General features: G+C 42.3%; 2 protein-coding genes across 7 annotated transcripts; one reads left to right on the top strand and one right to left on the bottom strand.

The window, feature by feature from the left end:
- Nucleotides 1–14,296: 14,296 nt before the first annotated feature.
- On the bottom strand, nt 14,297–86,623 carry ELF1 (E74 like ETS transcription factor 1). 5 transcript variants are annotated; one of them, XM_072135286.1, is made up of 10 exons: nt 86,474–86,623; nt 67,429–67,474; nt 33,437–33,704; nt 23,151–23,325; nt 20,121–20,228; nt 19,164–19,322; nt 19,003–19,086; nt 17,548–17,740; nt 16,470–16,889; nt 14,297–15,818 (listed from the first exon to the last, which is right to left on the bottom strand). In XM_072135286.1, exons 3-10 carry the CDS (start codon nt 33,506–33,508, stop codon nt 15,203–15,205), a joined length of 1,827 nt encoding a protein of 608 aa, XP_071991387.1. In that variant the 5' UTR covers nt 33,509–33,704; nt 67,429–67,474; nt 86,474–86,623; the 3' UTR covers nt 14,297–15,202. The 5 variants fall into 5 exon arrangements, with proteins under 5 accessions (XP_071991387.1, XP_071991391.1, XP_071991388.1 ...); XM_072135290.1 differs by lacking the exon at nt 67,429–67,474 and having other exon boundaries at nt 86,474–86,621; XM_072135287.1 differs by lacking the exon at nt 86,474–86,623 and having other exon boundaries at nt 67,429–67,575.
- On the top strand, nt 86,305–97,549 carry WBP4 (WW domain binding protein 4). Of its 2 annotated transcripts, none has more exons than XM_072135293.1 (11): nt 86,305–86,739; nt 87,902–87,928; nt 88,352–88,424; nt 88,576–88,638; nt 89,833–89,959; nt 92,033–92,194; nt 93,600–93,646; nt 93,782–93,854; nt 93,932–94,146; nt 94,520–94,686; nt 96,356–97,549. In XM_072135293.1, coding segments are annotated over exons 2-11 (1,137 nt in total). In that variant the 5' UTR covers nt 86,305–86,739; nt 87,902–87,926; the 3' UTR covers nt 96,564–97,549. The 2 variants fall into 2 exon arrangements, with proteins under 2 accessions (XP_071991394.1, XP_071991393.1); XM_072135292.1 differs by having other exon boundaries at nt 86,306–86,739; nt 93,779–93,854.
- The last annotated feature ends 13,543 nt before the right edge of the window (nt 97,550–111,092 follow it).

The following is a 111,092-nucleotide window of genomic DNA, read 5'->3' as shown; positions in this document are numbered from 1 at the left end:
GTGAGGCTGCCGGCAGCCTCAAATAGATGGCGGCACATGGGCGCCCCCATCTTGCTTAGGATCGTCGCTCCCCGTAACGTCATCGGGAAGCGGCGATCCGTCTCCATGGTAGCCTCGGGTCTTCCGAAGACTCAAGGCTATTTAGTTTTAACCCCTTCATTACAATGTGCTGATAGCACATTGTAATGAATGAGGAAGAAAATCCCTGTAGTATGGCAGTATATGATAGGATCGATCAGACAACCTGGGGTTAAAGTACCCTAGGGAGTCTGAAAAATAGTAAAAATAAAAAAAAAGTTTTAAAAAAAAATTATAATAAAAAAAAAACTAAAAATTCAAATCACCCCCCTTTCCCTAGAACTGAAATACAAATAAATAAACAATAAAAATCATAAACACATTAGGTATCAACGCGTCCGAAAATGCCCGAACTATCAAAATATATTAACGGTTTTTCAATGCGTTTAACCCCGTAACGGAATACAGCGCCCAAAGCCAAAAATGCCACTTTTTTGCCATTTTGAAAAATATAAAAAAAATCTATAAAAAGTGATCAAAAGGTCGTACAGTCCTAAAAATTATATCATTGAAAATATTATCAAATGTCACAAAAAATGACACCACCCACAGCTCCATACAACAAAGTATAAAAAAGTTATTAGCACCAGAAGATGGCAAAATGAAAAAAAAAAATTTGTACAGGAGGTTTTAATTTTTGTAAATATGTAGCCCATCTGCCTCAAAGTTCGACGTACTGTGCGTTCAGAGACGCTCTTCTGCCTACCTTGGTTGTAACGGGTGGCGATTTGAGTCACTGTTGCCTTTCTATCAGCTCGAACCAGTCTGCCCATTCTCCTCTGACCTCTGGCATCAACAAGGCATTTCCGCCCACAGAACTGACGCTCACTGGATGCTTTTTCTTTTTCGGACCATTCTCTGTAAACCCTAGAGATGGTTGTGCGTGAAAATCCCAGTAGATCAGCAGTTTCTGAAATACTCAGACCAGCCCTTCTGGCACCAACAACCATGCCACGTTCAAAGGCACTCAAATCACCTTTCTTCCCCATACTGATGCTCGGTTTGAACTGCAGGATATTGTCTTGACCATGTCTACATGCCTAAATGCACTGAGTTGCCGCCATGTGATTGGCTGATTAGAAATTAAGTGTTAACGAGCAGTTAGACAGGTGTACCTAATAAATTGGTGAGTGTATATAGCTGGTGAATAGTTTCCAGCCTCCTGATGTATCTGAGGGGTGCATCAGACACTGGAGCACAAAGCGCCGGCATATAATAAATCTCCCCCACACTCCACAATTATGCTTTATTATTCCTATTCCCAGGGCCGGTTCTAGAGAAAGTGGGGCCCTGGGCAAAACTAAAAGTGGGGCCCCAAAATAAAACTATTTTATGACCAGTCACAGTCAGCAAGAGGCTCCTTTAGTATGGTAAAACAAACTGTAATATGGGAGAATTTTATAGGAGATAGATAAATGATAGGGAGATTTATGGGCAGCATGGTGGCTCCGTGATTAGCACTACAGCCTTGCAGCACTGGTCAACATCTGCAAAGATTTTGTATGTTCTCTCTGTGTCTGCGTGGGTTTCCTCCGGGTCCTCCGGTTTCTTCCCACACTCCAAAAAATTACTGGTAGGTTGATTAGACTGTGAGGCCCATTGGGGAAAGGGACCGATATTTTCTGAAAGCAGACACTTGCCCCATTTTCAAAATTGCATCAAAGATTTTATAGACATAGGCGCCTTCATGCAATTTTGATTCAAATTGAAACGTTTTATAAAAAATACTTAAAATTTGACTTTGATGGCAAAAAATTTGATCCAAACATGGACATTTGTAGAGTTCACAAATGTGCCCTATTGATATGTTCACATGAATAAATCCACATAATATCACTAAAACTGTAATAACTAGAGATCTGCTTTTCAGCTAGACATTTTTAGACAGTCACAACCTGCAAAATATATCAATAAAACAGAATAAAAAGTAAATGCACCATAAAACCTATAGAATTTTGAAAGCAGACAACCAGGCGATGCATTTGGCAATTAACATTCAAAATTTCCTCTAAAATATGTACAAATCCAGATACTCATATAAAGAAAATCTACTTTCCTAAAACAGTAAGATGTGAGGAAACCATACATACCCCACACCAATATACTGTATTCACCAAAACATGCAGCAAAGGGAACTGCAGAAAATTCACACAGATATATCATTGTCTGTTCCTTAGACAATGGTAACCCAAATAAATAACTATATATCCATAAACCAAGCTAATGAGATAATAAAAGTCACTTTTAGATGTCGCCATTGTATTAGCTGCACAATAACAGAACCCTCCGCGCTTCATAAGAATGAGAGTGAGATTGTCATAACACAGGTGTAAATAATGGAGCATGATGGGAAATAAAAACTTTATTCCAGGACATGTGTGTGTTTTTGGTGTTACATATAACTTTATGGACATGTTCTGGTCGCGGTGTAGTCACATTAGGCGAAGAGGATTGAATGTTCATTGTATCAGTCAATTTTCCCAACAAAAAATAACTATCACAAAATAAAAGGGAATAAGAGAGAATGGGCCACATTTATCACTTTTGTGCGCCTAAGTGTAGTAGTTGCGCCTAAATTCGGACGCACTGTTTTCCAGAATTATCACAAGCTACAACCATCTGTAATAAGGGAATTTCCTGCCTCTTATTAATCACTTTACTTTAACACAGTTTAGGCGCAATTTTGGCGCAGTTAAGGCGTAATGTTAGATTCGGGCACTTACATGTCATCCTGCTACAAGCTCCTCTCTGCTTCTCCCACATCCCAGCATGAAGATAACACCCACAGCAGCACCCAGGTGTGTGACACCCTGCACCCAGTGACCTCCTCAGCAGTGGCTTCTCCTGGAGGGGATCCCCCAGGAGATCTCCTGCTGAACCCCTGTAATTCTGCACAGTATCCCCCTCAGAAACACTGGTGATACTCTGCAGAATTACATGGGGGACACTTGTCAGTACTATGTGCAACATTCTGTAACGTTCTCTTCTCTCTTGCTTTGAGCTCAGGATTCTGCAGAATGTTTTGTAAATAGAAGGTGATGAACTGTAAATAGAGTCTGCAGCTCATGTCTGCAGTGTATCTAATGTCTGTATTATATGTTCTAGTGTCTGCAGTGTATCTAATGTCTGTATTATATGTTCTAGTGCAGTGGTGGCGAACCTATGGCACGGGTGCCGGAGGTGGCACTCAGAGCCCTTTCTGTGGGCACTCAGGTCATCACCCCAGGACAGAGTTCACCAAACAGGACCAAACCCATCAAAACTTCCTGCTGTCTCAGGCAACTTGGAGAGAACCTATAATGAAAGTCTGAATTTGCCCTTCTTCTTTCAACTGTATTGGTGGCCTCAGGCGGCCTATACAATTGAAAGAAGTGGAAGAACAGGTAGCAATAAGTTACTGCTTAAAGTGCCACGTTGGCACTTAACGGTAAATAAATGGATTTTGGTTGTAGTTCGGGCACTCTGTCTCTAAAAGGTTCGCCATCACTGTTCTAGTGTCTGCAGTGTATCTAATGTCTGTATTATATGTTCTAGTGTCTGCAGAGTATCTCATGTCTGTATGATCTGTTCTAGTGTCTGCAGTGTCTGGTTGAGCTTTGCTGCTAGAAATGAGCTGTTCTGCAAAGGGGCTCACTGCTTTCTTCTCAGTTAACGCCAGCTTCGAGCTGGAGTGTTTTTGTGCCCGTTTTTGCGCCTAAATGAAAAGTCGCAAGTGATGAATATCATTAGGCACATCAAAACATCTGGATTGCTAGGATAAATGAGGGAAAGCTGCTTATTTTTGCTGCGCAGCTAGTTTGGCATTTAGTCGCAAAAATGGCACAAAAAACGGTGCGCCTGAATGAAAAGGCGCAAAAACAACAGAAAAAAACGATTGATACATGTGGCCCAAAGTGTGTTCTTAGATTTGCATAGAGAAGGGTTAAAAACATGAATATTAGTTGATATTATCCCTTCTCAAAATGTAGTAACATATAAAGAGATTACTTCCATTATCTGTGAGGTGCAGCAGCTCCTGTGTGCAGCAAATGCTCCCGCAGCCTGATGGCTAAGAATCTGGAGATGGGGGAGACACTTCAGGGGGCTGTATCTCTGGTTCTGTGACTCATAGAACCTCACTTCTTTTTTCCTATGAAAGAAGAGAGTCTCCTCTTTTATATGAATCTAAATTTGTGTTTCTAAAATGTAGGAAAACGGAGATATTTATATATAAAAATGGCACCTGATATTCTCACTTTAAACCTGAATATCTCTGGATCCATAGCACCTAGAAACAAAATTCAAGATTCATTTGAAAGAAGAGATTCTCCCCTTTCTCCCTGGGGGCCCTGGGCAATTGCCACCTTTGCCTACCCATAGCGCCGGCCCTGCCTATTCCTCACTCCTATTGTTTCCATATGTGTTTTTACTCTGCATTGTCTTATTTTATTTGTACATGTCCCCGTGATTTATAAAGTGCTGTGAAATATGATTGAGATATATAATTAAATATTGTTACTATATCCCTGGTCTGCGTTGCAGATAATGTGGGTGTGATGAGCGTCATTACTTCCTGCATAGACTATTAATGTCACTGACACCTACATTGCATCCTGTAGCAGGAATCCCCCCACTGCACAAGCATCAGGTAGTAGTATAGGAGTGCGAGCGTGGGTAGAAAGAAGACATGAAATGAATGATTTATTGTGGTGGAATAAAAAAAAAAACGGGACAGGGGCTGAACTGGAGGGAGTCATAAAAAATAAAAGTAAGGTCAGTTGCACATGGACGAGATGAAAACTATACAATTTTGTATGCAGGATTTGCTGTGTTTCTCTCAGATGGCTCTGTATAAAAAAAAAAGATTATTATTATATCTTTGTCTTCTGCAAAGAGGGTTCACTGTATGTACACTGTGCTGTGTGTAGGAACTTATGATTAGAGCCTGAGCTCTGTCCTTATTAGTGCGTTCACACTTTTACACAATTCTGCTGCATTCCCTGCTACATACTATATTAAATGGAGAAAAGTCTCTGGCGGGCACAGCCCCAACGATACCGCCGACAGCCCAACGCGTGGCCCGACTCTCCAGGGTCAGGGGTGATCATGGCAGGACTTTCCAGTGGTGCTCAATCAATGTATATAAGAAGATATCCATACATAAACATAGAAAGAGATGACGGCACTCACCGGTTCCAAAAGCATGGCTTGAGAAAGCGCCACCGTGCGTGAAACGGCCCCGTTGCCGGAACCTGTCTGTTTACCCCCCCTGCATGCTTCCCCACCAATAAAGGACGCTTTTCATGCTTTTGGAACCGGTGAGTGCCGTCATCTCTTTCTATGTTTACCCTGCTACATACTATTCCTGGGGCAGTATGTAGAGACTTCCTGCTTGTAATTGTATGACCAATCAGCCACTCAGCTCCAGAATCCCATGGCAGCCAAAACAAACAAAGGCAGGGCAAGCGGCCAGGAGAACAAGGTAAAACCCCTGCTAGCAGGTAAATGGCTGCAGATAGCTAATGAGAGTAAATGAATTGCTTATTTTGGCTTAAAGCAAATATTTTTATACTTTACAGTTGTTCTTTAAAGGGAACCTACCACCCCGATTCTACCTATAAAGGTAGAACGGGTGGTAGGTGGATGTATGGGACATGAGGATAACCCTTTTTAGAGCGAATCCTCACGTCCCCGCTATCTTTTTAAAATCTTTAATACCTTAACATTTAAATTTTCTAAAGCGGCATCTGGGGCGTGGAGTACCCGGACATGAGGCTACACGTTGCAGCTACTCCACATCCCAGTAGAATCTTTTCTCCTCCCACCCTGACACCTTCGGCACGCAGCTCCTTGTAGCTACACGCCCTCGTCCGAGAAGCCGGCATTCTCCGCATGCGCATAACGGCCGGCCCGTGGCTGCTCGGCCACTGCTCCAAAGCCGGAGCTACTGCGCATGTGCAGAACTCCGGCTTCTCGGACAAGCAGCTACGAGGAGCTGCACGTCGAAGATGTCAGGGAAGGAGGAGAAAAGAGGCTACTGGAGTGTGGAGTAGCCGCGACGTGTAGCGGCATGTCCGGCTACTCCACGCCCCAGTAGCCGCTTTAGAAAATGGACATGCGCAGCCATCTGCTCCATTCATCTTGGGGAGTGCCTATGGGTCATCACCGAAACCCCCACCGATCAGCAAGTATCCACTGACTTGTTACCGGTAATTCCATTTCCTTTAGTCCAACATGACGGCCCCACCTGGAGGATGATCCCTTGACCTCTGTGGGTACAGGAAGCAGAGAAGATAAAGGGTCCCACCCCGGCATCCGCACTCCAGTGTCTACCAAATAACTACACCGACTTGGATGCAACCCGATTTATTGCCTGTTATTATTCACAAACAATTAAATCAAAGCAAGATTTTAAATCAATCAGAAATCACATAACCTAGGGGGGGGAAAATATATGGGCCGTCATGGAAAAAAGGAAATGGAATTACCGGTATGACTAATTCACTTTTTCCCTTACGTCCCCATGACGACCCCACCTGTAGATATACAGTACCAGATGAATTATTTTTTAGGGAGGGACTACGGCCTGCAGTATCTTTCTCCCAAAGGAAAGGTCCATGTTATTCAGAATGTCCAGTCTGTAATGTCTAGCAAAGGTAAGTGAAGAAGACCAGGTAGCTGCTTTACATATTTGTTGCCATCGCTCTCGTGGAATGAGCTTTTACGGTTTCCGGCGCAGCCTTATTTAGAGACTCATAAGCTTCTCTGATGACTGTCTTAATCCATCTGGATAAGGACGCTTTTGAGGCTTTTTTCCCTTTGTTCTTCCCTTGGTATTGGAGAAGAATGGTATTGAAGAGTCTTTACACCAGACCTAAGAGACTTCTATGTACCCAAGTACTGTTCTCCTTACATCCAGGGAATGCTAGGCAATCTCCTTAGCGGATCTTCGGTTCTGGCAGAATGAAGGTAGGACCACTTCCTGATTGCGGTGGAAAGCTGTGCAAACCTTAGGAACAAAGTTTGGGTCAAGCGTTAGAATGATCCTATCTTCCGAAATTAAACAATAAGGCTCATTTATAGACAGTGCTTGAATCTCCCCAATCCTTCTCACGGTAGTAATTGCAATTAGGAAGGTTGTTTTCAAAGTTAGATTCCTATGGCTTACTGATTCAATCGGTTCAAACTGAGGCCCAGTAAGAAAATTTAGCACTAAGGATAAGTCCCAGGGAGCCACTGAAGGTTTCACTGAGGGCCTAATTCGGACAGTAGCTCTTACAAACCTTTTTATCCATCTATGGTCAGCCAGGGATGAGTCAAAGAACACACTTAGTGCTGCAATCTGGACTTTGAGGGTACTTGTTTTAAGGCCCATGTCGAACCCGGCTTGCAGGAAATGTAAAATCTGTAAGATATTAGGAGAAGACTGGTTGGGGACTGCTGGACCACAGAAAGAAACTTCTTCCAAAGTATATAGCTGAGGTAACTGGTTTTCAGGAGTGGAAACCAGCTCTTTTTGGGCCACAATGATACGATCAAGATGACCTTGGACCTGTCTCTTTGAATCTTCCGTAAGACTCTTACTATTATAGGCAGAGGAGGAAAAGCATATGCCAGAGGAGCATCCCACTTGTGGCTGAATGCATCCGACCTCGAAACCTGGTGGTAAACAGATCCACTACAGGCATGCCCCACATCTGGGTTAGATGACGGAATACTTGTTGGTTCAGACACCATTAGTTGTGGTCTAGTTTTTTCTTGCTCAGAAAGTCTGCAACCTTGTTGTCCCTTCCTCTCAGATGAATAGGGACTTGATGTTTACTTCCGCCCAAGAGAATATTTCTCTCGAGAGGTCTATAAGGTCTGGAGATCTGGTACCCCCCTGATGTTGCAGGTAGGCTATCGTCGTGGAATCGTCCTATAAAACCTTCGCATGTTGACCTACCAACAGATGACTGGCTGTCTTCAAGGTTTCTAGGACTGCTCTCAGTTCTCGATAGTTGGAAGACATCCTTTGGATAGGAGGAGGCCACTTTCCCTGGAAGAAGGACCCTGCTATGTTCGCACCCAGCCCTTTTGACTCGCATCTGTTTGTACTATAGACAGGGGCCAGGGATGCCATGGTACTCCTATCTGTAAATGTGCAAGAATGGTCCACCATTCTAGGCATTGCTTGACCGCAGGAGTAATGTTGATGTAATTGTCCAGATGTAGGGGATCTTTGTCCCATGATTGCAGTATCCAGCAATGCAGGACTCGCGTATGGTTCTGTGCCCACTGGACACACTGGATGCAAAATGTTAACTGTCCCAGAAGCTTCATAGCGTCTCTTATGGAGCATCTCTGGCGATGAAGAAAATCACTGACCTGACAGACTTCTCCCTGGGAAGATAAGATTTCTGGTTCACAGAGTCCAGGAGGGTTCCCAGGAAAATGATCTGAGTACTTAGATGCATAGCAGACTTCTCCCAGTTTATGATCCAACCTAGATATTGTAGAGTTTGGATTGTAAAGTTCCTGTGTAGAATAAGCTGTTCTCGATTTTCCGCTATTATGAGTAAGTCGTCCAGATATGGAATGACCAGGACTCGATGCGTTCTCAAGAAAGCTCCGACCTCTATGATTATTTTGGAAAACACTCTCGGAGCTGATACAATCCCGACAGGTAGAGACTTGTATTGGAAGCATAGATTTTCTCCTTGTGGGGAGACTATTGCGCACCTCAGAAACTTTTGAGAAGGAAGGTAAATAGGGACGTGGTAATACGCATCCTTTAAGTCTATTGTGCACATGTAGGCTCCTGGATGGATCAATGTTACTGCAGATTTTACTGACTCCATCTTGAACTTCCTGTACAAGAGATGCTGGTTCAAGCCTCTGAGGTTGCAAATCATCCTGTGGGATCCATTTGGCTTTTGAATGAGAAATAAGGGCGAGAAGTGTCCGTTTTTCCACCTTTCTTTTGGTACTGGTGTAATTACATCCATCTGAATAAGTTTCTGGTCTTCTTGAAAAATTAAAGCAGTCGACTTTTGAGACGCCAACTTGGTAAGGATAAACTTGTGGGGAGGAAGAGATGTTAATTCTAGCTTGTAACCTTGCTTTATTATGTCTAGAATCCAAGGGTTGGATGTGATCTGGGTCCATTGTGCAAGGAACCCCAGTAACCTTCCTCTCACTCTGGTGTCTTTGCTTCCCAAAGGAGGTCAAATTACTGGAGCTAAGGAGGAAGCCTCTACCACTACCCCCTTTCGGATAGCTCCAGCGCCCTTGTCTGCCTTTGCCTCTGTATGAATTTTTTCGATCTCTAAAGTCCTGAAAGGGCTGCTTTCTGGGTGGCTTTTTAACCTCAGGGAACCCTTTCTTTTTATCAGCTGCTTTCTCCAAAATTGAATAAAGCTCGGCACCAAACACGAATTCCCCTTCAAATGGAATGCTGCATAGCTTGGATTTCAACCTGAAATCACCACTCCATTGTCTTAGCCATAGAGCTCTTCTGGTCGCAATAGACAAAGCAATCTCTTTTGCCGAAAACCTGACGGATTCACCAGATGCATCGGCAATAAAGGCAGTAGCAGACTTTAATGTTGGAAGAGTCTCTAACAGGAGCTCTCTAGGGGTGCCCTTCCCTAATATGATTTCCCAGCTATGATAACCAGAAATACATAGTATGGGCAACTGAGGTAGTGGCTACGTTAGCTTTTAGGTTAAGCATAGTAGACTCCCAGACCTTTTTAAGCAAACGGATCTAGCTTCCTCCACTTCCTCAATGTTTAGGGTATCACGAATAGCCTTAAGCAATTGGTCTAAATCCTCAGAGGAAAACAGGTATCTGGATTCCATCTTTGAAGCGGATGGCTCCATATCTAAAGAGTCCTTAAATGAAGAATTGTCCTCGGAGCCAGGGTCTGATTCTGAGGCGCATATTAGGGCCCTTTTGGGTGGGGGACCGGGAAGGCTATGGAAGTGGCTACAGAAGTCTGGACTTCCCCTTTAATGAAGGAACTCTCTTCTCTCTCTTCTCTTAGAAGGTTATCCAAACAGTCCTTGCATACTGTTTTTTTATAGTTAGAGTTAAGCCTTGTATTGCACATGTTACATTTACGATAGGCTGATCTCTTCCCTTCTTTAGAGGGATCTTTGCTCCTTACTTTCTCTTTCGGCTTCTACCAAGAGAGAAGCGATAGCTTAGTTTTATAGGGGATATAAAACATATTTGAAATAGAGCCCCTACCCCTTTAAATCTATAAGACACTCAAGGGCCGTAGATAGGGGTTCTGATACAGAAGACTCCATGGCAAGGATCTCGCAAGATAGATACTTCCATAGGCACCTATAATTTATAGTTAAGAGGGGCTTATTCACATACAGCAGAACAATATAGTGCAGTATTAAGTACATTGACACATGAGTATAGTGCACAGTACCTTATCGGCGTAGCGGTAGGCGATCTAGTCAGAGTGACTACCTGCGACCAACCTTTTGGTGCAGCCGAGCCTCGTTACGTCACTTCCGGTGCGACCAGAAGACATCCAATCCAGGCGCCGGAGCACGTGATCGAAGCCACCATGTGTTTTCCGACTTCTGGGTACCCTGGATCTACGCGGAGTCGGGAGTAGAGTCGGCACAACAGTCCCCACTGGAACCAGGGAGGACGCGTGACACGTCGAGGCGAGGCCTGGGACTGGCAGGGTAAGGGTCGGACCCGTGCCTGCATCATCAGTACTCCCCTCACTGCCCCAACTGGAGGAAGCACGTAAGGAGAGTTCCATCTCTGCTCCCTGCCCTGTGTAGGGACAGGAAGACACTGGAGTGCGGATGCCGGGGTGGGGCCTTTCAACTTCTCTGCTTCCTGTCCCCACAGAGGTCAAGGGGTTATCCTTCAGGTGGGGCCGTCATGGAGACTTAAGGGAAAACCCCTTTAATACTACTAAAAGGGGTTAAACACATGTAGTTGTTGAATTTGACACAAAGCAATGTTCAGGGGTATTTAGTTCCAGTGACCCACTGCTCTGTAACAATCTCAGTGTGTGAAGTTACGTTTTGGAGAGGGCAAAATATCAGCCCCTGATGATTGCACCATACTAGTGCATGAAACATGTAAGGATTCTTATTCATATGTATACCCTGTAATAGATGTAGGGTTTATTAGGCCGACAGGGTCAATCTGAGGACCGCCCTTGTTAAGGTGGGATTTCTGTGGTGCTTAGGCACAGGCGGAACTACTTGTACATGTATTTATAAAGTGTGCACTATACCCAACTCGCCAAAAAATTCTGCACTGAAAGGGTCTGTCCCTGTGCAGTCATACCGTGTGAGGTTGGCGAAAAAGCCCAGCATGGAGGTGGAGGAATCCAGGCGCTTAGATGAAACGTTGAATACGGTTCAAAATGGTTTATTGAGATGATTAAAAATCAATAAAAAAGTACAACTCAAAAATATATTCAAGGCGTTTCGGCTCAGTACGTGAGCCTTCATCACCCATGCCTTGCATATATTTTTATGAGTTGTACTTTTTTTTATAGATTTTTAATCATCTCAATAAACCATTTTGAACCATACTACTTAAATTGCTGCGCTGGCACTTTACAATAAATAAGTGACTTTTGGTTAAAGTTTGGGCACTCAGGCTCTAAAAGGTTCGCCATCACTGCTCTAGCAGGTTGCCGGCTGCCTGTGCTCATTATATTCATATCTATACATGTGCACCCACTCATGTCACAAGGTGAGCAGGTTTTTATTTGAAATTACAGTCTAGTACAGTGATGGCTAACCTATGGCACTGGTGCCAGAGGTGGCACTCAGAGCCCTTTCTGTGGGCACTCAGGCCATCACCAGAGATGACTCCAGGTATCTTCCTGCAGTCCCAGACAGCCCAGGACTTGCTGTGCACGGATCTATTTTAAAGTGACAGCTGTACCTGGGACTATTTTCTGCTTTATTGGTGTCCTCAGGGAGCTGGTATCAATGAAAACTGTGACAGAACAGGGAGTATAAATCACAAATTAAATTTCTGTGTTGGCACTTTGCGATAAAGCGGGTCATTGTTGTAGTTTGGGCACTCGGTCTCTAAAAGGTTCGCCATCACTGGTCTAGTACATACTATACGAGGTCAGCGCGTCTTGTCTCTGTGTTTTCTTCACATACTCCTACGGTTCCCAGAGAAACCCACTGATGGTGACCAGGAGGATCTACCAGCATTCTGCCAAAGTAGTGCAGGGAGCGCCAGATTAATGAAGAAGAACTCATGAATCTGGCTCACTCCACATAAAAACTCCACCTAGTACAGTTTGCACCGTTTTTGATAGATGTGGGCCATTATGGGTTTAACTGAGAATTTGTGTCAAAAATTGTAGTGAAAAACTTATAATTTGCTCATGGACGTGGCCTTAAGACGCCTACAACGTATGACCTGTGATTTTGCAAAACTGCATTTCCAAGTGGTAAAACCAGCAGTGACCTGGTCACATGATTTGTGGACATTGATCATGACCCCTATAGACCACTGAGCCTCCCAGTTACATTGCGGTGAGCACACCATGGGGCATATTTACTTACCCGTCCCATCGCGATCCCCGAGGTGCATTGTCCGACGAGGATTCGGAGTTGCCACGATTAACTAAGATCGTGCATTCAATTTCGTGCATGTGACGCTTCCCCACTCAGGTCCGCGGGAGTTCACCATCTTCTTCCCGATGCATGTAAGTGCATGGCTTGCCACATAATTTTGAATGTTAAATCCTGCACTCTGTCCGAATCAGTCGGGTTGTCCGATGATCCGCCCCCCCGATTCATATCGCATGAAAGTCGGCACAATTGCGCTAAAATCTGTTTGCGTGCGCCAAAAACCCCAGTTAAATGCGCCACAATACAGAAAAAGCCAGGAAACCCGACGAAAATGCGTCCCGTGGACCCTTAGTAAATAAGCCCCAATGTGTCACTGCATCGTGACAGATGAGCAGCCGCTTGTCTTGCTATAGAGGGAGGAGGGGTGAAGAGTGCTCACCCCCCACGCCTCCAGGCCCTGTGCGCACCCAGGATCTGGTCCAGACAAGAACACGCCGTCTGAATCCACCCTAATACACTAGCAGCGTAGTGTAGAGTATGCTATTTTGACTGTTTCTTGATGCCTGCAGAATTAGCGCTGGGGTCAATTCTGTAGCCAATACACTACTTGTGCAGATGACTTTATAATCTGACTCTCCTATAGTTAAAGGGGTTGTCCACTTTACGCAAATATTTGATATGATTTTTGTTAGTATATTGGAAAATTGTACAACTTTTCCTATCTGTATCAATTCCTCACATTTTTTTGGATCTCTGCTTGCTGTCTTGTTATAGGAAGCTTCTATGTTACTTCCAGTGGTTACAAATCTGTCCATAGTGATGTGATAGACACGCATGTGCACGGACGGTTATTATCACTGGGAGTAATAGGAGAAGTGTGATAATAAAGGCTCTTGCACCTGCGTGTCCATCACATCAGATTTCTATCCATTGCAAGTAAAAATAGAAGCTTTTATAACAGGAAAGCAAGCAGAGATCTAGAAAATTGTGAGGAATTGATACAGAAAGTATACCGTATATACTCGAGTATAAGCCGACCCGAGTATAAGCCGAAACCCCTAATTTCAACACAAAAAACTGAGAAAACCTATTGACTCGAGTATAAGCCGAGGGTGGGAAATGCATAGGTTACAGCCTCCCAGTATATAGTCTGCCAGCCCCTGTAGCATACAGCCTGCCCAGCCCCTGTAGTAGGAAAAAATAATAACACTGTACTCATCTTTCCGACGTCCCCCATAGGTCCTCTTCTGTCTCAGACAGAAGAGGACCTACAGGTGATGTCAGAAAGGTGATTTTTGACTTTATTTTTTAGTTGACTCGAGTATAAGCCGAATTGGGGTTTATGAGCACAAATTTTGTGTTGAAAAACTAGGCTTATACTCGAGTATATAAGGTATTGGAAAATTGTATAACTTTTCCTTACACAAATCATATCAAATATTTGCTGAAAGTGGGCAACCCCTTTAAGAGCACTGCCAAATGTGTCTTAGCCCCAGCAAGGAGATGGGAACACCTCACTCACACAACTAAACCTACCTTTATGAACAAAATGTCTGAACACAATTCAACATGTCACCATGAGGGGGCGCTGTTCCAATTTTTTTTTTTTTTTTAACTGATGGTAAATTAATAAATGCATTGTTTGTAAGTACCGGATACTTTTCTGTGAACATAGATTTATTTTTTTAATAAACCAATTAAAAATACAAAAACAGCTTGAAAAGTTTTTCAACAGTTTAACTTTTTTTCTTTAAATACAAATTTCATCTCTATCAATATAGTATAACATTTGAACTCTAAACATATATGGATCTCTTGAGTCTATAAAATTTATTTGCTGTGTCGGAATTTATCTGAACGCACAGAAATTATTTATTTTTTTTGTATTCATTTGATATTTAGCATTTGTTTCCAGAGTTTGAAGTCAATGTACATTATTTACACGTATAAAAAGCTCCGCTATACACTTACATTTCTTTCATGATACCTGCAATATTTTTGTGTAAGGTATAGCTGGATTAAACAAAGGCACAGTAGTTATTGCTAAAGACGCTATAAGAGTAAAACATAGGAAGGAAATGTCTACAACAGTGCAAAACCTCAGTGACGTTCCATCTGCTTCCTTGGACAGTTTCTATCTGGCTCTTGAGTAGTCATAGATCAGGCGGCTAGAAGATAAAGCGATATTGGCTTCTCTTATTTACAGACAAATGAGATAGATTTACAGATAGACGAAAGATTGTCAAAGACAGAGTTAAAAGAAAATCTTTGTATCACACACAGTTACACTGTGTCCTCACAGAACAAGGCACATTCCTTCCAGACAGGAGTCCTGGAATAAGCGATACGCCTAAGTGGAATTCATTATGAAGAATATCGACTTTCCTGATTAAGATTCCACTATGTGGAAAAATAACAAACGAAAAGCTTAAAATCAAAACCAACTGAACAATTTTTACTGCTAGGGAACAGGATTTATGAAAAATATAGATGTACTTTGAAAAAATATATATAGAATATTGATGAATAGCCCATCACATTTGGAAAAATCTTAAATATATAGAAGTTCTCGGTTCAATCAATTTGAGTCAAATTCCCAGGGGTCGTTCTCCTTTTTAATTTCCAAGTGAGCTGGAAATCCATTCGGACTTGCTACTACCAGAACACATGGAGGCTGATATTTCTGATCCATCTGCTCCCCAGTCTCTTCTGTGTCTTCCGGGGAATTTTGGTCATTGGCGAGGGATGCAAGTGTTTGTTTGGACTCGGGGGATTTGATAACGGATGTGATGACTGTGCCTGGAGTCTGGTTTAGCAGGGGTGAAGTGCTTGTGGAGAAGGTCATCACTGGAGTGCTTGCACTGAAGGCTGGAGATGAAGGCACACTGACTGTTCCATTACAAAGGCCCTGAACGCTGCCATTCAGAACCTGCTGGACCTGGCTAGAGCTCAGGACAATGGATGGTGGAGGTGAGCCTGCACTCTGGGGGTGTAGCACCATGTTATCCTTAAGTACGGTCATGGGCTGTGTGGAAGGAATGGCTTGAAGTATGAATTTCTGTGATCCCGCTGGAGCACTGGGGTCTGTGCTGGTTATGACGGTGGTGAGGGGCACAGTTTGGAGTGTTACAGTATGCAGCTGCTGACTTCCAGGTGACACCACCACTGGGACCTGGCCTGGAGACTGGATACTTCTACAAGACAAAGCAGGAAAAATATAAGTAGAAAGTAATGAAGAATTAATACCTTGATAATATGTAGAGGTAGGTTCACATGACTAGATCAGACAGTCAGGCATGTTTTTTACTTGTATATTCTAGGATACCTAGAAAGACAAATACAGTGGCATCATCTTCTCCCTTTCAAAACAGATTGTTTAGGATGGAGAATTCTATGGAGACTATTGCAATGGCAATTCAGTATAGCTCATCAGCAGGATGATCCAAATTTACAGACAACGGGGTGAGGATATCTGAGGAGCTAGGACATTGTGCGCCAGCTCTCAATGTTCACCCCTACACCGCACAGTTCTGGCTATAACTAAAGCACTTGGCGTGGAGGCTTGCCCCAGGAATTTTGACTTTTTCCAAGGCTTTTCCCAAATCTGTAAGCTTCTTTTTCAGTACACCTTTTAGAATATATTACCTGAACTTACACACTGCTCTGTTCCGTAATAACAGCAAATGGCCAAATTAGAAGAAAACATTCTAACTCAAAATCTGTACAAGATAAAACTAATCACAGTATTCCCAAGGTCACAAACAGTTTTCCATACACACAGTGGGATAAAATGGGGTGAAATGACATACTACATAACTCCATATTGCTTATAGTACAAGACTCACCTGATAGTCTGTACAGAAGACAACGTATCATTCTGAATGGTTAATCCTTGTTCAGGAACGGCCTGTCCAGACATTAAATGGACTGTCCGAAAGAGCTGAGTTGGATGAGGGGACACTGCCCTCAGCATATCTGATGGTAACAATGGCTGGAGAGGTTCCTCTAGTTCTTTCACTTTCGAAGACTTGGGGGACTTTACAACAGTGGTGGAGCTACCTCGCGGCCCAGCGTATGGAGCTACTTTAGATGCCCGGGTTTGATTTCGGTTAGACGTAGAAACTGGCGAATGCAAATTTCCTGAGTATTCTGCAGAGCCCGAGTCCTCCTCATCAATGTATATCAGATCCTTTGGCATTTCTTTAAACTGATAGACGAGGCGTTGGCCTTCCACTTTTGCTAAAATACCTCTTTGGTAATAGTACCTGCAAGAAGCAAACAGAAAAACACCATTAACCAATGACAAAATCCAAACTCTTTGTTTATCCCACGGAAATGCACTCAGGTCAGTGAATAAGTATCATAGCACAGCCCTGCCGTTCCAAAGAGAAGATGGGATTCCATGCTTCATATATCACGATGATGCTCCGAGTCCCATCTCTGTACGTAACTATGGGGGTGGCCTTTTTGCCGAAGATGCTGATAAAGGGAGTTCCAATATTTGTAAAGCATACCGCACATTCAGAAACCGGAGGGGCTCATGTTGGATTCTCACTCCAACAGTATCCATCGAAGAGCATGGCACACAGCAAAGTGTAATTTTACTTTTTCCTTTAGGTACATAGACACAAAATTTAAGGGCCTTCAACTATCAAGGTACCTGCATACATTATATCAGATCTTACGTGACAAAGGTCGGATGACCAAACATCACGCTTTTTTCATCTGTGCCTCATCTAATACACAATACTGGCATTGTGTAGGGCAATATTATTGGCAAGTCAAAAATCTACTACAAATTGATAGGAGCAGCAAACAAAATAGAGAACTAGTTAACAACATGAGCATTAAGGGAATTGAATCAGGAACCATCTTCTGAGAAGAAACAGAACCAACACAATTCTCCAGCATGTATCTGCCTACCTGAGTGCCCTGCCCATGGTTTCATAGTTCATGTCCGGTTTGTTTTTGTGCTTCCCCCAAAGCTTGGAAACAGCTTTGGAATCCACCAGCTTGAAGATGCCCTTCTCTCTCTGTGTCCACTTTATGTACTTTGGACATGTAGCTTTGTCTTGAAGCAAAGCCAACAAGAATTCCCAAAGGTAAATTGTATTACCTAGAAAGTAAATGAAGCAATGTAAATTGAACATTATATTTCAATGATTCAAAAAAATACATGCCTTTTACTCTATACAAAAAAAAAGTCCTAAATAGCAAATAAATAAATCTGCAGATTTGCGATTCAAGACTTTATTATCTAAACGTCCTTGTATTAATTTGCACCAAAAAGAAAACTAAAATTCCATAAACCACATCAGCACCTTTAGACAAATTTATGACTTGTTCAACATATCGGATTCTGCCCAATAGAAAGGGGTTCAGCTTTGCAAGACAGTGGGTGTTTGCCAATAATTTTGCAAATGCACCTACATTGTGGTGCAAACCAAGTCATCAAAGAGGAGGCGCAATGTCAGTGTGTGTCAGAGGCCCATACTATGACATCAGCAGCAGTGACCGCTACTGACATCATAGCAAGCGCCGCTGGTAGAGTGCATGGGAGCGTCTCTACCCGCTCTGTTCCACGTGAACAGGAGAAGGAAGAGGAGTCACGCAGATCATCGTGCAGAACTGGAAATAAAGTATGTAAGTTTATCTTTTTATACAATAAGGGGCTGCCGGGCATTTCATTATAGGTGGGCTTCATTACTGGGGGAAGCTGCAGCATGGGGCATTACATTACTGGGGGAAGCTGCAGCATGGGGCATTACATTACTGGGGGAAGCTGCAGCATGGGGCATTACATTACTGGGGGAAGCTGCAGCATGGGGCATTACATTCCTAGGGGAGGCTGCAGCACGGGGCATTACATTCCTAGGGGAGGCTGCAGCACGGGGCATTACATTCCTAGGGGAGGCCGCAGCACGGGGCATGACATTCCTAGGGGAGGCTGCAGCACAGGGCATTACATTCCTAGGGGAGGCCGCAGCACGGTGCATGACATTACTGGGGGAGGCCGCAGCACGGGGCATGACATTACTGGGGGAGGCCGCAGCACGGGGCATTACATTACTGGGGGAGGCCGCAGCACGGGGCATTACATTACTGGGGGAGGCCGCAGCATGGGTCATGACATTACTGGGGGAGGCCGCAGCATGGGGCATGACATTACCGGGGGAGGTTGCAGCACGGGGCATGACATTACCGGTTTATACTCGGGTCGCTTACACTCAAGTATATATGGTATTTTTTATTTTAACTGAATTTTGGAGCACTGACCATTTTTTGATTATCTTTTGCTTTCCTTATCTAACATGCACACTTCAAATCAAACATCTGTGAATGTGGGTGAATCAGGTAACAACTTTGTGAAACAGGTACCTTTCCCATCTTTGCTCTTCTTTTTCACAGATATATTTGGAGTAGTGGTGGGGGACTCCGAGCGGGTAGTTTTTGGCTTTCTCCCTAAAGAAAAATAAGCTGATATTAGTAACGGAGAGTATATAAGAGGGAGGTGACCTCACACAAGTACCCCTCCATACCTTTTTTTCTTTTGGGCTGCTCATCTGGAGGGGAATCTACAGGCTCTTGATACATGTTTTGATGGATCTCCATCACCTCCGGAATTCCATCTACAGTGACGGACACGTGTGTAATTGGAGTAACAATCAACTCATCTTCAGATGTTCCAAATATATTAGCTGAAAAGGTGAATAAAATCATCGTTTATAATTCAGTTAACAGGAGTGTCGTCATTTACCCTTTATTGTCTGGCTGCACATATCCTGTGCATAGGGGATAATCATCATCTGAAAATACCATTTGGGACCACATGCTTGAACACCACTCTTTGCATTTTTAAACTAGCCAGGAAGTACCATAGAAGTGAATGGAGCATTAGACAGGCATTCACACAATCACTCCATTCATGTTGGGAAATTGGGGACTATTGCGGTCCCCCATTCTAGTAAATAATATAGATCCCAGCATTCAGATGTGCCAATAGAAAAATCTCTACTGATTTATTTTTTAATGTTTAAGAAAGGAAATGAAGTACCCAAAGAATAATAAGCCATACAAATTAGAAATGGCACAGAAATCATAAGATTCTACTGTGTGCAACAAGGTTATAGTCACAAGAGAAATACAAAATAATACTGACTACTTAAAGGAGCCGTGTCCATGGACACAGGACATGAGAGAATAAGTGTCTTAACACTGGGGGTCCACCGTATAAATGGAGCAGGGGCTTCACATGTCGCTGCTATGCTATACAACTCCATGGGAACGCTGAGGGTATGGGATAGCTGAATACTCTTGCCGCTATCTTACAGTCCAAAAGAGTTATATTCAGCAAAAATGACATGCGTGACGGCATCTCCATTCATAAAGGGAAACAAGCAACTCCAGTTCTCATAAATGGGGGGGGGCTGCAGTGATGAAACGGAGTGTGACCGATTGGAAATCCTGCCTAATAAAACATTTTATATTATACTCACCTAATTTCTTCTCATCCAGTAATGCATCAGGAGAGTCCATATTTAGAAGTGCTTCAGCCGCTTCAATTGTTTCCATGGTTTCGTCACCATTTTGACAGGAAGCCTCAACTAAAAGAGAAGGTTTTAGGTCACTAGATGTTTTAAAGTCCTTTTATAAACCATCCACCAGAACTGGTAAACATCACATATCGCATTTCCTAAAGACTTCAAAATAAGTGTATGCATTACCAAAATGAAGCAGCAGATGGCGCCATTGCCACATCATTGCCTCGCAGGGCATTGTGGCAGATCATGTAGAATGTTGTGCAGTGTTTACCAGTGGGAACTGGATCTTTGTGTCATAAAATGTATTAACAAAAATAAAATGAGCAGAAAACACAACAAATTGATTGTTGTACTTCTGTTATACACTCTTAATATAAAAAATGTGTACAAACAAAAAAACTAGTAGAATTAAAAAACAAACAAAAAAACCACACTTGCTCAAATCAGATAAGACTCCAGTCTTCACTTTCCATAGGGTCTAGAGATCCAATTTGGCCGCTTGCTTTGGTTACATGTTCCATTTTTCTTAGCACTAGTGATGTGGCGTTTAGAGGTGTGAAATTATGAGCTATTAATGCTACAAGCTTTATGGGTGACATCGACTTGTTACCTTCCAGCTACAATCTGCAGTACATGTATGGATGTCCTAGTTACAAACAATGCTTTTTCTATAAAAATTCATTGCACTTCATCCACACCCAACCATCCTCTTCCTCATGGTACCTAGTTTAAAGTAATGCCAGTAGCCCTAACGCCATGGTGGGGTTATAAGTATCGAACTTTGGTGACGCTCCTGGTTAGAGTGATGTCACTGCACCCACAGAGACCACAAATTGTGGCTGCAGACAGATGACGGCGGTAATGCTGGACACAGGAGCCAACCAGAGGTTTCCTGAAATTTGCAGAAACCATCTTTAATAGAGTGAATAGCTATGGACATTTCCATTGACATTGTGTTGATCTTTGCTGGGACCTAAGCAATAAAGCACCACCAAGGGGGGCAGCAAAATATACTCTTACTACAGTTTCATTCTGGCCCACACATGAAGAACCAGAAAAGACTTGCTGGATAGCACTGTAAGTTTTCTCAGCCAATAGCCCTTTTTTATGATCCGACCTTTACATTAGGTCATCAATAAGAGATTGATGGGGGTCGGACATATAGACCCTGCAGCAATATCTATGCCAGGTTCCTCTTGCACCGGAAGCAAAGGCTTCTTCCACTGTCTAGTGGCGATGCTGGAGCACGGTGGTTCTGCTAGTATTCATGTGAATGAGCTGGGGTGCAGTAACCCTAAACGAAATCTTATCAATTCCATACCCCTAATAGCTTCCATCACTGAAGACTGCCTAGAGTAGCTGACCTGGGTGTTGGCCCCCTATCTATCTGATACTAACAGCCTATCTTGAGGTTAGGTCATCAAGAGCAAAAATGAGAAGATCCCTTTAATTGAAGAAAATCTTCCCCTTCTGAGTCCATTCAGAAGACAGTCATCTGTATTAGTGTCATGATGTAAGAGTGACATTATGTTACCCAGGCAGCAAAACTAATGGCTCCTACCCATGAGAATTTCTCGTTCAGCAGATGCTGCAAGATGACAGCCTGGAAGGCCAAAGTCTTGTCATAAGGTTATTTTACTAGAATCCATCTCAAGAGTGAAAACACATGATTTTATCAGTCTGGTTACCCTATATAGCATAAAGTTTTCTCCATTACATGACTTTTTAACCTGTAGATGCACTGCTAAAGTCCTAGAAGGATGTTTAATCTATAACCAGACCTCAAATGATTCTGATCCTCTGCATCAATCTTAAAGGAAACTTACCACTGCTCGCATGATGAAATCATGCGAGCAGACCACCCTGTAGGCTATTTAATGCTGATGCTGGCACATAGTGTAGTTAGGCTCGGCGAACTTTAGTTTTGCTAAAAAAAAAACGATTACCTTACATATGTAAATGAGCCCTCCGGTGCTACCCCTACATCACCTTTGTGCTGGCGATGGCTTCCGATGTTTAATTATTCCCGCCTCCTTCATATTAACCGTCCTCCTTCAGGTGCCGAGAGCCGTGACGTCACCAAGCTCTCGGCACTTATCGTGCATGCACAGCCGGCCGGCGATAGGTGCTGAGAGCATTAAGTAGCCTACAGGGTGGTCTGCTCGCATGATTAAATCATGCGAGCAGTGGTAGGTTTCCTTTAATAGCAAGAGTTAAGCTAATAACACACTAACACAGGAGAGAGTTACATAACCTGTGAGTCATAGATCAATAATTGGGCCACCATTACAGCCAGTGCCGCCCTATATCTACATCTTGTCCACTAACTAGTTGAAACATTGTGCAATGAATAATCATTTTTAAGAGAATCTCCTTAGGAGTACAGAAGAAAATGGATACAAAATGACTTGTGGAAGGAAATATACCATCAAAATCAAGCATGATCATACCAGGGGCACTTTATCATAGATCCAGACACCATGACTGTACATTTCTTATATTTTTTTATCCATGGCCTCTTCATTTTAAATTATACTAAGCGAGCCTGAAGGTGTCTGGGGTTGTTACCAGAGTCCCCCCGTGCTGTAGTTTCACAGGCTCACTCTCCCCTCCACTCCACTCCCTTGGCACTTTCCCCTCCCAATGCCTCACACATTTAAAAGGGGAATGCTCCTGCACAGTGTAACAGCCTGTAAAGATACAGCAGGGAGCATTGGCATTATTTTAAAAGTTTATTTTACAAGGAAGGAGGCCATGGATAACAAATAGAAGATGATTACCATAGTCACTGTGCCTGGTTCTATGAGTGGTGTACATGGTTTATCATACTTGATTTTCTTTCCTTTAAGAAAAGGAACCCTTTAGACTAGAAATACAGACATGTCAGTCCTACACGTAGTGGTACCGCTCACGGTTTCCAGGACAGAACATATTATAGCAGATGTGACTGGCTACCATTTCATTATTTGGAAAAACCCATCATACCTGTAAGAGTGAGGTCATCGTCCTCTATGATCTGCTCCTCCGCTACATCCAGCGAGTTCTCATTGATCATGTCATTGGGATCATCCACACATGTTAACCCCGAGTAACTGTGCAGTAAATCTGCATTAGGAATGTGTTCAACGATGACAGCCGGGAAGATTGAAGGGTCATCGAGCTGTATGTAGGGTAAAGGAGAACATTAGGTTCACAGTTTTCATGTTAAGAGCATAGGTAATAAGAGATAGTCCATCAATAAAATCAATCATTTTGACCAAATATCAAACTGTATGAAGTAACCAATCTGTCCATGACTACGAGTGCCGCCATCTTGCCTGAGCCTCTGTAAACAGCATTTACCAGACGGTACACTCGCAGATTTCCATAAACTGAGCAGAGTGCCCCGGAGGGGATTCCTTGCATCATAGTTAAAAATGATACAAGGAGTCCCTATTCCTACTGTGCAGCCACTGCAATGAGTACAGCAGGGTACATCATATTTGACTATAAATCATGTCCAGTCCTCAAGCACAGTGCCAGAAATCCAGCCAGCACATTTTAACAGCCTGAATTATCATCACGTGGCACCGGCCTAAGATCATGACTCAAAAACAAACAGGTTCATTCAATGACAAAAGTTCCATTATGGGGTGAGGGCTCACAGATGACTATACCAGAACAACTAATCACATATGGCAAGGGACACCGTCACCAGATTTGAATCTATTAAATTAACACTATTTCTACCTTTAAAAAAATGTCATCTGAAATCATGTGAAAATGAGCAGAGTCATTTTGCCATTCTGTGGGGGGAGTGCGAGACGCCTCTATGTTCAGTGAAATAGCACCTAGAAACATGCTACCATATTAAATCTGATCTCTCAGATCACATAAGTATTTATAAAACAGTGGGATATAAATCTGCAGCTCCTATTTACAAATCTGACTAACTGCTGAAATGACACTACCCCCGGCAGCCTCTAAACTTGACTCTGTTTATTCACATGACTTTGCAGAAGGTTTTTTTTTTTCTTTTTAGGTAAACAGGTGAGATTTGACATAAAAGGGGGCATTCTACAATTTCATACTCTACCTAAAGGGGTAGGTAGTTTAAATCGGGTAAAATCTGATGACTGGTTCCCTTTCATCTATATTTATCACACAGTAAGGCTGCATTCACACAACCTTAGGGGGACATCTGTATGGCTGCAAGCTTGCAGCCATACATACGCCCCCCATAGACAGCAATCCATACGTGCGGCACAGTATCGCTCCATACACGGGAAAAAGAGCTGTGCGCTATGGATCTTTATGGAGAGGGGAGGGGTAACCCCCCCTCCTCTCCATGGCGCCGGACGTATGCCCACCCAGCTGTAGCCATGCTTGCATACATCAGTGATTTCAGCCTAAAAGTAACCTAACCAAACCAATAAAATGGGAAAATGAGGTTAAACCAGAAAACTTGGTAGTCACTGTTACAACAGGCAAAAATCACTGCCACACATTCATACCTATGATCCTAACAAGACCTTCTGCTTCATTCTCCTTCTACCCACTATCATTTTCACAACCACGACTTCTCCCGTGCATCACCCATACTCTTGAACTCCACCAAAATGTGTTCTTCCAAGCCTACACATGTAACCTCCCTGCTCTGTTCCTTCACCTCGTGTCTCCATCTAGACCAGTGATGGGGAAACTTTTATATACAGAGGGCCCAAGCTACAACCAAAACCCACTTTTATGTTGCAAAGTGCCAACATGAAAATTTAAGCCGTAACCTATTGATCTCTGCTGTATCACAAGTTTCAATCGTATTGGTGTCCTGAGGACGCCAATACAATACAAAGCAGGAGACATTTGGATTGTAGCTTCCCTCCAATATCCCCTGAAAAGGAAGAATCAGGGGACCCAGAGCAGGAGCTCCAACGATGATCCATCTCTGTCCACACCTTTGCGCTCCTCCTGCCGTCCTGGCAGCCAAGGAGGTGCCAGTATAAAATAGCGCTGAGCGTGGCGCGTCCTGGGCTATACTGGACCACAGTAGGAAGCCTTGAGTAATGTCTGGTATATTCTGTGCTTGGTGCCCACTGAGAGGGCTCTGAGTGCCACCTGTGGCACCCGTGCCATAGGTTCACCACAACTGATCTAGACCCTCCCATATAGATGGTGAGCTCTCACGGGCAGGGTCCTCCTTCCACCTTCCAGTTCAATGTAGTTTTCTATCTTTTGTAAATCAATTTGTCCTCTTCTTGATGTAATGCAAGTGAACCCCTTATTGAATGTACAGCACCATGGAAGTAATGGTGCTATATAAAAAATAATATCCAATGGACATCAGTACTGTTTATAATATACTGTAACATATCCAGTTCTGACACTTCAGTGCTTTTTGTCCTCCCCTAAAATAAAATTGGGTCTCCTACAAACAGTTAATTATGATGCACATACAATATGATATTTCTGTAGTTATACTATCTGTTTATTATTGTTCTATACAATGGAAAATACTGTAGAGCCTCGTAAAATATAAATCGCTGGGTTAGAATAGTGAATAGGCAAATCTTCTATTCCTCTCACACCTCTTTTCTTCTAAACTTGTCACACCTTTCCAAGGATTGTGTCGGGTATTTGCAGTGTGTCACTTTTCAGGTGAATTGAGCCAAAATTGAATAACACACAATTTTTTTGAAGAAATATTTCATGCTTTCTGAAGCCTGAGAACCCTGTACAATGCTATGGTATCCCATTGAAGAAATCATAGTCATCCAATGATAAGATACTATAAAATCTGGACCCTAAACACATAAATTATAGTAACAAGCTAACAGGCAGAATATAGGGATGTTCTTAAAACATTATACAATGATGCAGCGCCATTATGTTATATGACCCAGCTGCGCTGTGTAAATGAGCATAAAGTATTTCACAACAACCCAAAAAAAAAAAAGAAAATAATCCAACTAAACGACAATGAGTTAAGGGATGGGGAGGTTTGGGGTCACTTATTATCTGTAGTAGGCATGTATAACTTATTATTATAATTAGACGGGGCCGGAGCAGGTACCGCACACGCAGGCTGGAGGGAGGGACTGGAGCACTGCCATATGTTTGTAACAATAGTAACACTGAGGACACAAAGTTGAAAACAGATGACTGGCTTGGCAAGAGGACAAGACTATGTTCTGGGGAAAAGAAAACCATGCTGACCTCATAATGCTGAGTATGAGGAATGTTAACAAGGGCCAAGTCAAGGGGCCAGAAACATCCAAGATGCAGGGGATCCCAACAAAAACACAAACACTGCAGCATCTACATACAGTACAAGTGTGACAGCCACAAACTCTCCTAGGAGATACACGTCTTTCATTAGGTCAGCAAGGAAAAAGATAGTGAGATTTGTTTATTAAAATTTAGAGAAACTGCTGCATTTTGTGCAGAGATTTCACATTAACCATAGGAATAAAAATGGCTTTTTCCTGATAATCTCATATGTACATTACCCTCACATTATGAGCTGTAAGTGTCAGGGCAGGATATTAGGTAATTTACAAGTACATATGCATTTAAAAGTCCTTCTCTGCTTTCTTGATATGTAAGCCTCCTGTCTTTTACCTCATCAGCCACTAATTCCAGACCATAAAATGGCTGCTCATGGAGGATTATGTAATCTCTATCTGTCCATGAGCAATCGACCTGCCAGGACCTTAATCTTATTGAATATCATACAGTCCTGGCAGGGTGATCATTCAAGGACAGTTAGAGGCAGGGGTGCAACTACAGTAGTTGCAGCCATCACAGCTGCTATGGGGCCAGCAGTGGCAGGGGGCCCCATCATCAGACGTGACACTAAAGAGGATGTAGGATGTGCACCATTATATATATATTATGTTGCACACTGTACAACATAATATGTATATAACATATGTGATGTATTTATGATGTATATGGAGTGTATATACTGTATGTGTGTATATATGCTGCACGTCTGTATATGGCACTGCATGCATGTGTGTATATGTGATGTGTACATGAATTGTATGTTGTATACATATTGTTAAGCAGGAAAGGCGGCCCCATTCAGAAGTCTTCTATAGGACCCTCTCCTAGTTACGCCCCAGGTTAGAGGTAACATGACTATTTTCAGACAAAGCCTTCTCCATAATTGTAATGAGGACCTATCATCTTCCTATAATTAAGATTAGAAAAAATTCTCTATAATTTCTATACGTGATTAGCTTCAAAAATATAAAGATTAAAGGAAACCTGTCAGCTGTTTGGGGATGTAGAGCCTTATAGGTTAAAGGAAACCTGTCATCAGCAATACGTATGCTACTTTATACAGCTTTTAAGCTTCCAATCCATCAGCCTCTTCAGGTACAGCCTTACTGCATCATCTTAAAAATCAACTTTTATCCCCTCTGATCAACTTTTTAACCCCTCTGCATACAGACAAGTAGCTGAACCTTGAAGTCAAGCTCTCCCCAACTCCACTCGCTCCCTCCGCTTCACAGGCAGAAGGGGGTGACTTAATATGAAGGAGGTGCTTGACAAAGAAGAAAGTGGAGTTGGTGAGAAAACCGGAGCTCCTCCTCCTTCATATTTTTGTAGCTGCTACAATAGCAGGAAGTAATACATAGAAAGTCTATATGTATATTGTCAGTTGTGTCGCACTTCATTGTATACTTTGTATTTAACACACATGTTCAGTATTAAGCTGCATCAATAGTGTAGACCAGTGTTCCCCAAACTTTTTGTATCCGGGGACCGGCTGCACCCAAAAACTTTTTTTTACCAGGGACCGGGCCGGTTAACTCTCTTATAATGGTTTAACAGGAAAATAAAATTGTGTGCCCCAAAAATAGTCCATATCTAACCCCAACCCTGCAGCCCAAGGACTAAAATGCCCCTTTTCTGCAGCTGCCCTTTTTTCTGTAGCCCTCTTTTAATGTCTTCATAATAAGAAGGCTACAGAAAAGGGGACATTATAATGACCCCTTTTCTATAGCCCCCACATACCTATGATGCCCAGTTGTCTTTGGGCCTTTCACTGTGAGGAAAAAGTGTAAACGGAGGTACCTTATTTTACCACACAAAAAAAATGGGAAATCTTAACAAGCCTAGGGTGGGAAATGCAGCTGCTACTCTTTAATAACATGTCCAGCAGCCTCCCCTCACTAATAGCATGTCCAACATCTGTCCAAGTGAATGGCACTCTCTCAGATGGCTGTCAGATAAGAAATGGTACCAGACAGGGCTGCCCACTGTCTCCTTTACCCTTTGCCCTCTCTCCCTGGAGCCTTTTCTCCGTCATGTACGATCTAATCAGGACATTTTAGGGATAGGGGTAAAGGGGGCTACATACAAAATAGTGGCCTACGCCGATGATCTTCTCTTTTTTCTGACAAATCTTCTGATTTCCCTTCCCAACTTAATGAAAGAAATACACACATTTGCCCGATTGTCATATTAACTGGTCTAAATGTGAAGCCCTGAATGTCTCCCTACCGCAGCATCTCAAGGAAACACTGAGGGGGTCATTCAATTTTAAGTAGGCGTCCTAGAGTATCACCTATTTAGGGACCCACATCTTTACACAATCAATTTCCTACCACTAATTAAAAGAGAACAGGAGGAATTCTCCAGGTGGGCAAAATACATTTTTTCATGGTTTTCATGGTTTCAAAATGAATACACTCCCACGTTTTCTCTATCTTTTCCAGGCAATCCCAAATTACCAAAAGCATAATTCCTCTCCCTGAACGCCATACAGCACAAATTCATTTGGGCTGGTAAACATGCCAGAATCAAGCGTACCGCCTTATACTGCTCAAAGTTTTCGGGGGGTATTGAATTGCCACGATCTCAAAGGCTATCACACGGCCGCCCACCTAGCCAGAGACCTGAATTGGTGCTGTAATTCCAGCCTAAAACCTTTGATATGCCTGGAGCAGTTCTTCACTACAACTCCACTACAAGTGCTACCATGGCTGATTGCCGAAAGGACTACAGCTCTAAAAACTCATCCCACGATTGGCCCAACTATTCTCCAAAGCCAATTGGAGACAGTCAGGGAAAAAATACTGCCCAAACACTCTCCACTTACACCAATATTGGGGCATCCTGACTTTTATCCAGGATGTGTGGGCATTGTATTTAAACAATGGAGATGAGCAGGTAAATTTAGAGCAGAACACTTTAGTAGGGACTAGGCATGGTTGACGACTCAACAATTCATGGAACTTACGGACCCATGCCCACTAGGAGTGTGGAAAGCTCAACAGCTACGTCATTATTTGACCTCCCTTCCTCCTTGCTCTCAATTTTCCAGATCTTATTTGAAAGTCTTTGCTCCAACACGGGGACTGTACGACATGCACTCTCCTTCTCATATTCGGGTCTCCTATCCATTCCTGATGACCCTGACCCACTCTACTTGACGCAATGGGACACTGATTTGAATGTTTCCCTCACACCTGAACAGAAGTCTCGAATTTTCAAACTATGTCACAGCACCTCGGTAAGCTCAAGATACAAATTCATGGGCTGGTGGAAAAGGGCTACAAATTCATGGCCAGGTGGAAAAGGTTTCCTTCCCAGTTGCATACCATCTTTCTGCAAGTACCCCCTAAGTGCTGGAGATGTGGAGAGGAGGAAGGATCCTTCTTTCATGTGTCTTGGTCATGCTGGGTTCTCACCCCATTTCGTCAGAACTTGCAGCGTCTTATATCCTTAGTCTGTGGAGATTCTGTAAGGCTGGAACCTCCTCTCCTCATCCTCCACCACTGTGAGGTCTCACCACGAACATACAAACAATCTCTGCTACGATTCCTAATAATGGCAGCCTGATCCTACATCCCAATACTTTGGTAGCAGGACCCCCCCCCCCCCAACGATAGCCATGTGGATCAATAAAGTCAACGACATCATGCACATTGAAGACCTCACTTCCTCTCTACATGACACATATGCCAAGTGTAATAAAACCTGGCTCCCGGCCGTGGATCCTCTTCCAACTACTGAATGAGGTCTCTCCTCCAGCCTCTCCTGGCTTGCTTTCTTCTCCCCCGTCCTGGACGCCCCCTCTTCTAGGTTTTCCCTCTCATTCTATCCTTTGCCCCTTCCTCCCACAGCCCCACTACTCCACCATACTTATTTTGTTCTTATGTCTTTATAGTTAGTATTGTCCTGGGGAGCCCTTTGTCCAAGGACTCCCCCATGGTTATGTTCATTAATACTACAAAAATGGCTGGAGTACAGTAGAGACTGGAATGTGAACACGTGAGTAACAGCTAAAGTGATTATATATAATGTATACCATCATTCATGATCCATGTATGACCTACTGTTGGACTTTTTTCTACCCTTTCATTGATATTATTAATGTGACAAAGACTGTGTTCCAGTTTTCTTCTCGTATTCTGGCTACCAATAAAAGCAAATTATATAAAATAAAAAAAAAACAAAAAAAAAACACATCTCGTCCAGCAGCAGCCTCCCTTCACTAGCTACAAGTCTGGCAGTGGCCTCCCTTCACTAACAACAAGTCTGGCAGCGGCCTTCCTTCACTAACAACAAGTCTGGCAGCGGCCTCCCTTCACTAGCTACAAGTCTGGCAGCGGCCTCCCTTCACTAACAACAAGTCTGGCAGCGGCCTCCCTTCCCTAATAACATGTCCAGCAGCCGCCACCCTTCACTAATAACATGTCCGAGGAGTGGCCTCCATCATTAATAAAATGTGCGCAGCAGAGCTCCCCAATACAATGCCACAGCAGTGCTCTCCCCACCCACCCCAATGAAATGTCCCAGTGAGCTGTCACCCATAAAATGTTCTCAGCAGTGCTCCTCCCATATGAAATGTCCACAGCAGAGGGCCCCATAAGAATAAAGAAAACACTTACCTTCTACGCTCCTCTTAAACTCGCAGCTCCAGCTTCCTGGCTGTGCGTGCAGGCACGTCTATGCTCTCTGACGTGCGCATCTGCTATTATGTCATCAGCCGGCGACAGGGACACATCAGAGCAGCGACACACAGCAGAGAGCATAGACGTGCCTGCATGCACTGCTGGGAATCTGAGCATCGAAGAAGCTTGAGCCGCGGGTGAAGAGAAGCGAAGAAGGTAAGGTTTTATATACCAGAGGTCTTCACCACCCGGCGGTTAGATACCCCTGGTGTAGACTACGATCTCTACCTACAATAAGCAGAAATTTCAGCACAACCTTAGCCTCCCGCTTAGCCAGGAATTGCAAGTGGTCTTCTGGTTATGGCCCAACCTTTCAAAGGAATGACAAGTGGTCCTTTGGTCTTCAACGTCCTTCTGACCCCCTCTCTTGCCTAGTAGAGACACAGGATTCCCTTTTGAAGGGAGAGAGAATAATAATTTGTAGTTTTATGAATATTGGCCCCATCCAGGTAGGACCATGCCTTATTCATTGGTTGCTTCATTTTCCTATTATTATGAGGGTCTCCACCAAAACTGATCCATGGAAACCTACGGACTTGGTTTTAATAATACACCTCAGAATTTTGTGTCTTATTTCCGTACAGAGACGTTACCGTGGTTATGCAGTGCATACTTTTTAGATAGACAATCCTTTATACAGACCAGTAAGACCAGTGAATCATTACAGGGATGGATGAGGTAAGCTATTCACCTGAGAGCGGTAGGACAACAAAGGCTCAGTAATAATGGTGGGGGGATGGAACAGGGGCTTGGGTGTGTCTATAGGTACAGATTACATATAGCCCTTGGTCATGGGGAGGATCAGTCACGACTATCTGCTTACCATAAAAACAAAGTATCTCCCTTGTTCATCTGTGTACAGATGGAGCTACACGGTCAATAGTCAATTTCTAGCTACAGATAACCGGCTAGCCAAGATAATGATATAACATTTTTTTTTAATTGAAATTAAATTATATAAAATATAGACTAATAATAGTCTGCAAAAGTATAATTCTTTTTTTCAAGGATGAAAGAAAATAGACATTATGGTTAATTAAGGACAACCCTGTTGAAGATGTCTATCAAAAGTAACAGGGTACAATGAGGACTCTGACTCACACATCACATGACACTTGTGTAACCTCAGATCCTCTAGTAATGCTGGGCAAACATAGTAAATCACGGGACCCAGTTTTTGAGCCAACAAACCCACTTCACAATAAATAGTCTAAGAAAAGAGGTGACAACAGTAGTGGGGATGCCATAGGACTGACAGCCGATGAGTGACACTACAGCACAGTACAGTATATACATATAAGGTAGCTTCATGTCAGTAATAAGGACCAAAATGGGCTCCATGTATCACCACAAACTTAGGCTAGCCACGCACATTGTTCTTAAATTTTTAGTTTCCTTAAAATTGGCAGTAGTCCTCTGTGTAATGTGGCATGATCCAACATGAACTCCCATGCTTAGGGAAAGTGACCTACACAAAAGGATATTAGGGATGAACAGAATATAATTCTTAACTATTCCCTTGTCTGGTCAGCCCATTATCAATAGTTGTCTGTAGTATGGCCGGCTTTTAACAAGCCCTTGGCATCACATTATGTGAAGAGGTACAGAGATGTGTTAAGGACATAGAAAACATCATCTGCTTTCTCATGTAAAGTATTTGAGCGAATCTCATATGACCTGAAACCATAACATATTAGATAATGGGTATGGGTGCAGCCCAACAGTCCAGAATATCTGCTGCGGGGAAAACAAGGATACCTGGTTCACCTGAGGGTTACATACAGCCACAAGTACTTGGCAGCTGCTTATCTCCCCATCCCAATGCCATAAATGTATGCTTGGCTGATCTGAGCTGTTTGCATATGGGGGGAGATTATGGTCAGTCTGCTCAATTATATATTTAGGACATTTTCTGCTGACATGACTGCACACTGTGGTACTTCCACAGGTTTCCTCAATAGCACTGACCCTACTCTACACAGTTCCCCCATCACCAAGGGCCCCCACCCACCTCTCCAGTCCTCTTTAACCCCATTATACCCTTTTAAGTTGTACCATAGCACTTTAAGCAATAGTAGCTGCAAATCATTAGAACAATCATAAACCAGATGCATATAGACAACTCAGTGTTAGTGAAATTTTTACATGTAAATTTTGTAATCATGTACAAATCCTGTTCCATAAATGTATCATAAAGCCTACAACACAACTTATTTGTACATCATGTTTTGTGAACTAGTGATATAGCAGTGACATATGACCTAGAACATAGGCCCTTTTGTACTTCAAGAATGGTATATGAAACTTTACACTGTAGCCACCTACCTGGTGATCATCCGCCATGACATTGCTTGCAAACTCGAACACCAGCTCATTTGGTTGCACGACGGTAGCCATCCTAGTGCACCCCCCTCCTCCAACTCTTCATGAGAAGTACAGAACCTGGTGTTGGTAGGCAAATCCAGGCCCTAAAGTGCTTCTTCAGGTTCAGTCATTCACACTAATTCATCCAAAAATCAGATTTCAGGTGATGGCTTCTTTTTTTAGACAAACAATGGACTTTAAGCAGATTTTCTCATTAGTATGTCAGCACCTGCAAAATAAAATAAAAATAATATAAGAAAACAATATTTCTTAGCCAGAAAGTGCCTTTCAATATTATATTACATAAAATTCATAATAATAACAATCATAGTTTGTGCTTGTGTATTTACCATGCACCTATTGGTCAAACAAAAGGGACCTGAGCAAATAACATCCTATTGTATCCTATTGTATTCTCCCCGCTGTGACCCTCTATAGCTTGAACAGATGGACTTATGTTACCTCCAGTGCAAGGAAATGATGGATACACAATCAGTACAATGTAATATTACACTGCACAGAAGCAGTACCAAAAATCAGATAAAAGAATAACAAAAAAGAACATCAACAACCAGCAGAAAATAGACACATTCCCGACATTTCTCCTGTGACATTGTGCAGTTCTGGTCTACATTACAGCTCTGCTTATCAGAAGAACAAGCTTGTGAACTACAGGAAGGAAACAGTGATGACCACGTCACGAGAACATGCAAAGATCTGCACACCACAACCACTCCACCCCAGACACTGCTCGAGAAGAGGGGTGTACTGGAGCCGAGGCTCACTGCCGGCACAGCGGGCCTATAGGGCAACCTGTTAACCCTTCATAACTCTCAGGTGCACCATAGAAATAAAAAGAAATATGAATATAAACAAATTGTTGCCAAACTTCAGAAACAAACAAATGTGGATTTGTCTCATCTGCACAACACATTCAGATAAGAAAAAAAAAAACTTTCCGTAGACGTTTTCACACAAGAATATGGTACTTCACAGCTTCACAGCCCTTCCATTTCTAGCAGCAGTTTCTGCTCCTTTAACATTTTAGAAATGCCCAAGTATGGGTACAGAATAAATATTATATATATATTACACACATATGTGTGTAACAGTCAAATCTGCTGTCCAGATAACACAGATATACTGGTCCCAGAGCAAACCCTACTACAAGTGGGGCTCACCCATAATCTAATACACAACACCATAATAAGGTGAACGAAATAGATCGCCCACTGTAAGAATATCAACATCTAGGCCAGTGATGGCGAACTTATGGCACTGGTGCCAGAGGTGGCACTCAGAGCCCTTTCTGTGGGCACTCGGGCCATCATCCCAGGACAGAGTTCAACAAACAGGACCAAATCCATAAAATCTTCCTGCAGTCCTAGGCAACTTATGACTATTTTACAGCGACACTTCATTGACTGTTTGGAACTGCAGGAAAAGTGAGAAGGTGTTGAAAGAAGTGCAATATCTTTGTAGGTCCTCCTGCTGGACCCACCATTCTTCCTAAAAACAGAGAGACCCTGGAGAGAAGCTACAATGATGGCTGAATTTGCCTTCCTTCTTTCAACTGTATTGGTGGCCTCAGGGGGCCGATACAATTAAAGAAGCAGAAGAACAGGTAGCAATAAGTTACTGCTTAAAATGGCACGTTGGCACATCAGGGTAAATAAGTGGGACCTGGTTGTAGTTTGGGCACTCGGTCTCTAAAAGTTTCGCCATCACTGATCTAGGCAATGGCTTCAATGATATCCACTGAAGGGAACCTGCCAGCAAAAATTGACCTAATGAACTGGTACCATAATGTGGTCTTCTCAACACCTTCCAGATCATGTTTCTTTCATGACCCAGTATAGTGGCATATCCAAAAAAAACAGCTTCGATTTGAGATGTAAACTGGCTGTATAAAGTCATGGAGACAGAGTTTAGTACTGAAGTCAAGCTCTCCTAAACCCTGAACACCTCCTTTGTTATATTTGATGCCTATTTGCCTAGGATCATCACCGACAGGCTCTCCTGAAGCCTTGTGTATGATATCATTCACAGCAGAGGGGGCTTTCTGAGTTGGGAGAGCTTGACTTCAGTACTAAACTCTCACCCTCTGTGACTTTACACACCCAATATACATCTCACTTCAAAGTAGTTTTTTCCTGCGCGATTCCACCACACTAGGCCATGAAAGAAACATGCTCTGTAATATCTTGAGCTGCTTAATAAACATACTGGTAGCTGTTTATTAGGTCAATTTCAGCTGACAGGTTGCCTTTAAATAAGTAGGTCTACCTTTTACAGGACTATAGATATCAGATTTTACATTAAGTATGAATAAATACCAGCAGGTCCTACAAAATCTGCGGTTCCATACTCTCAGTGTTCATTCGTAAAACAATCAGGAGACAACCTATAATGATCTTAACGTTAGACAAAACAGTCTTAAGCCATTTACCCATGAGCGAATGTGTTACGAAAAGCTTGATCCTTGCACGGGTTGGATTTACTGGACTGAACAGAACTCTGTGATTCTCGGTTTCGGTTGAGTGAATCCCACAGGCATATGGAGTGGGTTTGTTGGAACAAACTCGCTCTCTGCCATAGTTGAAGACTGAGCCAAGTAATAGCAGGTAGAATGTTTGGCTGCACAGTTTTACACAGTAATTGTGCACAAATTTGGTGCATTTTTGGCTCACTGCATCACAACTTGAGCCCTGCATTTCCACAACCCCTTTTCCCAGTAATATCTATGACACACCAATGTGTCTGGTCCAGCCAAGAAACGAGCATGGATGTGGAGATAAAGTCTTTTTTTGGCAGCAGATAATCTCTCATCACACTAAAATGGATAGGAATGTCAAAATTTGACATTCCCATTGATTTACCCCCTCAAACATCTGACACACCCATACATGTTTATATAGCACTGTCCAACAGTGAAACTGGCCATCTACCCCCCAAAAAATGAGTGAAAATATTATACAACAACAATAACAATGAGAAGAAGGAAAAAAAACACCTCTTCAATCCCCAGATGATTTGCCATTAGTAGACGGTTGTTTACAATCAGTGTCCGCAAGCAGTAATGTGCCGAGATATTGCCATCACTTACAGTGACAGTGGACATATTAAACATACTGGGGAAGAATGGGCCCGGGGATTACAGTGCTAAATAATGGGGCTATTAAGAATATTCATGGCCCTTTTATTTTTATATTTTTTTACAAAATCTGGACAATCCCTTAAAGGAAACCTACCATTTGATTTTATTCATTATGAACCAAACATATCTTGAGAATTCTGTAACTAAACTAATGCAGGATCATATCTTGCTTAATCCCCGAGTTGAGGGGTTTTGCTAAAAAAATTAATTATAACGTTCAGGACCTTGGGAAAGCTTTATTGCATAATTGCACAAGTGACATGAAGCTTGTATTACAACTTGTATTACACACGGAGCTCAGACCAGACAGGACTAATCAATCTGAGATGGATAACTCATACAAAGAAGCTGGGGGGGGTGGTGCAGAAATTGATTATTCTTCCTTCAGGCACAACCCAGGGATTACATCATCCTGTGAGCTTTGCACAACTAATGTGCTAGAAAAAGCAATGAGCCCAGCAACAGATCATTATCATAATTTTATAATTGTTTTATCAGCAAAACCATTCAGCACAAGGATTAAACAAGATATGATTCTGCATCAGTTTAACTGCAGTAGTCTCAAGGTATGTTTGCTTCATAATGCACAAAATCAAATGGTAGCTTTCCTTTAAATCTAATGCATGAACTACATAGAGTAAATGTGTTTAGCTTGAGTAGCATCACTCAGTAAATCAACCTCATTAAAATGGTTGTATAAAGTCAAAGAGGTAGAAAGTTCAGCGCTGAAGTCAAGCTCTTTCTGTTTCAGAACGCTCTCCTTCAATGTAATTGTCGGTCCTGTTTCCAGGGAGATTATAACCGGATCTCAAAAAGTCTATGTGAACAAATGAGGTTTAATTGATTTTTACATGTTAGAGATCCACCAACACCGACTCTATGTACGAATAGACTAGGTTTTATCACCCCATTTCAGATAAATGTAACAAATGCACATGGCTGTACGAGGTCACCTGCGCATAGTAATGGATTTCCTGCTGCAGGAATCTGCTGCAATGCACATAATCTTTGATATGTACTTCATTTCGGAGTGTCCGAGTACAAAATACGAAAATTATCTTCACGAAAGCTACAAGATCTGTCAATAATTTTCTAAAAATCTGTGGTCTCTCAGCGGAATGCAGAGAAGTCTGCAGTAATTCTGCATGTATTATATGGAGGTATCCCTATGGATTCAGATGACTGGAGCCATAATATGGCACCCATGAACTTCTATGGGCCTATGTTGCATGTGTACTGTAAGTGTAATAATGAAGACTGAAGCTCCAATCTCTGGCTGCCGTTTTCCTGTATTGCACAATGTACAAGAGCCGCCTTCAGTTATTACTAGTTCTCTGGAAGTGGCTGGTTGCTCGGCTAGTTACATGAGTCTATAATGAGGTCAGGCTGCTCAAAGGAGAATGTGTGGGTGTACTATCAGGGACCCTCCTAGTACAAGGAAGACTGTGAATCATCCCAATGTTAACCATGTGGTTACAGGGAGGAGGACTGACATCTCTTACAGCAGGTTGGAGGGTTTTCTCACTTGATAAATATGAGTGGGCTGCCATGTCCTTCACCAACCTCCATAGGTTAGCATGCAGAACAAGTAAAGATCCTAAATCCGCGGACCAGCACTGATCACAAAATAAAGACTCCAAAAACCATAAATGCAACCAATCACCTTGAAAATGCAGTCCTGTATGTTATAGAGCAAATGCTATGCAGATAGACTGAAAGTGTTGTGGGAAACAATTCTGTATACAGGCGGTCCCCTACTTAAGAACACCCGACTTACAGACGACCCCTAGTTACAGACCGACCTCGGGATGTTAGTATGTTACTGTACTTTAGCCCTAGGCTACAATGATCAACTGTAACAGTTATCAGAGGCGTCTGCAATGAAGATTTATTGATAATCCTGGTTCTAATGACAATCCAACATTTTTAAAATTCAATTGTCACATAGACCAAAAAAAATTTGGCTGGGGTTACAATTATAAAGTATACAGTTCCGACTTACATACAAATTCAACTTAAGAAGAAAACCTACAGAACCTATCTTGTATGTAACCCAGGGACTGCTTGTAGTTTGTAACTAAATACTGGGCATTGGGCTCTAGTTAGAGGTCTCCCTCAATGTAGTCTCAGCACTGGACTCTTATGGTACAATGAAATATATAAAATACAGATAAATCTACACAAGAACATGCTCCGCTTGGCAAAGTCAGTCTCAAGACAATGTAAAAAATTCTGATCTTAATAAAGTTTTGCCTATATATTACAAGGGGACATTGGCAGAGCCACTAAATAATTAAAGATTATGACACAGCATAAGTTGATAAGCGCTCCTGTACATCATCAGTAACTTTTTTATAAAAATGGCATTTCATCTCACCATTTTTATCATACAATGCTGCAAAATGAATGTGTAGAAGAGGTATAAAGCTGCTCAGGCTTTTGAGACAGCCCCTCTACATCAAGTACAGTATTTCTCTTGAGACCGCGTTCACACACGGCGTTTCTGCCACGCTTTGCTCTCTTTTCTGCCTTCTTTTCACTTTTTTCCCCACTTAGTTTTCAGAAGAATCCCCAAGACGCTGCGAAATATGCAAGTGTTTGGCAACAAGCTATTTGTCTAGTGCAGAAATAAAAGATCCAACATGCACAAGTCCTTCAATCCCCATGACAGGCTCTAAAGGGGAACAGACAGGTAACCCCTATTCACATTACAACCATTTTGATGCCATATTGAAATGGGCACATACAAGAGATAATGGATTGGGTATCTGAGCCTGCCATCTTTATTTTGAGATGTACCGCCAGGCACATCAAGCTTCACACGGTCTCCATACCCTCCAAGATTTATTCTATACGGCCAAACAGTCAAGCGTGAATAGAGATGGCCTTTGTTACCTGAACATTACGACCATTATCATTCTAAGGCCCTGTTCACATATCCATTAGGCCTCGCACACGACCATGTAATCGCCTGTTTGCAGCTCATTGCCACAAATCGGGGCAGTAATAATACGTGCCCCATGATTACAAAATGAAAATCAAATGCAGTGTGTGAACACAGCCTCAAGTCTTCAGCTATTTGCATCAGTTATTGTGATCCTAAACCAGATGTGGTGAGTCTTCCATTGTAACTCACCTCTGTATAGTCACTGCAAAGACTTGCACCGCTTTTATGTGTTCCACCACTTTTGCTTTTGGTTTACAGTAACTGATGCTAATAACTGAAGACCTAATGGATATGTGAACAGGACCTTACATTACATATCTTGTCACTTGAGAGAACAACAGATTCCACGGCCAGATAAATAATTCTCAGAATACATTTCTAACATCAAACATCTGCAAGCTGGTAATAAAAGTGCAAGAACCGTCTGATATCAGACACACCCCACATAAGGGCAAACTGGGTGAACTTCACAGCGAGCGCATTATTAATCCCCATAACAGTCGCCTGTAATGTAATTACTTCTCTCCAGCATCTTGTGGCAAACTATTACCTAATACTTCACAAGAACCTGGAAATAACAGGCAGGGCTGAATGCCTTATGTATGGTTTTTAGTTTATATTGCTCAAGTCACTACTAAATCTGACAGGCTCCAGACAATGTGCACATCTTCCTGCCGCCCAGTGATTCCCAATGGGTTATTGTAAAACCAAATTATTTAACAAATGTCAACTTTTTATCTAGATCACACATAAAAATACATTTTATTTAAACAAATCCATGAAATGAAATGTTCCTGTGTTTAGATATTGTTGTGATATACTTGGTATGGTGCCCCCAGCTGTTTTTTAACCCCAGCCATCTAACGTGTCCTTTCCTGGTGGTCACACGTGCCCACTAGTCCAGTCCCACCATCCATATGACCTTGATTATGGTGGAAAGGTTCCTGCTGTTGCACAGGTCGTTAGATTTTATATTTAAAACCAAGAATTCCCCCTTAAAGGGAATTAATCAGCAGTTTTGATAATACAAAGCTGCAGAGTGTTAGGTGTAGGCCCTGGGAAGCTCTGCAACATTACCCTTGCGTGTGATACTGACTAAAACGTGAAGTTATAATCCAGCTCTATGGGAGGGTCTTTATGACCCTCCCCTCTATGACAGTTAGAAGCTGTTTCAGGATTTAGGTTGGTTACATAGAGCAGTCCCTCAGAGTAGAGGGGAGGGGCTGTGGAAAAGTTCATTGCATAGAGCAGAAAGTTCTTCAGGCTGAAAGACCCGCCAAGAACACTTGCAGGAGCTTCAAACATGGATTAAAAATTCACTTTTTACAGTGCTGTTGCTACTTAATAAACAGGGTGTGCTTACAAGCGGGAGGAGCATTACAAAAGGAGTTTCTCATTACAAAACGCATATGTTTCAGTGGAAACGCAAATGCATTTAGGTCAAGTTTATTATGTTCCAAACTGATGACGATGCCCTTTAATCCCACAGGGAGCAAACTATTGCTAAAGCATTATGGTTTGGTCATTATGGTCCCGACCTCAGCCAAAGAAATACATTCTATGCAGGTGCACAAACAGTATTAAAACCTAAATAGTTGGATCTGAATTCCTTAAAGGAGGATCCATCCTCTAAGTGTACCAGTTTTATTCTTGTCAATCCGCGACAAACCAGAATTCAAAAGGCTAATGCTGAAGGGCTGATAGCTTGTGTCACCCTATAACATCTTCTGAATTGTGACCGGCTGCAGGTGGTTTTGACTCTAGACTGGTTCACCTGCTTACAAAACAGGCCAGAAGCATGGGGACACAAAGTGGAGGAACAGGTGAGGCGTGTTGGTATAAGGTACGAGGCTCATTTGACTCCCCATCCCCCATGACAATCTTTGTGTGAACGCTTGCTTACAACCTTAGTGGCAACAATGACAACATCTGCCTGATGCTTTATTATTTAGGCTCTTTCCCGAAGTTTATTTGTGCATTTAAAACAGCATCCCTATTCACACACACAGCCATATGCAAGAACAGCGCTTTATAAATCAAAAAATAGCTCTCATTTACCTATATATATGCAAATCAGGTAAGTGTTAAATTGGGTTGCCGCATTTTTTAGAATTTATGGGTTGTCCCATTTTTTCCATTGTCAAGTAATGGAAAAAAAATAGTACTACATTAAAGTCAATGGGGAAAGGAAAGTGAACGGATACTTTACAGTCACCTTTCGTTCTTAGTATTCGTTACGCTCTCGTAAACCGTAGAGTGTATCGAAAAACCCCAGATGCAGGTATGAACTGAGCCTAAAGATGCTGTCACGCATACCGCTTTGACTCGGTTTAGAAACGGAATCAAAGCGCACGAGGGAGTGCCCCAGCCGGGTCGCCCATGTGTTTCCCAGGATCTGTAACCAGCACCCGGTGTCTTGTATTGTGTGCTTGGATTCTGTATCTAAATGGAGTCAAAGCAGGACATGTGACTGCACCCTTAGGCCGGGGGGGATAGATCAAAATGATGGAAATGAACTAGACAACTGCTAAAATCCAACATATACAGATGTTATAAGTGGGGACCCACAAACTAAGAATTTCAGCTCCAATTGGGACAAGCACCCCGCGTCTTGTATGTAAACTATTTCAAAAGCGGTGTTTGAACATAGGGTGCAGTCACATGTGGCATTTAACGTATGCATTTCAAAACACATTGCAAGAGCTGAAGAGAGATTTGACTAAGCTGTTAACATTTGCGTTTACAAAATGCAACTGTTACCGCATGCACTGACATTGCGTTAACGGTTGCGTTTTGTAGATGCAAATGTTAGCAGCCATTTAATTAGGCAAATCTCTCTTTAGCTGTTGCACTACATTTTGAAACGCACAAGTTAAACGCCACACATGACTGCACCCAGAGGGCGCCTTCCCACGTGGCGTTTTTTTAAACGCATCCAAAACAAAAGTGGGAGAGAGGGTTTGCCCGAAAAGCATGCTCCGCCCGGTTCTTTCCCCCCTTGTGGATGTCATCCATAGATGTTCCACCCGCCGTCTCCAGGTCTTGCTGACAGCATCAGGCATTCTCATGCCCTCATGGTCAGAATCAATCTGAATGTGCGCACTTCATTCAACTGCCCATGCGCCACTGTGCATTTCTAGTTGCTAGACTCAGAGGCCGGTACGCAACTAGGCTACGGAGAATGCTTTACGTGGTCAGCAAGACTTGGAGACAGCGAGTGAAACATCTATGGAAGACATCTGCAGGGGGGATTAAACAGGGGGTGGAGCTCAGCCAGGAGGTGGGTTGTTTTTTTAAGCTTTGCTAAGGAGGGGGTTGTGGAGAACAGCTTTTCTGTAGTCATGCCCAGGGGCCAAGTTCATAGTCACAGCTCACATGGAATTATAAGGTGAGATGTATCATAACATCTTTTTTTCCTGTAAAAGTTATTTTTAATACAAACATTGCTTGGCAGTGCATGTACTATGCTCTGAGCCAAAAATGGGTCTCCTAGTGACAGGTTCCCTTTAAACACATTGCACGCGTTTTACATGTTACCATCCATTTGGCTTGTTTGAAAGCATTTTTATTCATTGGTGGAAGAAGTGTAAGCAGCTGTGAAAATGTTAACACAGCTACTTACACTTCTATCAATGAAGAAAAATGAGCCAAAACAGCAAAATGCATAGTGACACGTATAATGAATGACTTTTATAAATGGATTATATGCATCGCATCTACCACGTGTGACCGCACCCACAAGGTTTCCAACAGGGGTAAAAAGATTAATTTTTTGCAGTTTCTCTAGGTTGCTTTGTTTCATCCTATTTCTCTGGTTTGTCATTGCCAGTATAATACAGTGACAGCATGTGATGCAGTGCTCAAATACACTATACAGATTATAGGTTATATGGGGACTTTTGCGCATACACATAACGTCATAAAACCACAATTGTTATCTGGGTTACGAAAGAAAATAAAACGTGTTCCCAACATCAATGTTAAAAATCATCATCATAGGTAGATCTTAAAATACATATAAAGTGGTCTTATGCTTTTCTCAATATGTAGTAATTCAACGTTCACCTTAAAACCCACTCCATAGACAAGTGGGTGCACTTACACACAAGCAAATAAAGGAAAGTGGCGTTACATAATCCAATGAAGATGATTACTAAGCATCTTATTGGTTGAAATATTCATCACGATAAAACGTCAACAGCCTGAGAAGTTGCTCAATCCTTTGCATATAGTTCTGGCACAGAGACAGAGGTTTTTCTGAATAACAGAGGAGACTGAGCTGATCATTGGGAACCAGACGAGGGGGTTGGCGACTACCAAAAGAAGGCGAGACTGGAAGCCAAGAGGGACAAGATGTTATCAGTCAATAGAAGGACATCAAAAGACAAACGAAACTGCTGACCAGGAGCAGCTCTTATCAGCTGGAAAGTGGAGTCGAGTCACCAAAGACATTTTCACTGTAACAAGCTGAAAGACTACACTAATACACTGTCCATATACACATACACCAATCTTCACACATGCAATATAGACCAACATGGACTCATCCAGATGATGACCCGTGCTGATCCATGTATACAAAAATATATGGATTGTAGGAAGGACACCACTGGGTGCAGCACCCGGCTACCTCATTCATCAGCTGTTTCCACTGAAGTAAAGTAAATCAGACGCCACAAAACAGCAGATCAGTAGAGGTGGCGGGCGTTATATTAGCGATCTGTATTATGTATTTGTCATTTATAGTTTGGGGTTCGAAAACCCCTTTAAGGCTTTGCTCACCTCTGCGTCAGTAAATTCTATATTTTGCTCAGCAGAAAACCTGGATCAGTTAGACGACATCACTGGTGCCTCGCTGCTTCCACTGCCTAAAAGAAACCCCATAAAGCTACACTATTTCAGAACAGAACACAACTGTCCAGAATGCTTGGTTCTGAAAAAAAACTAACAAACTGCTCGGTAATAATAGCTTGGCAGGTTTTTGTTCGCCGTCATGTTAAGCATATAACAATGCAACAACATAATCTGCCATATCTATCTCTATAATCCGGTATCTTATATCCAGGTCATGAGCTAATTTTAGATGACGAGTCAGATGCTTTATCAATAATGGAGGTAGATGGTTAATTTATTTACGCTTAAAAAAAAAAAACCTACAAAAATAAAAGCACGGATTATCATCAGGCCTACAATTATTAAAACCAACCTGGATCGATGGAGGGAAGAAGCCAGATTCTTACCTTGTGCAAAATTCACATTGAAGGCGATTGTGGACTGGGAGCCATCTCTGAACCTTACTCCTATTTTCAGTTCACAAGTGACAGCGATCGCCAGTCACAGCCCTGGGAGGGCCGGCTGCTATTACCGAGCAGGACCTGAATTTCCAGTTCTCTTACATAGCTAGGCGAGCTGGCCCAGCCTACGTGGTATCAGGTTGCACAGAGCGAGCATTTGTAGCACCTTGCAAAACAAACAGATCACATACCTGGATGTGCCTATACCTGTTGACTTCACCGTTAACCCTTTCTATACCACGTGTAGCTTCAAAACAAAGCACGCTTTTTCCACAATAAAAACAAATCCTTATCTATTTGCTGGTTTTCAATTACATTTACATTTCATCCTTTTTTATTATTAAAAATAGCTGCCAACTGAATCCACCATTAGATGTCATAGTACATTGAAATACTGCTTATACATCTACCCTAATATAGATCACTGAAAAGGATGGTTCCACCTCCCAAAAGTTTTTGTGTAGCTATACGTTACGTCAATGGTGCATTTTGGTTATGTATTTAGGGTCATTGGATATTTTATTGCAGTGTACACAGGGCATGGCACACTTACAATTATAATATATAAAATATATCATCAAAACAATTAAAAAAAACTGAAATAAAAAGCATTTTTATAACCAAACGGTGTGTATTGAAGGGTGTATTGAATAATGTCACCTTAAATCTAGTCTCTCTTTAGCTGCAGTAGCCTGGGGCATTTAGACTCCTTGCTAGGTAGGATTTTCACACCATCACAAACAATAGGAGGTATATGTTGAGGATCAATTTCCCAAATGAAAAAAGTTCAACTGTCTTTAAAAAAAAAATAAAAAAAATAAGAATTCCTAAAAAAAAGACTGACAAGAAGCCTTGTCTTATACTGAATGAATGCGTGGAGCACCATAAGTCCTGGTGGGTCCCATGAAGCCCCAGTGTGATTTTGCTTATGTAGGACCACCTACTTCTTATTATACGGATGTGGTGTGCACGTATTGTGAGACATTTATCGTACATGAAGTGCAGCAAGAAAATGTTTAGGGTGCACTTACAACTAGGGTATGGGGACGGACCTCGACCCAATCGTGTATGCTTTTCTATGGAAGCGCATGTGATCAGTAACCAGGACCCAATGTATTTCATTAAAGGGGTTGTCCGAGTTTTGAAAAAAAAATATATGTGGCCGGGAGCGGGCTGCCTAAAACAATAAAGCTGTACTTACCTTCCGGTGCCCTCCGGTATCCAGCTCTGCTGTCGCTCTGGTCCGGGCGCCATGTAAACAAACATGGCCGCTGGAGCAGCACTCCATTCAGCTTCCGGAAGCTGAATGCAGCGCTGCTCCGGCGGCCATGTTTGTTTACATGGCGTCCAGACCGGAGCGAAAGCAGCGCTGGATACCGGAGGGCACCTTTAGGGCGCGATCACACTGTGCATTTTGGTTGCTTTTTAATCGCATTTTGAAACGCATTACAAGAGCTGAGTAGCGGCGATTTGCCTAATTACGTTATTGTTAATACATGCATTTACAAAACGCATAGTAAAAGCAGTATTGACGCAATAAAATGCAACCAAAATGCACAGTGTGAACACACTCTAAGGGTAGTGGCACACATGGCGTTTTTAACCCGTTTTTAAGCAGTCCGATAAAAAAACATACGGTTTTTGAAAACGAATCCTTTTTGACAGTTTTTGTCCATTTTCCAATCATCTTAAGATAATTGGGAAAACGGCCAAAAACAGATGAGTTTTCAAAAACCGCATGCATTTTCAAAAACGCATATGTTTAACAGACTAATTAAAACCGGCCTAAAAACGGGTTCAAAATGCCACGTGTGCCACCACCCTAAGGCTGCATTCACAATGCCACATGGGGGACCTATATACCGCCTATATACGCCCCCCATAGAAGACAATGGACGCACAGAGCCCTACGGGAGTGGTACGATGCTGCACAAGTGCGGCACTGTACACTTCTATACCCCATGAAAAGATAGGACATGTCCTGTCTTTTCTCGGCATACAGCGCCGTGCGCCATATTACTCTATGGAGAGGGGGCACCAATGTGTGCCCTCTGTGCTACGGTATGGCGGGCACTCATCAGTTTTTCCCATTTATCTTAATAAATAGGTTGTAAGCAGCCAAATGCATGGTAAACTGTCAAAAAAACTGAGGCATTTTTAAAACCCATGCGGTTTTCAAATGGACTGAAAAGGCATGCTTAAAAACAGACAAAAAACGCTATAAGTGGCATCACCCTTAGGGTGGTGGCACACATGCAATTTGGAACCCGTTTTTTAGTCATTCGTTTTCAGTCTGTTAAAAAACAAATGCATTTTAAAAATCTTGCGTTTTTTGAAAACGCCTCCGTTTTTGTCAGTTTTTAATTAAGATAATTGGGAAAACTGAACAAAAACGGATGTGGTTTCAAAAAAGGTTCAAAACACCATGCATGCGTTAACGTCACGTGTGAATGCATCCTGAATGTTCCAACTACCAGAACCACAAATAATAAAGCAGGTCCTATTTCTGCCATGTTGTTTATTATAATTGGCGCATGAGCAATCCTCACACACTGATGACACACGGACAGCAAACAACACACCACCAGCATGTTTGTGGCTTGCAATTGCACACATTTGTGTGCAGATCGCTCGAGGGTGTATTCACATGTGTACTTCTGACGCATACATTTTAGACAGACATGTTTAAAATGCATGCGTTTTCATGTCTGCAGGAAGGGTTACTCGCAGCCTGGTAGTAACTTCAGGCTGGGCTGGTAAAGCTGGAGCAGAGTCCAGATGCTGCACACTGGACCTGCTTCTCACTCTACTTGCTTTGCTGACCAAACTGCAGGACCCTCCCTCAGTCAAGTGGTAGCAACCTCAAATCAGCATCCAGCTTGCTTTACAATTTTACAAGGCACATCATTGGACAATAACATTTCACAGTGTTAACTCTTACCTTACCAGGCAGTGGCTTTTAGCTGTAATTACTAAGTTTACCTAGCAGTAGCTTCTGGATGAGTTGTGCAGGCTCACCAGATAGATCCTGACAAGGAGAGGGTGCTATTCGCAACAACCACCTAGCCTATGCATCGGCAGAGGTGTTGCACAAGTGTCCTAAAATCCTTCACTTGAAGCAGTCTCTTTTTTTTATGTATCGTTTTCTGATTTTGATTCACAAATTATAATGCTAAATACTAATTGGGAAAGTGGGAATGGTTAGCCTGGAAAAGGGACTTTCCCTAGATTTCTGAAAGGCAATTAAAAAAAAAAAAATACCAAATACCAAAACCAAAAAAAAACACAAAACACTCCAGGAAAATCTCCCTTCATGATAGATCTTCCTTAGTGTTCAGTGGTAATGACTTACTTTCCACCTGTGTACCTGACTAATTTGTAACCAGGTAAATCCTTCATTCTAGCTGAAGGTATCCATAGGCTATGGGTCTCCGAGGCCCAGCGGAGAGCCTGTGAGTGTACAAGGGCTGAAGCCTGGCGATTCTCCAGCTGCAATACTTCAGGACCACGCTAACCAACAACAATCAATCAAGAAGTTCTCTAAACATGAGAAAACAGCTTACCATAGTTGCTTTCCATGTACTTCTCTAAAGTGTTCTCATATGCTGCAGTCACACAAACAAGTGGTTTATGCAGAAAATGGGAAGCGCTAACCTCAGGAGGAAGCAAATGTTCCCCTCATGCTCAAGTGATAGAATCACATGTAATGCACCTTAAAAGAAAATCTACAACCTAAATCCATCATGATCAATAATATTGTAGCTCTCTCTCTTTTACTTTTGCTTCAGCTCCAATTCTACACAGTCAAAATACACACCATCAAAGTTATAGGAAATCTACAGCAAAATCCACCATGATAAACCAGGGACACTTACAATGAGCAGAGCACGTCTCCCTCCCTTCTGCTGCTAGAGAAGGCAGAGAAGAGAAGACATGTTCTGCTCATTGTAACAGCCTGTGAATCATAGAGGGCCTCTGCGAACGCCCCTAGAGCTCTTCTGACTCATTAACATAAATTTTACATTTTGAATTTAGAATGAAGGAGGCCATGGATAACAAATTTAAGAAGATTACCACTGTCAATGGTTCCTGGAACTATGAGTAAGTGTCCCTGGTTTATCCCCTGACATCAAATGGGATCTGCATTTTACATAGAGGCTACCCACTCACTTACATGTGTTGTTCTTGAGCCACAAACATCAGATACATGATCCATTTTCGCAGTACATAGGACAGGTTATCAGTGAGTAATCTGTTGCCAAGCAGTATGTCCTCAAAAATGGTTGTACGTTAAAGAATCCTGCAGTAGGGGATGGGTGCATTGAAGTTCATTGGGGAAAATTCAACAGGAATTGCTACTTTATTAAGGCTTGTTCTAGATAAAACCCCCACATTGTGTCCAGGTGTCATAAGTTAAAAAAGCAGATAGTACTATTTTATGTGCATGTAGCCTAAATATTACATTTGTGCCACATCAGGCACAAGGTATTTAGGGTTTGAGCTGCGACATTTTGCTGACAGTCATCTCTTTTGATCCTAGTTTGTGTCATATAACAATTGAAAAGAACCTCCCTTCTCCCTTCATGTGCTAAAACAGTACAAGACAGACTGGCCACAGCAGTCGAGAGCGCACAAATTTATAATAGAGCAGCTTAAAGGAAACCTACCATTTGATTTGATGCATTACGAACCAAAATATACCTTGAGAATGCTGTAGCTACATTGGTGCAGAATCATATCTTGTTAAATCCCTGTGCTGAGTGGTTTTGCTGAAAAAACAATAATAAAATTATGATAATGAAGCTCTGTTTCTTCTGTGCCTGGGCTCAGCGTTTTTCCTTCCACATTAGTTATGCACTGAACCAGAGGATGATGTAATAACTGTTCTCCCTGCCAGGCAGAATAATCAATCAGTTGCTGCATATGAGTGATGCAGCTGTGGTTGATTAGCCTGGTCTTGACTGTTCAGATAGCTCCACGTGTAATGTGGATCCAGCTTTCCCAAGGTCCTGAATTTTATCATTGTTTTTTTTTTTTCCCAGCAAAACCACTCAACTCAGGGATTAAACAAGATATGATTCTGCATAAGTGTAACTACAGCATTCTCACGGTATGTTTGGTTCACGCATCAAATCAAATGGTAGGTTTCCTTTACGGATTGGTAAATGTAAAATGTTCAAGCAGAATTGAACTCCCATATACAGTATTAAATCAGAAGGTTTGGTGGATATTAATGTAATATATACTTTGGATTATACTTATTTTGAAATATCCATGGAATATCATAATGAAATCCCAGTTATACTTTAATATATCCTTTAAGTACATGCTGCACTTTTTTATGCAGTTTCTACTTAAAGCAAAAGAAAAAAGGAGAGATGATGCAGTATAAGAAACAAAAGTCTTTACATTATGAATAGACAATAGATTATCTATAAAGACAAGTCCTTAAAAAACCCTTTCATTACAAAATAGATCAAAGTATTTCTCCTTCTATTAACAGTACATCCCAAATAACAGAGACATCTGAAAGGGCTATGGATGATTAGTCTCCACTTGGTGAAATATCTGGGAGTTAAAGGTCAGGAAAGTACAAACGCTGCAAAATGATCACTTTGTATGAAGATAAATTGAATTTACCACAATAGAAATAAGAAAAGGAAAAGAAAAGTAAAGAGACACTCAGGCTGCGTTCACCCATGTGGTTTACATCAACAATTCTGAATCCAGATAGTATGAGGAGGGCTCGGCCTGATCACATCAAGTAAAACATGTAAAAAATGCAAAATGCTTGTTACTCTAAAGAAAATAAATAACAATAAATAAAACAAATTATATGTCCTCCCCAGCACACAGCCGGGTGCAAAAGAGTGAAGGGGTGAGCGCTCCTTTCCCCTCAAATAATTATAATTCATTTTATATAGCGCACACAAAGCGCCGTCATAATAAAGCATAATATGGGACATGTCCTATATTATGTATGGCAGCTGTCCAGCTCGGTCACAATACATTGAGACAGCATTTGCTAACCGCATTGTGACCGGGTGCCATAAATGTCTTTGGGAGCTGTGATCTGGCCAGATCCCAGGCCCCCGTACGTTCAAAGGTATGAGGTCACATATATAACACACAATGATCATTCCAGCGACCCATTATAGTCCTACATCATTGATATATCCAGTTCTCCAACCATAGGACAGCTGATCCATGTCAGATTGACTTGGTTTAAGGGCAAAAAAGCATAAAAATCATGTGTATAAACATTGTTTTGGCAGAGGTTTATGGAGGGTCTTATGACATGGCACAGAGACAGCGGTAACGTTCAGCACTGAAAGCACCCAGTTGTAAAGTTGTTTACAAATTTGACAGGAAAAACATAGCAAGCACAAAGCAGAGCTTTTCATAAATAAAAGTGATAAATCTGCCAAATGGTTTACTGTAGTATTATCCCAAAATTATTATGAGATCATCTTTATACAGTACATTACAGCAGTCTTATCTAAGAGCATACATACAGCATGAGCACCAGCTCTTTCTTCTGAAAACCCCCTTTATTTTGTGTCTTTCATAACTTTAAAATGAATTGAAGGGATCAAACCAAGTTTGCATATCAACCCCTACAAAAGGGATGGTGGACCTTTTAAAGGCCGACTGCCCAAACTGCAATAAATTAGGGTTTTTTTGTTGTAAAGTTCCAACACACCAATTAAAGAAGTAACTCAGGGTACATTCACACGCGGTATACCCGCCGTGCAGGCATACCACCGTGTGCTGGAGGTGAGCAGGAGGTGACCCCGTAGGAAACAGCGATGCACGGCCACACACTCGCAAAAAGATAGAGCATGCTATATCTTTTCGCTGTGTATGGTGCGGATCGGTGCCACATATGTGTGGGGCCGTACCGCCATTGCGTCTATGGGGACGTATAAGCGGACGCAAATTTGTACGTCCCCATGAACGGCCGTGTAAATGAGCCCTCAGTCACAGCTTTCAATTGTATCAGCGTCCTGAGGACACAAATACAGGAGAAAGCAGGTGGAGAAATTCTGAATATTATCATAGTTTCTTTGCAGAGTCCCCTGAACAGGAAGAATTGCGGGGTCCAGAGCAGGAGCTCCAGTGATAATCCAGTTCTGTCCACACCTTACGAATCCTCCTGTAGTCCCAGACAGCCAAAAGTGTCATTTTATAATAGAACAAGAGCAGAAAGAGGTCTCTAGTCCTTTCTGGTGAACTCTGTGCTGGGGTGACAGCCTGAGTGTCAACAGGCCTCAGCAGGAGGGAGGAGCTCTACAGGAGCCAAGAGCTGAGCAGTCTGCAGCACAGAAAAGTCATTTGTTTTGAGAAATACATTGAAACCAAAGCCAACCCCTGGGACTACACAGAGGATGCAAGGTACGTTATAACACACAATTATATTGTAATGCAAATGCTTGTAAAAGGCAGAAATGCATATTTGCACTGCAGTTGTGATGGGCTCCTACAACCTGTCTTTAGTGAAAATGAGGTCCCTGGTGAAAGGTTCCCTTTAAGTAGGCCCCTGGACGACAGAGCCTCAGTGGGCCCCTTTGCAGTGAAGTCACGTTGCGGCATTAAAAATTCTGAAACTAAAACAGTCTCCAGTTCCCAAACAGCCCCCTACACTATATTGATTCATTAGATTCAGCCCCCTCACCCACATGGATTCCTTATGTACAGCCTTATGCAGACAAGAAAAGGCCATCAACCGTTCTCTCCACATCTGACATACACATATCCATTTGTATGATGGTCATTACTAAGAAAGAAGCAGGGGATGGTTCTTACATTAGTACTTATGCCTCCTGTCTGAAAATAGTTATATAAAATAAATAGTAAAATAAAAACAATTGTAGACTTCACCAGATTTATCCATTTTGTCCAATGATAGTGCACATGAGGGGGTGTTCTGTCTGTAGAAATGTCTTTGCACATCTGTTCCGCTGCTAGTGGTTCAACTGACAGGAAGCCCCAAAACAGATATGCAATACTAGTGACAAATATTTCCTGCCTTTCCGGCATCAGTTCTGTTTCTTCATTAGTTAAAAATAATCCACTCTTATCATTAAAAGAAAGGACAAGGCCCTGACTAAAATCTATCACATATAAAGCGCATTACAGCCATCACTCTGGAAGGGATATATGTAAATCTGACCCCAGGGCGTACCATAGATATTACCTATTGCGGTCAGCGTACATGTATAGCCTGACAGATACCACCACAGTCATATACTGGCATACGTTTTACCATGACTGCCATGCTTAGAAAAAAAAACAGACATATTCAGATGTCCCCTCTATTAAACATAGCAGCTTTCCCTGCAGAAGTGATGGGGAACCCTTTAGTGAGGGGAATCGGCGTACGCCAAATCTTCGTGCTGATCTTCCTGACGTATCTGTCAGCTGGGCTGCTCGGTGTACAATTCTATGCCCTGCCTGGCATGGATTTGCGCTATTAACCAGCGTCCGGTCAGCTTGCATAGTTGCAGGATATAGGGCAGTGATGGCGAACCTTTTAGAGACCGGGTGCCCAAATTACAACCAAGACCCACTTATTTATCACAAAGTGCCAACATAGAAATGTAATTTGTGATTTATACTCCCTGCTCTGTCACAGCTTTCATTTATATCAGCACCATGAGGACACCAATAAAGCAGAAGATAGGAGAAATTTGGATGATCATTGCACCTTCCCTCCAGGGTCCCATAAACAGGAAGAATTGTCAGGAGCTACAATGATAATTCAGATCTGTTCACACTTTCCCACTCTTTCAGCAGTCCCAGTTAGTCCTGTCACTTTAAAATAGCAAGTCCTGGGCTGTCTGGGACTGCAGGACGATACCTGGAGTCATCTCTGGTGATGGCCCGGGTGCCCACACAGAAGGCTCTGAGTGCCACCTCTGGCACCCGTGCCATAGGTTCGCCACCACTGATATAGGGAGTGCACAGCAGCGGCTGTGCCCTCTTGGGACGGAGGTGGCATCAAGGGAAAATAATCACAATGCCTGGTCGTTTTGCAAAACTGGAGTACAAGCCCTGATAAACGTCCTCCCAAGTGCCTAAACTACAACCCAAAGCCCTTTAAAATAGCACTGAGCGTAGCATGTCATTACAGCCTGGGCGGAGGCTTTGAGTCCTGTCTGGTGATCTCTGTGCTGGGGTGATGGCCGATGTGCGGCACCACTGCCCTATAGCGATTACTTGTTCCCTGTACGAAGCTGCTATGATAAGAGGGCCTCTATTCTGTATTACATACAAGTACTAGTACTCCTCATAGCAATATTCTGGAGCATATTTTTCTTATAAACGGGTTGGGCAGTAAAACTCATTTCTCATAGTAACCTGACTACTTTGTGTTTCCATAATACACATTATTTGTATTCTACTGTATAGATTCCCACTTCATGAAAGCTATAGAAGTGAACATTTCTCCCCAGATCCAGAAGCACAAGGTTTCTTTGCTGACTCAGGAGCGTTATCAAAGCTATCCTTCATGAGTTACTGCCTGATATGAATGCTGTAAGGAAATGAGTGATCTCACCCGGTCATATGTTTATTAGAGCAGCGTATAATCTAGCCGTGTAATGAGAAGTGACACTGGGCTGACTGTTCCTATTCTAGTACAGGAGAGGCAGAGGACGTCACAATGCATCCACTGGTCGTATGATCGTCTATAGAAAAAGAAGGAAAACATAAACCATGTCAGAAGCCAATAGAGGAGCTGATCAAGTGAATGGCGCTCATAAGCTATTTTAAGCATAGAAACTATACATTAGTTGGGTGATAAAAGAAAACACATAACACATAACTACTGTGTCTGACATCCACCTCCCCTACCGATCAGATAATGATGACTTGTTATATCTGGATCAATGTCCTGAAAAACGCATTGAGAAGAAAACAACCTAGAAAAGCCTTTCCGGCGATCCCTTTAAGCAAATTAGAAAAGTCTGAAGATGTGTTCTGGGAGCAACACTACCAGGAAGATTTTAAACTATCATTCGGAGAATCCTTTGTTTTGTACCATTGCTATTTCTCAAGAGGTCACATACATTCCACATGCATCTCACGTCTGCCAGAAAGGGGAAAAAAAGAGAATTGTTCACATGACTGCAATAGTGAGCTTAAAAACCAATAAAGGCGGTGACAATATCCTGGACTCTTCCCGCCACTAGAAAAGACTGATGAGATGAGAACTTATTCACTAATATACAGCATTGTACACTGCGTCTAAATACACAAAAAGAGATCAATTTCTTAAACCCTAAACTCTAACTGTACCCCTCAGGATGCAGTCACATGGTGCGTTCTAGGACCGTTTTTCAACACTCTAAAAGAGCAAGTGTTTTTGTATATTCACCATGCGTTTGGCTGGTTTGAATCTGTTTATCTTAATTGCTAGAAGTGTAAGTAGCTTAAGGGATTAAAACCGGACATACGCATGGTAAACATACAAAAACGCATGCGTTTTCAGTGCGTTTATAAACGGTCTAAGAACTGCCCAAGAATGCACCGTGTGACCGCACCCTAACAGGTATTGACCTTTTGTGATGTATCACAGATAAAGATAAGCCGCAGCTTTAGGCTACCTGTACACAAATGCGTCCAATATTGGGCCATATACAACGGCCTCGTGGTCGTCATTAGCATGCAAGATCTGTTCATGCAACAATGACAGAACAAACAAAAGGGGTGTGAGAGCCCAGACAGAACACAGTCAGGAGAAGAACCTGATCCATAAATTGCAGCTTGAGGCATGTTTGCCAATTAGCCTGAAGGGCTCTTGGAGGTTTTACCAGAGCCTCTCTCTGATGTAGCTTCACAGGCTGTTACACTGTGCAAGATGCCCCCCCCCCCCCCCGCTGTGTACCAAAAATCCCTCTGTTGTTGTGAGATCACAGCAGACAGAGGGAGGGGAACTGTTGACAGAGCAAAGGGAATTAGAATAATTATAAAAGTTGATCATAAAAGGAAGGAGGCCATGGATAACAAATATAAGAAGATTACCACAGTCACTGTGCCTGGATTTATGCATAAATGTCCCTTGGTATATTATACTTGAGTTTGATGGTAGATTTCTTTTAAAGAAGCTTTTAAACTATAAGGAAAGGATCTGACCAAGTATATGTTTCTAGATGTATACATTATAGTTACAGCGCACTCCAGGAACCCTGACAGAAACAAGGGCAAATAATAAAAAGCATAGCACAGATTTGACAGTGTTTTAGTGTAACAAGAATGACGATGGCTTGGAATGAAAGCACTCAGGTAATGTGATCTGACAAGTGCTATAAATTCATGCCTTTACAATGTACTTTGACACCATTTCCTAAAGATCAGGATTAATACACAACATCATGAATGTTTAATGGAAAGTGGCTTGTCTGCAATTACAGTATCACGAGCCAAAGCATTATGTTCTAAAATCTAAAGGGACATTATAGTCACACACAGCAGTGGGATGCAGTAAAAACTAAATTGGAATAATTGTTTTTTTTGCTAAGGTTATTATTGGTTAAAGAGAACCTGCAATTGAAATTAAAGCCAAAATAAATCATTGACCCCTTAATGCAGAGGCCCTTTTTCATTTTTTTTGCGTTTCCATTTTTTTTTTCCATGTAAAGAGCTGTTTGAGCACTTGTTTTGTGCCCAACAAATTGCACAGTTACCGTATTTTCCGGACTATAAAGCGCACATAAAAGCCTAGGATTTCCTTAGAAATCCAAAGTGTGCCTTATAGTCTGGTGCGCCCTATGTATGGAGGAGGGCAGCGGACCCTACTTACATAGGTCCCCGCTACCGGAGACCGCAGATCTCCAGCGGGAACTGCAGACCACGAGGCACGAACAACTTCTGCCGCGTCGGTCTGCAGTTCCCGCTGGAGATCTGCCGTCTCCGGTAGCGGGGACCTATGTAAGTAGGGTCCGCTGCCATCCTCCTCCTGAAGGGACCCCCTTCCCCGCTCACCTCTCCGGTCGGTCTCCACTCCGGTCTGTCTCCGCTCTGCCACGCCCCCGGCCACCCTGCGCCTTATAGTCCGATGCGCCTAATGGCCCGGAAAATACGGTACTGTATTTAATATTCGATGCTGTGTACTGGAAAGAAAACTTCAAATGCAGTGAAATTGGTGGAAAAAATGCATTTGTGGGCTTGTATTTTACGGCTTTCAATGTGCGCCCCAAATGACATGACAAGTATCCTTTATTGTCTGGGTCGGTATGATCACAAACCTCCTGTACAGAAAAAAAATCTTCATTTTGCCATCTTCTGGTGCTTATAACTCTTTCATACTTCGGTGTACGGTGGTGTGTGTGGATTCATTTTTAGCAACTTTTGATGACGTTTTCAATGTTACCATTTTAAGGTCTGCACAGCTTTTTGATTACTTTTTATAGAATTTTTTATATTTTTAAAATGGCAAAAAAAGTGGCATTTTCGACTTTGGACGCCATTTTACATTATTGGGTTCAACACCAGGAATAACCATTATTATATTTTGATAGATCTGACATTTTGGGACACGACAATACTTAACTTGTTTATGATTTTTACTGTTTATTTATATATTAGCTTAAGGGAAAGGGTGTCGATTAGAATTTAATGTTTTTTAATTTAATTATCTTTTATTTTTTTTTAACTATTTTTCAGACCCCCCCCCCCCCCCCCAAGGGTGTTTTAACGCTAGGTTGCCTGATTAGTATGGCCAAATATGGGGATTAACCATATCATTTATTACATTGTGTAAATCACAAATTGTAATAGATGGGTTAAAACAAGTAGCAATTGTAATGACCTCACAGGGGGGAGTGAACGAATCCGATGCGCCTCCAGGATTCAAATGCCTCAGGCAGCTTTGCCGCAGGCATTTAAATGGTAAACGCCAGCGATCGTGTGGGTGTTTCCGCAGGGCGTTTGCTACAATATGCAGCAAACACCCATCTTGTACGGAGAGAGCTCAGCCTGTGAGGCCTCTCTGAACAGGGGCAACCAACGTGCAAAGTACTATTACGTCACAAGTTGGTAAGGGGTTAAAAACTATGTCAATGTCGCTAGCTGTATTTGTGAAAATGTGGATAGAGGTTCCCTTTAAGGTTATTAAAGGAAAAATATTTGAAATACAGTGAATCCATTTCATTTCAAATGCAATAAATCCATGTGCAATTGAAATTTTTTTTTTTCTTCTTTTTTTTTTTTTTACTGAACTTGAACCATATGTGTGCTGGACTGGAGCTGTATATCACTTGTGTGTTGTAGGACACAGGAAATGTTACAGCTCTGAGTAAGCGTCAGCCATGTGACCTGAAACTAAGTGTGAAAGAAGATTTCTTCTGCACAAAGATAATCAGATAACCAAACTGGTTCATTAACCTCCATCCCTGCATCAAGAGAGGCCTTGCTTTAAAGTTTACACCAACAAACTTTTATAAAAAACTTTTTTTTTGCATCAAAGCTTTTATAGCTATTACACTATACAAATAGTGAAGTTTTTACCCACATATCCATTAAGCTTGGATGAATAAACAGCAGCTCCCCAATACAATTTTCTCACAATCATAACCTACATCCTACGGTATAGTAGGTAGCCGTAAGAGATCGTGATGGATTGGCTCTGAAAAACCAAACACACGGTGGACGGTAATGCCCAAAACTGAGGCTGGAATTACATGGGCATATATGGTATATTCCTTATATGGATCCCTCATAGAACCTAGACCATGGTTATATATCTGTGAGGATGCTAAAGGTGGTCATATACATTACACATACAAGCTTCAATTTTGCCAATTTTGGTAGATCATGTCAGGGAAAAGATGTCACCTTGCCTCATTCTTTGGCTCTCATGGCAGAAACGCCACCCCCAATTATTTGGCAGTAACTTATCCCCTATCCATTTTGAGAAAATATGCAGGCTTAGCTGGCAATTAGGAAAGCAGGTGCCATTATAGGGGTACAGCTTAGAGGGTGGACACAGACCTTAAAGAGGCCGTTCACTTTCAGGAAATAATTGATATTGTTTGTATAATGAAAAGTTATACTCTGTATCAGGAAGCTTCATTGGTTACTTACTGCGTATCGAAATCTCTCCACGGCCATGTGAGGTCACATAGGAGCCCGGATCATTATAACAAACACATCATTTCTCTCTAACATAACGAGCCATGACCAGTGACGGTATTTTATCCACAAGAACTAAACAATGAAGCTTACTAATGAATGAAGAAAGCAGAGATAGAGAAAACTGTGAGCAATTGATACAGAAAGCATATTGGAAACTTGTATAACATTTTATTTCACAATATCATTGTGGACAACCCCTTTACCAAACACATTATTGAGTTTAAAAAGATTAATAATAAGTGCAACAGTCAGCACAATTTAGCAAACGATTCGTTGATCTCTAATTAATAGCCACCGCTTATCCATGTTTTCCACCATCTAAGGAGAACTAACATAAGCAGTAGGCAATGGCATATAGACAGAATGTTACCATATTTTACTCCATACGTCTGTTAGGTGTAGCTTTTTTACTGTAATTGTTTTTGTACTGTAATTGTAATTATTTGTAATGTATGTTTTTTTCGACAGCTTTTATGTGTTATTTTTTAATTTGTTGCGGTGTCACAAATTATTTTCCCTTGGGGGATAAGAAATGTTATGTTACGTGTGGGAAGCTAGCCAGCAGTGTGAAACGTTTATTGGGAATCCCACACTGTTACATACCAATGGTAGGGAACTCCTTATAGAACTAATGTTACGAATAGCTGTGTGTATGTTGGTTGAAGGGTCTGAGTCACCTGTCTATTACTTAACTGGCATGGATCTTAGGGCCGCTTGTATCGCTGTAGACCATTTGGCGTAATTGTAGTAGACCTTATATACTTTGCGTCTACTATAACTGTGCCTAGCAGATGCCATTGGGTTCCGGGATCTTGTAAAACTGTTGGGCATATTTTCTCTTGTTTGTTGGGAACAATTTGTGTCTTTTCATAGACATATACAACCAATGGCAAAACTCTTTAAAGATGGGGGCGGGACACTGTTCAGAAATCCCTGGGATCTAACCTAGACATTTTACAGTGGCAGAAATTACAGGCGTTTTATCCCCCACTATTAGGGGACAGCACAACTAAGAAGAGCGGGATTAAGGGTGGGGACCCCTGGGCGCAAATTGGTGGGGGCCCTTCCAACAATGTTTTTGGAAGTATATAGCCTGCCAGCCCCCGGTAGTATATAGCCTGCCAGCCCCCGGTAGTATATAGCCTGCCAGCCCCCGGTAGTATATAGCCTGCCAGCCCCCGGTAGTATATAGCCGCCAGCCCCCTGTAGAATTCAGCCGCCAGCCCCCTGTAGAATTCAGCCGCCAGCCCCCTGTAGAATTCAGCCGCCAGCCCCCTGTAGAATTCAGCCGCCAGCCCTCAGTAGAAAGTGGCCACAAAATAATAAACTTCATACTTACCTCACCTTCCTTTCCAGTGATCCCATGACACTGCAGGCTCTTCCTCGCTCTTCAGGCAGCCACCGAAGACACAGCTGCCATCGATGGGGGAGATCGCCGATGCACTGTTTTGGCAGCAGAATGTAGTGATCAGACGCCGACAGTGTGACGTTAGCACTCGCCGCCGGAGTCCCATCACAGCCTCACTGACACAGCTGACATCCTAGACTTCTATGTGCGATGCAGGCCGCCACGGGCTTAGCTGGATCGCTGACTGTCGCAAACTGTTGGGGGCCCCTTAAAAAGTTAAAGTGGTGGGGACCCCGGGGCTCGAGCCCCAGGAGCCCCTCCTTTAATCAGACCCTGCATCCAAGCCATGTGACCTGCCGTAAGTGGGCTATTACATGTGCGAATTTGACCCTGATGACACAATTTGGATAATAATATATTGCCATACTGTGCCTATACTGCTATACTATACCTAAGGGTGCTGTCACACGGTGTGTTATTTGTTCTGTTTTTAAACTGTCTAAAAACTCATGCGTTTCTGTACGTCTACCGTGCGTTTGTCTGAGTTTTTTTTTTATCTGTTTCGCAGATGCTTACCCTTCTAGAAATTAAAATAAACAAATTCAAACCAGCCAAATGCATGGTAAACATACAAAAAAGCAAAAAAAACTGTCCAAGAACACACTGTGTGATAGCACCCTAAACATGAAGGTGCTGCAAGTTCCAGCAGTAAGCGGTAACATGCACGGGGTTATTCTCTCTTCCCTACACACTGACCACATTTATGCTACATGAATATATACATTTACAAGGACAAACATCATAAAATACTGTGACTTCTCAACACAATAACTATAATCTTAAAATTGATTCAATATACAGGCGGTCCCCTACTTAAGAACACTCAACTTACAAGCGGACCTCTGGATATTGGTAATTCATTGTGGTTTAGTCCTAGGCTACAATGATCAGCTGTAACAGTTATCAAATGTGTCTGTAATGAAGCTTTAGTGTTAATATTGATTCTTAGGACAACCCAACATTTTTAAAATCCAATTGTCACAGAGACCAAAAAAGTTCTGGCTGGGAATGATAAAATATACAGTTCCAACTTACATACAAATTAAACTTAATAACAAAATTACAGTGCCTATCTTGTATGTAACCCGGGGACTGCCTGTAAAGTGAAAAGAAGCTTTATAATGATAGTCAGTGAAGGATGCATACTTTCTCCAGAACACTGAAAAAAGAAGCTCCTGACCAATGTCTGAAACCAAAGCCTGGTGACCACACACTGATAATTGCTGAATGGATCCACAGCAAATACAGGTCAGATTTTTTCGGATTTTGAGAAATTTTTGCCATTTTTTTTAAGTCTGTTGGGGCACCAAGTACAGTGTTTTTCATAATGATTAATACAGAATATTAATTACTTTCTATAAGCTTATAAAAGCACATAAACTGTTTATTATGGAAAAAATGACAGAATGAAGACCTTTAAGAGTTTCACAAGTAGATTAGGTCATCAATCGTTTAGACCAAAGGTCACATTCTCTCCAGTCCTAGCATACAGCTCTGCAGACACTACCACCGCTAAGCAGAGCATATTGAGGGAATGGATCAGCTAGGTAACCTGAATGGTTCCTCACAGGTGGTTTGAAATACACTTTTAGGAAAAATATATTTGTCAGCACAGGGTTTACTAGGAAGACAAAACTTACTCTTAGTATACCTTTGCACACCATGATATTACACATGGGGGCTGTGTAAACAACAGAGATTACCTTACTGCTAAGGTATTGACAAAAAAAAGCGCTCCCACTATGAAATGTTGGATTACAATCTGATGATACAAAGAAAGATCTTGTCACCTCACTCCAAAATCTGAATGTAAACAAGAGGCAAATTGAGCTTCTCTCCTCAGGTTGCAGTATCAGTGGAAGGGGCAGGTTCACAGGGTGAATTGGTTCCCTCTCCACAGCCCTGCATAGCATGCACTAGAATCTCTTCACAGCCAATGTCAGCAAGCGTGAGAGACATGGCATGATCAAGGGGTCGCACCAGAGAGGCTAGCTATGTGCGGGCAGCACATCTGCCAACATATTTCGACATCAATTCCAACTATTGGTAAATGAGCCAGAGAAGAGCACCTACTCCTAAACTGATAGGTCGCTTCTCACAAAAGGTGGGTGTATTTTGTTAGATTTCCACAACTGTAAAATAAATTTTAGCATTTAATTAATTAGATTATGAAGGAAGAAATCACCATTTACAAGGAGGAAGACTCTAAAGTGAATTCTCAGATATCATTTGTACAGGTCTGGTTTATTAGACTCCATTATTGCATAACACTGTAATTCTAGTCTCATGTAGAAGGAAGTGGTCACCACTGTTCATTATGAAAGGTTGAGGGATTCCAATGATGTTGTAAGAAAGCTGGTTAAGAAAAAGGTGTCTTAGCGTTGTTTTAGCTGTCACTGTAAGATAAGAAGAGGAGCTTCATCCTCCATGACCACGCTGTCAAGAATTTAAAGAGTGTAACAAAGGGGATAACTTCTGCATCAGAGGGTCTGACAGCTGGGACCTCCCCCATTCATATGTCCTGCCACTCCATTCAGTACTAAGGGGTTGGCCAGCGAAGGCTGAGCACTGTGCTCAGCAATCTTCAGCCACTCTCACAGAATTTGGTAAACATGCAAAAGTCTGTTACCCTTACAGCAGTAGGAGAGGAGATACAACATAACAATTGCCAGAGCAAGGTGTTCTGTCCTGGGGTTCAGTGTTGCTAGGCCCATTGCAAGGAGCCACCAGACAGGATATTCTCAGCAAATTAAAAGTAATTTAACTCATATACAGTGGGAAAAACAGGTCCAAAGTTATCACACATGAAAACCGAAACTGCACACATTGGTGGTTAAGGACTCCCCAACTTGGAGACCAGTTGCCTTTAAAGGAAATCTACCATTTGATTTCATGCATTGTGAACCAAACATATCTTGAGAATGCTGCAGCGACACGGATGCAGGCACATATCTTGTTTAATCCCTGAACGGAGTGGTTTTGCTGAAAAAAAGAATTATAACTTCCAGGACCTTGGGAAAGTTCTTTCAGATTTCTTCAGCCTGCAGTTGATAAACACATTGCACTTAGTTTTCTATACTGTCCAGACAGGCTTAATCAACCTGAGCTGGATCACTCATACACAGCGGCTGGTGGATGGTGCAGCGAATGATTACCGTATTTTTCGGACTAAAAGGCGCACAAAAAATCCTTTGATTTTCTCAGAAATCAAAAGGTGCACCTTATAGTCCAGTGCGTCTTATATATGAACCGTACTTACAGACAACAGCTGCCTTGAACTGTGCACAGGTCTGCCACCTGCTGGTCATTCATCCTTATAATCAGGTGCGCCTTATACTTCGGTGCGTCTTATATATGAACCTAGACATTTTAGCAGGCATTTATTGATGGTTGCCTTATACTCCGGTGCGCCTTATAGTCCGAAAAATACTTCTCCCTGTCAGGCACAACATATTGATTACAGCATTCTCTCCAGCAATGCATACTTAATATGAGAGGAGAAGCACTGAGCCAGGCAAAGGAGGGACAAATTATCATCATTTTATAACTGTTTTTTCAGCAAAAACACTGAGCACAGGGATTAAACAAGATATGTTTCTGCATCAGTGTAGCTACAGCATTCTCAAGTTATGTTTGGTGCATAATGCATGAAATCAAATGGTATATTTACTATAAATAATAAAAAAGGATCTAAAGAAACAAACAATCCAAAATCAGCCGAATATGTCTGAATTTTTGAGCCAGATTACAAAATGTCAGGAGAAACAACTCCCAGATACAGAACACCTGCTTTAGGGTTATTGCCCATATAACTAGGGCACTGTGCGGTTATAGTGGCTGTTACTGTTTAGGGCCCATTTTAGCCACAGAAGTATATCTCATTTGTACCAGGAGAGCTTAATACAGAAAGCTCCTATTGGTAAATCAAACTGCATAAAAGCATCTTTACCAGTCTAATATAGAAATCTGATCCAAACAATAGGGTAGATTCTGCTTGCTCACACAGTAACATGCCAGCATCACTGCTGACTGGCCTCAACCCTTACCAACGAGGACCACCATGGTGATGGCACCAGAGTCATGGTAAATGTCAGCCCTGTGTTGGAGATTTTCGGTACTATTATTTTAACAACATTGAATAATCCTTAATAGTAGACATTTATGAAGTAGGTGTCACATGCAGTTAGGAGGAACCACAATGACCTTTTATTTTCAGTAACTGCCTATGAAGAAGTTTTGACAGCATCTGCCTGTGATGCCAATACTGATGTAGTATTTTTGAGCCTGTCTGTATCTGTAGTCAAAGTGGGTCACTGTAATAAAATGTTTCTATAAGGTCCAGACAAAACCAGTGCTGACATATTGTCAATCCTAAACCGTGTCACTGAATCTTGTATATATCCTGCAAATAAAATATTTGTATGAAATTATAGTCATTTTACCTATCTCCACACTGGCAGCTTACGCCCACAATGATTGTTTGCTTTGTCCCTGCCCTAAAAAGTTCAATGACTGCCCTTTGGAACCTGTGACATCATGTAGAATAAACCAGGGTATAAGCACATACCTGCGGATTGTGAACAGGCATCTGGCGCCAACATGACTTTAACACTAGCACAATGCAGAAAAGAGGGGAACGCGGAATAAAAAGCTGCTCATGTCTGTATATGATAGATAAATATTGTAGGAGGAGGAGGAGCGCTGTGTTGCTGAATAGAGACAGAAAAAGCAAGCCGGCTCTCATACATAACTTATAATACTCTAAAAGTTAAACTAACAATTTCTAGACTTTTGAATAAATGTATTTCTTTCGCTAAGAAATATCTGATACATTTTTACATGTTAGCACAGAGCCCTCAGCTGCAGATTCCATGATACAAGACAGGAAGAACACTGCCAGACATAGCAGTTTTATTTTTTCTTATAAAAATAGCTGGTTACCAGTGCTGGCTGTCATGTGTTGGAGCTCGCCATGTGCTGGTTATAACAGAGACCACATGATAGTAGTGAACAAAATATACTTTTTTTTTTTTTAACAGGGATTTTCCCGCTGTCTGCTCGCTGAAGGTCCAACCACTGAGCAGTTCCATAGGAGTGAATAAAACAAACACGCATGAGGATCACTGCTCCACTCACATGAGGAATTTATGGGTCCCTGTGATCAATGGGATCCCAGACAAACTTTAGGGTACCCTCACATGTAGCGAAATGGCAGCGGGATTTACTCCAGCAGTACGGTGATTCCACGAGCATCAGAAACAATCCGAAATCCGTTTGCTTGTGATGCATTTTTTGATGCCGCATGATCCACACCATTAAACGACCTGAAGCTTAGGGTGACGGCACACGTGGCGTTTTGAACACGTTTTTTGGCCCCTTTTTTAAACAGTCGGTTAAAAAACGCATGCATTTTTTGACGGACTGCTTAAAAACCGGCCAAAAATGGGTTCCAAATGCCACGTGTGCCATCACCCTTACTTGAGGAAAAGTCTTTTGCCAATTTGTCTATTGGATTTTCAAACAAATACAGTACAATGCTATTCATCACGTCAGGGATTTACCGAACAAAAATGGTAGATGGCAAGTCCGCAGGTCATAGGCTACGTGTTAATGTAACCTGTGTATACTGAAAAGTGTCTATAGTGGGAAAAGCTCTAACATAGTCTGGATATGCAGGACTGTGTTCTCTATGCAGATGCTCATGCGAGTTTACAAGCAGCGTTTGCGAGCCCACTGTAAACGCAATTGTATTTAAGTAAATGCAATATTAACAATCTTAAACACTGTGTGTGAATGGTAGCCCAAGACTAACGGCACGCGCTGCAGATTCCGTGCAACGTACTTCACGTAATACAGTAGCAATAAAGTGAATGTGATTTGTTAGAAGTAATGTAGACAATGCATTTTTTGCTCTGTGCGGAAAATAAAAAAATGATCACATCAACTTTCTTGTGGGAACTATAGGAGAGGAAAATCTGCAACAAATTTGCATTAAATCCACATCATAATGCAATTTTTGCTTGATAAACAATGTAAAGCCACAGTGCTTACCCAGCCCCCTTGATCAGTGTGGGTGCAGGAGTGATCTCCCTACTAGTCTGATACTGAGGACTTATTTTAAGCAAAAGCCCTCAATATGACAATTCGAAAACGCTGTAAACTATGATCAAGTCTGTGGTTTCTTTCTAACTACTTTCAAATAACAGATTTGGAGATACAGCATGCTATCACTACTTAAATGTTAAATGCGCTTCAGCATTATCTCTGTTTAATGATGGACACCTTGAAAGTCAATGGGATACAGTGGGTGCAGCAAGAGTACATCATATGACAGATTCTGCATGATTGTTCTTTTCTTGCTGTTCTCCTCTTATGTGGAGAACACCACCAAAACAAATAAAAATCAGAGTAAAACTCGATTTACAACAAAGAAATTTTGAGGAACAGAATGAATATATGTAATACAGTACATGTCTCAAAATAACAGACACTTAAGGACTTTCTTAAATTAATGATCTCCAAAAGTAGGAAAAAGATTACCCTTTTTTGGAGCAGTTAAGCTCCCTAAGACAACAACTATTTGCCATCCCCGCAGAGCGACACTATGCTGTGTGCTACACACATGAAGCCGATAACAAGTGTTTTTATTTTTTATTTTTCTCAGAAAACCCTTATCTGTAAAAACAGGCAACGTATAAACCTAGAGAGAATGTATAAAGCGTAAGCACATTATATATAAGTAAGCTTCACCTCCCAGGTGTAAGGCATTACATGACACTACAGGTGTGACAGCCACCATACCTGTCAGGATCTCCTCATACAACCCCCACCCACTTGTTTGAAGGCAAAACACAGCTAAGGTGACAGTCGCATCAGACAATGGACACTGTCTATTTGTATAGGTCATGGTTTCGCTGTTGTACGGTTGAGAATACAGGTTGTGGTACATTTCCATGTTCCACTGTCAGATCAGGTGTCGAGGGATTATGATACTGAATGCACAGCACCTACCTTTTCATCGGCTCCCCGGGGATCCTGCATGTATATGCTCCAAAGTCTGAAATCACAAAAAGGTTTTAAAAGCTAGAGTTAAAATGGCCCCGTCAGATTAGGGAAGTGGTATCTTTGCCTCAGCCTTATGAGTCATACATGAAACTGTGTAAGTGAAGGAGGGAACGCCCATGTTGCTTGGGGCCCAATTATCCTTCTAGGTCAAACATGCAAATGTGCAGGTAACACAAAACACACTCAGGGCAGGCTGGGAAGAGGAACGCCCTGCCCCACCTTACCCAGCACAGAACAAAGTGCATGAGGGCAGGCATCTGGAGACTCACTCAAGTAAGGAGGGCCAGGTACACAACAATTATCATCCACAAATGTCATTATTAGCAATAAATAATGATTCTGAGCAGGAAATCACCTGCGCAGGTATACAGGACACAAACAAGGGTCCTGTGGATCCAGCCTTACTCCTGATTGCATTTGTGCTTAAACCTAAATGCATGTGATTGAGAACAAGCACCGCGGCTGGGTTCTTTGCTGCAATTATGCAGGGGGTTTCATAACGCAATCCGGACGGAACGGGGAGGCGCTCGGCCTGATACCATATGCATTTCAACAGATCTTTCTTCATTTCTAAAGCTGCGTTCACAAGTTGCGTTTTGTTTGAGTTAATGCATGCCTTTTCAAATGCATCACAGAAGCTAAGAAGAGGAGATTTGCCTTATTACATTGTTAACATACAACATATGCCTTTTGGACTAACCCCCCTCCCACCAAAGAACAAAAATGGCACGTGGGAAACCGCTCACAGGGTGCGCTCTCACATTGTGTTTTTATTGCATTTACAAATGCAATGCAAACTCCTGGGGAAGAGCTCGGCCCTGTGTTTCCAGTAAAGCGAGTGCGATCGGCAAAAAGCAACCAGGGTTTTGCCTTTACGTGATGCAAAATACTGGGTGCTTGTTGCTGATGACGTGTGCAGCACCTCTGCCAACGTATAGGCAAGGTAGTTGTGAATAGGGCCCTCTACCTGTCAGAATCCATTTGCTGTGCCTGCACAACTCACCCAAGGGATAATGCAGGGAGATCTCAGGTAATCTGCAGTTGTAGCCTCTGCCTGGAAAGGCAATTCTTAAATGGGTGTATGGGTGCAGTCACATGTTGCAGTTAAAACTGCATCGCAATTAGTTTTGAGGTGGTTTTAGGAGCAGTTTTGACAATTTCACAGGTAAATGACATGAACTGAACGGGTGAATTTGATTTTGAAGTAGAAAGCGGTTCCACAAATTTCATTCACCTGTTTATTTGATGTCTTTCACTTGTTAATATAAGTAATACCACCTAAAATCACCCCGACCTAATTGCGATGCAGTTTTAACTGCAAAGTGTGACCACACCCTAAGATGTTATCCAATCAGTTGGCTGTATTGTAAACTGGAGTGTGATTGGAGAGGTGCTACCACCTTATCAGGGGGCGGGTATAAAATCCCTTTGCAGTGGGAGCACAGGTCTCTGACCACAAGGTCTCTTAGTAGTGATGGGCTTTTCTTAGTGAGCTGGCTCATTAGGCTCCGCTCACTAAGAAGAGCCGGCTCTTCTGGCTCCCGAACGTCTCCCTATTAAATATATAATAGGGAGCCGCGGGCCAGTCAGTTGCCCTGCACCACTTCACTTTTAACCTGATATAATAGTGTTAAAGGGGGCATGGTGAGCCTTTTAGGAGCAGGCTTTAGTTCTCCAACGGCCCATCACCATCTGTTAGAACATAGACAGAACGAAGAGAGAGTCAGTGCACAGACCTTTAGTGCGGTCTCAGAAACCAATCCCAGGATCTGAGTCAGGAGACTCTAATCCAGAGCTCCAGCTTCCACACTTTGGACACAGGTCCATCTCAATTATCCCAGCCCTTAATCTACTGCCAGGCTGGTGCTTTATTTCTGAGGACCATTCTCCACGACCACTCCAGTACCAGTATCTGCTGTTGCCTCCGTCTGATCCCTGGATACGGCCGTCGACCACCACGGGCTCCCCATCCATTACCCAGGGACTTGTATTACAGACACTCAGGGGTTACCCCAGGAAGAAACCAGTACATCAGCCTCTCCCTCCATATTTCTTGCACACACCACCTGCTGGACACCTGCTAGGCTTTAGGACAGCCCTCTGGTCCCTATACCAAGCACAGTGACATCAGCGCGCCCTAGGCTGCAATCGCCAGCCAATCCGGTATTCTGGGCCCCGGCTGCCTCCAGGCCCCAAGAAAAGGCAAAGCCCAGATGGGGGATGTTGCACATGCGTTTCACTGTATGAACCGAGATGCAGCCAGTTTGTTGCATATTTGCCCCAGTTTTTCAGCTCAGCTCTATGGAAATGAGTGTAGCCAAGTTGCAATATTATGTATTATGTCATGGTCAGGTGTGAAGCAGTTTTTGGAGGAAAGAAACCATGTTTTCCAAACCCCACCAATCCTTTAAAGGACATCTACCACCAGGATTGTAAACCAAGCACTCTGACAGACTGGTGTGATCTCCTCTTCTTTAAGTTCCCTATGCCCTGGATTTCACAATAAAAGGCTTTTAAAAATTATACAAATGACCCGGAGTGGCCCCTCAGTCTCATTTGCATACTTTTAAAGTTTTTTTCTTCTTAAAAATAAGAGCATAGGAATCTTAAAGAAGAGCAAATCCTGAAAGAGGGGGCACACACCAGTATGTAAGTGTGTTTGGTTTACAAGCCTTCATCCTGGTGATAGATGTCCTTTAAGTCAGTGGTGCAACACTAAAGACTAGGACACCAAAAGTTGTTTCTGAAGGAAGGAGACCATGGATAACAAATACAGTCACTGTGCTGGGATCTGTGAGTAATTGTCCCTGGTTTGTCATGCTTGATTTTGATGGTAGATTTCCTTTAAAAAGAACCTGTCATTACCTTATATCCCCTACGCCCACCAGTATCTCCCTTTGGGGGACCTTCAGCAATATTTCTACATGACAGCACTTTATTCTTATGTAAAATGCAGTCAAGAATGAAGGGCTACTCCTACAGGCAGCCCCTAGCCCCTGAACGTTGTATGCTCTGCCCACTTCAAGCAACCCCTCATTCTCCTACAATATCGAAAAACATGCTTTGCACATCACCGTAGAGATAGAATGTAGCAGCAGGAGGGAAGGTCATCCATAAAAATAAGAAGGAAAACTTTTTCAATTAATTAAAATTTTTCACGAGACAGGCAAGTACTGTACAGACCAACAAACATTACAAAGGCTCATAGGCTTTTACAACATACATGACTCCGGAAACCCCCTATAATACTTGGAAATCCCAATAAATCACAGGTTTTAAATGTACATGACCACATGTCAAAGTGATGTTTTGCCCCTGTGTGGCTGGGGCGATGGTACTGGCCCCTTTTCTGTATTCCTTAATAAGAAGAGTCACGTCCAGTTCCCTCATGCTGTACATGACTAAAATGATCTTGATTATTATGAAATATTATTAGGATAAATCTCCTTTTTGAAGAATAAGAGAATCAAATTTATAAACTCGTTGCTTATAAGCACAAGGACTGGGTTTAATATGTTATTAGGGCGTACAACCCCTTGAAGCCACACTTCCCATTGTCATAACCATTACTGCGCACCTGTACTGTGATTACTCCTCCGCCTCCACAAAGAATGCTACACATCTACTTCATATATGTCACATATCTCTCAAACAGGTTCCAGTCAGGGAGCCAGGATAAAATAAGACTGCTTTACTCAAAGTACAAACATAGCTTTATACACTGCAGGGTGCTAGATTCCCATTATCATATTAGTGGAGAAGAGAATTGCATGGCTTTTCCCAATTGCGTTCTAGAAGTGAGACTAGCATCTGACACACTTTGCACTTGTACTTCATTCTTTAATATATCTATCTGCCAGTGAAGTAATACAATACTTATAAGTTTTCACTGGCCTAAGATACAATAACTAAACTACTGAAGTGAATGGAATTTGTGGAGTTTTTGAGAAAGTCACACTTCCATCTTTAGAATAATATGAATATGTTTATGTCCACAATGATCCTGCAGCACAAATGAAACAGGTTTGGATAGAGCAGATTTACTTGAAAATACCTGCCTGGGGGTATTGACAGTGTGGTGTGCTGGGATTAATCTAAAACATAATCACATGTCTGCCTTATGTCTACAATGGGAAAGCTGTAGAGACTGCAAGTACAAAATTGTAGGGGTCAATTCACACGAGATGGGAAAAGGGAATGGTTGAAAGTCTAAAAGACACACCGTTCTCAGTCAGTGAAGCACGGACTGTGCAGTGGTCAGATTTCATGGACCAAACAGTGCAGAGGACGGACTCCATGCATCATAGTTATATATAATGCCAGGATTCCCTCTACCCACAGAACAATAACCCAGAATGAAGTCCCCTCCTCGGCAGTGTTTGGTCCATGAAATCCGGCTACTGCATGGAATTGTGATTCATGGACAGTAGTGTGTTTTCAGCTCTGTATCTGTAAATAAATGGATTTATAAAGTAGCCAAGTAGCTATACTACACACAATTCGATGTGGAGTATCCACAGCATATCCCAATAGTCTGCATCTCATTACAGCTGCTCATTATTACTGATAATGGAAGTGCCTTTCCACAGAAAGCCCAAATGGAGAAGTAACAGAAAAGTGCTTATTTTACAGATAAACAAACAAACAAACTTTGGTTCCCCACCCAGACCAAACCATAAGGCTGCAGAGCACTGGCCGACTTCTACCCCAAGATCATTTAATTTACAATGGAAGGAGGGAAACGTGGTCTCAACATGTGCCATAGCCATTAAACACATTTATCAGTGGCAGATCTGAATCAATCAATATGGAATATATGCTGGGGAAATATATCCAGCATGTATGGAGAGAAATAAATTTAAAAAAACTGGCCCCTGACAACAACCTTCTCCGCAGGATTCCTTCAAAACGTAACTGTAAAGTTACTTGATAAGAAAATTAGTTTTAGTATAGCTGCAGAGACATTCCAAAGATACCGGTATCATGATTCTGGCTTCTTCCTATCCTGTTATATAGGGCTTACAGTAGTGATGCGTTGTTCGCAAACGAGTTGGCTCTAAGAGCCAGCTCTTTTACGTGAACTACAGGAGTTAACTCCCTGCAGTGAACCTATGGCTCACTTAACACTGCCCCCTTTAACCTGATACAATCGGATTAAAAGTGGTGTGGAATGGGGTGACTGGCTGGACTGCGGCTCCCTATTGTACATGTAATAGGGAGCTGTTCAGGAGCTAGAAGAGGCTCTTCTTGGTGAGTGGAGCCTAATGAGCCAGAACACTAAGAAGAGCGGTTATTCCCATCACTAGCTAATGGATAAGAGGTTATCCGTAGAATCCTCTCAGCTTTTGCTGAAGGTGGCGGGACTTCCTGATTCTGACAACAGCTTAGGGTAGTGATGCCAGAGCAGTGAGAGCGCTCATGTGAACGTGCACAAACCCAGCCACTCGATACAGAATCGGTGTTACTGCTTTTATGGAGATCTCATGCAGAGCAAGGTAGGGAAGACAGAGCACTGGAGCTCATACGGCAAGATAATACATCAAAGAAAAAGATATATTAAAACATATTTAACTATACCATAAAACACCTTTATAGGAATAAAAAGATGAACACATGACATCACAATATGTGTACACATATACACAACCACTGAAACCTCTCCAGAGGACCCCTCCCTAATGGACTGGTTTTTCATTGAATCACCGATTTTTTTTTTCTCCCCATTTTACTCTGTGGAAGCTGACCCCTATCTGCTAAGCCCCTTTTCCTGTGCAAAGTGATCTGCTCAATAAGGTTTCCCTGTATACACAGTGCTGTGTGTGCAGGATCTGATGCCAATCATTAGAACTGATGGAGAGACTAAGCTCTGGCATATTTGTGCATTCACACTTTCAAACATACACATCTACTAGTAGATACACATCTACTATATTTGCAACATCCCCCACCAGGTCCTAGCCTTTTCTTGGGGCCTGGAGGCAGCCAGGGCCCAGGATACCGGAGTAACTGGCGTTTGCACGGTGCTTGGTATGGGGACAGGAGGGCTGTCCTACAGCCTGGCAGGTCTCCAGCAGGTGGTGTGTGAAAGAAAGATGGAGGGAGAGGCTGAGGTACTGGTTCTCCCTGGAGCAACCCCTTAATGTCCGTTATATATGTCCGGTGTGATGGATGGGGAGCCCGTGGTGGTATAGCCTTTTCCAGGGAACAGACTGAGGCAACGTAGTGCAAAATAACTCACAGTTCTTTATTAGAACAACTGCAGCCAAATGATCTTGGTACAGATTCTGGATTACTGGAGTGGTCACGGAGAGTGATCCTCAGGAATTGGTTCACCAGCCTGGTAGTACATGCATGCTGGGATGGAGCTGTGTCCCGTTGTGGAAGCTGCAGCTCTTGTCCTGGGATTAGCCGAGTGTCAGTGCTGATGGTGAACAGACACTATTTCTGTCTGTGAGAGGATGTGCTCTCTAGTGAGAGCTGGGGATTAAGAGGCCTAAGAGCTTGTGCAGGCTCCTGAGAAGGAGCATGAGATCCAAGAGTGTCCAAGAGCTTCCACTGCACAGGGGTTTTATCGCCCCCCCCGGTCAGGTGGCAGCACATCTCCAATCACACTCCAGGTTACAATACAGCCAAACTCATTGGTTAATAACTTACACATAGTTAACCGTTGCCTTTCCAGGCAGAATACCCAGGCTGTAATTACTAAGTCTCTCCTGTCACAGCTTCTGACATGGAGGGGGACACTTTTGTAACACCTATCTAACCCTTTAAAAGTTTGAATATATGACACCCCTGTGGATGCAAACACAAACAGCTCTGCTACATACCATTTCTGGTATGTTATTGGATGATCTGAAGCGTGTTTAGTCACATGCCTATGACATTAGTCCCGGTCCTATCAGCTGTGAGGGCTGATCCTGCACCCAGCAGCTTCTGATCAGGAGAGTTCAAATCTCCTAGTGCTCCTCCCAACAACATCCACCCACTCCCCTCTCCACCAACCAGATATGCATTCCCATGGCAACCAAACAAACAACGACACCCAGAAGAACAAGGTAACACCCCTGTTAGCTTGCAAAGGTCTGCAGATAGGTAATGAGTGTAAATTAGAGAATTAATTATTTTAGCTTAGTGTAGAGCTAAGCATAGGTTTTTATACTTTACAGTTTTACTTTAATCAACTGCTTCTGAAACAAAGGTTCAGGCTGTGTTGCCATGTTGGCTTTGATCTGCGTTTCAAAACGTGATTCAAATGCAATGGGGAAGGCCTTGGCCCCATCACACATGTATTTCCTCTGTAAACAATGTGATTGGCAATGAGCACCACGTGTTTTGCATGTAAACAATACAAAACGTGGTGCCGATGCCAGTGTTTGTTACTCTTATGATTCTTTTTTTCCTGTGATGGGAGAGCGACATGGTCTGTGTTAGCACATTTATAGGTCAGCATCTACATAATGTGTGTGAACACCTTGAATGTGCAGCACCATGGAATTAATTGTGCTAGATAGTTAATCATACATAATGCCCTGTGTTGTGCTCGACACATAATAAATAGGCCCAAGTACTATGGCCACTTATAGGGAACCTTTCAGCAGAAATTAAACTCTTAAAATCCACTAACAGTATGTTGTCAAACAGGTGAATACCTTCCAGACCAGGTTTCTTTCATGGCACATTTCATCAACTTTGTGGTGAATGATGTTGATCACAGCAGAAGGGGTGTTTTGAGATGAATAGAGCTTGATTTTAGTGTTAAAGTCTCTGGAACTTTATGCAACCGATTTACATTTCACTTCAAAGTCTGGATGATGCCACCAGACAGGGCCAGAGGCAGTCAGGTTCCCTATTCAATATTGGTGATTTATCATAAGGATACCCTAATTGGCTGATCTACATGATTGGACATGTAACATTCAATATGCCCAACCCTGGACAATTTGCTGTTCGTTTACCCTAGCACAGTGGTGGCGAACCTATGGCACGGGTGCCAGAGGTGGCACTCGGAGCCATTTCTGTGGGCACTCAGACCACTCAGGACAGAGTTCACCAAATAGGACCAAATCCACCAAGCCCCAGGCAACTTTAGAGATGCTGCTCTCAGCGCTATTTTAAAGCAACACTTCATTGGCTGTTAGCAACTGCGGGAAAAGTGAGAAGGTGTTGACAGAACTGCAATATCTTTGGAGTTCATCCTGCTGGACCAACCATTTTTCCTCTACAGAGAGACCCTGGAGAGAAGCTACAATGAGAGTCTGAATTTGCCCTCCTTCTTTCAACTGTATTGGTTTCCTCAGGGGGCGATACAATTGAAAGATGTGGAAGAAAAAGTAGCAGTAAGTTACTGTTTAAAATGCAAATGTTGGCACTTCACGGGAAAATAAGTGGATTTTGGTTGTAGTTTGGGCACTCTGTCTCCAAAAGGTTCGCCATCACTGCCCTAGCACATCCTTCTGTGGCATGTCAGGGCAACCCAGTATATATATCTGATAGTCCGCCAACTCCCAGAAAAATTACTGGGTCAGGCTGACATTAATCTGATAAAAATGGCAACTTTCCTGTTTAAGTTCCTATGTAAGACGCTGTGCATATGAAAAATGGAATAAAGATACCACCTTAGCACCCTGAAATGATTTTTACTAATAAACATTCTTTTATTACATTTTACGTTTAGAAAGAGTTAATCCTGAAGATGCAGAGTTGGCAGCATGAGATGGATGAATTTCTTGTAAAAAGATTTAGCAATCTCTTGACCTTGACTTATGAACAAAGTGACACAAGCTGTGACTACACCTCAAAACATCACAAGTTACAGAACAAACAAGTGTGCATTGCTGGCCATCTTCTTCCACTGTATATAAAACTGGTCATACGCTTTAGATAGAAGGTGGCCAATATTATTACAGATATGACAACCATTCACCGACCACAATTACCTGGTTTTGCACTAAAGACAGGTTGTAGAAGCCCATCACACCTGCATTGCAAATATGTCTTTCTGCATTCGTTTAAGCTTTTTAAAAACACAATTATATTGTAATGCACTTACCTGGCTTCCTGACCAGTGGTTGGCTTCGGTTTGGATGCATTTAAAAAAAAAAAAAAAAACATGACTTGTCTGTGCTGCTCACTCCTCAGCTCTCAGCCCCCACCTTTGTGCTCCTTTACAGGTACAGAGCTCACAGCCTGGGGAGCTGACATCAGTGTGGAAGGGAGGAGCTGTACAGGAGCACAAATGTGGTGGCTGAGAGCTGAGGAGTGAGCAGCACAAACAAGTCACGTGTTGTTTTTTAAAATGCATCCAAACCAAAGCCAACTCCTGGGACAGAGGATTTGGTCATGAAGCCAGGTAAGTTAAAACACAATTATATTGTAATGCAAACGCTTAAAGAAGACAGACATATTTGCAATGCAGGTGTGATGGGCTTCTGCAACCTGTCTTTAGTGAAAATGAGGCCGTGGTGATGGATTCACTTTAAGTAACCACAAAAATTAATTTAAAAATAAATAATCAGGAATTTTGCTGTTGCAGTTGTTTACAAAACTTATTTCAGACAGACTTCCAAAGTTCACACATTCTTGTTATTGTTTTACTTTCAGTTCAACAACAGCAGTTTCCTATGGCTAGATACTTAATAATGTTAGGCCTCTTAACTGGGGCAGGAATTAGGACCTGCTCCAGCTCAGATATAAGGCCATGAAACGATATGTGGTGAACCATGAGTGGCAGGGGTTTAAGCCTGGTTTGCCAGCTCTGGATAGATTCCCACCAATGGATTCACTGCCAAAATCCGATGGTGCACATCAGCAGTTTGGAGTTCAATCCCCAGAATAAAAATAGACCTGCTGCAGATTCGGAACCAGCAATGATGCATATTGTAGACTGCAGGCCTAGCCTTAGTGAGCAAGCATAAAGCACAACTGGTATACTAAAATCATTAACACATGAGTAGAGTACAGTCACAGTTCAGTACAAATGGCAATAACTGAGGTTCTGCCTTGGAGCTGCGGCATCCTCCTGGGATCTGGTCTTGTTTGAGGCCAGATAAGTCTGTGCGAATTGAATAAGTATAAAAAAATTCAGGTAGATTGACGCTCTACTACCAATAAGAGGGATTCATGGGATTGGATTGAATTCCTTTAATTAGGGTTTTCAAAATAGGACAACGCATTTCTGGGGTGGATCACCCCCTTTGTCAGGTCCAGCAGATACAAACAGTGATGGGGATATACTATGGATACTAAATAATCATATGTAAACAATTGAGATAAGAAACCATGATCAGAATTCATAAACATAATAAAATTCATAAATTTTTAAGTCATTACTAATTGTAGCTGTATGATCATTTATTATATTTCCTTATGTAACGATCAATCTATTTATATTTCTATTTAAATTCTAAACCTAAATTCTCTACATTTGAAGCAGATAAACATAGCATCCAAACAAATTAATTCTTACACTTTTAAATGTCTGCCTTATGTTAACATGGTTTTTAGGATTCCACATATTTTACTTGAATGTTATGAGGCTCAGAATTTGGGTGCCATTTTTAAATGTTTTGGGAAAAACAATCACCCAAACCTGTATTTATAGGGAACTGCTCAAAGGGGTTATCCGGGTTTAAAATTTTTTTTATGTCCGGGCTGGGGAGGGCTATTTAAACATAATAAACATGTACTTACCTCCTCCGGTGCTGCCGATGTCCGCGGCCCGTCTTCTCCGTGCGCCGGTTTCAGTACAAGGGCGCACAGGGAGCTTCCGGCCGGCCGGATGCTCCCATGCGCACCATCTCCCAGCGCTTACATCGCTGAGAGATGGGGACGGATGGGAGGAGCTGTCCACAACGCGGACCGGAAGCTCCCTGTGCGCAGCTTCCGTGCCCCTGTTTGTTTACAGGGGCACGGATCGAAGTGACTGCGGCGTGGGACAACGGCGGCGCCGGAAAAGGTAAGTCCATGTTTATTATGTTTAACTATCCCTCCCCAGCCTGGCCATAAAAAAATTTTTAAACCCGGATAACCCCTTCAACTTTCAATTGACTGTGAGAGGTCCAAATAATAGCAAGGCTACTAAATTACCCCATTATGGAAACTACACACCTCAACATATGAAATAGCACTTTTAAGAAGTCTATTAACTCTTTAGGTGTTTTATAGGGGTTAAAACAAAATGGAGGTGCGGTCTACAAATTGTAATATTTTTGGACAATACATTCATTTTCGGAAGAAAATGAAACATTCGTAATGGATTAAGTTACAAAAGGCTCCATAAAGTTTGATGCCCAATTTCTCCACAGTGTACCATATATACTTGTGTATAAGCCGAGTTTTTCAGCACAAAAAATGTGCTTAAAAATGTCCCTTCGGCTTATACACCAGTCAATACTGAAGTCAATGGGCTAAAAAAATGTGCAGCGCTGCTCCCCCGACGTCCGCGCGGCTCGTCTTCTGGCGCCGCCATTGTTCTCATACTATGCGCCTGCGGCCCCAGAGAGAACAATGGCGGCGCCCAGCACGATATGACAGAAGAGGAGCCGCGCAGACATCGGGGGAGCAGCGCTGCGCATCGGGGCCACCGGAGGGTGAGTATATAAGTTTATTATTTTTTTAAATTCTGGGCTGTATACTACTGGGGGCAGGCTGAGGTGGCTGTATACTACTGGGGGCAAGCTGTATACTACTGGGGGCAAGCTGTATATTATAGGGGGCTGGCTGGCTATATACTGGGGGGGGGGGGTCTGTGACCAATGCATTTCCCACCCTGGGCTTATACTCGAGTCAATAGGTTTTCCCAATTTTTGGTGGTAAAATTAGGGGTCTCGGCTTATACTTGAGTATATACGGTATGTGTTGGTAACCTGCGGTTTAGGCACAGGGCCGTGCAAAGAATGGAAGGAGCGCCATCCAGAGCAGATTTGCATCGTCAAATTGTACAGGCTATAATTATTTTTTTTTTACTTATACAAACTTTAACCAGCAATGCTCTGATCGCTATTTCAAGTCCAATACACTCCTCTACAATACTTCATTCATTCATTGTAGAGCAGCGCAAACTGTCTTACACATGCTCACACAGTTTATAGTCGGACTCAGAAGGGACATCGGGAAGCCTCGGGGCACTCAGCAGACCTCGGGGCTGTGCAAAATTGGATCAGAGCCCCCAGTAAGCAGCATGAGGGATCCAATTCTTAGAGTGAAGACCCTTACATGCCACGTCATGCTTGAGCCGACTCCAATCGCGAGTGACACCCACTGCCTCTGGTACTGCCTCAGTTGATGAGCCGGTGCCAGAAGTGGGACGTAATAGAAAGTCCTGGTGTGGGAAGCATCTTCCTGCATGGGCGTTCTCTTACGTCCTTTTGCGCAAAGGGGTTAAAAAACAATCCAGATGTACACAATGCAAAACGCTAGGTGCTTGTTACCGACCACATACATTTTACTGAAAATGCAGATAAGATCAGACTGAGCCCCACGAACAGGTGTTTGTATCGTATTTCTAAATGCAGTAAAAAACGCCATGTGTGCACGCACCCTCAAAGGGCATCCGTTATCAAGATTTACCTACTCAAACTCAGGCTTCATGCACATTACTGTGTTTGGGGGCCGTGAGGTAGACACAGTGAGCCTCATTTTTCAAAACTATCCAAAAGCAAAACTGTTGTAGTTGCTCATAGCAACCAATCAGAGCTCAGCTTTAATTTTATAAACTGCTGTGATGAATCATGAGCTCCGATTGGTTGCCAGGGACAACTAGAACAGTTTTGCTCTCAGACACTTCTAATAAATCTCCCCCAGTGTATATAGACAGGGTTAATAGATTGAGCTGTACACCATGGTACTGGTTGCCTCAGCTCCACCTACATTTACCCTGATGACCTATGGACTTTAATCACTGTCTCCTACAAACAAGCACATGAAAGAGACTTATGTCAGGGGAGGGTGGGAGAATAAGACCAGGAGAATGGAAATGTATATATATTATACAATGCGTCATCTATATATCCATAAGATCTTAGGATCTGGATGTTTCTCTATCCTTAATGCAATAGACAGACCCAGCTACAGACACAGGCAGGAGGAGAAACACAGTCCTGACTTTCTCATCTCAAAGAATGATTTAAAAAAGAACAAACGCAATAAAAAATATCAACCACCATAGCATACAATGTAATAATAAAGAAGACATACACAGGGGATGTGTGTAAACGTGCGGACACGATACATGATACTATAGTGGGACGTATCTGAGCAGTGGCAGCACCGGTCCAAATGTTCTACGAATGACATAAAAGTGTGAGGTATTCTGACCCCAGACTTTACAGGTGAGGGTGCTGCCACACGTCACGTTATTGGACCGCTTTTAAACGGACTGAAAACGCATGTGTTTAATATAGTCCAAGAACGCGACGTGTGGCAGCACCCAAAAACACTCCGTGACCACAGTTACCTGACAGCCCCTACAGAAGCAGGTGGTTACTATACAAAATAACACTCCGCTTACTGGAAACCCTCATCTCTATGTATTAAAGTGAAACTCTACCTTAACGCGGTCGTCCCTGATTTGTCAGATTTGTCAATACGTTTCTATTCTGCGGAGCTTGAAGAGAGAGGCTCCTGTGAGCAGGCAGCTGGCTGTTGACAAATCTGATTTTATCATTGTCCCAGTCACTCATTAACATGAGAACATTTAAAGCTACAGACAGGAAATTTTTCTAGGTGGTTCCTGACAATTGGCAAATACGCACTGATTATGAGGCCTGCCTAAAGGAGGTAGAAGACCGACAGCACAGTTTGGGGTTTACATTGCTTTTTGAAACGCAACAAAACAGCTGTGGAGAGGAGATTTGTCTAAAAAACATTGCTTTTAAAATTTGTGTTCACAAAACGCAATGTTAAAGAAAACCCACCACCACGGATCTACCCATTAAGGTAGATCCAGTGGTAGGTGCATCTAACGTATGTAAGGATAGCCCTTTTTAGGGCTAATCCTTTAGTCTCCTGTATCTTTTGCAATCTTTTATCAGGGTAATTTGCCAATTTTCTAAAGAGGCTAATGGGGAGTGGAGTAGCCGGAGCCGAGGCTACACGGCGTGGCTACTCTATGCCCCAGTAGCCGCTTTGATCCTTCTACCAGATAGCTTCAGCGCGCAGGCTTCGAAGCCTGAGCTACCGTGCATGTGCACAACTCCGGTTTTGCGGACGTGTGCACGCAGATCCTCATAGCTGCACTCTGAAGTTATCTGGTAGGAGGATCAGAGAGGCTACTGGGGTGTAGAATAGCCGTGCCGTGTAGCATCAGATCTGGTACTCCATGCCCCAGTAGCCTCTTTAGAAGATTTGCATATTCCCTGATTTAAGATTACAAAAAATACGGGAGACTAAAGGATTAGCCCTAAAAAGGTTAGATGCCCCTACTACCGGATCTAACTTATAATACTAATAGGTAGATCTGTGGTGGTAGGTTTCCTTTAACTTAAAAACACTTAAAAGGCACTAAGTGTGCTGTGGTCCAGCAACCAACCCTGATCTCAATGCAAAATGAGAAGTGAATATGATGTACATATCAGGCCATGAAACCTGGTTTGGCACAAGACTAACAACAGTCAAAAATAACCTAAATAAATGTGCAGACATATGAATATAAAAGTAGCTTGGCCATGAAGAGAATAGTAAGAATATTTACCTAAAGTGCATAGTGCAGTCAGGGAGGGTGCTGGAGGAAAGATGCCCCACGCGTATCGCCTGTGCAGGCAGGCTTCCTCAGGGGTAAAAGTGGACAGTGCATAGGAAGATATATATAGGGGAAGGACCCACCTCCAAATTAAGCCCTCATACCGCGCGCCTCCCAATTCTGCTGTCGGCGTGCGTTCCAAGTACCGGATGCGTTTTTAAAAAACGGATGCGTTTTTAACGATCTGAAAACGCACTTAGTAAAAACGGCCCAAAAACGGCCCAAAAACGCCATGTGTGTCTTCACCCTTACCCCTGCAAACGCAGACAAAGTCGCGTCCACCGGGGCAGGCCTCGGCCCGATCGCATCGGCGTTTCTATGGAAACGCCTGCGATCGGGAACGAGCCGCCGGTGTTTTGCGTTAATTTAACGTGAAACACCGGCGGCTCGTTCCCGATCGTAGGCGTTTCCATAGATACGTGTGGCGCCGGCCTTAGGGTGTGATCACATGTACCGATAGCGCTGCTTTTGCAAACGCTAGGGTACGGGGGTGCGCCTTGGTCTGATCATATATGCGTTTCTGGTTATTGATCGCATGCGTTTCCATAGAAATGCATACGCGATCAGGCCGAGGCCGGCCCCCTTACCCTAGCGCTGCGTTTGTAAACACAGCGCTAGCGATATGTGTGACTGCACCCAAAGGTTGATGCCACACATGGCGTTTTGAAGGCGTTTTGGGTCTGTTTTTAAGCAGTCTGTCAAAAAACGCATGAAATGGGTCGTGCCCAAGCCCTCTCCCACTTGTGTTTTGGATGTTTAAAAATGCCACGCTAGAAAGCGCCCTCAGGGCTCCAGAGTTCTCTTCTAACCACAGGAGAGGGCATAACTTGCTGGTCGATGGAAGTACCAGGGATGAAAAGTGCTTTGCATTGTATGTTGTATATTATATGCAAAACACGTGGAGCTTGTTCCCCATCACAAGTGCTTCAATTTAAACGCAGGGCGACCACTCGCAGCATTTACGTTGCATTTCAAAACTATGTCAACCACCGCCATACAGTGTGACCTAACCATATTAATTATGTCATCATTCTGCTGCATGTGACCTGGACAGGTTTTCAGTCCGACATCCCCAAGCTGAGAAACTGAAACTTGGAATAGATGACTTGATTAACTTTATTAAGCAGTTAGATTTAACAAACATTGACTAGTTTAATGAGGTACACTTTATGATCTGATGCAGTCAGCAAGGAGTTAAACTCAAGTGTCTCACCCACATATAAATGCGTTATACTTGCCAAAGGGAAAAAAAAAAAAAAAAAGGGTGAGACAGGATATGAAGTCATATTGATCTATACATGAGAGCACCATAGACCACATGCCATGATGAAAATAGAGAGGTCCCTTAAAAAAAAAAACCCAGAATAACAACAACAAAAAGCTGCACCTTGTGGGAGAAAATAATAGTACATGTAATGCAAAAATGCTTTTAGAAACACAGAATTCTGAACTTTCAGAATCTCATACATAAGTTAACATCTGGCAAATATCAATTATGTGTGAATCCAGCAGAGTTATGAGTGCACGGTGAGGACTAGGGGCTATGGCACACAGGACATAGGTGACGGATGACTCTCCTCCATGACATCTGCGGAGGGCGGTGGTGGCTCACTACTGGCAGATGACAATCTATTTACAATGAGAACGCAGCGCACACAGGGACCTCTCCCACAGTCACATGACACACTTCAGAACATTACTGCTATTCCTGGCAACTGTCTGGAACGCTGCAGTTATTTTCCAGGGAAATCCCAGACTAGGAGGAAAGAACCCAAGCAAACATGTCATGTGAAACATCAGAGGGAAGGCAGGCTCTCTACTCTGCATTGTATACTGACATCACTACTGAATACAGTCCTTGTTACTACCCCCCTGCTGATATACTATGTCACATGATACCAGAGCCGGACCCCCACATCACACTGGCCTGAGGCCCTCACTCATACACACACCCAAATGCCATCTTGTGAATGGCCACAGCTACACATCTGTAACCACACACATACACTATACTATATGGTTAATTCCGGATTTAAAAATATCACAATATACGAAGGTAAAAATATTGAATAAATCATGAATTGCAGCTTTCTGGTGTACATAAGAACATTGCAAAACAAAATTTCTGATCATCAAATGTTTTTTCCCCTCTTGAGACAACCCCTTTAGTTATGACTGTATTGGTGGTGTTACCGAAACTCAGCTCCCATTCATTGGGATAAGAGCTGAGCTCAATCCACTGTATGGGCAATGTCACCTGCACAGCTGACCCCTCCCATGTCAAACAGAAGACCTCTCTTAATGGGAGAAACCAGAAAACCCATTTAAAGGACATGTACCACCAGGATGAAGGAATGTAAACCAAGCACACTGACATACTGGTATGTGCCCCTCTGGCAGGATATATTCTTATTTTAGCCTCTTCTGCCCTTGTTTTTTTTTTACAAACAAAGGCTTTTATAAGCGTTTAAAATTATGCAATAGGTCTTAAAGGAAATCGACTATTTAGGTCATACACACGGCTAGGTAAGCCGATGCTGGAGGTGGTCGTGATATGGCATGGAAATCCGCAGTTTCGATGAAAAAAAAAATGGATTTATCAATAGGCATATGACCCCATTCGGCACTCCTGGGCTTTTGACAGAATGGTCATTTTAAAATGGTAGATTTCCTTTAATGGAGCCCATTAGGCTCATTTGCATAATTGTCAAGCCTTTTTTTTCCCTTACAAAAAAAGGGCATAGAAAGCTTAAAGAAGAGTGGGTGCTGCCAGAGGGGGCACACAGCAGTGTGCTTGGTTTACAATCCTTTATGCTGCTGGAAGATGTCCTTTAACCCCTTAGTAACCACCTATACAGATTTCTCCATCGGTCACTAAGGGGCCTTAGGCTAGGCCGACGGGTTTCTCAGTTGGCCTAAGTCAAGGATTGCACGGGTTCCCACTCTAACAGAACCCTTATTCTGATCCAGCTGTTAACCCCTTCAATGCTGTGACCTCGGGATCGATGTACCTTCAGAGGTCGCCGGGTCTGCCTTCGGCACATGCCTGCTCAGTCCAGGCATCTGCATAAGTTAACACTTCTAATGCACTGCAATACATGGTTACTGCAATGCATAAGTATGAACTAGTGATCACTAGTTCATATACTAGTAATCTGAAAATAAAAATGAAAAAAAAAAAATCATAAAAAGTCCCAAAAGCCCCTAAAACATACAAAACAATAAATAATAAAAAGTGGAAAAAAAGGTTTTAAAAAAACACAACATGTTAGGTATCACCGCGTCCCAAATTGTCCAATCTATAAAGATATAAAAACAGTTATTCCCGGCGGCGAACCCCGTAACAGTACTTTATACTGTAGGAGTTTGTTCACACTACAGAAAACACAACACAAGCAGGAATATAAAGCGACTCGCTGTGGCAGATGCATAACGACGTGTAAAAAGGTTTAATTTTTTTTCTCAATATGTCCCTTATTGTTATTATTTTTGCGAACAAAAATTAAAATATACACCCCCCCCCCCCAAACAGAAAAAGTCCCCATCTGTGTAAGTGAATGAGACAGTAATTACAGCCACATGTTGTGTAGACGGCCATTATTCCTATTAAGACCTAAAACATGTAAAAAAAAAATCTCTATATATGTATAATATACATAAACCCAATAAAAGATATAACAAGATCAGGTCTAGGATTCCAAGTAAACTTGTTACAACACAGAATCAGATGGGGTTGGATAGTCTTCAGACATTCCTCCTCCTTTAGGTGTGTTCCAGCATGTACAAGTATTACGCAATAGCTGGATTAACAGCTGGGAAATAAAAAAACTAAATAGATAAAAAATTCATGTATTCCCATACCGGGAGTCGAACCCGGGCCGCCTGGGTGAAAACCAGGAATCCTAACCGCTAGACCATATGGGAAGGCTGTACAGGCAGGCAGAGCGCCTACCCAGCAGCATCACATGATGTCACTCGTGACCGTTGCTCAGCCCCGGTGTATGACAGCAGCTCCATCCTGCACGATGTAGCGGCGTCACGAGACCCTCGCAGTACGGCAGCAGCACCACAGCAGCCGGGGACAACAGCAACTCAGCCCCCGCTGCCCTGTATACTGTCTATCCCCATCCTGCTCCACTCTACACGAGTCACAGGACACAAATAAAAGTAGTGCTCCCTACTCACAGCACAGACATGAGAATAGTAACAGCCCACACACACAGTGCGGTGACACCTCCCGCCGGCCGTACTCACCTGAGCACAGATCCCGGGCAGCTCCTGTGCCGTGCCCGGGCTGCGGGGGACACTATCAGGCTCTCCGGACTTGTTTGCACTGTTCTCCTGCCAAGTTTTTTTCCTCCACCCACAAAACAAGGAGGGAGGAGGAGGCTAAGACAAACTACGTGGTATGAGCCTCTGGGGCCCCCGTAGTGCATGTTGCTTCTTCTGTCTCGGCTTCCGTAGTCTTATCTGCAGGCGCCTGCTGTGGTGCGGAGATGTGTTTGTGACTGAGGCTCGGGGTGAGTTGTGTACACAGCGCTATTCTAGTATGTTCCTTACTGCGTGCTAATGGTGAAATAGTTGTTAGCCTATGATAGTACTACAAGTCCCAGCATGCAGTGCAGACGAGAATGGAAGCTGCAGCCTTATTTAGTGTCAGCCCTGCTGCTGATTACACAGGAGTGAGAGGGTGAAGGAGCAGGGGGCTCCTTGTCTATGCACTTGTATCATATAGTAGTGTTTTATGAGGAGCTGGGGTGCACATTGCTCAGCCTCTTGTAGTACTACAAGTCCCAGCACGCAGTGCAAACGAAAATGGAAGCTGCAGCCTTATATAGTGTCAGTCCTACTGATGATTACACAGGAGTGAGCGGCTGGAAGAGCAGGGAACTGCTTGTCTATGCACCTGTATCATCTAGTAGTGTTTTAAGAGGAGCTGGGGTGCACATTGCTCAGCCTCTTGTAGTACTACAAGTCCCAGCATGCAGTGCAGACGAGAATGGAAGTCACAGCCTTATTTAGTATCAGCCCTGCTGCTTATTACACAGGAGTGAGAGGCTGGAGGAGCAGGGGGCTCCTTGTCTATGCACTTGTATCATATAGTAGTGTTTTATGAGGAGCTAGGGGTGCACATTGCTCAGCCTCTTGTAGTACTACAAGTCCCAGCATGTAATGCAGCAGGAATATATTGGAAGCTCCAGCCTTTTATATGGGTATTCTGATGCTGTATACAGTGAGTGAGCGGCTGGAAGAGCAGGGAACTGCTTGTCTATGCACCAGTATCATCTAGTAGTGTTTTATGAGGAGCTGGGGTGCATATTGCTCAGCCTATTGTAGTACTACAGGTCCCAGCATGTAATGCAGCAGGAATATATTGGAAGCTCCAGCCTTTTATATGGGTATTCTGATGCTGTCTACATGGGAGTGAGAAGCTGGAGGAGCTGGGCGCTCCTTGTCTATGCCCCTGTCTAGGGTGCACATTGCTCTTCAGGACATCCATGCATCACCCTGATGTAAGATATGCCAAGGTTACAGTCTTACACCACTTTGTGCAGTTCGCTGTATTTTGGTTCTACTGTAACATGTAACCAGTATCGCAAGCCAGATTATTCCACTTACACATGTAGTTTTAATATGTTACAGGGTCTTTAAGTTGCTGAATTTCATAATTTTATTTTACAGGAGTTGGTGACTGAAGAAAACCAGCATGTAAGTCATCTTTACTGAAAGTCTTATTGTCAGCCTCCTCATACAGGCTTTATTACAAGCGGTCCCCTACTTACAGACAACCCCTAGTTACAAACGGAACTCTGGATGCTGGTAATTTACTGTACTTTAGCCTTGGACTACTCTAAAAAGCTATAATAGTTATTTAAAGGTGTCTGCAATTAAGCTTTATTGTTAATCCTAATTAATCCTAATGACAAGCCAACATTTTTAAAATCCAGTTGTCACAAAGACCAAAAAATATTTGTCTGCAGTTACAATTATAAAATATACAGTTTCGACTTGCATCCAAATTTAAACCTACAGAACCTATTTTGTACGTGATCCGGGGACTGCCTGTACATTTGCCATTTATCATTGTCCATAGCCTTTCTTCCCATGTTCATCTGTGTCTTGTCTTTGCAGGGCTGACTACTGGAAATCCCAGCCGAAGAAGTTTTGTACTTATTGCAAGTGCTGGATAGCAGACAATAAGCCAGTATGTCTTTTTAATGTCATTTATCTTGTTTGCCAATCCCATGATTACAATCGCACATTCTAGACTGCTGGACTATCATTCAATGTGGACACAAATTAGAGGTAAAGAAGGTAGCAGGACACACACTGACTTGTTTGTTTGTTTTTTTCAGAGTATTGAATTCCATGAAAGGGGAAAAAATCACAAAGAAAATGTTACCAAGAAAATCAGTGAGGTAAACTTTTTAACGTTCCAATAGATCAGACCAAGAAATCACTGCACGGGGATATATTTTTTTAATTTATAGCCTGGGCGAACTCTCCTAATCTCTGACAGTAGATCTACGTTGTTACAGAGCAGGAAGGCTAAATGCTGACCTGCTCTGTCCTAAGTGTTTATGGAAGCTGGAACATGGGAATACTGCATGAAGTCACTAATGCTTCCCTTTAACTTTTGTTTATTGCCTTTTGTTTTTTATTGATGGGGACTGTTATGGGTTCCTGGCTGGCATACCTCAAGTTTACCATACAATGTCTGGGAGTGCTGTTCTCATTCTATATTGCCTCTATTACATATAGATTGGGAATCCAGCTACCTAATATCCAAAAAGTTACAGTATGTTTATTGTAATATTAGGTCAGCCTTAAAAACAAAAAAAATTACTAGAAATTCTTTACATTAAAGAGGACCTGTCACCCATGGAGTGGGAGGAGGGGGCCCGGGGAAGAAGCAACGCGTTGACCGCCCCTTATGAATACACCGGACCACTTTAAGTGCAGTGCGGCGTTCCTATTGTACAGCGCAGCCATGTCTGCTAGCGTTATTGGAGGGTCCCGATAAAGCTAACAGTTTATCACTGCTGAAAATGGGCTAGCGCTAGGAGTGGCTTACTTTGGTAAGCAGCTCCTAGTGCCTTTTTTATGGGTGAGAGGTCCTCTTTTTGATAATTTTTTATTGAATTTTTACAACGTAACAAAGGTAAAGCCATACGGAGTTATGGGCCACCTTACAATCATGACAGACAAATGAGCACAGCTCTCTTAAGTCATAAATAAAATAATCTGACCAGAGCTCATAAATTCCACAAGACCCTCATTTCTTATTTGTATGTTACCACTTATGTCCCAACAATCAAGTAATTTTCATGTGCTACACGGTCAGGAAATCTTCTCCAAGAATAAGCCACCATTCAGACACAAACGTTATCTTCCATCCTCTTCAGACCTCAAATGACATTCTTTCCTGCTTGCTATATAGAGGAAGTTCACACAAACATAGCATACACTGTTTCCAGTAGCTTTATTATAATATACTCACAATTAAAAAGTTAATATCCACATAATAAAATCCACAAGGATGCTAATTATCAGTGCCCAACCCTGAGAGCAGTTTTTTAATTTCTGTTTACTGAACCTCAATTTTATTGCAGATTAAGCAAAAAAGTATTGCCAAGGCTAAAGCAGATGAAAAGAAGTCAAAGGAGTTTGCTGCAATGGAAGAAGCTGCACTGAAGGCTTATGAAGAAGATCTGAAGAGGCTTGAAGGAGTACAACCAGGTAAAAATGAAGGGTTTATGGAAGATAAGGGCTACTTTACATTACTGTTATTATCTCCATTCACGCCAATGTAGGAATAGCTTAGAAACTACACTGTTTCCATAAAAATAAGGACCTCCCCCTGCCTAAACTAAGACCTATTACAATTTTTTCCAAGCCTAAAAAAAAATAAGGCTTTCCTGAAACTGAGACCTAATGGCAGTCATTGTAACATCTCCCTCTGCACCATACATGTGTATTAGTAGATCATTTAAATACTGCAAAAGGTATAACCTCACTGACTGTTGCATTCAAAATGTGATATGAGCAACTTCCTTGACCAGAAGGGGTCAGTTAAGGTAAGTGCTATTGCTAAACATAAGAGATTGGAACCAATGATTGGTGTCACAAGAAATTCAGCATGAAATTCAGTTATAAGTATTTGTTGATTTACAATAAATGTAAATTCTTTTTCATGGAAAAATAAGATGACCCCAGAAAATAAGACTTAGTGCCTATTTAGTATTAATATGAGACACTGTCATATTTTCGGGGAAACACTGTCAAAATTCTGTGGGTTTTTTTTTTTTTCCTTTTGTTGAAAAGCTGCATGTCCACTGCAGACATTAACATCTTGTGCCACAGTTATCACAATTTTTTTTCTTCTGATTTCTCTGTTAAGTTTGTGCTGGGAGGAGGCATGGCTTGTGTAAGTCACTGATTTCTCATCATGGAACTTTTATGTGATGAGCTTCAGCGAAACAACTAGTTATTCGATCCAGATTGATTGGGAAAGCCAATTAACCCTTTCCCAACTCTGCATGTGGCAGGTTCGGGTGCATGGAGAGGGCTCACGGGCTGAGCCCTCTCCATAGCCGGTAAGTCTTTGCTGCATACTGCAGCAAACTTACCGGTAGCACCTGCTCAGCACCAGCATCAGTGCTAGCAGGCCGCGGGGGTAACCACATCGATTGCCGGTGGCAGTGCCGCCATCTTGGTGAGGATAGTCGCTCCCCTTGGCGTCATTGGGGGGGCTGCGATCGGTTGCTATGACAGCCTTGGTTCTTCTGAAGACCCGAGGTTGTCTCGTTTTAACCCATTTATTATGCAGAAAACAGGCCGACAAAGAGCTCTTTAAGTGTAAAAATAAAAAAAGTTATAGATTTTTGAAGGTGGGGAGGGAAAAATGGAAATGAAAAAACAAAAAAGGGCCAGGTTGTTAAAGGCTCATTCACATGTTTGTTTTTTCACATCCGTGTTTCAGTGATTTTCACTAAAGCTTTTTCACTGATCGGTGATGCATGGAAAAAATTTCAGAGCCTGTGATATTTTTTTTTTTTTTAACTGAAAGCATCCAGAAGTGGAAATAAACTGAAATGTGAAAAGGCAGGTGGTAAAGAATCAGTGAAAAATCACTGAAGCCTGGAAGAGAACGGATCTGTGCATAAGCCCAAATGAATGCTTTAGTGGAAAAAGAAACAAACATGTGAATGAGCCCTAAGAGGGCAGGAGGGGGAGGATGATGCAGAAGAAAGCCCTTATCTCTGATGAGATCTAATATACCGCAATATTGTAGTCACTTGTAACACTGATTTGTGCAAAAATTGTTGAAAAGTTGGTGAACATAGAACAAAATCCAGTAACCTAATAAGAGAAGTATCCAGTATTTTAATTATTTTGTTTAAAAGAAAATGATTAACTTGGCGGAAACCAAACACTAATGTGATCTGAGCTCACGGTTTATAGATTTTTAAAGTTTGTGTTCTGATTTATTTCCATGAATTATATGTTGTAAAATACTGTAACTTTAACCCCTTCACAACTGCTGTATATGACATGACAGTGCCCTAATTCAAACATTCTTATCTCCTTAGTCCTCTATCAGCTAATTTTATAAAGAAAAAATATTTAATAAAACTATCCTATCAAGTTACAGTCTCACATGTCATGAAAAATTAAAAAACAATTAGCTTTTATGTAAAGTGTTTCCAAAGATATCATTATCATTTAAAGAAGCAAATAGCAGCAACATCAAAAATTGACCTAGACATTCAAGCATCAATGTCTTTTTTTTTTTCTTTTTTTTCCTTGTAGCACCTTTGGCCCCTGTAGGCCCAACTCCTGAAGAAAGGAAGGCACGAGATGAGCAGAAGAGGATGGAAATTGAAGCCATAGAAAAACACCATGCTAAAAGGCAGTGGACAAAATCATTCTCTCCAGAAGGGTACCCATATTTCTACAATTTATTGACAGGAGGTATTTGTGTGTGTTTTTATGTATGAACATTTGCAAAGGAGTATTTGTCTTAAAATTAACTTTTAAAATTCTACTATTGAGCCAGAAAGGCTATGGGCAAGGTATTACCGTATTTTTCGGCCTATAAGGCGCACAAAAAATACTTTAATTTTCTCAGAAATCAAAGGTGCGCCTTATATATGAACTTAGACAGAAATGTACTACAGACAAGATGTACTGTACATTTACCAGTGTTTAATAGCTCCATCCCCAGAAATTTCCTGCACCTTCCCACACAGTATACAGGGTCCCTGGCTCCTGAAGTGCCCTGGCACCACAACTAACATTGTGCCCATCCTGCCCTCCCCTAGCACGGAGAGACCGGAGCCGCCATAGTGCCGACCACGAGGTAATCATCATCATCATCATCAGTAAGCAATCCCCCATACCTGCCAGCCCTGTAACAGAAGGAGCCACAGGGAACCCCACAGGAATAACACCCGGGCTGAGGAGGGAAGGAGAAGGGGCAGAGGGAGACCACTTAACCCCTGCTGCATCACCCTGCATTAACCCCCAGCAGCCCATACCTCTGAGATCGGAGCTCTCTGACACGCTGAAGACAAGTTGCCAGGGAAGTGTAGCTGCTAGAACTGTGCACAGGTCTGCCACCTGCTGGTCATTTTTAGGTACTGCATTTGATCCTGCGCCTTATACTCCAGTGCGCCTTATATATGAACCTAGATGTCTTAGCAGGGATTTATTAGAGGTGCGCCTTATAGTCCGGTGCGCCTTATAGGCCGAAAAATACGGTAGATTTGCTGCAGATCACCTCCCCGAAAACAGGAAGTGCAGGGGGAGGGTGAGACTGTGATGCACTGCAGCACAGTGTAACAATTTCTAAAGCCAGGGAACAGAGGGCTAATGGGTAATGAGGGCCTTCAAGCTTGGCATTATTTAAAAAATTTATTTTAGAAGGAAGAAGGCCATGTGTAACAAATATAAAGAAGAGTAATATTCGTAAATATCCCTGGTTTATCATGCTTGACTTTTATGATAGATTTCCCTTAAGGGGACTTTTTACCTCCACACATCAATTCCAACTCCATCATTTGATAGGTGTTCCTTCATAGATTTCAGTTAAGTAAGGAGTGGGGGAAGTTGGAGTTAAGGTGGTGGTAGGTTCTCTACACATTACAGATTTAGTCCTCCTATTAAATAATTTACTGTAAGTGAATACTGTATATGTTTTAATCCACATAAACAAGGAATATTTAATCAATCCTGTGTTTTTTATGTAAACATTAGAACTTATAATGGTTGTCTAGAGCACTCCATGACTGTTCCTTTAGTTCTTACACAAGAAGTCAATCAATTCTATAGGCCTAGGAATAAGCTGAAATAATCACTTATTTTTGATTTCTTTCAGAATCTCAGTGGGAAGAACCTGAGGGATTCAGTGAGAAGAAGGAGGAGGTAACAATGAATTATTAGCTGTTACTTGCTCCGTATAAAGCTCTAAGCTATACATTTATAAAAGTACATGACAACACATTTTGTCATCTGCTATTTTCCACCTTTATTTAATGGGTTTTTTTTTTTAATTAGAAGGAAACAAAATCTTTATGGGTAGAAGGAGTCTCTGAAGAGGGTTACACATACTACTACAATTCGGAAACTGGAGGTAAGAGCTTCTTGTAGATCTCGCTGCCTGCTGGCTACAGTCATTTACCGTCATTAACACAGGTTTCATCTAAACAGAATCCAGATGGGACAAACCTGAAGACTTTGACAACAATCTATTACCTAGTGATGACAAGAAAGTTTCCACAGATGCAGATGGTGAATCTGCAGTAGAGGAGAAAGTGACTGCAAATCCAGAAGTTACAGCAGGATCTTCTTCTGAGGAGTCCCAACCTTCAGAAGACACCACACAGACTTCCACAGTTGCAGTGGCACCTAAAATCCTTTTCAAGGTAACAAAAAGCTTCTTCATGACCAAATATTGTATATTGGACAGTGTCTTCCCCCAAATTATAAAGACTATTATGCATATGGGAAGGCTTCCCAGTGAAGTACCTCTGCTGCCATACTGAATCAAAGACTAGTAGAATGAGGGTTTCTTTGTAGACAATAATCTGTTATCTGATGGATGTGGAGAACTCCTCCACTGTGGATAGTTTTAAAACATTCTGTTCTGCGTCCATACACTGCATCCATATTTGTACTAATTTTTCTAAATTTTAATCTATTTTATTTTGGATAAGCATGGTAATTAATTTTATGTTACTTCTATTTTTTTTCTAATTGTGATGAAATGTTTTCATCTTATAATTGTGTCTGTTACAGAGTAAAACGGACACCAAATCAGACAGTGAAGAAGCATCTGATCCTGAAAAGAAACAAGAGGAGGCTGAAGAGAAAAAAGATCCTTCACCAAAGCCTGCTGCTCCTAAACCAACAAAGGTTAATCCATATGGAGTTTGGGAGACTGTTCAAGAAGAGGAAGACCCATAGTAAGTACTAGTGAAGAAAATAAGTGTTAAAGGACATCTACTACCAGGATCAAAGATTGAAAACCGGTGGCCACTCTCTAAGCTTCCTATGGCCTTGTTTTTAAGAAAAAAAAAGCTTTAAAAATTATGCAATGAGCCTGAGGGGCTCCATGCTCCATAGATGTTAATTGATATTTGCATAATTTCAAAGCCTTTCTTGTAAATCTAGCAAATCCTGCCAAAGCGAGCAATCATAAATACATTAGGTATCGAAGTGTCCAAAAATCTATCAAAATATAATAACGTTTTTTCACTGTGTTTAACCCTGTAACAGAGTCGCAAATGGCACTTTTTTGCCATTTTGAAAAACATAAAAAAATAAAATTAAAAGTGTTCAAAAGGTCGCACAGTCCTAAAAGTGGTAGCATTGAAAACATCATCAAAAGTGGCAAAAAATGAAGCGACCCACAGTTCCGTACACCAGTATGAAAAAGTTATTAGTACCAGAAGATGAACAAATTTGTATAGGTTTTTTGTTTGTTTTTTTTTTTTTTGTACAGGAGGTTTTCATTTTTGTAAATGTATGAAAACAATATAAAACCTATACAAATTTGTTATCTCGGTGATCGTACTGACCCAAAGAATGAAGTAGACATGTAAAGCCGTAAAATCCAAGCCCACAACGAAATGGCGCAAATGCGGTTTTTCATCACTATCACTACATTCAGAATTTTCACCCCCACCCCCACCCCCCCCACCCCCACCCCCGCTTGGAAGGCATGGAATAATAAATACCATCACTATGGAGTGCAATTTGTTACGCAGAAAGCCCATATACAGCTGTTCACATGGAAAAATAAAAAAAGTTATAGGTTTTTGAAGGTGTGGAGTAAAAATGAAAAGGCAAAAACAAAAAAAGGGCCTAGTCTTTAAGAGGTTAAAGCTGCAGTGTCCCCTTATCTGCTTCATGTGACTCTGAAGGTCTGAAAGCAAGTTTGTCTGCAGGCAGTGAGAGGGAGGTGATGTCCTGGCTATTCCTCTGCCCGAACAGCAGCTAGATCTCAGAAAGCATGCCTCTAGTGCAGTGTCATGATGCCAGAAGGCCTCAGTACATTGAATTTTTTGCCTTATAGTCTAATGGCTATTTCAGAATACCGTGGTCAGTCCATGAACCACAGACCAGCCACAGTTCAGAAGGGCATCACGTATATATATGATACACGGACTCCCTTCTTCCCAACACAAAACGGCAGCACTGAACTATAATCACGACTTCAACGCTGCTGCTGCACACTGATGCAGGGGCCTTGTATATCACTTTGATGTGGGACTCTCAACCAGAATAGCCTAAAAAGGTCCTAACACATATTTGCTGCAGTCATATCTGGAGTAGAGGAACAAAGGGAAGCTGATATAGTATGAAATGGGTTAAATATCAAGTTATGTAGCATGAATTTAGCAATTTGCCTGGACGTTGCCATTTTTGTAATAAAGAATGACACTTGATATTTTTATGCTTCAGTACTGCTTATAATAAGAGGACTTCGGATTGTAAAACCTAACAATTCTATATTCTAACTAGGGATGCATGTTAAGTCATTTCCAATGTATGTAAAAAATCTCTGAAGTTACAGTTTGCTGCATACAAATATGTGCTAGTCTTGACCATCTAATCTTTATTTCTGTATAGTGAAAATGTGGATTTGGAGCTACCAGATGTGGAGTACTTTGATCCTGGTGTCTCTGTGCCTGAAGCGGGACAAGAACCAAAAGTGAAATTTAAGGAAAAAACCATAACTTCCCTGGGTGACTCAGTATCTGGGGTCTCTGTCTTCAAGAAAAGGAAGCTAGAAAACGTTAGGTCTCGAAACATACGTCAGAGACTTGATGATCAGTAAAGATCTTGAACATTTTAAAGTGACTGTTTGAAAGCTTATAGGATTTGGTTGTATGTATGTGTGCGTGCTTGGTGTGAATAAAACTTCTTTTTTTCCATTTAAATAGCAAAAACAGTGAGTGTTAACAATAGAAGGAAATTTGATACTTGGTTCTTCCTTTTCCCATCTACAATGCATTCTTATTAAGCGCTGAGTATTCATAAATAAGGAAGAATAGAAGGTGTCTGGTATTGCAGTTAATCCTTATTTGCACAAAAGAAAATGATAGGGATTATAAACCAGAGACACTCATAGATGTTGGGGGATGTTACAAGAGCCCACTACGTGCTGTACGTTCGCAGGCTGTTGCGCTCCCCCCACCCCCTACATGCTGTAATTTCAAACAGTATTGAGGGGCTTTTGGTAACACAGGCGCCCTTTTGGCTCATTGGCATAATTTTAAAAGTTTATTTTGGAAGGAAGGCCATGGGTAAGAAGATTATCACAATCACTGTGCTCGTATATATAAGTAAGTATCCCTGGTTTATCATGATTGATTTTTATGTAGATTTCCTTAAATTAGATGGTGTCTATTTTGACTGTGTTAGTATTGGAGCTGAGCCAAAAGTAAAAGGGAGGGGGCTACAATAGCAGATATATCCTATGGATTGTGCTCATTCTCGGCATACTTTTCTGTCACTTAGTGCTTTTCAATGGAGTGCTGCCTTATAAAATAGCAGGTCTTATGTTTTCTTTTTGAAGGATTTGGGGTTTATAATAAAAAGGCAGTTTCACTCTTTTCTTCAGATGAGTTGGGTTATTGCAGATCAGTTACATGTAACAGAGGCTGAATCATGGTTTCCCAAAATCATAAATCTTTTCATATTTTTTTTTATATAAATATGTTCAGTCTTCCGAGTTATAATCAGATGTGTAACTGCAGTGATCAGTGCATAAGTTGCTTGTATGATATTTTATGGACTATAAAATGTATTTTTAATTTATGACATGAAGTGTTTTCTTTCTCTGGCCATTATATGCATTACGTGAAAAACATAGTTTGAATATTATTTTTCTTAGGGGGAAAAGAAGTTGTTTTTTTTAAGGGGGCTCTGCTCTGGATATTTTATTAATCAAGAGGGTCTCTGCTGTGGACATTTCATTAGCGAGGGAGGGCGACTGTGCTGTGAATATTTTATTATTGAGGGAAGGCTGCATTTACCACCCTAGGCTTCTACTCAAGTCCCAGATTTTATTTTTTTTTGTTAAAATTAGGTGCCTATGTTGGTATATATACGGTATGTATATATTTTTTTTTCATCATAGTGAAAAAGCCAAAGACAAGGGGACATTACAGGCAGTCCCCGGGTTACGTACAAGATAGGGTCTGGAGGTTTGTTCTTAGGTTGAATTTGTATGTAAGTCGAAACTGTATATTTTATAATTGTAGCTCCAGACAAAAAAAATGCTTTTACCCCAGTGACAATTGGAGTTTTGTCTGTAATGGGACCAAGGATTATCAATAAAGCTTCATTACAGACACCTTACAGCTGATCATTGCAGCCTGGGACTATAGTAAAGCATCCAGAGAGATTCACCAGAGGGGTCTGTCTGTAACTATGGGTTGTCTGTAAGTCGGGTGTCCTTAAGTAGGGGACCGCCTGTACGGGTATGGGGGGGGGTGGCTATAGAAAAAGTGGTATTAAAAGGTCCCTTTTTTTGTAGCCATCTTCATATATAGACAGACAACAGAAAAAGCGGGCACTATTAGGAGGGGGCTGTAGAAAACGGGTCGTTTTAGACCGAGGGCTGGGGCAAATGGCACATTATATAGGTTAGGTTTAGATGGATTATTTGCAGGGCAACCAATTTTCTTCCCAGGGTCCATGGTAAGTGGATTATCTGAGACTGTCCCTGTGAAAAATAAAATTTGGGGTGCCGCCAGTCCCCATATACAAAAAGGTTGGGGACCACTGCTCTAGAGTGTCTTAAAAAAAGAATTCCCTAATTTTTTTAGTTTGTTTTAAATTAACCCCCAACCTTCCCTAGAACACATATTTAAATAGACTGAATAAGAAAAATGTGAGGTGCCCTCATGTAATGCAAAAGAATTTTTCAAAATGTTCAAATTCCTGTGATGAAGAGGTTGCACTGTTTCTAAAATGGTGTCATTGTGCTCATCCTGCGAATAAAGACATCTTGCACAGCTTCTTACCGCCCGCTCCGTACACTGGGAAAAGATAGGACACGTCCTATCTTTCCCTGCGTGCACAACCATTACGCCATGCGTTTCTGTTCCCCCCCCCCCTGATGCTCTACATTGCGCCGGACGCAAACGGACTGAGGTGACGCGTTTTGGACCTATATTGAATAAGGACCACGCAATATCCGAAATGTGTCACCTCAGTCCGTTTGTACAAACATGTTTTAGTTACAATTTTCTTTTTCTATGTTTTCTTTTTAAACTGCATTTTGGAATAAACATTTGAACTTTTAGCAGCTGGTGCCGAATGATTTTTTTTTTTTCCATTTTTCTCTTTATTCTCCCGAAATAGTGCTCCCAGAATGCTTCCCCCCCCCCCCCTTACTGGGTGTTACAGGGAAGATAGTCATGGATTTGGGGCACCCACTGCACCCCAGAGGACCCTGAGGAAACCCAGGCAAACACAGAGAGAACATACAATCTCTTTGCAGATGTTGACCTTGGGACTTAAACCCAGTTCCCCAGTGCTGCAAGGCTGTAATACTAACCACTAAGCCACCATGCACTTTGTATTCAATTTTGGCCAGCACCCGGGAGGGATGGAGGGGGGTAAAATGCAAAATGGTATCATCTTTGGGGGTTTTCTATTGTACTGGTACTCAGAGCCGGATTAAGGGGGGGGGGGGGCGCGTGCCCCGGGGCCCCCACCACTTCGCCCCCTAAAATGGGCCCCCACCAAGTGTGGCGATTCGGGCGGTCCCATTGCCCGCAATCGCCCACTCTGTGCTCCGTTATATATCTTGCTATATCCTGTGCACTGTGTTTTATGGCGGCTGCCATAGACACAAATGTACTGGCGGCATCCCGAAAGAGGAGCAGGAGGTCGCCACGCATCGTGGGAACGGGAGGCGAGTACAGATTTATTATTTTACTGGAGACTTGTTATGAATTATCGGGGGCTGTTTACACACATGGGGGCACTGTATGTATAACTGGTGGGCTGTATATGCATGGGAGGCTACTATATATTCACGGGGGGCTATATGTATAACTGGGGGGGTTGTATATTCATGGGGGGTTGCTGTTTATTATTGGGTGGCTGCAGTATAGTCATGGGTGGCTACTGTGTATTCATAGGGGGCTGTTGTATATTATTGGGGGGGGCTGTATATTCATGGGAGGCTACTGTATATTATTCGGGGACTGTATAACTGGGGGGCTCTATATTCATGGGGGCTGCTGTATATTACTGGGGGGCTGTAGGTATAACTGGGGGCTGTATATTCATAGGGGGCTGCTGTATACTATTGGGGGGGTCTGTATGTATAACTGGGGGGCTTTATATTCATGGTGGATGCTGTATACTATTGGGGGGTGTATGTATAAATGGGGGGCTGTATATTCATGGGGGCTGCTGTATATTACTGGGGAGCTGTATATACATCTGGGGGATGTGTATGTATAACTTGGGGGCTGTATATATAACTGGGTGGCTGTAATTTATAACTGGGGGCTTTATATATCACTAGAGGACTGTATAAATAACAGCAGGCTATATATATAACTGGGGGACTGTATATATTAATTACTGAGGGATGTATGATTATGAATTACTCTGGATTGTATCTATTAATTACTGGGGGCTTTATATCTATTACTAGGGGATGTATACATTATTACAGGGGACTGTATATCTATTACTTACTCGGGGAATGTATATAATAATTACTATGGAATGTACATTTCCACCACGTTCCATGACGGCCCCCACCTGGAGGATGCTCCTATATCCTGTAGGGACAGGAAGTGCAAGAGATTAAAAGCTCCTCCCTAGCACCCAACACCAGTGTCTTCCTGTCCCTACGGGATATAGGATGCAAGAGAGTCTCCCTAGGGAGACACGAGATTTAAATTTTCTTTTTACTTTTTATTTTTTACTTTTATTTTTTTGCTGGGTTCCGCCTCACAACCGAGTGGAGGGGAACACCAAAATATACCTCCTCCCCACCCCCCGTTCTTCCAGCCCAACCAACGGTCCCGGGAGACCAATGCTGGGTTGGTTGCGGGGGGACAAGCAGCCAGAGAAATACCTGTGGTTGGGGCCTTTTTCTCTGCTGGAGGACCGGTGTTCGAGTCGGGCATCGGTCCTCGGCGGTGGAAGGGTTCTGGCACTGGCAGGGATGACGGCGTGCGCGCGCGCACGTGCTTCTTAGGTGCGCGGTTCCGGAGTGGCCGCGTACCGGAAGTCGGGCCGCGTCGCGTCATCAGAATGACGCGACTTCCGGTGAGCGCGTCATCGAGGCGACAGGGTCGCGTCACTGAGGGCGGACCCGAAAGCCCGGCTCCGTGGACGCACGCTCAGTCCAGGAGCCCGGTCACTTCCGGTTTCACCGGAAGGGGGAGGAGGGACGAGCCTCTCCAGATGCGGCAGAAAACAGATTTAAGCGTTCCTGGAGAAACCTAGTCGGTGGCTCTGATGCTTCCAGCAAATATGGCTGATGACGCATCCAACCTGTTCCAGGTCCTGGTACCCGTAAGTACAAGCCCTGGGCTGACCTCTTCTCTCTCACCATACATTTCATACCTGTCTATTAACTGTTATCATGTATGCTTCTCTTAGGGGAAAGAGCAAAAAGAACCTAAAGAGAAAGAACAGAGAGAGAGAGAGAAACCCCTTAAAAAACCCTCTAAAAGATGTGGCTTATGTAATTCTAAATTACCCGAGGATTATAGGAAAAGCCTGTGTTCAGACTGTCTGACCAAAATTTTAAAAGAGGAAAGATCGTCATTAATGGACGAAATAAGATCCGCAATAAAGGAAGAAGTTTCCTCCTCTATTGCTGCTCATTTACCCGAACCACCTAGGAAAAAACCTAGATACGTTCAGTCATCCTCTTCTGATCAAGATTCAGATTTCCCTTCCTGTTCTATAGATGAAAGACTGGAAGAAGACTTAGAGGGGGTACATTCTAAAGATCAGGGGCACACAAAGTACTTGTTTGCGTCCGAAGATCTAGACAACTTATTAAAAGCCCTGAGAAACACATTAGAAATAGAAGATGTGTCTGAACCAACCTCAGTACAGAGTGACCTCTTTGGGGGACTTAAATACAGAAAGAAAAGTTTCTTTCCAGTAATTGACACATTAAAAGATTTAGTATTATCGGAGTGGAAGGAGCCAGAAAAAAGAATTTCTATCCCCAAAGAATTCCGAAATAGGTTGCAATTTGAGGATAATACATTATGGGATGAAATACCTAAGGTTGACATCCAAGTTGCTAAGGTAGTAAAAAAGACAGATCTCCCATTTGAAGATAGTGCCCAATTAAAAGACCCCCTTGACCGTAAATCTGATGCCTTGCTTAAGAGGGCTTGGGAGACGTCTTCTTTAAATATTAAGACCAACATTGCCTCCACTTCTGTCGCCAGGACTCTATATTTTTGGTTGTCAGAATTGGAATCACACCTGGTAAATAAAACCTCTAGAGATTCCATTATAGAGTCTTTACCCCTCCTCAAATCCGCTACAGCATTTCTAGCAGATGCTTCAGCTGAAGCTTTAAGGTTTTCGGCCAAAGAGGCGGCCTTGACCAATTCTGTCCGGAGATCTCTCTGGTTAAAACAGTGGGGTGGGGATACAAAATCTAAGTCTATGCTTTGCGGTATCCCATTCCAGGGCGAATTTTTGTTTGGCAGTGAATTAGACTCTATACTAGAAAAGCTGCAGACAGAAAAAAGGGGTTTCCGGTTAATAGAATTCCCCCTAAAAAACCTTCCTTTCCCTTTCCCTTTCGTACTTCCAGGGAAGAGAAACCTCCCTTTAGGGGCAAAGGAAAAACAGGAAGATGGAGCTACGCAAAAGGAGGCGCAGGTCGAGAGTTTTTCTCTAACCCCGACCACAAGCAGAGGAAACAATGACTTTCAGGTGGGGGGGAGACTTTCCCATTTCAGGCCCGAATGGGAAAAAATCTGCCAAAACCCTTGGATACTCCAGACCATCCAGTCAGGTTACAGGGTAGAGTTTCTCCATATTCCCCCACAACATTTTCAGAACCCAAATCTGCCAGAAAATCAAACTCTCCATCTCTGGACCAACATCCAACAGTTACTTCAGATGGATGTGATTGTTCCAGTCCAGGAGATAGAAAAAGGGGAAGGATTTTATTCCCCTCTATTTATGATAAAAAAAAACAATGGGTCTTACCGTCTAATTATAAATCTGAAAAAATTAAACAGATTTATAAAGTACAAACACTTCAAGATGGAATCGATAAAGTCAGCAACCCCCCTGATAGGAAAAAATTATCTTTTATGTACAATCGATCTAAAAGACGCGTACTATCACGTCCCTATTTGCCAGGATCACCAGAAATATCTAAGATTCACAGTTCGTTCCCCGGGGGGAAAAATACTTCATTATCAGTTCAAAGCCCTACCATTTGGGATCTCTTCGGCACCCCGTATTTTTACAAAAATTATGGCAGAGGTAGTGGCCCACCTAAGGTTGAAGGGCATAATTATAGTTCCTTACCTAGACGACCTACTTCTAGTTGCCAAGACCAAATTAGAACTAAAGACCCACCTTCAGATAGTCATAGGTCTCCTCCAGGACTTAGGTTGGGTCATAAACAAGAAAAAATCAGATTTAAAACCAGAGATGGTAAAAAAGTTTCTAGGGGTAAAACTAGATTCTGTGAAACAGAGTTCTTTCCTACCGTTAGAAAAGATCCAAAAAATAAAGGAAAATATAAGTCTCTTCCAGAAAAAAGAGTCGTGCAGCATTCGAGCAGCTCTGAGTCTTCTGGGCCTTCTGACGTCCTGTATCCAGTGCGTGTCTTGGGCTCAAAATCACACAAGGACTATGCAGGCTTGGACAATCCGGGTGTGGGACAAAAACCCTCTACATCTAGACCACAAGGTAAAAATTCCCCTTTTAGTTAAACATTCTCTATCCTGGTGGAAGAATCCCATAAACTTAAAGAAAGGAGTTTGGTGGAATCCAAACCCAATCTTAACAATACGAACAGACGCAAGCCTGTCAGGTTGGGGGGCTGCATTGGCAGGCCACTATTCTCAAGGTCAGTGGGACAGCCAGACTTGTTCTAGGTCCTCAAACATCCGGGAGTTAAAGGCAGTCCTAGAAACATTCAAAAAGAGCCACTTGCACATAAAAAATCAACATATAAGAATCCTTTCTGATAACACTACTACAGTTGCTTATCTGCGCAGGCAAGGGGGCACAAAGTCTAAATCTTTGTCAGAGTTTTCACATCAAATTTTTAGGTGGGCGGAAACACATTTTCTATCCCTCTCAGCTGTCCATCTCAAAGGTACAGAAAATATAGAAGCAGACTTCTTAAGCCGGGTTGCATTAGAGCCACATGAATGGTCGCTAAACCCACAAACTTTCAGGGAAATCTGTCATATTTGGGGGACTCCAACCTTAGATCTTTTTGCAACCCATCTAAATAATAAATCCCCTAAATACTTTTCTTTAGACCATAGGGGCTCTCCTACGGGGTTAGATGCCTTCAGTCATACATGGGGGTCGGGGTTAGTCTATGCCTTCCCTCCCATACCCCTAATTCCCAAAATCTTACAGAAATTAAGAACAGAACGGGTATTATTGATTCTTATTGCTCCATACTGGCCAAAAAGAAGTTGGTTCCCGGTTATTCAGGAACTAGCTATAGATAATCCTGTTCATCTACCTTATCGTCAGGATCTTCTTCTACAGGGTCCGCTGTATCATCAAGACGTGCGACATCTAAAGCTTAAGGCCTGGATCCTGAGAGGGCATACCTAATGACCAAAGGCCTTTCTACCGAAGTGATCGACACCATTCAAGCAAGCAGGAAACCAGTGACTAACGCAATTTATGCCAAGATCTGGAAAAAATTCTGTACATGGTGCGGGGATTATCCTCCTTCCCCAGAAAATCCAAACTTAAGTCAAATTTTAGATTTCTTACAAGCAGGGTTTTCTCTAGGTCTTAAACCAAGCACCCTTAAAGTCCAAATTTCGGCCTTAAGTATATATTTTGACTTCCCCTTAGCAGATCACAGATGGATCAAAAGATTCATTAAGGGCTGTTCTCGTATTAAACCGCATATATACAACCCAGTCCCTTCTTGGGATCTCTCACTGGTCCTAAATATTCTCACAGAGCCCCCCTTTGAACCTCTGGATTCTGCAAACATGAAAATCCTCACATTTAAAACGATCTTCCTAATATCAATTACCACAGCACGCAGACTGGGCGAAATCCAGGCCCTCTCGCGCAGAGAACCCTTTTTAAGAATTTTAGATGACAAGATAATTCTCAAACTAGATCCCCTCTTCCTCCCTAAAGTTGTGTCTGATTTCCACCGTAGACAGGAAATTATTCTTCCCTCCTTTTGTGCTAATCCTAAATCTGAACGGGAAAAGAAGTGGCAGACTTTAGATGTTAGGAGATGTGTTCTCTTTTACTTAGAAGCAACAAAGGAGTGGTGTAAAGATTCCAGTTTATTAGTCAACTTTGGGGGAAAGAATAGAGGGTTGAAAGCCTCAAAAGCGACCTTAGCCAGATGGATAAAATCCACCATATCTCTCTGCTACAAGACCGCAAACACTTCCCTTCCGGGGGATATTAAAGCCCATTCCACTAGGGCCATGGCAACATCATGGGCCGAAAAAAGGGGTGCATCTCTGGACCAGATATGCCGAGCAGCAACATGGTCAAGTTCCTCGACCTTTGCAAAGCACTATCGTTTGGATATTGCCTCCCAGGAGGACCTGGCATTCGGCAGGAAAATCCTGCAGGCGGTGGTCCCTCCCAAATAATGGGGTAATCTGGTAAGTCTCCAGGTGGGGGCCGTCATGGAACGTGGTGGAAATATGGAATTAGGCTTACCGGTAATTCGGTTTCCACTAGTGACCATGACGGCCCCCCATTATTTCCCTCCCTTTCTTCCTTCTTGGAGATGGTTCTATGTAAATTTTTTGCACTTGCATCCTTCCGGGTGGTACTTTGGTAGACACTGGTGTTGGGTGCTAGGGAGGAGCTTTTAATCTCTTGCACTTCCTGTCCCTACAGGATATAGGAGCATCCTCCAGGTGGGGGCCGTCATGGTCACTAGTGGAAACCGAATTACCGGTAAGTCTAATTCCATATTTATGAATTACGAATGGGGGCTGTAGACATCTATATCAAATTGTGGCGATCATGAATCCATTTACATTTTTGTGCATGATGCCTAAGGGGGAACCTGTCTTACATGGATTACTGACTAAGGGGGGACCCTACCTATTCTATGGATGCTAAATGTGTACCCTGTCTGGGCTACATTCTGTAGAGGGGCCGCCACCAATCTTAATCCGGCCCTGCTGGTACTTTAGGGGCTCTGCAAGTACGTTGTGGCACTTGGAAAATATCAGTAGCCAAATTGACCTGCCAAAAACCCAATAGCACCAACTCCTTGTGTTGTGTGCCAAAACAGCAGTTGCCAAGAAACAGGCGAAAATTTTGGGATGTATTTTTACCTCTAATACCCTCTGAATGTGTATATTTTAGGGCTATTGAAATGTAAAAAATACCAATCCATTTTCGTTTGATTCATGAGAAAGAATTAAAGGGTTAACAGACTTCCTAAATGTGGATTTGTATAGTCTGAGATGTCAAGTTCATAAAATGGTGGGCGTTTATAGTACATAAACCTTTATAGGGCACTTCCAAACTAAATTGGTCACCAAAAATATAGCTTTTTTTCAAATCTCTTGAAAATCTTAGAACTTGCTATTAAAACTATTAACCTTCTAACTTCTGGAAAAAAAAATATGCATTTGTCTTCTATAAAAAAGACAAATGGCAAAAGGTTTCTAGAAAAAAAAAAATTTAAATTTTGACAATTGTAATTCATTTATTTTAAATTTATTTCGCACTACAAGGTCTCATGAGAAAACAAAATTACTGGGATAAGGCTACATTCACACGACCATTCACACGGACATATGTACGGCCCCAAGCTTGCGGCCATACGCCCCCCATAGACGTCAATGGCGGCACCGTACCGCTCCATACATGCGGGAAAAGATAGGATATGTCCGATCTTTCGCCGTGTGCATGGCCCTTACACCATGCATCTCTATGCAGAGGGCAGGGGTCACCCCTCCTCCTCCTCTCCACTGCAGCGGACAACTTTATTTGCATGATGCTTGATAAAGACTACTGTCGAAACATTGCACATATTGGTGAATAAAGGAAATCTCTGATTCACTGCAAACCTAAGGCGTGCAGCTGCTTCTCTTCTACTCTGCATATACCTGGTTACTGGCAACTTGGATCATCAGCTGCGTTTACCTGCAAAAAATGTAAGCAGACCTAAAAATGGGTATATTGCTGTCCCACCCTTGTTTTTCTGGATTGCATAATAGATCATCAGAGCAGAATGCACATGTCTGTTTCTTTACAGAAATGGCTTTCCAGAGCTTATAATTAACAACAGATAGTGGGACAGATGTGATCCAGGGAGAAACCCAAACATCACATCTGGGAACAAAAATATATTTTTTTTTTCCCTATTACACAATCTATCTCTATGTGACTCCATAGATTATGGGGCTCATTTACTAAGGATCCGCGGACCGCACAAACGTCGGATATTCCGACGATTACCGTTTTGTGTCCATTTAAAAAGGGGATTGTGCCGCACGCAATCGGATTTTGGCTGGCAAGGGAACATGAACTACTGGCCCAGTATCTTTCAGATGCCACCATAGCAGCACCAAGTGGTCGTCTTAGAGGACTTGGTGGCGAACCTATGGCACGGGTGCCAGGGGTGGCACTCGTAGCCCTTTCTTAGGCACCCAGCACAGAATTTACCAGTTAGGACTCAATGCTTCCTCCTTCAGTCCAAGACAGCCCAGGGTGCGCCTCGCTCAGTGCTATTTTAAACTGACAACTACTTGGCTGCCAGGACTACAGGAGGAGCAAGAAGGTGTGGATAGAGATGGATTGTCATTGGAGCTCCTGCTCTGGGTCCCCTGATTCTTCCTGTTCAGGGGAGCCTGGAGGGAATCTACAATCCAAATGCCTCCGCCAATACGATTGAAACTTGTGATACAGCAGAGTTCGATAGGTTACTGCTCAAATTGTCATGTTGGCACTTTGCGACATAAAAGTGGGTTTTGGTTGTAGTTTGGGCACCCTGTCCCCAAAAGATTCGCCATCACTGTCCTAGGATGTAAGGGCAGGAGAGGGCTGCACAGAGAGGTTCCCCACAACATTTCTACATTGGTTTAGGGGGTAGCTGGTATATGGCAATGGTATGTGCAATAAGAAGGTGTCCTGCCCAAAACCTTCACTTTGGTTGTGTACAGGGTGCTCCTTTGTAGAAAACGAGGGAAATGCCTCACTCGGCATGTACAGGCTTTTGTTATGGGGTATTAGTGGACATTAGAAGGCTGAGGGGTATAACAGGGGGAGCTACAGTAGGTATAGGACATTGGAGCCTCCTGCTCTACAGTATTAACATGGCTACCAGAATCCAGTACTTCTAAACCTTCTTCTTAGTACACGTTACACAGCACAGAAGTTCCACATCCTCATATCATGTGACCATCATCACTGGTCCTTCCGCCAGCACTAAGCCACTTCATGGTCCTTTAGACACTGCTTATTCTCCCCACTAATAGACTTTAATAAAAGCTAGCCTCAGATTCATTGAAACCCCAACAATTTTTGCAGTGGACGTCCGCTTTTTCTTCTTGGAGGAAATAGTTACTGTTCTATGCTAAAGATGCTTTTTTGGCTTCTACATTCTGGAATAAATAAGGATGAGAATGCTGCCATTTGTAAATGTCCTAAAGATGGCAATTGAATCACAAATACATCTGAATTTCTTAACACACATAAAGTGTGGGCTTGCCGTATAAGGCACATACACAAAAATACATTCATGAATCTCCTTGTAGTTACTAGGTTTACAGCCATCGCTCCTAGGATGTGGTCTCCAGTCATGAGGAACAGTTAGGCGTCATTGAATTTCTTTAATTTTTAACAGGATAAGTTTGAGCCTTTGTTGTAGTAACCCCCTAACAACATATTAAACCGTTTAGAAAAAGAAAGAGAGATGCATTATTGCTCTTAAGTCTCTAAAAGAAGTGTTGATCTACTGATGTGCCGTCCCTGAGAAAGAGGTGAGTATCAAACAGGTTTTCAATTCTTGTTTAAGTAGATTGGAAAATGGATGGAATTTTTTATTATTTAAAAAATGAAATAGCAAGTGCAATGAAACAATCATTGTATACACATGATTTATTATGCTCTTATACAAGATAAAGCCTATTGTATCTCATGGATGGGAAATGGGCAATGAATAAATATAAAAAACTTTATTATTTATTTTTGTTTAAAAAACATAAAAACAGCAGAGGGAATGATGCAGACAGTAAGCTATACAAGAGTATAATACTACAGATCACATACTAAAGTGAAATCTGTAATTTTAGCTGGTTGAAGAGCAGATGTAAACGTAAAAGACAAAGGAAGATGCCCAATAAAGCTCAAGAGGTAAGTAATATACATTAATTTGTCATATACACAATGTGTACCTACAAGTACTAAGAATTTTGCAACTATAGAGTAGACGTTCATTTTCTTGTTTTTCTGCTCTATACCATTATTTCTGTGTTTGACAACATATTATTTAGGATGCAGTAATCAACCTCAAGTCTGTGAAGGATCTGGGAAATCAGCTGGGCTTTGAGTGGACAATAGTTGCCCGAGAACTTGGATTCAGCAGACCAGAAATCAGGCAGTTTCATACAGCGTCTGTGGAGAAGAAGATGCAGGCTCAGAAGATGTTGGAGTGCTGGTAATTACCATGTCATTGTTTATCAGTACTTTTCAGCTTTAAGGAGGAGTTGAGCGAAAGTCTAGATAAGGAGTGATGAAGCCTTATTTTCCCCCCAAGATAAACATATACAGTAGGTTCAGCTTCTTCATGGGCCAAAGCTCACAAATAATATGTCAAAGTAAAGTTAGGATTTTAATTTTGTTAATTATAGGCAATCTTAAGGTCCGTTTACATGTTCTGGATTCAGCTTATTCATTCTAAAAACCTATAAAGTGTAAACAACTAATACTCCTTTTTTAATCCATTCCTGGTTTTGTCTATGAATACTGTAATACTTGTAAGTGTAAGGACCACCTCAGTCTAGCTGGTTCTGATTATAAGGCTCAGAAGCTAAATATTGCTTTTATTGATAGATAGCAGTAGACAGGACTTCTGCCTACAAGCATCATCCTTATGGGAATATCTTGGGAAGTAATTGTAAAACTTAATTGTTTTCTATAAGTTCAGGGCCAGCTTCACACAGACATGAAATTGGCACAATTCTGCACTAGTTTTACAGTCACAAGTCCCAACACGATCCTGGGTCTGATGCCTCAGAATGAAAGTACTACGGGTCCATATTAGGCCATTAGAGCATGAACCCGTAGTATCATATGATATGAGATATTAGATAGATAGATAGATAGATAGATAGATAGATAGATAGATATGGTGTCATTGGTCAGCAGAAGGAGCTTGTGATGAGGTGACAGGAGTCAGGTCTCGCCCCTCCATCTTGCTGATTGTAGTTTTTTTGAGAGCTGGAAAATCTGGTTGCTATGGTCCAAAAAAGGTACTAATTGAGGACCGAGATGCAAAATACTTTGAGGAATAATTCCCAGGGACACCTGGAGCAGAATTATGTTTTTTTAGGTTTTTTTGCTCAGAATGACAAGTACACTTTAAAGTTAAATTCAGCATGTGGCAGCCCAGAATGTTTACCTTTTGCCTCCCGAAGGTTTTTTGCCCCTAGAACCTCAAGTAGTTTTTACTGAGCAAGAATTATTGGCTTTCTTTGTGTTCCAGATGTAGCAATTCATTCTGACAACCAGTAAGGAAGATATGCATTCCTAATGTATTCCTAAAGAAAAAAGCCTATTCTTCATAGGCCCCATGCACAGGAACGTACGTACGGCACTGTACTGCTCTGCACGTGGGTAAAAGATAGCACGTGTCCTATCTTTCGGAGTGTTACTGACTGTATGGCGTGGATTCCTATGGAGAGGGGAGGGGTCACTCCTCCTCTCCATGGCACCAGATGTATGCCTGCGGCCTTTTTGTGCTGCCCTTTCTAGTGTTTTTCATTCACAAGACTTGAGAGGCTGAACTATAAAGTGCAATTGCCCCTCACTAGTCATCCCTGTGAATAAGGCTCTGTTCACCTCCTGCATTATTTGTATACTGAATGTTTTTAGAAGGTCGGTGCCAAGTGGGTTTTGTGCACTCCTTCAATACAACTATTTATCTGTT

Source organism: Engystomops pustulosus, chromosome 2, assembly GCF_040894005.1.
Source record: "Engystomops pustulosus chromosome 2, aEngPut4.maternal, whole genome shotgun sequence".
Lineage (NCBI taxonomy): Eukaryota > Metazoa > Chordata > Amphibia > Anura > Leptodactylidae > Engystomops > Engystomops pustulosus.
The sequence above is the reverse complement of the archived record's forward strand: the minus strand, read 5'-3'. Positions and strand labels throughout refer to the sequence as shown.

Bases quoted from the DNA above. Each gene is read 5' to 3' on its own strand.
- ELF1 (XM_072135286.1), bottom strand. From the start codon at position 33,508: ATGGCTACCGTCGTGCAACCAAATGAGCTGGTGTTCGAGTTTGCAAGC. The intron at 19,087-19,163 runs GTATGGAGGGGT...ATTTTTCTTTAG, and splicing joins GCAGCCCAAAAGAAAAAAAG to GGAGAAAGCCAAAAACTACC. The intron at 17,741-19,002 runs GTACCTGTTTCA...TTTACTTTCTAG, and splicing joins GAAGAGCAAAGATGGGAAAG to GTAATACAATTTACCTTTGG.
- WBP4 (XM_072135292.1), top strand. The intron at 92,195-93,599 runs GTATTTGTGTGT...GATTTCTTTCAG, and splicing joins CTACAATTTATTGACAGGAG to AATCTCAGTGGGAAGAACCT. The intron at 94,687-96,355 runs GTAAGTACTAGT...ATTTCTGTATAG, and splicing joins CAAGAAGAGGAAGACCCATA to TGAAAATGTGGATTTGGAGC.